Genomic DNA, 144179 nt, shown 5'->3' with positions numbered 1-144179 from the left:
AAGCAATATTTTTGCAGATTTAAACATGAGCATACATTAGATTCTTCACTACTGAAGCATAGTGATTTTTTTTTCATTTTCTTAATCTTAAAATCAATGTTGGGGCATTAATCAAGACTAAACTTGTCTCTTTTAATGATATAAGTATCACCTAATCTACAATCCTACATGAAGAAGGAGAAAAACGGATCAAATTTCAAGGGAACAACGAAGATTATTGTAAGCAATTTCTCTATACATTTCCTTTTTTTTTCTTCCAAACGAAAATGCGTAGGTTTGGAAATTGAGGGATGATAGATGAGTGATTGATGTTGTCTCTAGGAAGAATCCAAGAAAGAGTCGACAAAATGGAGCCTACAATAATTATATGTGTCGGACGGCTTGTGTTTTAGATTATCAATTTACTTTATAATTATAAAGTATTAACTAATTGTGCTTTACATGCTTAACTAGTTTCTTATGTAACATACTTCTAATTATTTTTATTTCATTAATTAATTATTTATTTTTATTAATTAGTTTATTTAATTATTATTATTTAAAGATATAAGATTATTTATTTAAAAATGTATATTATTTTATGTAATGTAAAATAATTAAAATATTCTATTAGACCTAACACATAATCTAGTACTTAAGTTTGACACTTTTTTTCTAATGTGGTACTTATGTTATTTTTTGATTTAATCATGTACCTGTATTTGACAAAAGTTATATATTTTGACACCCAAAACTAATGATGTTAACTTTTTCATGTTTAATTCGAGTTTTAGGGTTGGTTTGATGAAAATTAATCGCTAATTATGTATTTTCATCAAATCTGTAATGACCCAAAATTCGTGGGCACCATAAAAGTACATTATCGGGCCACCGTCTTAGTGAAACCGGTTCGTAAATAATTATTAGGAATAATTATGAGTCTAGTTATATGTCTAATTCAGTTTTATTTAGGTGAAACTAATTTAATTTAGAGTAATTAGTAAAAATGACTAGATTGAGTAAAGGTTAAAAGTTGACTTCTAAAACAATAGAAAGAAAAAGGAATTAAAATGGCAATTAAGCCATTTGTAATAATTTAGGCGGCAAAATGGATAGAAAAATCTAAGATTTTTCTTAGATTTTATTAATTATTATTGTTAATATTATTATTATTTAATTTAAAATTTTGTTATTAGATTATAAATAAATTAAAATTTGTGTCAAATGTATGATGATAAAAGTGTACATGTGTGATATGTGTATTTATACACATGTAAAAAATATATATATTTGTATATTTTCTTAAATAATAAGTAAAAGATATTTCTATATATTAATAATTATTAAATTGATATTATATTATGAAATAAGACAAGTGCATAATTATTATTGGTACATGTGTAAAATATATATAATTTCTTATATAATAAGTAAATGATAATAATTAAATTATAAGATTTTTAAAAACAAATTGAATAATGACAAGTGTAATAAAATTATTGGTACATTTGTTATAAAATAAATTGTTTACTTAATATTAAAGTAATATAAAAATAACTAAAAAAAATAAATAAATAGAATAAAAAGAAAGTAAAAGAAAGAAGAACAGAAAAGAAACAGAGAACAAAACGAAAACAGGGGAAGAAAAAGGAAAAGAAGAAAAAAAAGGGAAAATTGGGATTTTAAAGCTTCAAGTTAATTGGTAAGCTAAATTTAGCCTTTTTCTCTTAAATTTGATGTGTTAGAAGCTTTAAAACAAAATTTTTTTGAAATTAATTTAAGGTTTTGGAAGTTCTTAGGTTTTTAAGCATGGGTTATGTTGAGCAAAAAGAAGAATTAGGTATTTAATTGAATGAAATTTAAGTTAGAATTGAAAAAGGGATTAAATTGTAAAAGAAGCTATAAGTTTTGTGTTTTAGGAAATTAAATTGAAAGAAATTTTAAATTAGGGTTTATAATGAACATTAGATTGTTAGGGTGAATATGGAAGGAAATTGAGTAGAAATGAAGTATAAATTAAGTTAAACAAATAAAAGAGTTAATTAGGATTAAATTGGAATTAAGGAATAAATTGAATAAAAAATTAATTAATTATTAAATTAATGCTGTAATTAATGTAAATTGTTATTATTATTTTCGTAGCTAACAAGGAAAACGAGGCATCGGCATCCAAAGGAAAAGAAAAGATCGTTGAGGAGTAAACGAGTATTCCGGGTTTGTATTACTATAACTCAATCCATTTATTAAATGTTATATTAAATTTGTAGTCATGGGACATCTAAGATAAGGTAAGTAATAATATTTGAAATTAAGTAAGAATATGTGTGAATATTGAATTATATGTGAATTGAGATAATAGATGTTTTGAATTGATTGGATATTTGAAATTGTTGTGAAAATGAATTCGAAATTGGAAAAGTAAAATAATACCCTATAAACTTGTCAGACTAGATTGGATACAAATGGCATGCCACAGGATTGTGATGTGATGAGGAGATTTGTAGCTCGACCGAGAAGATGATCCTGTTATTATATGCTTCAGTTTAACTGAAGAGGCATTTAATGCCTTATTGGTGTATTTGGGAGGATATGATATACCGGTGTGTTTAGGAGGCTATATTATACTGGTGTGTTATGGAGGATTTATATTATTCTGGGTGTGTTTGTGTTGGATATTCTGGTGTGTTTGGATGGAATCCGCGTATCTATCAGAGTCCGAGCCTTGTTAATAGGGTAAATAATTGAAATGAAAATTTGAAAATGAGATTGATTGATTTGGCACTACTAAAAAGTACGAGAAAGAATGTATGAATTAAATTATGAATTGAATTAGTATGTAAAAAAAGAAAAGAAAAAGAAATATGAATTTAAGATTTATGAAGTGATATATAATTATGTGTAATTAGTTTAAAGCTTATGGTTGATGTTGTAATTTATTAATGTTAAATAGTTTGGTTTATAGTAATACCACTGAGTATAAAATACTCAGCGTATGATTGTTTCCGTGCATAGGTCATTAGAGTTCAAGATCCAGTTCAGCATCCAAAAAGATCCCAACTCCAACAAGAAAATTTTGGTGATGTATTTCTTCTTTTTGTTTAAGTGGCATGTACTAGGTGGTTGTACATGAGTCATTTACTATATATATAGGTTAAATGATCTTGTTGTAATTAGATAATTATGAAATTTTAAAGTTATAAATTAGTAAATTTGGTATTAAATTTTGAAATGAAATGAAAGATATGAATTAGTTCCTTATATGTTAACACTTTAAATTTTAAATAATAAATAAATGGATTAAGCATGATCTAGTAGCGTTTAAGATGTAAAATTATTTGGATGAAACATTGGTATTGGCTTGTTTTTGGTTTGAATTTGCAGGGGGTTTTAGGTAAAAATAAGCAGAAATACTATCGAAATTTTTGTCAAAAAGAATTTACGAAAAATTTTTCGGAATACTCGAGCAAGTCCCGTTTGTTGAATTATACAAGAATGATATCTCAAGAATAGTGTTTTAGTATTAACAGAATGACTATATTGAATGAAGAGTGAGTGAATACATCTTTATATAGCTGATTAACTACTTTAACAACTATTAACTGACTTGACCAACTTACTAACCACCTGTAGTTAATACTCTAACATTCTTCCCGTTTTCCTCTAAGTCTGTAACTTTGTCAGAAGTAGATAGAACTTTAAGAGCATTGCGAAACGCAGCAAAGTGCTTTGAAGTAATTGGTTTAGTAAGAACATCAGCTATTTGATTGGCTGATGGAACAAAATTAACTTGAAGAGATCCATCAAGAACTTTTTCTCGGACAAAATGATGATCAATCTCCACGTGTTTGACTCGAGCATGGTGCATAGGGTTTGCTGCCATGGAAACCGTGGACGTGTTATCATACCAGACCACTGGAGTCGAGCTAACCTGTATACCAAGTTCCTCTACCAGTTGGCGAACCCATAACAGCTCTGACACACAATTTGCGAGACTTCAATACTCAGCTTTAGACGAGGACCGAGAGACAACAGCCTGTTTCTTAGAGTACCATGCAACTGGATTTGGACCAAGATACATTACGTAACCTGTAGTGGACAGACGATCTTCCAGAGGTGAAGCCCAGTCAGCATCACAGTAACATTCCAACTGAAATGGCCCTTTTGAAAAACTCAGACCATGCTCTATGGTTCCAATCAGATAGTGCAGAACCCGCTTAACAACTTTCCAATGCAACTCACTCGGGGAATTCATGAATTGGCTCAGCTTATTGACACAGAAAGACAAATCAGGTCTGGTGATACAAAGATACTGGAGCATACCAACCACACTGCGATATAGATGAACGTCAACCATCGGAGAGCTTCCATCAGTGGTGACAAGTTTAGGCATGCTGACCATAGGTGTAGGCGTGACTGCTGCCCCAAGCATATCAACCTTTTTAAGAATTTCTAGAACATATTTCTTCTGACTAAGAAAGACCCCCTGTTCATTATGGTGAACCTCAATGCCCAAAAAATAATTAAGCTGACCCATGTCCTTAAGAGCGAACTTGTGATGGAGTTGTTTGACAACAGTATCAACGATAGTAGACGAGTTACTAGTTATCACAATATCATCCACATATACCATAAGAAACAAGCAGTCGTTAGAGGAGATATGAATAAACAAAGAAGGATCTGCCTTTGACTCACGAAAACCCAGCCAATCCACAAGGAACTGCTTGAGAGTGTGAAACCAAGCCCGAGGTGCTTGTCGGAGACCATATAGAGCTTTGTTTAGCTTACAAACAAGAGGCTGTTCAGCAGTACTGAGCACTTCAAAACCAGGTGGCTAGTCCATGTAAATGTCTCCAGTCAGCTTGCCATTAAAGAGGGCATTGTTGACATCAACCTGTCTTAAACACCACCCTTGCATTACTAAAATAGCTAGAACTGTCTGAATGGTCACTGCTCGCACAACAGGACTAAAAGTGTCTCTGAAATCCAGACCGGCGTGCTGCAAGAACCCCTTCGCAACTAACTGAGCCTTATATCTGTCTATAGTCCCATCGGCCTTCTTTTTTACTTTAAAAAGCCATTTGCATCCAATGGCCTTGCGATTGCTCGGAAGCGTGCAAAGACTCCAGGTACCATTGGAAAGGAGTGCTTGAAGCTCATTGTTAACTGCATCTTTCCAGTGCTCATGTTGCATGGCCTCATGTATATCAGATGGGGTTTCAGAGGAAAGTGCAGAAGCTGAACTCAGAAACACCTTTGGCTTGAAGATGCCTACTTTACTCTGAGTTATCATAGGATGGGGGTTGAGAGGAAGTGAATGTGTGGAGCTAGACAAATGAGATTGTTGAAGGCTCGGCAGAGGAGAAATGTGAGTGCTAAACACAGGAGAACTGGTTGTAGAATTGGTTGACCTTATGTTGGTAGGGTCGGGTATAAGTTTTGGAGAAACAGTGGGATTAGGTGAGAAATTGATGGGAACCGACTGTGATGGTATAGTTGATCTGACAGATGGAGATAAAACAAGTAGTTTGTTACTGACCGATAGAACAGTAGTGGACTTTGGATTGGAACATAGGGTTTGAAAAGGAAATGTGGTTTCATGAAATGTCACATGTCGAGACACATAGATCTTTCCATCTGGAGCTAAGCATCTATATCCTTTGTGTAAAGAAGAATAGCCTAGGAACGTACAAGGGAGGGATCGAAACTGTAGTTTGTGTTTCTTATAGGGTCTCAAGTTTGGAAAACACAGACATCCAAACACCTTGAGGGAAAAATAACAAGGTTTATTATGAAACAACTTTTCATAAGGTGAGAGGGAGCCTAAGGGAGCTGAGGGTAACCGGTTGATAAGATATATTGCACTAGCAAAGGCATCATTCCAATAGCTCAATGGCATGGACGCATGAGCCAGCATGGACAAGCCAACTTCAACAATTTGTCGATGCTTGCGTTCAACAATTCCATTCTGAGCTGATGTGTGTGGACACGTAAACCTGTGTAGAACTCCTTGTTGAGACAAGTATCCTTTTAATGCGTGAAATTCACCCCCTCCATCAGATTGAAATATCTTAAGCTTGAAGCCAAGTAACCTCTCTGCCATTCGAAGAAACTGTGGAAATATGGTTGAAACTTTAGACTTTTGTCGCATGAAGTAAACCCAAGTATATCGGGTGCATGCATCAGTAAAAGTCACATAATACCGAAACCCATTTGAAGATATCGGTGCTGGACCCCAAACATCAGCAACCACTAAACTCAAAGGAGTGACATATTCAGAAGCAGAATGAGAGAACGGTAGATTTCTTTCTTTTCCAAGATGACATGCAACACAATTAAAAGACTCTTTATTCAGAACAAAAGGTACATTACAATGTGATAAAGCCTTGGTAAGAGTACTTGTACAAGGGTAGCCAAGTCGAGCGTGCCAAAGATTAACAGGTACAGAAACACTTGCTGTAAAACCATGAGCTGAGCAGTGACGCGACTGAAAATTGTCCTTCAGCTGAAGTCTGTAGAGGCCATGATGCACTGAGCCACGTAAAAGAACTTCCTTGGTATGCAGATCACGTACTTGACATTGTGTGGGAAAGAACTCTAACATCACATGATTATCCATTGTAAATTGTGAGACTGAAAGCAGATTTTTCGTTATACCAGGAACATGCAACAAAGAACGCATATACAAAGGACGTGTTCTAGTGAGAAAAGAAGACTGACCAGTGGAGTGTACAGGAATAGCACTGCCGTTACCAACATAAATCTTACCTGGGCCATTATAGGGAGTACTCCCACCAATAGCAGTAGCTGAATGAGTGAGATGGTGTGTTGCGCCTGAGTCGGGGTACCAGGCATTATCACAAACAGTCTCTGGATTGGCAATATAAGCTTGTGGAGAAGAAGTTGACACTGTTGAAGTGGAACCAGATTGTGGAGTATTGGCATTCCATGACATTGGTGAAGTAGGTGGGATGAACCATCCAAGCTGAGGATAAGATGGAGGAGACGATCCCACCCAAGGTGAGAAATGAGCCCTTTGTCCAAACATAAAAACATTCGCCTGAGAGGAAGGAGGTCTATAACCAGTATTCTTATAAGAGGAGTCAAATCGATGGTAGCACCGATCAACTAAGTGCCCTATTTTTCCACATAACTGACATTGTATGCGGGAGCCAGATGACCTACCACGGCCAAGACCACGAGACACTGTTGGTGGACGATATACCGGAGGTGGATCACTGTTGGTAGCAGAACCAGGTGGCTAATGAGTAACCACATTAGCTAAGGAAGGAGACTCTAGAATCATTGTTTGATGTCGAGCTTCTGCATCAATCAACATTGTCATGATCCCTTGAACAATATAAGGTGTATGACTGGCAGTAATGATGGTGATAACTGAGACATATTCAAGTGGCAACCCATTGAGAATCGCCGTGACATGTTTCCGTTCACTAATGACCTCACTGCAACTAGCTAGATTGTCACAAAAACCCTTAATCTTCATTAAAAAATCTTTCATGGAAAGATCACCTTTTCGTTGAGAGTGTAAAGCTCTGCGAAAGAACATTAGACGAGAGGTGGTCTTGCTGCCATAAAGACTCGCAATTGCATTCTAGATTTGGGCGCTTGTGTCCATACCAATAAGATGTGGAAGGGCAGTGGTACTTACAGAAGATAAAAGCCAAGACGCAAGCGCACTATCCTGCTGCTCAAAACGACTGAACTCTGAATTTTCTTGAGGAATCCCATCAGCATCCGGAAGTGTTGCAAGAGGTGGAATAGTACTAGAATCCAAGAACCGTTGAAGTTTGTAAGTCTTGATCTCAAGCAAGACTTGTTGTCGCCACAAGAGAAAATTGTCATCATCAAGAATCACACTAATCTTTTTAGTAGAAAAGAACCTAGTATCAAAGTTATCAACAGCAGAAACCATGGCTGGCGCAGTCGACTGAACTGAGTGCTGTGAAAACTCCATTAATAGACAAAAGAAAGAAACGAAAAATATCCAGGAACTCTAGACCTCTGATGCCATGTTGAATTATACAAGAATGATATCTCAAGAATACTGTTTTAGTATTAACAGAATGACTATATTGAATGAAGAGTGAGTGGATACATCTTTATATAGCTAATTAACTACTTTAGCAACTATTAACTGACTTGACCAACTTACTAACCACCTGTAGTTAATACTCTAACACCGTTCTACTTTTAATACATGTTTTGGGCTTCGAGAGTCTAATATAGGGACTTAATTATTAAATTATACTATAAGTGTTATATTAATTGTGAATTACTCGTAAATTGTTTGATATGTCCTGTAATACCTCGTAACCCTGTTTCGGTGACGGTTTGGGGTTAGGGGATGTTACAAAATCAACTCTAAAACCCAAATGAAATCACATCCATTGGACTATATTTGACAAATTAAATACAAAATTAAACAAATCCATAATTAACACTAAATTTATTCTATTAACAAAATCATGGACAATTCAAATTTAATAATATTAGCAATTAACTTTCATTAAATCAATTCCCATACCCAAATTAAACACTAAAAAGTTAACATCGTTACTTTTGAATACCAAAATATATAACTTTTGTCAAATACATGTAACAAATTGAAAAAAAAAACAAGAGTACCACCTTAGAAAAAGTGTCAAACTTAAATATCAAATTATGCATTAAATCATTCTATTACAAGATATTGTTTAATTATAAATTTCAATATTTAAATTAAAAAAAAATGTAATTCAAAGACAAATATAAAGGGCAATTCAATATTTATCTAATTTTATCTACTCAAAAAAGTGACATCCTTCATTTTTTTTTGTGAATTACAATAACAGGGTAAAATTTAAACAACAATTGTGACTAACATGACTTGAATCCAAACTACATCTAGGGTAGTGAACATCCTGACCATCAGACCATCACACATTGATTCAATTTTTTTCTCACTATGTTATTTTATTCAACAAAATTTTCTATGAAATATGAACCTTCATTTTTTTTAATTCTCGGTATAATATTTATTTTTCATAATGTTTAAATATTTTATGAGTAATACTATAATTTACTACAAATTTTTCATATTTATAGTAATGTTATTTAATATATAACTTTATTTAAAATAATGTGCAATGTTTAAAAATTAAGAATAAAATTATAAAATAAATTTTTTTATAATTTGATATTTGTATTTATCAAACAAATTAATTATATTTCAAGTATAACACCCACCATTGAAACAACTTCTCAAGCTTTCCAAGAAATAAAAATATGATCACAAGTCTCTTCAACTTCATTACACCGACAACATTTGATAGAACCTTAACTGTTAGAATACCTCGATCCCTTAAAAAAACCATTTTGAAGGTATACCTTTCTGGAATAACAACAGAAATGTTGAAGTTGGCATGCATGTAGCACATGCAGTACATGAAGCAGCCAAGAAGCAGAACAAGCTGCAAAGCCATACTTATGCTGGCTAAAGTTCAAGCTGTTGTTCATTTTGTTACTTCAAGCACTAGTTTAGTTTTTTAGTTCAAAATGAACTGAGTTGGTATAGTTTTTAATGTAATTAGGTGCTGATAGATTGATAAATCAGCTTACCTATGTGTGCAAGTAATGTTTTCATAAATTCCAATGTAACTTCGTGGTGTTAGGTGGATGTTTAGGTGATGTAGTTGACTATAAATGTTTTGTTTTTCTTATTGAAAAGATGAGCTAAATGAGCTGAAGCCATAACTCCCTTGCTGCACATTTGTGAGCAAGTAAAAATACTGCATTGTTTTGTCCTATATTTCTTCCTCTGCTTCAAAAATCCCCAACAATTGGTATCAGAGCCTTAATCTTAAGGGCCATTGATTTTTGCTTCTGTTGCTTGTTAAAAGAAAGAAGCTGTCAAAGCATGTCATCAAGGACTGCTTGAAGAGAAGACAACATCAGCTCAACCTTAAGAGACTCCCAAACAAGCTTGAATAAGCTGAAGGAGTTTCAAGGAAAGAATGTGAGCTTTCCAATGTGCAAGCTGCAAGTTCAGCAAAAATGTGTAAGCTGCAAGCTTAGCAAAATGTGTAAGCTGCAAGCTTAGCGAGAAGTGAGAGCTATGAGCTCATCAAAAGGTGCGAGCCCTGTATAGTTGCGAGCCTGTTGAAGACACCTTAAGAGACAGTAAGCAAAAAAAATGCGAGCCTGTCAAAGGTGCAAGCTTAGCCTAGTGCAAGCAACAATGTGCAAACATGTCGGATTGCAAGCCAAAATGGCAGATTGAAGGCAAACAAATTAACTATACTTGCAAGTTGTTTATGCAAGAAGAAACAGGATTGTAATGAACAAAGGAACAAGGCAAGATGTGTTTAAAGACAATGTATTTTTGTTGGATGAAGTATGAGAGATTGTCAAGTTCAAAAGCAGACCAGTAGTGTTGAAAATGGCCAACCATGCTGCTATTATATTTTTGGTTAAGTGCACGCAGCTTCTAAACATGCTGCAGCATGTATGCTTGTTGTAACAGCAAGGTTCACTGATTTGCGAGCTAAGCTAGGAGTATGTAGCATGCAAGCCAAGGAGGAGTGTTGAAGTTGGCATGCATGCAGCACATGCAGCACATGAAGCAGCCAAGAAGCAGAACAAGCTGCAAAGCCATACTTATGCTGGCTAAAGTTCAAGCTGTTGTTCATTTTGTTACTTCAAGCACTAGTTTAGTTTTTTAGTTCAAAATGAACTGAGTTGGTATAGTTTTTAATGTAATTAGGTGCTGATAGATTGATAAATCAGCTTACCTATGTGTGCAAGTAATGTTTTCATAAATTCCAATGTAACTTCGTGGTGTTAGGTGGATGTTTAGGTGATGTAGTTGACTATAAATGTTTTGTTTTTCTTATTGAAAAGATGAGCTAAATGAGCTGAAGCCATAACTCCCTTGTTGCAATTTTGTGAGCAAGTAAAAATACTGCATTGTTTTGTCCTGTATTTCTTCCTTTGCTTCAAAAATCCCCAACAAGAAATATGGTTTCGTCAATATGGGATCTTTTGTTAGCAGGAATTGAAGACATTTAACTACAAAATGTAGCTATTTAAATACCATTTAAGCAACACAAAAACACAGTACAGGTTCCCATGGCGTTTGATGACAAAGATAAAAGATGATTATATTTCGCCCTATTACCTGCTTCTTCATGGAGCAATCCAACTTTCTCCGCACTTTTGTCTCAAAGTTGGATTATATTTTTTCAACCTATATTGAAAATATAGGTGTAAGTTTATATATATAATAAAATATTTAATAAATATTTTGGGAGGTAGAGGTATCCTAATTGTAGAGCCACCTCTCTGTTGGCTAAACCATTCTGGGATTTCACTTCCAGGTATAATAACATCAGTTTCTTGGTAAATATATAAAACCATAAATTCCCAAGTATGAGAGGGAAGATGGTTTATCAACAATGTTAATGCATTGATGTTCTCAGCGAATCTGTAGCAGTTAATGGCTTTAATGGAAGCTAAATCCAATAAAATGCATTGTTACAAGCAGCAGCTCGAACACATGAAGCAGCTAAATCTAAATATGGGCATTGAGACATGACCCTTCAAGAACTCTCTAATACATGAAAAAGAACCTTTTTTACACATTTCAAATACATACTCATATCTAATACGTGCATCTTACTTTAAATTACTTAAGCCTAAAAATACTAGAATTAATATTTTCATTTATTTTTGGTGCTCTGGAAATTTATAAAATTTATGCATTTTTAGTGAACCAATAAAAAAATTGAATGACATGTTATAATCTAGTTAGTATAGTATGAAAATTTGCCGATAAAAGTTTTCGCCACACTTTTAACTCCTGTCATAGGTAAAATACTTTTCAAGGCAATTTAAAAAGTCAGCGAAAGTAATGTTTACATTTACATGTTGTTAATTCGATATCATTATTAATTGCTTTAACCCAAATTCATAAAAAAACTACCATAAAATCTGGATTTTTTAATCTTCACATTTATAATGTAAATATCTCTTACTAAAGTTCCACCAAGTATGTACACCAAAGAATGTGATAGAACTTACAGAGTCGAAATTATGATTACAACAAAATAAAGGTTCTTACAAAACACAAAATTTAAGTTTTAAGCATTCTGAAATACATCCAAACGATCCGAATAAGCTTTCATCCTTACTACTATAGGATGAAAGCTGAATAAGCAATCAACACCCATACATTAGGCACCAAGGATGAACATGAAGCACACAGAAATTTAAATCCCCTTCTAGCTTGTTAATAAGAAGCAGAAACCAAAATTGTTCGATACGTATCTAGGTATGTATATAAAGGGATTACATCATTTTCGGTCAAATAAGGTGGTTTGAACCGACTTTGTAAAGGGATTACACCAGTTTCGGTGAGATAAGTTGATTTTAATAGACTTTTATGCATTCCTAGAGGGAGAATTTAGTGACAATAAATCCAATTCAGAATATAACTTGAGATTTAGTTATTTTGTGCAATTGTCTTTAACAACATTTAAACGAATCAATTGTTTGAATCTTAATATTTCAGATTTTTTTTTGTAAGATTATGACATTTTCATTGTAAAATAGAGGTGAATATTTGATAATTTCATTCTGCTAATGTTCAATCATTTAAATCAATCATAATTGTGCACCAATTATAAGAAAAGTAAGAAGAAAACTGCGCACCAATCAAATGGAATTTCCTTCCCTTTATCCTCTATTTTAGTTAAAGATGATCCAATTGAGACGATACTTAAACAGTTTGATGTTGAATTGAAATGCTATTTATGTCACGTCAATATTATTAAATTATCTGTTTAATTAACATAATGCATTAAAAAATCTATAATTTAACTCAAAATAGAATGTTAAGGACTAAATTACTAAAAAATAAGAATAATGGTCAAATTATCAAAATTTATAAACTCCAAGAATTTTTTTTTATTATCATTTTGCCTAATTTCCTAAATTCAACCGAGCCTATAATTGTTAAACTGTCTGTTTGCATGATTCTTTGAGCAAATTTTCGTGCTTCTATTGGTTTAAGTGACAAACATAAATCACCAAGATTATTTGAATGAGTATTAAAAATAAATGTAAACATAAATACTTTATAAAAATATAATAAGCTGAGAAGTTGGAATAATATTATTTGTAAGTCATGAAAGTTAAATGTTACTTTTATTATAACGAATTAAACCCAGTACTTTTAACTCAATCGAAATTGAGAAAGTATTGTATGAAACAGGGGTATTATCCCTCTCCAATAGTTTTATGCCACATCAATATTCTTATCCTGAATTTCAGGAATTTAATTTGGATTTGATTTTTTTCAAGATGAAAATACTGAAATTCAGGATGAGAATGCTGATATGGCATAAAACTATTGGAAAAGGGATACAGATGACATGGCGTCACTGTTTCATACAATCCTTTCTCATCGAAATTATGATCGAATTCTCATTAAAAGATTTTCACCTTATTATTTCTTGCTTCGTCATGAAAGCTATCCATTTTCTCCATATTTGTGTCTCAAATTTATTATATTTACTTCAACCTACAAATAAAATATAGATGTAAATGAATATATATACATATATATATAATGAAAATAAAAATTTAATAAATAAAAAAATTTAAACCAATCAAAATGTACACATTTGAATTATGTTAAGAGGAATGAATTAAGTTATTAAAATTTTAAATGATATAAAAAAACTATGTTATCGACATTTGGGATATGCTTAGGCATAGAATATGAGTTCATGTTCAATATTACTATATTAGTATGAATAAAAATTTTAAAACTTTTTTGATATATAATGAAAGGTTCATATCAATACGTAAATAAGTCTAGAATAATTACTTTATATGAAATAAAAGATGCAAGGTTATGTAAAAAAAACAAGGTTGGTTAAGTAGTTTACCATAGTTAATGGTTCTTCCCCGATTGGCACATTATAATTGCGGCCCTTCTTCCTCTGCTTCCTCATAGATATTACGTTTTCCTTTTATGTGAGAAGTGATACTTACTGATGGATCATCGTTGTGAGCAGAGTGTTGGTGGATGTGTTCATGATCTGGAGAAGATTGAGTGGTATGGCACTGCAACTCTTTTACTTCTTCCAAATCTTTCTCATACACTATTCTAACACCACACTTCTTCACCTTAACACTGCTTTTAATGAAAGACAACTCGAGCTCATCGCATTTCCAATCTAAACAATCTGTTGTCCATAAATTATTGGTTTCACAGTCACCATATTTATCCTCCATGGAAATTGGATATAGTTTATTACGCGGCCAATAACGAAGAAAAAGGTGATCTTTCATTATGGGCTCGTTAAATCGTTTACCCACCAACCAGCCACTCCAATCAATTTGTCGACGATTTCTACCTTGAAAAATAGATCCATTACAGCTGGCTTCTTCAGAATTTCTACAATAGATAAATGCTTCACAATCGACAACCTCGATATCGCATGAAGCATCATTATTGACAAAACTGTAGCAAGAAGCAACTCCAATCCATTGACTATCTTTCCGAAGGTTGATAGGTAGGGGTATCTTAATTGAAAAGCCACTTTTTTGTTGGCTAAACCATTCTGGTATTTCACTTCCGGGAATAATAATATCAAACGTTTTACTTGGATTTGGAAATGCCTGCAAAATAAAACACAAGTGGTTTGGTAACTAAAACCATAAATTCTCAAGTATGAGATTTTGTAAGGGAGAAAATAGAGATTAATCGACCTTAAGATGTTTTTTCAGCAGAGCTAATGCATCAGCCAATTTGAAGCGGTTAATGGCTCTAACGGTAGCCCAACCCACTAAATTGCATCCTTTTGATGGACTTGCAACTACTTCAAGTGAAGTACAACCATCGATCCACACCTTTCCTATACTTGTTAGGAGTGTTGTTCTAATAGGGTCGGAAGCGTGTAAATTATTGTACTAAAAAATCACACAAAGTTCAATTCCCAGGGAAGAGAGGTGGATCACAAGAATCTCTTAAATACCAAGTCTTTCCTTAGTCAGAATATCCCTTCTATAGTAATTTAATAGCACAATTAAATACTACTATTATACCCTCAAATATTGAAAGAAAATTAGGACAAAAAGAACACAAGAGTTTTAACGAGGTTCGGTAAATTATACCTACGTTCTCGGGCACTAACACCAGATGATAACTTTACTATCTCCAAAATATTACAAACAAATAGAATTCCTTAAGAATTCTCAAATGGGAGAAGAGAGAAAACTAAGAGAGAAAGATTGGTTGGGATGAATTGAAATGAGAAATGAGAAGGCCTATTTATAGTTGAGGTTCAAGGACTAAACAATAAATAGCCCATTATCTCAAGGACCAAAAAAAATTATTCCATGCCACTTTTCCAAAGTTGGTGGTTGTCATTATTGATTGTCTCCCATTAATGTTAATGACAACCATTATTAATTGTCTTCCATTAATGTTAACAAGAAGCTCAGGCAAATATTTAAGCTTCTTGCAATTTATCAAGTAAAGAAACTCAAGCTTTGAGAGTTGAGTAAGAGATGCAGGTACGCTGATGAAATTGTTACCACTAAGATCAAGATCTGTCAAGGAGGATAGACCAGAAGTATCTCGTGGAATATCTCCTTCACAAAGATTGCAGTCCCTTAGTTTTAGCTCTCTCAATGAATTCAAACCTGACAACAAAGGCAACATTGGAGCTATGGGATTCATCCATCTTCCTTGGATTACCTTGAAAAGAGAAGGCAAATTTGGTCGTGACTTATATGATGGTCCCTTGCGCCCATTGAAAGATAGAATCTTAATATTTTTCAATAGAAAAATGAAGGGTAGTGGCTCTGTTATGCTTGTTTCACTCAAGTCAAGCTCTTCCAAAAACTCTACTTGCTGCAAATTCACGGGCAAATATTCAATTTTATAACAACTAGAAAGATCAAGAGTTTTTAGATGTTCCATTTTCCCATCAATCTCCGGAAACCTTATAAGATTTGAACAACTTGAAAGAATTAATGTTTCAAGAGATTCCATTCTAATTTTGGTTGGAAGACTACTAAGACTTTTGCAGTCTCTTAAATTCAAAAGTTTAAGCCTCTTAAGCACTCCGATTGATGGATGGACATCTACTAATCTGGTAGAACCTTCCATAATCAAAGCTTCAAGTTTTGGCGTTGTTGTGAAGTCTGGTGTCTGGATCAGGTTTTCGGACCCTTCAAGGTTCACTATTTTCAACTTATGCAAGGGCTGTTGAAGACCACAATAAATTAGAAACAAATGAGAAAACATAATAATGCTAATTTTTGGTTTTTTTACCTTAATCAAAGTTTAATCATTTATATTAACATAAGCTAAAACACAAGGATCACATAAGTTAATTCTTACTCTATTTCCCTTCCTTAGTTGTTCAATGCAGCTGTATGGTAAGAGAAGTGCAATAAGATTGTTTGGTTGGAAGCTTAAAGGCAACAATCTTAAAGGGTATCCTTTCCAATCTAAAAACCGTAACTCATTAGAAAGATATTTGAGATCATCACAATTTGATAGGCAAAGCACTTTCAACAATCTCAATTTTTTCATAATGAAGAAGATTTTGCCACTCAAATTGAGCATCTTGCTTGATTCTCTAATAACCGTGAGCAAAACAAAAATGAGCTTCAAAATATACAAAAAAAATTCAATATCTAAAAGTTATACTGCATCAATATTGTTCTTTTTAAGTACCTGTATCCAATACTTATATCTAATGCATAGCGTATTGAGAAATGATTGAAAATATTAGACAACACTCTATCTAACACTTCATTCGACTTTTAATTACCTAAGCTTAAAAAACAAGAACTAATATTTTGATTTATGTTTGGTGCACTGATTTGTAATTCCTTATATTACCAATGAATCTAATAATGGCATCACTTGAATTTATTTTTGAAAACTGTTAATGATATGTCAGAACCTAGTTCGTCTATATATTTGTTTCTTTCCTTCCCACTTTTCATTATACTAAGCAATACTGAGAAGCGAAATATAATTTCTATTTTTCTTGCCAAACACACCTATGAAAAAAAATATGTTTTCCATCATTTACTTTTCTATCCCTTCAATTTTCCATCCTTTATCTTTCTTTTCAATCTCTCAAGCCAAGCCAAAAGGATTTTTAGTCATTGGATTTTATTGGATTTTATTACAAACAATATTAATAGTACATATTGATAAATTTATATGTATATTTTCCTACCTTTTATTGTCGATGGTCATTCCTTCAATCACTTCGGTAGCCTAAAAGTAATCAAGAATAGACAATTAGAAGACAACATAAATGGTCTAAATTGTACGATAAAACTTTTGAAAATTTACATACATACTCAACATTATTACAATCTTTGGGGCGAAATATAGTAAATAAAATATTTAACAAAGTAAAACAATATCTAATGAGAGAAATTGAATAAAATTAAGCACTTATATTACAAATACTTATTAATATTTATAATCAACAAATGGAAATTATCTTAAAGCTACTCAATGTTACTTAAGGATCGATATGTAAACCAATTAGATTAAGTTTTGGATTTATATCATATATTGATAAAAAGAAAATTTTGTATGTAATTTTTGTTGAATGATTTACTGTGTTTTTTGTTAGGACATGATGGACATCTCTTTCCTTCCACAATCTACAACGTTTTCCAGGTTCATCAACACATTTTTCTTCAACAACTTTTCTTCCCATATCTTGCAACAACGCATGCATCCATAAATATTGGTTATCATCACTGACTTTTATGAGAGATTTCTTAATGAGAACATCGATTCCAATATCGGGGAAAAACTCACAACCATCTAATACTTTCATTACTAAATCTTTTTTCTCCCCATTGAAAAACATGCTATGTCTAGAAATATATTCTTTTCCTTTTCTTCCAACCCATCAAAGCTGATTCTGAGTGTGTCAAGAATTTCTTTGTTAGAATCTTGTTTAAGTCTTTCGATTGCACTTCTCCGGTGAGCTAAATCTCTACCGTACAAAAAAGAACCCAAGACTTCAAGAGTTAAGGGGAGACCACCAGCGTAATGTACAACATGTTTAGAGAACTCAATAAAATCATCTTTCGGTACTGTATCACTATCAAAAGCTTTCAAATTGATAAGCCTACATGCATCATTTGGATTCAGTGTTGTAGGTTTATACACATCATTGATTCGATAAGATCGGAGCAAATGTTCATCTCTTGTTGTTACAATGATCCTACTCCCTATATTGAACCAATCACGCCTTCCAACCAAGCATTTCAAGTGTTGTACGTTATCAACATCATCAAGAACAACAATAACATTTTTACTAGACAATCTATGGCTAATTATGGCATTCCCTTCATGAACATTGAAAAAATTAAAGTGTTCATCGGGAAAGATTTGAGAAAGAAGTTGTTTCTGTAAAGAAACAAGTCCATGTTTGTTTGAAACTTCTCGAATATCAGCAAGAAAGCATTTACCTTCAAAATGAGGTAACATTTGAGTGTAAGCAACCCTTGCAAGAGTTGTTTTACCGATGCCACCCATTCCGCAAATTCCTATAATGCGGACATCGTCTTCCCCAATGTTTATTTTCGAATACAACTGCTCCAAACGTAAGCTAATTCCAACCAACTCATCATGAATAGTTGGATATGTCTAACATAATTTCGCTAATATCTTCTTAACAATGTCTCTGATAAACTCTGATTCATGCCTACAATGAAATAAAAAATCTTTCAAATGCTGTTTTTCATTTTGAGTTCAATGAATCATGGAATATAATATAGTTGGAAGCAAACAAAAAGCAAGAATAAGACAGTAAGATGTATTACAGCATCAAAGTACGCAGCTTGCTTGTTAGTTGAAATATGGGAATTCTTAATTAAACACAAAATTATAAAAAATAACATGCAATAAAAGAACAAGTTTTTAGTCGTCAAAACTAGGAAATAGAGAAGAAAAGAAAGAAATACCTATTATTTAAATGCCATCCCGAGATGTTTGCCACTTCAGTCAAAGCATTTCGCCACTTTTGAATCTTGTCTTTATCTTCCTTGTATCTTTCTTCGTGTTTGGCGAAGGCTTCTTCAACTTTCCTTTTTGTTTTCTTAAATCGGATGGATCCCCATCGTAGAAAATTGGAAATACTTTATGAGCCTTGTCATTTTTTTGTTTAACAATCTCCGCAAGCTCCTCCAAGCACCAACCTGAAAAGGCATAGTTCTCCGAAAAAACGATTACCGAGCACCATGATTTCTGAATTGCTTTGAAGAGTTCCGGTGCGATCTCTTCACTAGCCTCCAACTTTGGGTCATCTCTAAAAGTGACGATCCCACTTCTATTTAGAGCACCGTAGAGATGATCCGTAAAATTCTTGCGGGTATCATCACCTCTAAAACTCAAGAAAACATCGTATTTCTTTCTAGAATTAGATGAGGAAGTTGAAAGTAACGACGACATGAGGATGTATGAGAAGAAAAATATATGTGCATGTAAGGTTCAAAATCAGAAAACAGATCGCTCAATACCTCAGAAACAATAAGTATATGAGCATGAGGAAGGAGGAAAACAGATGAAAAACAATAAGTATGAACAAAGGACTTTTGTAAGAAATTTCTGTAGAATAGTACTTATGAAAGTGAGTGGTGTGGAAATTTGGGGTTATAGATATTTACGGTAAGACTCCAAGAAGGTGAGTGTTGATAAGATGGAGCCTACAATTATTATTAAGTGTTGGACGGTTTGTGTTTTCCTTTTTTTTTTTCTTTTTACGGGTTCATATTTACTCTTCTAATACCAAATATTATACCTTTAATTGCAATAATTAGTATAAAATATAATTATTGCAATAGAAAAAATTTAAATAATAATTAAAGTATTTTAAACATATTTTTCCTCTATGTAACTAATGTAAAATAATGTTATTCAAAATAATAGTTATTTAACATAATTATCAACCTCTTGGCCTAGTAACAAAAGCATTATTTTGTAGACATGAGAGTTTGGGTTCGATCCCAAGCAACCCCATTCACCTCTCTCAAATATATATAAAAAAATATTTAACATAACTAACTTTAATATTAAATTAGCATGCTTTTATTTATGTCGAAATTACAATTATCATAATCTTTTTTCACTATATTTTATTGATAGAGTTTTATTAAAGTAATAACTCGATTTTAAAATTAGCACAAGTGTTTTTAATTAATAATTGTAAATTGTAAATATTTTTAAATGGATAATTATCACACCTTCTATTAATGAATAATTATTATTTTTAAATGTATAATTATTTCAACTTCTATTTTATTACAACTTTCTTTAACAAATAATTCTAAATATTATAATTACTTTTAAATATGAAATTAGTAATATGAAGAAAAATAAAGAGTAATTTCGTTAGTTCAAAATCACAATTTTTATTAAATTATAGTTATTTTTAAGTTTATAATTATCACAACTATTTTAATTCAATTTTCTAAGCCAATAATTCTAAATTAAATATTATAATTAATTTTAAATATGAATTTAGTAATATAAAGAAAAAAAATAAAATTCTTCTCATGACATTCTTATATATATATATTACAAATTAAGAATTAACATTGTGTTACTTAAACCCAATACCCTACGATAATCAGAAAGGTCTGCCAATATGGCACATTTTCTTTCTTCGCACTACAGGAAAACAAACTTTTAGCGGCGCTTTTTTTAGCCTTTAGCGGCGCTTTTAGGCGCCACTAAAATTTTTAGCGGCGCTTTCTAAAACGCCGCAAAAAACGCTGCTATATGTAACGCCACAAAAATTTGTGGTGTTTATTGGAAAAAACGCCGCTAAAGGTCAAGGCTTTTAGCGGCGCTTTTTTTACAAACACCGCTAAATTTGGCAGATTTGTAGTATTTTTTTCACCAATATCCAGCCCTTCCTGCATTAAAATCCAACCAAATACAACAAATATAATATAAAATGCAGCCAAAAACAGCAAATTTAACATAAAAAATACAAACAAAAATATTAATTCTAAATGATACTTCAAATTTAACTAAAGATATATGATATAATTAATAATAAAGTATAATTTAAAATATTTTTACAATAATGTTAAACGTGACAAAACTTAAAAACATTCTTACAATAAGAAAACTAATGTCTAAGACGGCGGCTTTTGCGATTGTTGAAACATATGCATCATCTGCTGAAGTTGTAGCTGGAGGTCATCGTACTTTTTGCTCTGTTCTGCTACCATCGCTCGTGCCTCTGCCTCTCTCGCTGTAGCCGCTGCCTCCCTCTCTGCTGCCTCTGCTCTAAGTTGTTGCTGGAGTTCTTCATATTTTCGTTGAACCTCGGCAATTTGCTCAACCGTGTTCGCTTGCATCTGAGCTATCTGGTCTCTTAACCTCTGAACTTCAGCTTGAGCTTGACTTCCGGAAGGCATGTATTGCTGGGAGCCGGATCCAAAATATTGGGTCGGGGTAACACCAGATCCTTGAAATCGAACCCGACCGTACCTTTCAGGACCCAAAACTTCAGTGATAATTCTGTTATCAATGTTCTCAAGATTAACAGAACTATCACTCGAAGCAATCGCTTCATATTCCGCCTTCTTCTCCTTTAGTTTCTCCTAAAAAATCAATTAAAGAGTTAGAAACGAAATATATAATAAAAAGAAATGCAACATAACTTAACATTTTTTAAAACTACTAATGATGAATTGAATTAAACAATTATAATTAAAGATTATAAATATTTAGAATAAATCAAATATTATTAAGTGAATATACCATAATTTCTCCAGCTTCGGATGTCATAGGAGATCCATCTTTCTTCCTATGCGTAATCTCAAAAAGCTGAAGGTGTCCAACTTTTTGTCCGGATTTGACTTCCTACAATATAGTAGTAAGAATATTATTTAATAATAGAAAGTTATTAATATTTGAAAGAATTAATAAATTCATAATACCTCGGCCTCAGCTACAGAAGCAAAACTTCTCGACCCTGCCGTGTGCGTGAATTTTTGTTTTTGCCTGCTGCTTGTTCCAACTCGCTCACGGTCCTACATAATAAAATTATTATTACGTATATAGTAAACACTATATATAAGAGTTTGGAAATACGCAATACCTCTCCTTTCTTTGAATTCCAAAATCTAACCGCATCTTCCTATTGATACCTCAGCATTCCTGGCGGAACATTTCTTAGTTTTTCCTCGAGGCTTATGTCTTTCTTAAAATATTGTTTCTTTAAAGTGCTTTTATTGTCTCTTCATCTTTTACCTAATGCCTTCTTGATATAATCATCGGAGACTTCTAAAACAAATCTCTCCTAAAAAAACATAAGTTTAGAATGTAAATATAAATGAAACTTAAACCAAAGTATTATAAATTGCATTCACATTTTGTTACCTTAATATTAGCGAGAGCCTGGTTTTTGTTGCTATCAGGCATGTGAAGCCATGATTCGTAGTTGATGGGCAACATATTTGCATTTCGTGCTAAAATGCCCAAATAGCCTGCTAAAAGTCGAGCTTCAGATCCAACAGGTTGACCATGAGTATTTCTACTTACTTTAACACGCTCGACAGGATCTAAGTCGTATAAATCTCTAAGTAGCGTACGTCCTCGAACTCTGCGCGTCCCACCACTTTCAGCTGAAAAATGATATACTATTATTATAGTAAAATTGACAAATAATTCAATAATAAAAGTCAACACATGTAAAATGAACATAATATTACTTTGAAATTCTTCAGGCTCATCAAGTGTCTCCGGCACATTCGAAGTTCCAACAACTGTCTGCTGTTCACTATTTCTTTCTTCCGAATTTGGAGTATTCTGGACAATACTTAAATCTCGTACTCTTCTTCTACATATTTTTCCTGCAATACACATAAAATAATTAAATTTTTAGTAACAAATTACAACAATAGTAGTACATATAAAATAGTTAAATTATATAACATGACAAAGATTAAAATTATAATATTACATATAATTAAAAATTGTAAAATCTTACTACATCATTATTTGTAAATATCTTCATCCACATCATGTCGAACCCATTGATGTTGTGTATTAGTACTAGGGATATTTTCATCTAAGTTTTGTTCTGGAAAAGGTAATGTTTCTGATCTTTCGACGATGTCATCTCTACTTCCATTACCCATGTCAAACAAGTCTCTAGGGGTGTTCCGGAGTACAACATACCAACCCTCATCAGTTGGATCTTTCGAATAAAAAACTTGTTTCACTTGAGAGGAAAATACATATGGCTCGTCCATCAATTGTTGTCCAGTGTGAATCAAGCGAGAGAAATTCACCATTGTAAAACCAAATTGATCTTTTTTAATTCCTCGAGCAGTATTAACATCTGCCCAATCACACCGAAATAAGATAACTTTCCATCTGCCATAGTAATCCAACTCAATAATGTCGGTAAGAAGTCCGTAATACTCCACATTACCCTCAACCGGATTACTATCCCTAGCACTAGCATAACTTGTAATTGAAGAATTAACAACAACTCCACAATTTTGAGTTCTCCTCATTCTCTCACGATACTTTGTATGAAATCTGTATCCATTGATGAGGAAGGCACTATATCTTTTTATTACTCTGTTCGGACCTTGGGAAAGCCATTTAACTTCGTCATTGACGTCCTTCCCACTCCAAACCTATTGAATCGAAAGTAAATTAAATAATTAAAAATGTATTATATAAAAACATTCTTATTTGATTAACTAAATTTCACGATTATATGTAACTTATTAACTTTAGTTACATACCGTTTGACTTAACCATTCATGAAAAGATTCTGTGAATAACTTATTAATCTCTCGATGTTGTAATCTTCGAGAGCGTGCACGAGATCTCAAAATTTGTTTGTACTCACTATATTAAAAACAAATCAAAACGATGTGCCTTTATCCACGATATATCATCTAATTCTACAATTTCAACTTTGCCGATTGGTTCTCCATAACTTTGAAATAAATAAGTTTCGGCCAAGTCATTATCATTGAGCCCAGCATTTCTACTTGGTCTATTCAATCGTGTTTCAGCATCTTCTAAATATCTAGAACAGAAGGTCATGCACTCTTCAACCAAGTAGCCTTCAGCAATTGATCCTTCTGGATAACGCTTATTACGACAATATGACTTCAATTTGCTTAGGAACCTAAACACGATATACAATATTTATCAAAAGCTGTAACTAAATGCATAGTGGTGAATGAATGAATACTTGAGAAATAAATTAACACCTTTCTATAGGATACATCCATCGATAAAAAATCGGTCCACCAAGGATTGCTTCATGAGGGAGATGGATTACCAAGTGCACCATAATAGTGAAGAAGGAAGGTGGAAAGATCTTCTCTAAATTGCATAAAGTCAAAGCCGCTCGATCCTGTACTTTCTTAAGTTCTTCGACATTCAAAACTTTGCTACAGATAACTTTCATTATATTGGATAGTTCAATTATACAGGACGTTACATTTTTTGACATACAGCACCGTAAAGCAATTGGGAGTAAATCTTGCATCAAGATGTGGTAATCATGTGATTTTAATGAATATAATCTTCTATCTTTGAAACTCACACATCGAGATATATTTGACGCATACGCATCTGGGACCTTTATATCCTTCAACACCATGCAGAAAACTTCTTTCTCTTTCTTTGACATTGAAAAAATAGAAGGCGGCAACCGATATTTCCCATTCGGAAGTACTTGAGGATGAAGATCACGCCGGATTCTCATGTCAACTAAATCAAGTCGGCTCTGGAGATTGCCTTTTGATTTTCCATCGACATTTAAAATTGTCCCAATTATATTCTCGCAGACATTCTTCTCAATATGCATGACATCAAGATTGTGGCGTAAAATGTTGTGCTCCCAATAAGGCAACTCAAAAAAAATACTCCTTTTCTTCCATAACTCCGCCTCATTAGGATCATCCTCTTCGTCAGATTCATCATCAGATTCATCACTTGATCTTCTCCTTGTTTGCGTGATAGGTGGTTGATTCATCTTCTCGTAACTAAAGTTGATATGTTTTAACATAAACAAGATTTCAGATCCAACGGTCTGCTCAGGAGCTCCTCTGTACTCTTCAGTACCGTCAAATAGAGTCCTCTGAAATCTAAATTTATGATTTTCATCTAACCACCGATGATGGCCCATGTAAGAGAACTTCTTCCCATTATACAACCACTTCGAACAAGTTTGCGCAGCACAACAAGGACAGGCATAACGTCCTTTAGTACTCCAACCTGATAAATTAGCATAAGTCGGGAAATCATTAATTGTCCACAATAAAGCTGCACGTAAATTAAAGTTCTCCTTTCTCAATACATCATATGTCTCAACACCCGACCATAATTGTTTTAACTCTTCAATAAGTGGCTGCAAATAGATGTCAATATCATTTCCGGGACCTTTCTCTCCAGGGATAATCATTGATAAAATAAATGAAGATTGCTTCATGCAAATCCATGGAGGTAAATTGTAAGGAACAAGCACTACAGGCCAAGTACTGTACAAAGTACTCATGATTTTAAATGGATTAAAGCCATTAGCTGCTAGCCCAAGCCTCACATTCCGAGGATCGCTTGCAAAGCTTGGAAATTTACTGTCAAATGATTTCCAAGCTAAAGAATCCGCAGGATGTCTTAATAATCCATCATCGGTCCGTTGATCATTATGCCATGTCATAGATTCGGCTGTCTTTGAGGACATGAAAAGCCTTTGAAGTCTTGGTATCAGGGGAAAATATCGCAAGACCTTGACTGGCTTCTTTCTTAACTGTGCCCCACCTTCATCCGTATTCACATCTTCTGTATTACTATTCATCCAACGAGACTTACCGCAAACATGACAAGATTGTTGGTTTTTTTATCACCCCAGTACAACATGCAGTCATTTGGGCAACTATGAATTTTATCGTACCCAAGGCCCAAATCTTTTATTAGTCTCTTCATGTCTTGACAAGACTGGGGAATTTTTGCAAACGAAAACATCTCTCTTAGAAACTCTAGCAGCATTGTAAAAGAGTTTCCGGTCCACCCTCCCAAACATTTTAAATGAAATAGACGAATACAGAAGGACAATTTCGAATATTTTGATCCCTCGTAAAGTTCTTCATTCATTTCATTAAGTAAATTGTAGAACTTAGCCGCTTCTTCATTTGGCTCCTCATTAGGTGCACTTGTTCCCGTTTCGCAAAAAACATTTTCACCAATATTACAATCCTCAGATATAATAAAGTCAGGTGGAAACGATTGCTCACCATGACTACGCATATTAAATGCATCCCGCAACATATCTTCCATGTCATCTTGTCTAACATACTGATGGTAATCAGTATCAGGATAAGTCAGATTAATCGTTGAAGAAGTTCCACTAGATGTACACTCTCCATGGAAAATCCATTTTTTATACCCCCGAATAAAGCCATCAACAATTAGATGTTCGTAGACAACTTCACGAAAATGCCAGTAGATGTTGCCACACTTCTTACACGGGCAAAGAATCATATTCTCTTGGCTTGCATTTTGAAATGCAAAATTTAGAAAAGTTTGTACTCCATTTTGATAGGCATTGCTTTCCCTTGACAATTTCATCCAACTCCTATCCATTTTGTAGTTCTTGAAATCTAAAGTTGACAACATATTACAGTTACTTAAATGTTCTCAATTGATTTAAATCATATCATTATACTAAATATCAAGTCTCTAATGGGTATAAACTAATTTAGGCAAGTTGCAGGATTTTCGACTATAGATTTATGTATTATGTAAGTTAAGTAAATTTTGTAAACTAGTTATGTATGATATGATATATATTTAAGTATTATGTAAGTTATGTAATTTATGATATGATATATATTTATGTAAATTATATATTTATCTAAGTTATATAAGTTATGTAAGTTATGTAAATTATGATATAAAATATATTTAAGTATTTTGTAAGTTATGTAAGTTATATATTTATCTAAGTTATATAAGTTATATAAGTTATGTATGTTATATAAGTTATGTAAGTTATATATGTTATATAAGTTATGTAAATTAAGATATCAAATATATTTATGTATTATGTAAGTTTTTTATTTCACGATGTGGAAAATCACATGGATAATACATATCAAATATCAAGTATCTATAGGTAAGTAGCGGGATTAAATAATATTTAATTAAATAATATTTATAAAAATTATTTTAATTAAATAATATACATGTCATTCGTTTTTATTTGACAAATCACATGTGCAGTTAAAATAGTCCACACTTAATTTAATTTATGTTTTACAAGTCATCTTTTCTTAAGTACATATTAAAGCACTGTGTGGACATCCGTATTTAGCTTAAAAGCTATGATTTAGTTTGAATAAAAAGTTTAACTTAAATGGTAAAACGGACGATAATATTTGTAATAAAACGGAGAATAGTATTTGTGATAAAACGGACGAGAATATTTCAATAATAATTTAAATTTAAGTTAAAAACTATATAAAATATAATATTTGTATATTAGATGGGACATATTAAATTGAAACATTTGAATTTTTTAAGATTCATCATACGTGGCGTTGTTACACCTAGGGAGGATCCATTATATCTTGCAGCTCGATATAAGGCAACCCGTCAGGTTTCCAGCCTATATACTTTGAATCTTTAAAATATTTAAAATAAGGTTGGAGAGAATGTCAGCTATTGTTGTAATTTTGATAAAAAGTAGTTATAACTTTTAAAGAAATTTAAAAATATTAAATATTAAAATAAAACATTATTAATATAAAAAATAGTAATTTGAATATAATAATATCAAAAAGAATCGTAGTTTAATTTTTATAAGTAAATTGGAAATAAATTAAGGTTATATAAATATTCAATAGTAAATGAGCTCGATAAAACTGTTTTCAAGTCTTTTTGAATTTTTTAAGATTCATGATACGTGGCGTTGTTACACCTAAGGAGGATCCATTATATCTTGCAGCTCGATATAAGGCAACCCGTCAGGTTTCCAGCCTATATACTTTGAATCTTTAAAATATTTAAAATAAGGTTGGAGAGAAGGTCAGCTATTGTTGTAATTTTGATAAAAAGTAGTTATAACTTTTAAAGAAATTTAAAAATGTTAAATATTAAAATAAAACATTATTAATATAAAAAATAGTAATTTGAATATAATAATATCAAAAAAGAATCGTAGTTTAATTTTTATAAGTAAATTAGAAATAAATTAAGGTTATATAAATATTCAATAGTAAATGAGCTCGATAGAACTGTTTTCAAGTCTTTTTGAATTTTTTAAGATTCATGATACGTGGCGTTGTTACACCTAGGGAGGATCCATTATATCTTGCAGCTCGATATAAGGCAACCCGTCAGGTTTCCAGCCTATATACTTTGAATCTTTAAAATATTTAAAATAAGGTTGGAGAGAAAGTCAGCTATTGTTGTAATTTTAATGGACAAGCAAGCTACATGGTAATAAAATTAATTCATACCTATTCATACTTAAGTTGAATCAAATAATAATTAAGTTGAACCAAATATTTAAAATTAATTTGGAAACAAAATAGTTCTACTCCAAACAGAACTAGCAATTAAATCTTTACAAAATCGCAACCCCAAAATATTAATTTTTCCAAAATCATCATGATAAAACTATTATTGATTAGAATTTTGAAATAAAGCCTACCTTAATAAAACGTACCTGGTCTACTTCACTCTCACCAACAAACAGAGGCTGGAGTCAAAAAAGTAATATTTGTTAAGTAATTTAAAGTGAAAATGCATAGAAATAAGGAAAAATTTTAGCAACGAAACTTGTACGTACCTAGAACAAATGCCAATGGCTGTGGTGTATTTAGTTGCACCAAATATTAATTCAGGTGCTCGATAGTACCTAGAACAGATGTAAGATTATAAGAGTAGCACCAAATATATTTCAGTTTAAGCAAATATAGAAACTTTACCTATATCAGTTTTGCAAGTGCCCATTTGTACCAGGATCAAAGACATTGCCAATGAAGCTATACACCTTAGCAAAATATGGCAAAATTGCACAGTAAACACATAAGTTGGATAGAAACATGAAAACAGACCAAAAGAACATCTAAAAAACAAAAATGGAATCACCATTAGTATGTAAACATGAAAATGCACAGCTTTAAACAAACCAACTTTGCATGTGCAGAATCATACTCCACAAAACTCATAAACATTAACTTCTCCTAACCAGAATACCAACTTTATGTTTACAGAGGCCTTGATCAAAACTAACATAACTGTTGATTTATAACTTATCTAATAAGAATCACAGAATATGCAGAAAGTACCTGAGCATTTAATTTCAAGAGAACCATGTATTCGAAGGAAAAGAGCCAGAAAATGATCAATGTATGCAAAACCTGGTCTATATTTCAAAACTTTCATCTAGTACCAAATACATACATATATAGAGACACAAACACACAGGCATACATCTTCCATTACCTAAATCTGTTTCTTGCAAATAAAAGATAAGTACCTAGAACAGATGTAAGATTATAAGAGTAGCACCAAATATATTTCAGTTTAAGCAAATATAGAAACTTTACTTATATCAGTTTTGCAAGTGCCCACTTGTACCAAGATCAAAGACACTGCCAATGAAGCTATACACCTTAGCAAAATATGGCAAAACTGCACAGTAAACACAGAAGTTGGATAGAAACATGAAAACAGACCAAAAGAACATCTAAAAAACAAAAATGGAATCACCATTAGTATGTAAACATGAAAATGCACAGCTTTAAACAAACCAACTTTGCATGTGCAGAATCATACTCCACAAAACTCATAAACATTAACTTTATGTATTTATTTATCTATCATCAACCAAATATAACATCTCATCACTGCCATTTCCGAAACTAATGAATAAACAAATTACAGTCAAAATGTAATTCAATAATAAACCATACCCAAAACACATCCAACAACCATACTTAATTCACTTGAGTCAGAAAAATAACAACCACAAATGCATATCATACCAATTAACAATCTTACCAAGATGAGCTAATTATAAACCATACTTATCATTACTTCATACCAAATCATATATCTAAGTAAAATGATTTTTTTCAAAATCATCATGATGAAACTATTCTTTATGCGAATTTTGAACTAAAACGTACCTTAATAATTTCAACAAGCTGGTCTACTTCACTCTCACCAGGAAACAGAGGCTGGAGTCAGAAAAAAATAGTATTTGTTAAGTAATTTAAAGGAAAAATGCATAGAAATAAGTTAAGTAATTAAGCAACGAAACATGTACCTAGAACAGATGTCAATGGCTGTGGTGTATTTATTTGCAACAACTATTAATTTAGGTGCTGGACAGTACCTAGAACAGATGTAAGAAAAAAACAAAAATTGCTTTATGTATTCGGATATTTTCATAAGTTCTAAGAATTAAAGGCTCAAAAAGAATCCATAGATTCACAATAATATAGCTAAACATCATGTACCAGACAACTGAATGACAGACTGAAAGATGAAGCATATGATTGAGTTCCTAAACTTATTGATGCCCACTTGGAGTATCATTAGCTTATTGATTTTTTTAAGAAGATTTCTAAAAGATCTTGTGTTTTGAAGTAGTAAAACCACAAAGTGCAACTGACAGCTAGAAACCAGAGCATAAGTAGTAAGGATGGCATAATAACCAAGAACAGAAACAACATACCTGCATATAAATGCTAACAAACGGTTCAAACTTTCTAGTAATATAAATGTAGAAAAGCACACAGCAATGCTGAATGGACAATTAAGAAGCTATGCTATTTAGACTCAAGTGTAACTATCATATGCATACTATATTAGTTTATTTGAGGTCCATTTTATGACGATTTTTATGGACAATAGGCAGTATTGTTTTACCATTGCTGTGATTTCTCTCACCAATACATTAATAGTATTACTTGGAATCTTCAGTTTAAGAGCTGAAGTCTTATCAGCTAATCTCTGGTTTAATCCTACTATTACTATGAATCCTGTTATGATCAGCTCTCTAGAAGCTACCAATATAGTACACGGTTAAACTTTTAGAGTCAGATGGACTTCCTGTCCAATTTGGAAACAGGCTTATGATGTGGGATTGACTTCAACTGCTATGCTCAATTGTTTCTTAGAACGATGGCATGCCTTTTAATTGAAATAATGTTGTTTGTGACAGATAGTTAACCGGTATATTGATGAAGGTGTTGCATAGCTTGTACCAGGAGTTCTATTCATTGATGAGGTCTTGTTCTTTTCTTTAGTTGAGCTGTTTTAGCATACGATATATGTCCTTTAGATGCATGGATGCAATGTATGTTTCTATGCAAATAAGCATGCAAACAAATGTATATCTAAGATACTTCTTAGGTCTTGACCTGTGCACATGCTCAAAGCATTTTACACATCATGCATGTTTATGTTCTCTAAATCATGGTTAGCAGGTGCATATGCTGGACATGGAGTGCTTTTCATACTTGAATCGTGCTTTAGACAACTCACTATCTCCAATAGCAATTTTCGCTACAAATAGAGGCATTTGTAATGTAAGGTAAGTGAAATCGATTTTGTCAGAATTTTTGAAATATCGGCAGCTTTTAGAGGGTTAGCTTAGTTTTACATGTTGACTTTCCAGGCATGCGATGCAATTTGAGAATCTGAATATATTAGACCTCTTCTGCAAGATGAATTGTAATTATTTTTGTTTTGGGCCTGAGTTATATTTTCTATCATCATAAAAACAGCAACTCAATTCAGTAAAACTAATGTTCCTACTATATTAGTTTATTAGTATAAAATTTTTGGGTCAAACAAATAATTCATAAAATTCACAAACTTCAGAATTTATGTATTTAGAATTATGTATTTATATAAACACACAAACAATTCATATAAGTTCAATCACGAAGACGACATCTAAACCTGACTAAGTTATAGAACACACACACGGATAAATATATATATAACTCCTATTAAGCTTTCCAAGAACAAGATTCAAATTTCCAAATTCCAGTTTTCCAGCAGGAGCTATTAAAAGAAAATACAACTCCACTTAGTACAAAACTAAATCAAGCAACACAAACCCAGAAAATAAACTTGAATGAACTTAGAATATAACATTGCAAATAACGAAAATAACCAGTCAAATTGAAATCTGAAGCAGAAAAGAAATATGCTTTTTCGTTGAACCCAAAAATTATCGAGGAGATCAGCAGAGAAGAACTTATAGGTGTAAACGAAAATGGCAAAAGGGATAGTTAGAAACCTAAATCCAACGCCTACAGGACACCTGACACTTCGAATACCGATCATTAATATAGAAGAAACAAACTTTGAAAATCATTAATCGTTGAACTGTTTTCTTCAACCCCGAAGCCAACTTTTGAAACCTTTCCTTTCTTAATCCAATTTTCTATAGATGGAAAATCAATGGCCAGTGGGAAGGGTGGATTTTAGGGATTTCAAACTGGGGAAGAATGGGCTATTTTCGGATGTCGAATTGGGGAAAAATGTGATGATTCTTTAAGGATTTGGGAGTAAGGCAGAGAGGGGAGGGGAAATGAACTGGGGAGACTTAGACAAAATTTCTAAGTGTTATCGTCTGTAAAAATGAAGACAACAAAAACGACGATGTTTTGACAAACTTAATTTAACATTTGCGGCGTTTTTGCAATAGCGCCGCTAAAAGGGTAAGCTATTGCGGCGTTTCAAATAAACGCCACTAATAAACTAACAAAACGACGACACTTTGATCTGAACAAAATAATATTAGCGGCGTTTATACACTAGCGCCGCTAAATCCAAACCTATTGCGGCGCTTCACAAAAAACGCCACTAATAAATCCTACAAAACGGCGCCGTTTTGTTTAAAAGATGATGCTCTTTTGCAGCGTTTTTCAATAAGCGCCACTAATTCTATATTTTTTAGTGGCGTTTTTGTAAAAACGCCGCTAATGCCTCTGCACACAAATCATAAAACGACTTCGTTTTGCCTAATTTGAAATTTTTTTGCGGCGTTTTTTACAAAAACTCCACTAATGCATTTAAATTTTAATAGTTTAATTATTTCTTAAATTCCTTTTAAACTAATTTTGTTTACTTTCAAACAATATATCTAATTTGAAAAAAATTAAATTATATTGAATAATTTTTATTTAAATATTTAATATTTAAATTTTAGGTAAATAATTTCTAATAATTATTTAAAACATGAAATGAATTCAAATAAAATATATATATTCGTATAATACTAAATCCATGCGTAATTATCTGGGAATATAAACATATACATCGTAAATACATGTATAAACATGAGATCAAGTATTTAATTAAACCACACTACGAGCACTCCAAAACCTAGATTCAACCAGAACATCATTTAATCAATTAACCCTTAAACCCTAACACTAACCCTTATAACCTTAAACATTAAGACCCTAAACCCTAAATTAATACTTTAAAATAGTACCAAACCCCAAACAACAAACTAATTTAAAACACTATACCCCAAATCCAAGATAACAAACCCGGCCCATACCATTAACTTAATATATATACTATACCATTGAACCGGCCTAAACCATAAACTTAAAATATATATATTAATTCTACCATTGAACCCTAAACCATAGGCTTTAAACTTTAAATCCTAAACCCTAAATCTAAAAATAAATTTAATCAATATTAAGTACTTCTTCCACAATTTATTATAAACATAAGCTTTTACATTAATATCTATATATATACACATCAACATGATCCATATGATTTTTTGTGGGGGGTTTAGGGTTTTGGAGTTTATAGATTAGTGTTTATGTTTTATGATTTAAAATTTAGGGTTTAGGGTTTAATGTTTAAGATTTAAGGGTTTACAGAAAGCCATAAAACGTCGATTTTAACAGCTTGGTAACTTAAATAAAAATTTGTAAATAGTTTAGTTATCAATTTGTAACTTTTCATAATTAAGTAACAAAAATGAAACTTTCTCATAGCTAAGTGATGAATAGTGTAGTTCCCATTTTTTTATAAAGTTAGCTTTAAATACAAAAATAATTAAATCAAATTCAAAATAAAAATAAGAAAATAATATGAAAATTAAATTAGATCAAATCAAAACGAGTGTCGGTTACCCTACTAAAAAATGCCTGCTAAACTTTTTGCGGCGTTTGGACCAAAAACGCCGCTATTAATCAGTTTTTAGTGGCGTTTTGGATAAAAACGCCACAATTGATCAGCTTTTTGTGGCGTTTGGGACAAAAACGCCGCAATTTAGTGGCGTTTGAGATTAAAACGCCACTATTGATCAGCTTTTAGTGGCGTTTTGATAAAAACGCCGCTATTGACCAATTTTTAGTGGCGTTTTTGGCAAAAATGCCGCTATAGTTTAGCTTTTAGTGGCGTTTCGGACAAACGCCGCTAATGTATATTATTTGCGGCGTTTTTTGTTAAAACGCCACTAAAAGCACCGCTAAAAGTCTATTTTCCTGTAGTGTCGTCTGCTTGGTGTAGCACGTATTAGATTTTGTTTTTGAAACTGATTGAAACTCCTTTACGTGTAAGGGTTAGGTAGGTTTTGCAATTATTGTTGTTTGTCTTTAGGGATTCTTGGTGAGCATATTCTTCGTTTAGATTGTGTTTTGTAAGTCCCTCATCATGGAAAACGATTTAGCGGGGCTAAGTATTAATGAAGTTGAGGAGGAAGTGTGGCAGTTCCATGACGGTTCGGGGAATCAAATGCAAGTGTATGAGTTTTGTTTGGTGGGATGTTTTCTTACTGCTAGTGTGGTCCACTTCCCGACGATGAAGAATACATTGACAAATTTGTGGCATCCTTTGGGGTGTGTGCAGGTCTTGGATATGGGAGAGAATCGATATTCGTTTAGATTTTTCAATAAGGTGGACATTGATAGGGTGATAAATGGAGTACCATGGGCTTTCAACAATCATTTGTTAGTGTTCCATCGTTTGGCTATTAATGAAGATCCCATGCAAGATAGTTTGGTAATTTTATCCTTAGAATAGATGGATCTTAAATGAGAGAGCAAGCATTTGGGTTTTCGACCCTAAAAATTTGAGGATAAGCAAACTCTGATTAGTACTTGGATGGATAATATTCACTTTGTTTGACATCGCTCATCTTCTTGCCATCGTCTCCATCCATCTCCTTTGACTTGATCTTCTTCTTTCTTCTCTTCTTCCTTTGTTTTCTTCGTCATTCACTATACAATTATGGGATTATACAAAAAAAAATTGCGCCAACGACGGATTCAATGGAATTTGTAGTGGAGATTCCGTTGAAATCTTAAGACATAAAATTTTCCTGAATTTCAAATCTAAAATTTAAAATATTTGGTGGAATTTGGAAATTAACGAGTTACTAATTTTGAGCGTCCTAAACTTTCCCTATTTGTAATCATTCTCGAATTTAATTTTTCTCTAAATTTAAAGGTAGACCTTAAATTTGCCAATTGTTAAAGGGATTTATAAAGTGTGATTTTATAAATAACCAATTAGACCTATCCAACAAAGATTCATTTTATTATATGTGAATACTTAAATGGATCCAAACCTAATTTTCTCTAAATTTAAAGACGGATTAAAATTGTCAATTCTTAAAGGAATTTTAAAATTTCTCTATAAAATTTGATTTTAGGGTGACTGATCCCACCTATCAAAAAAATAGGTGATGAGTTTTTAACTTCAACCATTTATGTACTTTTAAAATAAAAAATTTTCTAACGGTAAAAATGATTGTTACAAATGTATTCATGCATTTTAATTTAATTACTAATAGATTCCCTAGATTCATTTATTCTAAAAGCATTCACGCATTACATCGCATTACTCAACCAAAGTCATCCATTCATGGGATGCCGGTAATTGATGTTGCTTTTGGTAGAAGGCCGATCGAAGCTCGAGCGCCGCTAAATGAAACCTTTCTCGCTGACTGGATAATTGATTGCTAGGATAAAGGAGATATTCTGGCCACTGTCGATGGGAGGTTGGGAAAGAGGTTTGTGTCTAACGGTCGCCATTCCTCCATTAACAAGTACAGAGTCGTCTGTGTCTTATGGAAGCCCCCATGTTCTTGTTGGAGTTGGAATCCTCATTTGTAACAGGCGCTGTATACAATATTTCAACCATTAATCAAAAGCTTCTTTTTCAGGGACATGATCTTTTGCAACTCAATCGAAGGTTTGAAAAGTTGAATTCATTGGGGTGCCCATTCAATGGACTAAGAAAGCTAAAATGATATTTTTATCTTATCGTTTTTTATTTATATCAAGGATTTTATTTTACTTCCAAATGATTGAAATATTGAACTTTTAATTTCAAAATGCATTTGCCTCCTTTGATTTAGTACACTCTATATCAATTTCATGTTCGTGAAATTCATCCATTCTAAATGCATTTTGCCTTCTTTGATCATCAACTATATCAATTTCATGTTGGTATAATGAACACCAATATATTTCTAGTTCCATCACATCAATCAATGTTCCGGATATAATGAATGCTAAATAACAATCTATTTCTACCATCAAACAATCACAGAAACTTAACTAAATAGGAGAAAAAATCTATTTGTACGAAAGGGCTAGTGAAGTAGTTTACACAATTATTGCTTCTTCCCTGATCGGCCCGTTGTAAAATTGAAAATCTTGAGGAATATCGAAGATTGATTACTTAAATACATCCCTAAAGAAGAAAACGTAGAAGTAGATTGAATGGCTAAAATAACCTTTAATAGAGAAGAAGAATTACCCTAGCTTGTAGAGGAAGCAATTTTAAAAAAGTTTTTTTCTTCTTTGCTCAAACAACTTAAAAGATTAAATTGTTCTTTTAACATCTAAACTGGTCTAAGTTGTGACAATCTTAAATAAAACTATTAACCGTACAAATATATATTTGAAGAATGACATTTCATACTCATATTATGAGTAAAGATATCTAAAATAATTATTTTATGTAAACTGTTGAATATTGGCAATATCCCACATTAGGAAAAGATAGAAATGGAGGGGGTTTGGTTTGTTATATATAGAACCCCTCCCCTTTGGTTGTATTATCCCAAAATCTTCTCCTTTGTAATATTTCTAGAAGAAATATTAATTTGGTAGTGTCGAGACGTAGCTAAATTGCCGAACTCTTAAATCTTGGTATATTTATTTAGTTTATTTTGTTTATTTTTTATTTGTTATTATTGCTATAAATATCTAAGTGAGTTCTGTCTAGTTGTTGGGTTTTAAGCGGGACCATTTGTGACCCCTCCAATTTAACTGGGAATTTTCTTAGTATAATTGTTGGCATAATAATTATCTAAATATTTCTGATAATATTGTTATTAATATTATCGTCGCTTCCGCAACAATTGGTATCCGAGCCAAGGTTTTGTAGTATGCTCTGTGTTTGCAGCTTAGTCTGATCTTACACATCAGAAACATTTTCTAAAGCTTGTGGGTATTCTGCATTTGGTGGCTATTAAGTAGAAGCTATGGCAAAAATGACAGAAGAAAAACCATCCATATTAACAACTTCCACTTCGTACATTTTGCCGAGGATTGGAACTGCAAATACGAGATTTGTAGTGGAAATTTTTGATGGAACAGGTCATTTTGGCATGTGGCAAAGTGAGCTTCTAGATGCCCTCTTTCAACAGGGTTTAGATATTGCCATTGAGGAAGAAAAACCAGAAGGGGTTGATGATAAAGAATGGAAGACCATCAACCGATTGGCATGTGGTACAATTCGATCATGTCTTTCCAGAGAGCAGAAGTATACATTCAGTAAAGAGACTTCTGCAAGTAAATTGTGGAAAGCATTGGAGGAGAAATTCTTGAAGAAGAACAGTCAAAATAAGTTGCATATGAAGAAAAGACTGTTTCGTTTCAATTATGTTCCTGGTACCACGATGAACGAGCACATTACCAATTTTAATCAGCTGGTGGCTGATTTGTTGAATTTGGATGTGACTTTTGAAGACGAAGACTTGGCGTTAATGTTGTTGGGATCGCTTCCTGAGGAGTTTGAGTACCTTGAAACTACTCTACTTCATGGAAAATCGGAAGTAACTTTTAATGAAGTAACTGCTGCATTGTATAGCTATGAACTACGCCGAAAGGATAAGTTGAAAGGTTCAGGTGAAGCAGCAGTGGAAGCATTGGTAACAAGAGGTCGTCAGCAAAGTCAGTCTAATGGGAAGAGAAGAAAGTCCAAAGGTCGAGCTGTTGCCAAAGATGAATGTTCCTTTTGCAAAGAAAAAGGACATTGGAAGAAAGATTGTCCAAAATTGAAGAAAAAAGGGAAGACTCCGCAAGATGCAAATGTTGCAGAATGCAATAGTGAAGCAGAGTCAGACTTTTCTCTTAGTATGACATCTTCAACATTATATGCAGATGAGTGGATCATGGATTCTGGTTGTTCCTATCATATGTGTCCCATTCGGGAATGGTTCTTTGAATTTCAAAAACTAGATGAAGGGGTTGTTTACATGGGTAATGATAACACATGTAAAATAGCCGGGATAGGTTCAATTAAACTGAGGAGTCATGATGGATCTACTAGAATTTTGCGGGATGTACGATATGTCCCAAAGTTGAAGAAGAATCTCATCTCTTTGGGGTCGTTAGAATCTAAAGGCCTAGTTGTGACAATACGAGATGGAGTTCTTAAAGCAACTTCAGGAGCATTGGTGATGTTGAAAGGCATAAGAAAGAACAATCTGTATTACTACCAAGGTAGTACAGTGGTCGGGACAACAGCAGCAGCAATTTCGAGTACCAAGAAGGACGCTGAGGCAACACAGCTGTGGCATATGCGTTTGGGCCATGCTGGTGAAAAATCCTTGCAAACTCTAGCCAAGCAAGGATTATTGAAAGGTACAAAGACTTGCAAACTTGAATTTTGCGAGCATTGTGTTCTGGGAAAACAACGAAGGGTGAAATTTGGCACTGGGATTCACAATACTAAAGGTATTCTGGATTATGTGCATTCTGATGTATGGGGACCGTCCAAGACTCCATCACTTGGAGGAAGACGTTATTTTGTCACCTTTATTGATGATTTTTCCAGACGAGTTTGGGTGTTTCCTATGAAGAACAAAGATGAGGTGCTTGAAGTTTTCCTTAAGTGGAAAACTAAAGTTGAAAATCAGACAGGAAGGAAGATTAAGGTTCTCTGATCAGACAACGGTGGAGAATATAAAAGCGATCCTTTCCTAAAGATATGCCAAGATTGTGGCATAGTAAGGCACTTCACCGTAGGTGGAACACCGCAACAGAATGGGGTGGCAGAGCGTATGAATCGAACGCTTGTGGAGAAAGTTCGATGTATGTTATCTAATGCTGGATTAGATAGAAAGTTTTGGGCTGAGGCTGTGACGTACGCTCAACATCTCATCAATCATTTGCCATCATCTGCTATAAATGGCAAGACTCCTTTGGAGAAATGGTATGGAAAACCTGCTACTGATTATGACACCTTGCGTATTTTTGGTTCTATTGCATATTATCATGTGAAAGAATCAAAGTTAGATCCAAGAGCAAAGAAGGCTCTATTCATGGGCTTCAATGCTGGTGTTAAGGGGTATCGTTTGTGGTGTCTAGAGGCAAATAAGACGATAATCAGTAGGGATGTTACCTTTGATGAATCTGCCATGTTGAATAAGGTAAATCCAGAAGGAGTGAGTAGTACTTCGCAGCAGGTGGAGTGTACTCCGCAGCAGGTGGAGTTTGAGCAGAGTGTGGTAATTCCAGCAGAAGGTACCACTAGTGATTCTTCATTGGCAGATGCAGAGTCAGATGAGGAAGAGGTTTCTACCCAAGAACCTCAACAGCAATCAGAGCCAATTGCAGTCAGAAGGCAGAGACGAGAAATTCAGAAACCTGCTCGTTTCACTGACACGGTAGCTTATGCACTTCCAGTTGTTGATAATATTCCATCCACTTACACCGAAGCCATTCAGAGTTTAGAGAATAATAGATGGTTAGGTGCAATGGAAGAGGAAATGCAATCTCTAGAGAAAAACAAGATGTGGAAGCTGGCACAACTACCAAAAGGGAAGAAGGCGATTGGTTGCAAAATTGAAGACACTATTGAAGTTTGTGTTATGAGAAGATGTTCGAAGATGTGGAATATCGCCAAGGTGGAGATTTGTTGAATATTGGCAATATCCCACATTAGGAAAAGATAGAAATGGAGGGGGTTTGGTTTGTTATATATAGAACCCCTCCCCCTTTGGTTGTATTATCCCAAAATCTTCTCCTTTGTAATATTTCTAGAAGAAATATTAATTTGGTAGTGTCCGAGGACGTAAGCTAAATTGGCCGAACCTCGTTAAATCTCTGGTATTTTATTTCTTATTTGTTTGCTTATATTTAATAGCTTTATGTTGGTTATATTTATTTAGTTATTATTGCTATAAATATCTAAGTGTGTTCTATCTAGTTGTTGGGTTTTAAGCGGGACCATTTGTGACCCCTCCAATTTAACTGGGAATTTTCTTAGTATAATTGTTGGCATAATAATTATCTAAATATTTCTGATAATATTGTTATTAATATTATCGTCGCTTCCGCAACATAAACAACGTCAATGTGCAAAAAAAAAGGAATTAATAGGACAAAGGTGGTTAAATAGTTTACTATAGTTAATGCTTCTTCCACGACTGGCCCATTATAAAATTGAAAACTTTTTGCATCCGTTTTGGTTGCCGCCCTTCTTCCTCCGCTTCCTCGTAGACATTACGTTTTCGTTTTATGTGAGAAGTGCTACCTACTGATCCATCGTCGTGAGCAGAGTGTGTTGAAAAGTCAAATTAAAAGGGGTGTTGAAAAGTCAAAAATGGGAGGTGCAAGTGGCACCGAAAGAAAAAAAGTGGTAGGCAAGTTGTTTAAAGTTGAATGGGATAATTGCAATTTTGGTCCCTAATTTTTTAGGCCATTTGCAAGTTAGTCCCTGAACCTCAACTATAAATAGGCCTAACCATTTCTCATTTCAACCATCCCAACTAATCTTTCTCTCTTAGTTTTCTCTCTTCTCCCATTTGAGAATTCTTAAGGAATTCTATTTGTTTGTAATATTTTGGAGATAGTAAAGTTATCATCTGGTGTTAGTGCCCGAGGACGTAGGTATAATTTACCGAACCTCGTTAAAACTCTTGTGTTCTTTTTTGTCCTATTTTTCTTTCAATATTTGAGGGTATAATAGTAGTATTTAATTGTGCTATTAAATTATTATAGAAGGGATATTCTGACTAAGGAAAGACTTGGTATTTAAGAGATCTTTGTGATCCACCTCTCTTCTCTGGAAATTGAACTTTGTGTGATTTTTTAGTACAATAATTTACAAGCTTCCGACCCTATTGGAACAACAGAGTGTTGGTGGATGCGTTCAAAATTTGGAGAAGATTGAGCGCTATGGCACTGCAACTCTTTTATTTCTTCCAAATCTTTCTCATACACTATTCTAACACCACACTTCTTCACCTTAGCACGGCGTCCAAATCGATCTATGAAAGACACCTCAAGCTCATCGCATATTCTATCTAAGCAATCTGTTGCCCGTAACTTATTGGTTTCGCAGTCACCAAATTTATCCGCCTAGGAAAATGGATATAATTTATCACGCGACCAATAACGAAGAAAAAGGTGATCTTTCATTATGGACTGGTTAAATCCTTTACCAAACAACCAGCCTCTCCAATCAATCCGTCGAGGATTTCTACCTCTAAAAATAGATCCATTACAGCTGGCTTGTTCAGAATTTCTACAATAGATATATGCTCCACAACCGATATATTTGTCATCCCTTAAAGCATCATTATTGACAAAAATGCAACAGCAAGCAACTCCAATCCATTGACTATCTTTTCGAAGGTTGATAGGCAAGGGTATCTTAATTGAAGCGTTACTTGTTTGTTGGCTAAACCATTCTGGGATTTCACTTCCGGGCATAATAATATCAAACATTTTTCTTGAATTTGCAAATGCCTGCAAAACAAAACACAAGTCGTTTGGTAACTAAAACCATAAATCCTCAAGTATGAGATTTTGTAAGGGAGAAAAAAGAGATTAATCGACCTTAAGAAATTTTTTCAGCAGTGTTAATGCATTGATATTCTCAGCCAATTTGAAGCAGTTAATGGCTCTAATGAAAGTAGAATCCACTAAATTGCATACTTTTGATGGACTTGCAACTGCTTCAAGTGAAGAACAACCATCTATCCACACATCTTCTATACTTGTTGGTAGCTCAGGCAATGATTTAAGCATCTTGCAATCTAACAATCTAATAGAATAAAGCTTGGAAAGTCGAATAATAGATGCAGGTATGCTGATGAAATTGTTACCCTTAAGATCAATGAGTTTTCAAAGAGGATAGACCAGAAATATCACTAGGAATATCTCCTTCACAAAGATTGCAGTCCCTTAGTTTTAGCTCTTTTAATGAACTCAAACCTGACAACAAAGGCAACATCCGAGCTATGGGATTCGTCCTTTTGCCTTGGATTACCTTGAAAAGAGAAGGTAATTTTGATTGTAACTCAAATGATGGCCCCTTGTGCCCATTGAAATACAGAGCTTTAAGATTTTTAAATTGACAAATGAAGGATGGTGGTTCTGTTATGGCTGTTTCACTCAAGTCGAGCTCTTCCAAAAACTTCGCTTGCTGCAAATTCTCTAATAAATTTTCAACTCTGTAACAACCGGAAAGATCTAGAGTTTTTAAGCACTCCATTATCCCATCAATCTCTGGAAACCTTACAAGACTTGAGCAACCCGAAAGAATTAATGTTTCAAGAGATTCCATTCTAATTTTGGTTGGAAGACTCCTAAGACTTTTGCAATCTCTTAAATTCAAAAGTTTAAGGCGCTTAAGCACTCCGATGGATGGATGAACATCCACTAATTTGGTACAACCTTCCAAAATCAAAACTTCAAGATTTGATGCTGTTGTGAAGTCTGGTGTCTTGATCAGGTTTTGAGACCCTTTGAGGTTCATCATTTTTCAACTTATACAAGGGCTGTTGAAAACAATAACAAATTAGAGAAGAGAAAACATAATAATGCTCTTTTTTTTTAAAATCTTAATCAAAGTTTAATCATTTATATTAAAATAAGCTAAAACATAAGGATCAGATGAGTTAATTCTTACTCTATTTCCCTTCCATAGTTGTTCAATGCAACTGTATGGTAAGAGAAGTGCAACAAGGTTGTCCGGTTGGAAGTTTAAAGGTAACGATCTTAGAGGGCATCCTTTCCAATCTAAAAGTCGTAGCTCATTAAAAAGATATTTGAGATCATCACAATTTGAGAGGCAAAGCACTTTGAGCAGTCTCAAATTTTTCATCTTTGAGAAGGCATCGACACTCAAGTTGAACATTTTACTCGATTCCTTAAAAACCACGAGCAAAAAAAAAAAAACAAAAAAAAGAGTTTCAGAAGATACAAAAATATTCAATATTTACAAGCTATGTTGCATCGATATTGTTTTTTAATGTACCCATACCCAACACTTATATCTAATGCATATTCGAATATCGTATTCAGATATGACTGAGCATACCCATGATAGACAATACTCTTATCTAACACTTACATTCGACTTTTAATTACATAAGCCTAAAAAAACTAGAATTAATATTAATAGTACATATTGATAAATTTATATGTATGTTTTTTTACCTTTTATTGTCGATGATCATGCTTTCAATCACTTCGGTAGCCTAAAAGTAATCAAGAATAGACAATAAGAAAGACAAAATAAATGGTCTAAATTGTATGTTAAAAATTTTGAAAATTTACATACACAATCTTTAGTTGGAACTATAGTAAATAAAATATTTTGAACAAAGTAAAACATTTTCTAATGAGAGTATTTCAATAAAATTGAATGTTTATATTACCAGTTCTTATTAATATTTATGATCAACAAATGAAAATTATCTTAAAGCTACTCAATTTCACTTAAAATTTGATATGTAAATCAATTAGACTAAGCTTTGGTTTTACATCATATATTGACAAAAAGAAAATATTGTATGAAATTTTTGTTCAATGATTTACCGTGTTTTTTGCTAGGACATGATGGACATCTCTTTCCTTCCACAATCTACAACGTTTTCCAAGTTCATCAACGCATTTTTCTTCAACAACTTTTCTTCCCATTTCTTGCAACAAGGCATGCATCCATAAATATTGGTTATCATCACTGACTTTTATAAGAGATTTCTTAATGAGAACATCGATTCCAATATCTGGGAAAAACTCACAACCATCCAATACTTTCATTACTAAATCTTTCTTCTCTCCATTGAAAAAGCATGCTATGTCTAGAAATATATTCTTTTCCTTTTCTTCCAACCCATCAAAGCTGATTCTGAGTGTGTCAAGAATTTCTTTGTTGGAATCTTGTTTAAGTCTTTCGATTGCGTTTCTCCATTGAGCTAAATTTCTACTGCACAAAAAAAGGACCCAAGACTTCAAGAGCTAAAGGGAGACCACCAGCGTAATTTACAATATGTTCAGAAAGCTCACTAAAATCATCTTTCAACATTGTATCACTATCAAAAGCTTTCAAATTGAAAAGCCTAAGTGCATCATTGGGATTCAATGTTGTAGGCTTATACACATCATTGATTCAATAAGATCGGAGCAAATGTTCATCTCTGGTTGTTACGATGATTCTACTCCCTAAACCGAACCAATCTTGCCTTCCAACTAAGTATTTCAAGTGTTGTACATGATCAACATCGTCAAGAACAACAACAACCTTTTTGCTAAACAACCTATGGCTAATTATGGCATTCCCTTCATGAACATTGAAAAAATTGAAGCATTCATTTGGCAAGATTTGAGAAAGAAGTTGTTTCTGTAAAGAGACAAGTCCACATTTGTTTGAAACTTCTCGAATATCAGCAAGAAAGCTTTTACCTTCAAAATAAGGTGACATTTGAGTGTAAACAACCCTTGCAAGAGTTGTTTTACCGATGCCACCCATTCCACAAATTCCAATAATGCGGACATCGTCTTCCCCAATGTTTATTTTTGAATACAACTCCTCCAAATGTAAACTAATTCCAACCAACTCGTCATGAATAATTGGATATGTCTGTGTAGCGACGTAAAAATTTACTGATCGCTAATTGTGGCGATTTATAAAAAGATTTAGAAGTTGAAATTTGATTTTTAAGATAAACCAGGAGTCGCCACCGATCTTTTTTAGGGTGTGATCGGACACCTATTTGATTTATTTTCTAAAACAACGAGAAGGCTAAGTTTGGGTCTACGTCAAGATCCAGAGGAAAAATTAGGCTCGGGAGTCGGTTACGCGCGAGGAAGGTATTAGCACCCTCGCAACGCCCAAAATTGGCATCTTTTAAACACGTGTCGTCTTGATTTTCAAAAATACAAGTTCAATTTAAATTTCAATCGTGATCCGATTTAAAAAGCGAGAACTTTTAAGTTCTTAGATTTTTTTTTTGAGAAGGATGTACATATACCGTTTTAACATAAATCGACAAATTCCATCCAACATAGCGATGAAATTCTATGATTTAATATTAAACCGGTACATTGCCTTTATTATTGAAATTTATTAGAAAACACGATCGGGGTTTTGAAATAATGTAAAGCAAATTGGAAGAAATAAATGGAATAATTAAAACATTTTGAAGCGAATGTCGTAATATGGCAATAATGTTAAAGATATACGTAATATATATTAGGAATACTATAAACATAAACATGTATTTATACTAATACTAATAATAAAAATGTATGTACACCAAATAATGACATATAAGTGACAATAATGAAAATAATGAATAAAAATGAATAATATGACATATATATATACAATAAAACATGGGCACTAATTGTGTAATAAAGTATAATAATACATATAGTATGGTATTAAAAACATAGATATAAAAACATATATAATACTAAAATATACATATATTATATAAAGGTATGTATAGAGTAAAGTATCAAAAAATTTGTGCAAGATATATATAATATGTTAAAAGTACACATATGAAATATAATGTTAAAAATATGTATGCATAGTGTAAAAATGTATATACAATATGGCATTAAAATACTTACATAACGTATACACATATAATTACAAGGTTAAGTACATATAAAAAAATATTAATATTGATATTACATAAAGATATACTTATATATATACTAAAGTTATGTACATATATACATAGATAATACAATATTCAACATATACATAATATAATAAAATAATACTATACAAATACGTAATATATATAATATGCACATAATACATACGTATATAACAAAATATACATTATATTACAATGGTAATGGCATTAAAATAAAAAAAGAACAATATAACATAACTAAAATAATATATCTATAAATCTATATACATAGCTAAAATGTACACCATTATAATAATACTAATAATAAACATTAAAAAATATTGAAATACAAAAACAAACACAATAAAGGTAATAAAATAAAAAAATAAACCTACATGTAGAAGCATATTTATATACATATATTAAAGAATACATATAATAATAACAATATTAATAGTAAGCATAATAATAGTATTGAAATATAAAAACAAATAGCATTAAAATATTGAAAGAAAATAACTAAAAAAAACTAAATACAAATACATACACACATTTAATAAGAGTATATACTAATATATATAGTAATAATAATAATAATAATAATATAAAAATAACAAGGATATTTAATAAATATATAAAAATAAACAAAAAAAGGACTAAAATTAAATCAAAAACGAAGTTATGGGGCCAATTTAAAAAGAAACTAAAAATAAATGGCCTATTTAAACACGCGAGAAAACAGTGGGGAACAAAAGCGCAATATTCCAAACTTTCCAAAACGCTGCCCAGTAACAGGGATCACATTGCAAATCATATTAAATCATAGGACCAAATTAAAATAAAAAAACTTAATTATAAAACGTTGAAAAATCGGAGGGGCCAAATACGAAATATCCCCTCCCTTAAAAAACACGCGGATCCTAGGTCGAGTCGGGTCGGATCGGGTCGGGCTATGATGAAACGACGTCGTTTTGGAGTTAAAAAGCAGCCCTCGTTTTGGAGGGCTATATAAAGCCCTAAATCCGAAAAAAAATTCATTTGTAAGGGAAGGGAGAAAAAAAAGAGCGAGGAAAGGAGAGAAGAGGGAAGAGGGAGAAAGGAGAGAGGGGAGAAGGGAGAGCACCGGCCAGGGGCCGGTCACCGGGCGGCCTCGCCGACGATGGCGCTGGCCGCCGTACACGGCGGCCGGAGAGGTATTTTTCTGATTTTTTTCTTTTTATTTTGTTTATATTTTTTATGTTTTAAGCATTGTTTTTATTTATTTAGTTATTTATAAATATTAGAAAAATTTTGAAAATAAAACTGAAAAATAAATAATAGACTATTCACCTTAGGGTTTAATGTCTGATTTTGCGATCTGGGATGTTACCCTTGCTTGGCTGCTATTTTGTTTATCTAAATGCTGAGAAAATTTGCAATCGTTTTGGATTTGGAAATGATTTCTTATTTTCTCTGTTTTCAAACTGCAGAACTTCGGACCCCTTTACAGTGTTTCATTCGGCTTTTTATAGCCACTTTGATTACATGATATATTATTATTTTTTGATGTTCTTGCTTCTGTCTTGTTTGTCTGTTGTTTCTGCAGGGTATGGAATGGAGCAGATGGTAGCAGGTGGGGGAGAGGTATGGTGGCTGACATGGTGAGGCAGAAGGGTGGTTGCGGCGTCACTTTAGGAGCTAGGGTTAGGGTTGGTGTTAGGTCAGTTGGGTTGTATTGGCCCAACCGGGTAGTGGGTTTAATGGGTAGGTTAATTGGGTAGGTTAATTGGGCTGAAGGTGGTTTTTTGTAATGGGTATTGGGTTATTTTGGGGTTTAATATGAAATGGGTTTGTTAATGGGCCATTTGGGTTTTGTAAAATGGCCCAAAATTGGCCTGTAACAGTCTGACATAAGTTTGCTGATATATTCTTAACAATGTCTCCGATAAATGCTGATTCGTGCCTACAATGAAATAAAAAATCGCTGCTATCTTTCAAATGCATTTTTTCATTTGTAATTGAGTGTATCATGAAATATAATATAATTGAAGCAAACCAAAAGCTAGAAAAAGACAGCAAGATTTGTTAGAGCATCAAAATACACAACATGCTCATTAGTTGAAATATGGAAATTCTCAATTAAACACAGTTACAAAAAATTACATGCAATCCAAGAAAAAAACAATTTTTTAGTCATTAAAATTAGGAAATAGAGAAGAAAAGGAAGAAATACCGATTATGTAAATGCCATCCTTTGATGTTAGCTACTTCAGTCAAAGCATTTCGCCACTTTTGGATCTTGTCTTTATCTTCCTTGTATCTTTCTTCGTGTTCGGCGAAGTCTTCTCCAACTTTTTCTTTTTGTTTTCTTAAATCGGATGGATCCACATCGTAGAAAATTGGAAATACTTTATGCCCGTTAACATTTTTTTGTTGAACAATCTCAGCAAGTTCCTCCAAGCACCATCCTGAAAAGGCATCGGTTTCCGAAAAAATGATAACCGAGCACCACGACTGCTGGATCGCTTTGAAGAGTTCCGGGGCGATCTCTTCGCCGACCTCCAGCTTTGGATCATCCCTAAAAGTGATGATGCCACTCCTCTTTAGAGCATCGTAGAGATGATCTGCGAAGTTCTTGCGGTTATCTTCACCTCTAAAACTCAAGAAAACATCGTATTTCTTTCTGGAAATGGATGAGGAAGTCGAAAGTAACGATGACATAACGATGCATGAGATGATAAATATATGTGGAAGGCGAAAAACAGATGAAATTTACAGGGAGCGACAAACGACTTTTCCAAGAAATTTCGGTATACGTTTCCCACCTTTTACTTTCCAATAAATTCGTGGGCCATAGATGAGTTGGATTATCTTTCCTGGAAGACTTCAAGAAGGTGAGAGTTGACAATTGGTGTCTACTTTAATTACAACTAATAATTATAGATTTTTAAGAGTTTTCTTTAAATTTTGCCACAAGTCCCCATCCTTTTTTATAAATTTAAAATTTAGTCCCTACACCATTGTTTATTAAATTATGGGTAAGTTTTTGTTTTGGCCACTTAATTAAAAAGTTTCAATTTGGACATTGAACTTTTCAAAATTATTTTGTCGGTTACTTGGCACTTTTTTAATTAGTATAATAACAATTTTAATTCTCAAATTTTATGTTTTTCATCAATTTAACCCTGATTTTATATAAAATAACAAAAAATTAAATTTCTTTTAAAAAATTTAGAGAACTCTAAAAATTTAAATTAAAATAAAAGTAAATAAAAATTTCAAAAATATATAAAATGAGAAAATGAGCGAAAACTATTAATAAACCTTCCAAAATTTCTCCCAAATTATTGGTTGTATGCTTTTTTTTTATCTCTTTTGTTTCTTGACATGGTTGTTTCGTTATAAGAAAAAAAAATTCAAAATATAATTTGTTTTACTGTTTGATTTTATAAAAAAATAAATAAAATTTTAAATCGAGTCTGAAAATGAAAATTTTATGGTATATTTTGAAATTTTTTTTCTAAAAAATGGCATAAGCCTATGTATTTTGGATGTTCTTCAAGGGCATGAAACTTGACTTGAAGATATTATTAATTTGATTTCAAAAAACATTGAGGAAGCATGTAATAATCTAATAATTTTTGGTTTTGTTCTATTTTTAATTTGTTCTAGGGTTCTATTGAATGATAATTTTCTATTTTTCCCATACATATTAGTTCTTCAAAAACAATATTTTCGAGATTTTATTTTTTTATAATTTTCTATAATTTTCATATAGAATTTTCTACTTTTTAAATAGTTTTGAGTTTTTTTTATAATGTTATATAGAACCATAGTCAAATTTACAAAATATAAAAATTGTGCACTAAAATTGTTATTTTGCCAACTAAAAAGTGACACTTAACAACGGAGTGACTAAGAAAAATAATTTCGAAAAATTTAGTGACCAAATCATAATATTTTTTAGCTAAGCTACCAAAATAAAAACCTACCATAATTTAGAGACTAATTGTGTAGTTTACCTTAAGAACTAGTGGTTTGGACTTGGCTGTAAATTCCATTAGAACTTACAGACCATGAGGGTAGCATTAATAAGTTAGAATTATATATTACATTAATACATAAAAGAAAAACAATAGTTCTTCGAATAAATATTAAATCCTATTCAAATTAAATTGCATTAAAGAAAAATGCCATAACTTACCACTACTGAAAACAAAGGCATTTCTATTTCCATAGCAAACAGAGTACCTCAATCAGTTCCTTCCACAGGAAAAGTTGTTTGAGTTCCGAAGAAACTCACAGTTCTCCCATTTCCTCGTGCCCAATAGACACCATTTACTACATCTTCCCAAATATTGGACAAAGCCCTCCAGAGAAACGAGCAATTAGAAGGATGTATCGAAGATGACCATTTACTTATTACCCATACTTGTTCCGAAGGACTTTAACCCATAGCACCTTCATGTTAGAAATGACATTAAAAGCTACTTTAAGCATGAAAGCTTTATCGTGGTATCATACTTTCCTCAACTCAAATCCACCATTCTTCTAAGGCATACAACATTTATCCCAGCTCACTAAAGTTGGTTTCCAGTTACCAGACGTTGACCCCAAATGAATCCTCGAACGAGCTTCTCAATTTCATTGCATTTGTCTAGGTGATCACCTTAAAAAAGACCATAAATAGATTGACCAGTCTAAATTGAGATTGAGGGACCAGCTAGGGAATACCAAAAATCCCAAGCTACCGCAAAAAAACCTGAAGAATTATAAAAAAATATTATGAGGGATTATCAAATATTGATTTGTCTTATAAAAATAATTTTCACTATTTTTAAATTTATATATAATATTTGTAGTACCAAATATTAGTATAAAAAGTTGCCAAATTAAAAATTATCAAGTTTTTCCATCAGTTAAATCCCATTACAAATTTATTAGGATGAAGCATAAAAATAGTCACTAAAATATTTCCCGTAAACTTATAAAATTTATTTTCTGATGAATGAAATCAAGTACAAAGTCGAGACTTTTGTAATGGACCAAAATAAATTGGTGGGGTTTAGTGGCCTCTTTCTCCCATTATAACATTTGAAAATGGTCACAAATTTAGAGAGATTCGTGGACAGCTGTTCAGTAACATGTGTTGGGGTTATGAAGTCAAATGTATATGTTGCGATTTGGGCATGTTGAATTTGGCCTCCATGCAGCACATGCAGCCAAGAGCAGACCATGCAGCCCACAGCCATGCAGATGCTGCTGAAATTGATGCAGCAGTTCAATTTCGGTTTCATTTTGTTACTTTAAGTAATGTTTTGTAACTTAGTCAGATTTGAGTTAAGTAGGTAACATATTTAATGTAATTAGGTAGTGTTTGAGCTGATAAATCAGTTTTGTCAAAGTGTACAAGTTTCATTTATCAAGTTTCAATGTAATTAGTGGTAGTAGGTGATGATTAGGTAATGTTTGTGACATTTTGACCAGCTCATGAATTGGTATATGCAATGGCTCAATGCCTTTATTCAGTTGTAGTTAATGAAATCATTGAATTTCATCAGAAAACTTTCTTATTTCTTTGTTTTCATTTTTGCTCTTCAAGCTAGAGGTGTGCATGGGCCGGGCCAGGTTTGGGCTATTTTTAAGGCCCGAGCCTGGCCCGGGAAAAAAATGGTAGGCCCGAGCTGGCCCGGCTCGGCCATATTAATTTTTTTGTTTTTTTATTAAATAAAAAACTTTAAAATATAATAAATCAAATACATTTAAAACATAAAAATAAATATTAAAACAAAAAACAAATAAAAAATGAGACTAAAATAATTCTTAGAATAATACATAAATTAAAAATATAATAAAAAGTAATTATATTAAAATTGAAAAATTGAAACAAATTAAAATTAAATTAAGAACTAAATTATATTAATAACAAAAGTTTTACAATATTAAAATAACATTAAAAACAACAAAAAGAGTAAAGTAAAATACTAAAGTTACTTAAAATTAAAAATAAATTTTTTTAAAAATAATTTAATATTAAAATCAGGCTGGGCCCGGGCTAAAAAATTTTTACCCGAGACCCGGCCTATTTTCTAACAGGCCTCGTTTTTTGTCTAAGCCTATTTTTCGGGCCTATATTTTTACCCAAACCCTCCCATTTTTCGGGCGGGCCTTCAGGCCGGGACGGGCCACCCGGCCCATGCACACCTCTACTTCAAGCTCGATTCTGTTTATTTCACCTGCAAAAGTCGAGCCTTGTTGCTCAAGCTTTCTGTTAACCTTGGTTGATTTTTGTTCTTAATCCCAACAGGGCCCATACCATCTCCATCTCCATTTTCATTTTTAAGTTACTATTATCTCTCATTATTTTATTTTATCTTAATTTCTTTTCATCAGTCTTTTCTTTTTGCTTTTGATTGTTGGAAACTTGGAGTACTAGGGCATTCCCAAGCCTCGGTTTGGGACTTCTTGATAGCATTCCCGCCCTATAGCAAATTAAATGGGATATAAACATCGTGAGATTAATTTCTCATATTTTGCAATATCTAATAGAAAGTTTTCTGAATCAGATAACTGATTGAATTAATCAACTCATTAGTTTTTGATTCAGTCAATTCACTTAGTCTGATTGGTTCATTCGATTTAATTAAGTAAATTATTAAAAATTATAAATATTAAAATATTAGATAATAGTAAAAATCAATTCAACTGTTAGATTCAACATGTTTTGAGATGTTCGTGAGTCAAACGGTAAATACACTTTCAGAAAATCTCCACCATATCACATCTTTCCCCAGCTTGAAAGAAGTTCAACTTAGTTTTCTTCATATAAAAATAGTGGGATTTGAGGTGATGATAATCTAATTTCAGCATGATTTCTCAATGATTGTTACAAATATATGGAACTTCTGAATTCATTAAAAAGGAACAAGGTAAGCAATTATAGACAGTTGTTCCTTGGTTAATACTGTTGTTAAGGTGGAAATGATAACAGCATTGTTAAACTCCTGCAACTTCTAAACAGAGGCAAGGGCCCTGTATTTACTTACATCATTCTCGGTAAACACAAAATTGCTGGATGAAACCCATAATTCCACCACCCCTTCATCATGCAAACTCATTGATTTGACACTAGCGAGAATGAGATTCTTTGCTGCACAAGCAAAAGAAATAAACGTCTAAGTGATACCAATCTCTAATAATAATCTTATATACATGCCAAAATACTACCAAAAATAAACAGAAGGTTCACTTTATTTCCCAAATATTTTAAAGCAGAGCAATGCTTGTTTTGTTGGGTTTGACATAAATTATCCATATAATTCGATAAGCTTAACCTGTATGGATTCGACTGTGGGATTCGTGGACACCTCTACATTGACATGATGAAAGACAACAATATGCAGTAAAAGATGTAAGAGAAAAAACCAACGTTATGTCATGAAACTAGAGGTGTGCTTGGGCCGGGCTACCCGGCCCGGCCCGAAGGCCTGCCCGAAAAATGGGATGGTTTGAGTAAAAATATAGGCCTGAAATATGGGTTTGGGCAAAAAAACGAGGCCCGTTTAGAAAATGGGCCGAGCTCGGGTAAATTCTTTTGGCTTGGGCCAGGCCTTGGCCCGGCCCGGCCCGAATTATATAATAAATATATTTTTTTATTTTTAATCATATTTATATTTCAATTTTAATTTTAATATAATCAATTTTTATTCTATTTTTTAATTTGTGTATTGTTTTAAAAATTGTTTTAATATATTTTTTATTTGTTTCTTGTTTTAATATTTGTTTTAAATGTATTTGATTATTTAATATATTTTAAAAATTTTTATTTAATGAAATAAGTTTAAAAAAATTAATATGGGTCGGGCCGGGCCGGGCTCGGGCTTAACAATTTTATTTCGGGCCGGGCTTGGGCAAATTTTTAGGCCCATATTTCGGGCCAGGCCGAGCCCGGGCCTAGAAAATGGGCCTGAAATTTTCAGTGGGCCCAGCCCGGCCCGGCCCAGCCCATGCACACCTCTACATGAAACCTTCGAACAAGAGATAAGTAAAAAAACATATTCTTGGTGCATGGATATCTAGTGATTAATCTTCCATTTAAGTGTCTAAGAAAGTAAGAATTCAATCCAATTAATTCCTCAATCAGCCCAATTACATAAGCATGCAGCCTACCTCTACTCTAGTAGTACTATACAACACAGCATCCAACGTATCACAGAAGAAAATCATTAGCAGCAACATATTGAATGTGCGATAGTGGGCACCATCATCAGGTTATCCTAATATTGTACAAAATCATATAAAATCGAAGTTCATGCATAATATTGCACATTGGATAAAAGTTCATGTCTTCTATTATTATCATGGGCGATACATGGATTTAAAGGAAGCTCAAATGTTCACAGTGAGGAGCTATTATTGAGTGTTGATTTTCACTTACTGTAGTTAAAGTAAGTCGGGAGAGAGTTTACTTAATTGCACAACGGTGAGGTTGCACCAAGTTAGGCTTAAATAATTTCGTTGTATTGTGAAGTTTATAGTGGATTCATCTCTTTGAGTAAGGCCTGGCAGAAACTACGTAATCATTTTGGTTGTGCTCTTTATTTTGCTTGTTGCATAGTATGTGTCAACTCAAAACTTAATTTTTGTTTTCCAAAAAATTTAAACTTATAATTATATCAATAGTCACCATTAAAATTTATTGTTACAAGTATCAAATTAAATAAAAAAACTCAAAAATTAACTTGTCTACACATAATAATATATATTAAACTTTTGTAACTTTTTGAATTTTTGAGGATTTTTGTCTCCATTATTGTAAAACTTTAAATTAATTCCCAAAATATGTAATGCTTGTGATTATTTTTTGTTGGGGATAAGCACGATTGAGCAATGAATAAGTAAAAATAGTGGAAGAAATGGAGAAATTGAACACACAAATTTAACATGGAAAAACGAAGAGCACATAAAATCACATGCAAAGATAATTTTACTATAATGACAAAAAAACGAAGAGCACAAAAGATGGAGACAAAAATTAAACTCCGAAAACAAAGAACCCTCAAAACATAAATATAAAATTCTCCAAAAGTGTTATAAGTTCTAATCTCTAATGGGTGTATTTTCTAATATTGTAAAAAAAAACCTATTAATAGTCTAAATTTGTAGGTCAAATAATAAAATAATCTAGACTAATCAGAGTTTGATTGAAACAAATAAACAGAGTGTTGTAGGCCAATTTTGGCCCGTTTACATCCAAACCCGAGTGGCCCAATTACTAAACCTAACCCACCTAAGTTAAACCCACTAACCCATCATAACCCAAACCCAAACCCAAGCCCAATTTCAAACCCTAGCCCAATACCTAAAATAAAAAAAGAAAAACCCTAAAAAAATCAGCTAGCCGCCGCCCCTATGGCCAACTGCCCTCTACCACCACCACTGTGGCCACCATCCCTTTGCACCTGCAAAAAATAAAGATAGAAGTGACAACAATAATAAAATTTCTTGTAAAATGGCTATATAAAAGCCTAGAAATCGGTTTGTAAAAAAAAAGATTTTTTTGTGGCAAGAATACAAACATTCTATTTCAAAAGCAAAAACGAAAAACAGCAACTCTAGCAATATTATAGCACGAGAATACCACCAAGTCAAGCAACCAAAACATCGATATCATAATCAAAGGCCTAAGGTGATTTTAGTTTTTATTTTAGTTTTATTTTCGAATCTATTAACTTGCATAAACTTATATATATTATAAATACAAAAAAATTATATATTAAAAATACAAAAAAATAATAAATACCTTTTTGAAATTTCTGGCCACCGTGCGCGGTGGCCGGTGACGGTGGCCAGTGGTGGTTGGCGAAGGCGGCCGACGGCAGTCCGGCGACCGGACGGTGACCGGCCTTGTGGCCAGAAATCACCCACCCTCTCCCTCTCTCTCTCTCTCTCTCTTTTTCTTTCAAGTGTAGAAATGAATTTTTTTTGAAGAAAAGAGGCCTTTTATAGCCTCCAAAACGACGTGGTTTTGGGGTTGGCCATTAAACCCCAAAACGACGTCGTTTTGACTTGGACCGGATCGACCCGCCTAGGATCCGCATGTTTTTTAACAGAAGGGCTAATTGCGCTTTTAGCCCTTCCGCTTTTTTATTACTTGGCAATTAAGTCATTTTTTATTTTTAATTTGGCCCCGCTGATGTGCTGCGTTTTGATGGGAAGGAATAATTGCTATTTCGGTCCCCCTTTGTTTTGCGTGCGTTCAAATAAGCCCCCTTTCTTTTGTTCTATTTCGAAATTTGCCCCAAAACTTATTTTTTAATTCAATTTTGTCCTTTTTTCACTTTTTCTCATTATTTTATTTTAATTTTAATATTATGTATACTATTATATTTTATTACTATTATTATTATATTTATTATTTATTAGCATTAGTATTATTTTCACTTAATACTTATATGTATATATATTATATAGTATTATTAATAGTTTTTTTTGTTATTATTATTTTTCTTAACATTATATTATGTATACATTCTTAAATATTATTACTTATATATTTTTATGTTATCATATACATATATGTGTCTAATGTTATATTACATATATACTTTAAAAGCTATATCAAGTACGTATATATTATGTACAATTTTTCTTAAATATTATATTATATATATTTAAATACTAATACTATGTATATATGTTTACGTATATATAGCGTTACTAATTTTCTTTTATTATTTTTATTTTCCCCGGTACACATTGTCGTTTATATATTCTTATTATTACTATATCTATTATTTATTAGTATTTTACTATTACTATTATTAGTATTATTTTTTAATCAATACTTATATGTATATATTATGTAAATATTTTAACACTATATTATGTATATATATATTTTAATGTTATGTACATATTTTTTTAATATTATATTTTTTATATATTATTATGTATATATTTTAATATCATTAGTTATATTTTTTATACTATCTTACGTATATATTTCTAATACTATATATTGTATATTTCTAATATCATTATATATATGTACGTATTTATGTATCGTATTATAGTTGCTTTTTTTTGTATCATTATTGTTAGTAATATATATATCATGTGTATATGATTTTCTTTTATATATATTATGTATATATCTTTAATACTATATTATTTATGTATTTTTTCTTACATATTATCTTATGTATACGTTTTTTTAAATAACTATATTATGTATGTACTTTTAATGCTATAATTATATTTTTAATATTATGTATATACTTTTTATTCCTATTATTACGTATGTATTTTAATACATATATGTATATGTTTATATATCGTTATTATTAGTTATTTTTTATATTATTACCGTTTTCAATATATTGTATATATTTTTAATCTAGTATTATATGTTTTATATATATATATATGTTCCCCACTATTTCATATTTGCATTATTACTATTATTATCATATTTAATACCATATGCATTACTATTGTTTTATTATTATCACATATACATTGTTAATGTTTTTTTTATATTATTTGCTTCGTATATTCTTAACTTTTTATTGTTATTTGTCTGTTCCGAATTTAGCATATTAGTTCATATCTTATTCCAACATCAATATTAGTTTTCTTTTACTTTTATTTTTATATAGAAATATTTCCATTCATATTTTTAAATTAATTTCAATAAATAAGGTAACATACCGATTTAACATTAAGTCGTCGATTTCATCGCTATGTTGGGTGAATATCATTGGCTCGTGTTAAAAACAGAATGCCCTTCTCAAAAGAAACTGAAATTTTAAAAATTCTCGTGTTTTGATCAGATCACGATTAAAATTCAAATTGAACTTGTATTTTAGAAAATTAAGACAACACATGTTTAACGAGATACCAATTTTAGGCGTCATGGGGGTGCTAATACCTTCCCCGCGCGTAACCAACTCCCGAACCCTATTTTCTCTGGCTTTTGTCGTAGACCTAAACTCGGCCTTCTTTTTGTTTAAAAATAAATTTTCTTTTAAAAAAAAGGAGGATTTATTAGGTGTCCGATTACACCTAGAAAAAAGGATCGGTGGCGACTCCCTTTTTAAAGAAAATAGAAAGTAGGTTTTCAAATTTTCAATAAATCGCCTCAATTACCGACTGAAAGCAAATTTTTTACGTCGCTACACAGAGTTTAATTGGAAGATTATTTCTCATATTTGACTGAAATATGAGTCATACTCAACAAATCTCCACCTTGACTCATATTTCCACAATGCCATCTTTGCTAAAGCCCGCCACGGGCCTATCTTGAACTATGCAGGGAATTAATTGATTTGAATTTGTGTTTAGAAGCTAGAATACTTTCAGCCTTCGACTTGTGCACTGCCAAATCAAAACTAACCTGGGTCTGATTTTCACGAACATAGTGCCCTAACTTTTCAAAACCTGCATCCAAAAGAGAACCTCTCTTCAATGAAACGATCATACATTTTCCCCTCCTTTGACCAAGTTGCCTCCACTCAAAACGAGTTAACTTTGACCCCATAACGGACGAGGGACGTCCGATTTCACCAGTCACTGTAAAACCTTTAAGAATATAAAGACTGTCAGTCCTTTTACCTTTTAACAAAACGAGAGCCCCACGAGACACCGTAATGTCGCTGACTCAATGTTGATTCTGCAACCTTTCAAGTCTAAATTATTCAAGGAGATGAGATGCTTTCTTAAATCAGGTACATACCTGACATCTAAGAGCGTCCTAATCGTCCCATTGTGCATCTTAATTTTAATAGTACCAATACCAATTACCTTACTAGATGAATCGTTTCTCATGCCTATAACTCCATCTTCAATCGAACTGTATGTGGAGAACCATTCTCTGTTGGGACACATGTGGAAAAAACATCCTGAATTTAGGATCCACTCAGACGTAAGCTCGAAACTATCGCTCGTTAACACTAATAAGAAATCATCACCGTTTTCTTCGGCCAAATCAGCACGAGCTACATCTTATTCATTACTCTCAGTAGCCCTTTTATTTTGCAGTTTATAACAATATATTTTGACATGACCTAACTTCTTACAATAGTGACATCTTTTGTCTCGCTTTTTTAATGCTACCAATACAGAAGCTTGCCTATCTTCCTTGCTATTCGAACCAAAATCATAGTTGAGTTTTTTTTACTCAACAAATGACCTTTCACATCCTTGAATGAAAGATTATCTCTCCCATAAATCATGGTTTCCCTGAAAGACTTGTAAAAGGGGGTAAATAGCACAACAATAGGATAGTTCGATCCTCACCGTCAATCTCAACATTATTTAAATCATTTAAAAGAGTAATGAATTGACTGATGTAATCTCTAAGAAGCTCACATTCGTTCATGCAAAACGTAAATAGACGTTGTTTCAATACTAAATGGTTAGTCAAAGACTTAGTCGCATAACGAGTTTCTAACATTTTTCATAAGGTAGATGAGGTCTTCTCCATCAATACCTCCTGCAATACCCTATTCGAGAGGCATAACTGGATCACAGACAAGGCCTTTTCATCAAACTCTTCCCATTTTGACTGATTTAGATTCTCAGACTTTTTCCTGGTAATGACCTTTTTCAAGTCGGTCTAAACCAGAATTGCTGTCATTCAAACTTGCCACAGATTGAAATTTTAGACACCATCGAATTTCTCAATGTCAAACCTTGTTTTGTCATCTCTGAATGAGCTGATCTGCGAAAATCAAAGTAGCTCTGATACCGCTTGTTTTGGGTTGACCCGATTAAGCAACAAACAAATAAAAATATTACAAGGAATTGAGAAATTGAACACACAAATTTAATGTGAAAAAACCCCTCCGAAGAGAATAAAAACCATGGGTAAAGATAATTTTACTATAATGGTAAAAGAACGAAGGGTACAAATTATGGAGATAAAAACTAAACCCCAAAAACTCGAAAATAAAGAACCCTCAAAATGTAAACATTCTAATATCTAATGGGTTTTAAAAGAGCCTATTTTTAAGTTAAATTCGTAGGTTAAATAATAATAAAATAATCTAAACTAACCAGAGTTTGATTGAAACAAATAAACAGAATTTAACTAGAAAACTATTTTTCAAATTTGACCGAAATATGAGTCATATCCAACATCTTTGAAATATGTGGTTTTTTTAGGTTGGAAGATAAGATTAGTGTAAAAATTTAAATACAATAATTTTTGGGTCCTTAGATTAGGGAGGGAAAAGAAAAGAGATTGAGAAATATGACTTCCGACCAGAAGACTAATGCTGTCGAAGTCTGTTTTATTACTTTTATTTTTTTAGATAAATATCAAAATTATTAATGAACATTAGTACAATGTGTGATTTGATAAATGAACTTTGATCGGTGTAATTATACGAATGAAACTTTATTATAATTTAAATGTATACATGAAGTTTTGATTTTGACTCAATTATACACATATTTAAAAATAAAGACATTAATCTAATTTTCTATTGAATAAATATAATTATTTATGTATACATAAAAAATAAAAAATAAAATGGTAATACATACATTACCCGTAAAGTCAATATAGTCTTTTAAAGATGTCACCCACCCACCCACTAATTAATAATTAAATAAAAAAATACTAATTTTATATTAAAACTTAGATAAGGGATGGTCATTCTTTATGACTTTTCTGCAGTTTTCAATGTAACTTTCTGGATGATAATGAATAGCAGCACATGATACTACGAATAAAGAACAAGTTGGGCAGAATTTTCAATTGAATTTATTATATTATATATATATATTTTAGGGTAAAAGTGGGATTGGCCAAGAATGGAATTTAATTTTAGTGCTAATTGAAAATTCAATCACAAGTTTTTATCACTCCATGTATAGTTTAAATTACTCTTTTATACTATACTCTTATTATTAATTATTAATAATGTTGATGTAGGCTAGCGTGTTCATATTTCTTATTAAAGGTAGTAGTTATTTCAATATACAATTTTTTTTTTTGGAAATTTTGTCCCATTCTTTTGTTTCATGTCATGTTCGAAAAAGAGTTTGAATAATAGGTTTAGAGTAGTAAAAAATGGCTCGTTTAATATTACAATAAATTTGTTACATGTCAAATCGGTTTCATGTCGTGTTAATATATGGAATTTAATTTCCAATTTATTATTATTATTTTTTTTTGAAACTTTATTATACGTTGTTATTATATTCACTCTTTTTGATATAATACTTAGAACTATTTATAGTTCCTCCATTAATCTTAAATAGAAGGATAGTACGCTTCAATATACTCAAAATCACGTCGTCCTGCACTAGCAACAATGCTGATGTCAATCGAGTTAGAACTCAAACCCACGTGTTCTTAAACTACTAGGTTTGATGACCCCTAGGAAGATATCATAGGCTAGACGAGGTTGGGAGATAAATGAATATCAATCAATCGATTAATTAGTTTGAGGCCGGGAGATAATAATTGACTAATCAGTAGCTAATCCACCCTAAATTCCTAATCCGAAATTTGTTTCAAATCTTGAAACGAGTTAATCTTCCTGATTAATTTATTAATTTTAGTCAATTGTTATTTTTTTTATTTAAATTCTCTCATTAATCTATTTTATGGTTTATCGTAATATAAAGATTAATTATTACTACATAGACTTATTATTATAAAAAAGTTTTCTTAGATTTATTCCATCATCTCTTGGGTACAATCCTTAAAATACTTCCAAATATTTTGTTGTATTAATTATATTACACTTTGACTTGTGCACTTGCGAACACCACTATTCTAAATTCTTATATATTTTTAGTGTATTATTTTAATATAAACAATAACCCCTTTACCACTCCCTTGGCCCACTTTAGCTACAGACCCCTGCTTCAAACGAATTGGGTCAGTGGTCCGACCTTCCCCACTACCTCCAGCCTCAACCAAGACGCCCTTTCCTTTTTTATTAGCTTCCAGAATTATCTCCCTTATTTCCTCCCATCCTTCCCTAATATCATTGACAGAATCAAGAACTTCAAATCTAGAATCCACAATCAAAAGCCCCGAATTAGCGTTACCTGGCTTCCAAGGATCCCTAAAATTACGCCTTAAATTTCTCTCCACAAGCATCCATGGTCCGTAGACTGGTGACTTCTCTGGTCTATCATCTTCCACCACCACCGCCATATCCGCCATGGAGTGTTTCGCATAAGCCCTCGAAGCCCCCTTGTTCTTGTTGGAGTTGGAATCCTCAATTGTAAGTCTCTGAATGAAATATTTCAACCATTAATCAAAAAATAACAGAGAAACTCAACTAAAAAGGAGAAAAAATCAATTTGTACGAAAGGGCTAGGGAAGTAGTTTACAGAATAATTGCTTCTTCCCTGATCGGCCCGTTATAAAATTGAAAATGTTTTGCATCCGTTTAGGGTGCGGCCCTTCTTCCTCTGTTTCCTCGTAGATATCACGTTTTCGTTTTACAAGGGAAGTGCTGCCTGCGGATCCATCGTTTTCAGTAGAGTGATGATGGATATGTTCCAAGTTTGGAGAAGATTGAATGGTTTGGCACTGCAGCTCTTTTATTTCTTCCAAATCTTTCTCATACATTATTTTAACACCACACTTCTTCACCTTAACAGAAGGATACCATTTTGAAGATTGGAAAGACATCTCAAGCGATAAATTCTTGGTTTCACATTTATCCTTTAAGAAAAATGGATATAATAATTCACGCGAGAAATAACGAAGAAAAAGGTGGTCCTTCGTTATGCGTCGTCGATCAAGATTAAGGAAATAGAAATCGACCGATCGACTATATTTAACTTGAACAACAGATCCATCACGACTAGATTGTCCAGAATATCTAGAATGGATACAAGTTGGACCACCGATAACCTTTAACTCGGAACCATCATCTCCGCCAAAAATGCAGCAGAAAGCAACTCCAATCCATTGATTGTCATTCTGAATATTGAGAGGCAAAGGTATTTCAATTACAGAGCCGCCTCTCTGTTGGCTGAACCATTCTGGGATTTCATTTCCAGGTATAACAACATCAAATCTTTTTCTTGAATTCTCAAATGCCTGAAAATTAAAACATCAGTCGTTCTTGAATTTGCAAAATAAAATATCGATGGTTCTGTAACTAAAACCATGAAAAAGAAGAGAGAGATCAACCTTAATATGTCTTTTCAGCAATGTTATTGCACTCATGTTCTCAGCCAATCTGTAGCTGTTAATGGCTATAAAGTAAGACCAATTATGTTTCCACTCACTTGTCTTCCTTGCTAGAAGCACAGGCAACGATTCAAGCTCTCTGCAATTACACACTCCAAGATATTGAAGATTGGAAAGACGAGCAAGAGACGCAGCTATGCTGGTGAAATTGTTACCATTAAGATCAAGAACTTTCAATGAGGATAGACTAGAAATATCACTGGGAATATCTCCTTCACCCATATTGCACAGGCCGCAACTTGACAAACTAAGATCTTCAAGCTTGGAGAGTCCAGTAAGAGATGCCGGTATTCTGTTGAAATTGTTAACGCTAAGATCAAGACGTGTCAAAGAGTATAGACAAGAAATAGCACTAGGAATATCTCCTTCACCAAGATTGCAGCCCCTTAGTTTCAACTTTGTTAATGACGTCTAACCGGGTAATGAAGGTAGCATTGGAGCTATGGAATTCATCCTTCCTCTTTGGCTTACCTTGAAAAGAGAAAGGAGATTTCTTTTTAACTTATACGGACCCTTGCATCCATCGAAAGACAAAACTTTAAGATTTTTCAATTGAGAAATGAAGGATGGTGGTTCTTTTATGGCTGTTTTACTCAAGTCAAGCTCTTCCAAAAATTGTGCTTGATGCAAATTCTCTGGCAAATATTCAACTTTATAACAACCAGAACGATCAAGAGATTTTAGATGTTCCATTTTCCCATCAATCTCTGGAAACCTCGCAAGATTTGAGCAACCCGAAAGAATTAAAGTTTCAAGGGATTCCATTCCAATTTTGGTTGGAAGGCTCCTAAGACTTTTGCAGTCTCTTAAATTCAAAAGTTGAAGTCTCTTAAGCACTCCAAGTGATGGATGAACATCTACTAATCTGGTACAACCTTCCATAATCAACACTTCGAGATATGGGGCTGTTGTGAAGTCTGGTGTCTTGATGAGGTTTTGGGACCCTTTAAGTTTGATTATTTTTAACTTATACAAGGGCTGTCGAAAACAATAACAGATTAGAGAGAAAAGAGAAAACATAATAAACCTCATTATTATTATTATTATTATTCAAATTTTAACCGTTTATAATCTTAAAAAATTTAATCTTTTATATTAAAATAAGCTAAAACACAAGGATTAGATGAATTTAATTCTTACTCTATTTCCCTTCCATAGTTGTTCAATGCGACTATATGGTAAGAGAAGTACGACAAGGTTGTCTGGTTGAAATTTTGAAGGCAATGATTTTAAAGGATATCCTGTCAAATCTAAAAGCTGTAGCTCATTAGAAAAATATTTGAGATCATCACAATTTAGGAGGCAAAGTACCCTGAACAATCTCAATTTTTTCATCTTCGAGAAGGCATCGACACTCAAATTGAGCATCTTGCTTGATTCCCTACAAAACCTCGGGCAAACAAAAAATGAACATTAAAATATACAGAAACATTCAATACCTAAAAGCTATGTTTCTCCAATACTATCTTTTAAGGACTTTTATCCGATACTTATATCTAACATGTGTCTAAATATGAGTATTGATATATGATCCTTCAAGAACTCTTTAAATACATAAAAAAGTCTTTAAAAAAAAAATCACACATACCCATTTTAGACATATATATCTATCAAACACTCACATTAAGCTTCGAATTACTGAAGCTTTAGAAACTAAAATTAAAATCTTATTGGTGCAATAATAATGCATAATTCTATTTATTGTTACTGAACGAAACAATGACACATCATTAAAAATGAAAGCAATTGGTTTTATTTTTAAAAATTTTTGATGACATAAGATTTTTTTCCATTGATTTTTATTGGATACTTTTACCAAAAAAGAAAGAAAGCAAATAACAATATTAATAATACTCATCATAAATGTGTATGTATGTTTCTTACCTTTAATTGTCGATGATCATACTTTTAATCATTTCTGTAACCTAAAAAGGTAAGAATAAAGAATAAATAACCTTGTGGTCAAAATATAGTAAATAAAACGCTTTAAATAAAGTAAAATATTTCTTATGAGAGAGATTTAATTAAATTAAATACTTATTTGTACAAAAGGAATTTATCTCAATGCTACTCAACATCACTTTTTTTATGGACTGCTATATCAATCAATTGCACTTAGCCTTACTCAATTTTATTTCAGAAATAAAGTAAAACATTTTCTAATGAGAGTATATTAATATTTATATATTTCAACAAATGGAAATTATTTTAAGGTTACTCAATGTCATTTAAGGATCGATAGGTAAACCAGTTAAACTAAACTTTGGATTTACATCATATATTAATAAAAAAAATTGTATGTAATTTTTGTTGAATGATTTACCGTGTTTTTTGTTAGGACATGATGGACATCCCTTTCCTTCCACAATCTACAACGTTTTCCAGGTTCATCAATGCATTTTTCTTCAACAATTTTTCTTCCCATTTCTTGCAACAAGGCATGCATATGCAAATATTGGTTGTCATCACTGACTTTTATGAGAGATTTCTTAATGAGAACTTCGATTCCAATATCTGGAAAAAACTCACAACCATCCAATACTTTCATTACGAAATCTTTCTTCTCCCCATTGAAAAAGCATGCTATATCTAGAAATATATTCTTCTCCCTTTCTTCCAATCCATCAAAGCTAATTCCTAATGTGTCAAGAATTTCTTTGTTAGAATCTTGTTCAAGTCTTTCGATTGCACTTCTCCATTGAATTGTATCTCTACCGCACAAAAATGAACCCAAAACTTCAAGAGCTAAGGGGAGACCATCAGCATAATGTACAACATGTTTAGAAAGCTTAATAAAACCATATTTTGGCATTGTATCACTATCAAAAGCTTTCAAATTGAAAAGCCTAAGTGCTTCGTCAAGATTCAATGTTGTAGGCTTATACACATCATCGATTCGATAAGATAGGAGCAAATGTTCATCTCTTGTTGTTACAATGATCCTACTCCCTAAACTGAACCAATCACGCCTTCCAACTAAGCATTTCAAATGTTGTAAGTTATCAACATCATCAAGAACAACAAGAACCTTCCTGCTAGACAACCTGTGGCTAATTATGGCATTCCCGTCATGAACATTGAAAAAATTGAAGCATTCATCTGGCAAGATTTGAGAAAGAAGTTGTTTCTGTAAAGAAACAAGTCCGCATTTGTTTGAAACTTCTCGAATATCAGCAAGAAAACTTTTACCTTCAAAATGAGGTGACATTTGAGTGTAAACAACCCTTGCAAGAGTTGTTTTACCGACGCCACCCATTCCGCAAATTCCTATAATGCGGACATCATCTTCTCCAATATTTATTTTTGAATACAACTCCTCCAAACGCGAACTAATTCCAACCAACTCATCATGAACAACCGGATATGTCTGACATAATTTCGCTGATATCTTCTTAACAATGTCTCCAATAAACTCTGATTCATGCCTACAAAGAAATTAAATTCAGTTGCTACTTTTTAAATGCACTTTTTCATTTTTAGTTCAGTGAATCATGAAATATAATATGGTTGGAAGCAAACAAAGAGCAAGAATAAGACAGTAAGATACATTATAGCATCAAATCACATAACTTGCTCGTTATAAGAAATATGGGTATTCTTAATTAAACACAAAATTATAATAATAATAATAAAACAAGTTTTCAGTCATTAAAACTAAGAAATATAGAAGAAAAGAAGGAATACCTATCATGTAAATGCCATCCCTTGATGTTAGCCACTTCAATCAAAGCATTTCGCCACTTTTGGATCTTGTCTTTATTTTCTTTGTATCTTTCTTCGTGTTTGGCAAAGGCTTTTTCAACTTTTTCTTTTTGTTTTCTTAAGTCGGATGGATCAACATGGTAGAAAATTGGAAATACTTTATGACCATTGCCATTTTTTTGTTTAACAATCTCCGCAAGCTCCTCCAAGCACCGGCCTGAAAAGGCATAGGTCTCCGAAAAAACGATTACCGAGCACCATGATTGCTGAATTACTTTCAAGAGTTCCGGTGCGATCTCTTCACCTGCCTCCAAATTTGGATCATCTCTAAAAGTGACGATCCCATTTCTATTTAGAGCATCGTAGAGATGATCCGTAAAGTTCTTGCGAGTATCTTCACCTCTAAAACTCAGGAAAACATCGTATTTCTTTCTAGAAATGGATGAGGAAGTCGAAAGTAATGACGACATGAGGATGTATGAGAAGAAAAATATATGTGGATGTAATGTTCAAAATCAGAAAACAGATGGCTCAATACCTCAGAAACAAAGTAGAAAGAATAAGGATATGAGCATGAAGAAGGAGAAAAACAGATGAAAATTCAAGGGGAAAACAAAGAACTTGTGTAAGAAATATCTGTTTTACTTTTGGAAATGAATCTATCAATATAATAATACCTATGAAAGTGAGTAGGTGTGGAAATTCAGGGTTATAGATGTTCTTTCCAGGAAAACTCCAATTGACAGAATGGTATCGTTTAATATTGAAGTAAAGTGTTGGAGAGAATCATATCATTTAATATTCAATTAATCTTTTAGATATTATATCTTTAATAGCAGTATTTATTATAAAATAATATATTTTATTTAAATTATTGAATATAATTAAAATATATTAATTTATCAATTCAAATATCATATAATAGAAATTTTCTAAATAATAATTAATTCATTTTTAACATATTAAGTTGTACTTTATGTAACTAATTCAAAGTATTATTATTTAAAATAACAACTAATATGTTTATAATTCTACTCAAATAATAACTCTATTTTACATGAATAAAATAAACACAACTTTTGTTACTTTATTCTTAGAGTTCTATTGAAGTAAGTTATAACTCCATTTTAAAATTAGCACAAGTTTTTTAATTAATAATTGTAATTTTAATTTTAATTATTTTTAAATAGATAATTATCACAACTTCTATTAATTTATAATTATTTTATTTTGATACAATGCTTCAAATTACCATAACCCTTCCCAACACTTAATTTAGAGGATAAATACACCTCAACATGGTCAAACCTATATCCTCTTACGTTGGAAACTATGTCGATGCCAGCCGAGCTATACTCAGTCAGTAATTATAATTATCTTTAAATGTATAATTAATAATTGTATTTTTATATATGCAGATTACATATTAAGTATTAAGTATATATATATATATACACAGATCTTCCTTTCTAATAAATTAACAAGTGCCAAATTACCCGACTCTACTCCATCACTTTTTAAAAAGCCCCTCAATCAATGCCATCGCCCCTCGTTAACATTCCCCCCCAACAAAAGCCACCGCGCATGTTGGAATCTGCTTTAACTTTACCCCTTAACACCATCGTTCCCACGATGCCACTACTGAAAACAAAGGCATTTCTATTTGTCAAAAGTTTCCAGCAGGCCATAGCAAAAAGATTACCCCATCCACAGAAAAAGTTGTCTGAGTTTCGGAGAAACTCACTGTTCTCCCATTTCCTACTGCCCAATAGACACCATTCACTACATCATCCCAAATACTGGACAAAGCCCTCCAGAGAAACGAGCAATTAGAAGGATGTATAGAAGACGACCATCTACTGATTCACCCCATACTTGTTTCCAAGGACTTTAACCCATAGCACATTCATGTTAGAAATGACATTAAAACCAACACAATAAGAGTTGGATTCAAATCCAAAGGAATTGAGTCACCTTCAAAGCACGTTTGAATCAAACAACAAATTTGATCCTTAAACAAAACTCCATTGAGATTGAAAAAAGCAAGCATGGAAACCATCAACATCAGGAGCCTTCAATGGTGCCATACTAAACAAAGCTTTACTTGCCTCTTTCTTCAAAACCCTATCATCTAAAGCCACAAGTTCCTCAACTCCCAAAGTAGGAAAGCAATTTGTTAAAAATAAGCTAACATATATTAACTGTTTCATATATAATCCTTTCGCATTTATTATATTCGTGAAAAATACATAAGTTATCTACGTAGCCAACGAAATGATTGGTTAATTTACTTGATAACTTTTTGCATGCTCTAAATTTTAATCTATTAAAGGGAACTACCACTACTATATTACCTTTAACCTACAATTTTAATCTAAAATTTTCTAGATGCATAAGAATGAGAAATATTTTGGACTAATTTTTGTTGTTTGGTATTGTAACAACCCAAAATCTGTGGGCACCAGAAAAGTATGTTATCGAGCCTCCGTCTTAGTGAAATAAGTTCAAAAATAATTATTAAAAATATTTATGAGTCTAGTAGTGTGTTTAATTAGGTTTTAATTAAGTAAATTTAGCTTAATTTAGAGTAATTAGTAAAAAGGATTAAATTGAATAAGGGTAAAAGTTTAATTATAGATTAAAGAAAAATTAGAAGGACTTAAGAGGAAATTAAACCATTTCCTATAGCTGAGGCGGTTTAACGTGGAAAATATCAAAGATTTTATTGATTAAAAAAATATATTTATTTAATAATTAAGTATATTATATTATATTATTATTATATATATATAAAAGAAACAAATAAGTTAAAAGAAGAGGAAATGAAAACGAAAACAGAGAAGAAACAGGGGAGAAAGAAGAAAGAAAAGGGGAAATAGGGTTTATGAAGCTTGGAGTTAATTGATAAGCTCAATCAAGTCATTTTCTCATAATTTTGATATTTTAGAAGTCTTAAAATAAGTTTTGATGAAATTAAGTTGTTAGTTTGGAAGTTCTTAGGTTTTTAAACAAAGTTCATGTTGAATAAAATGATGAAATAGAGGTTTAATTGAATGAAATTCAAGTTAGAATAGATATAAGGATTGAATTGCAAAGTAAGCTATAAGTTTTGTGTTTTAGGGACTAAATTGAGGAAAATTCGGAATTAAGAAAATATGTTGAAAATTTAATAGTTAAATTTGAGTTTAAATGAAATTTGAATAGGAATAAGGTGTGAATTGGTGTTATAAATTTGGTTATTAACATTTTACATCAAAACAGTTTTGGGAAATAGCAGTGGTCTGACTTTGAAAATTCACTAAAAATTTTATAAATTGAACTAGAGGATGAACAAAATATGGAATTAAAGCTTATTGAGTCTAGTTTCTTATAGTAGAAACAGTGTAAGCAATTAATTGATGAATCAAGAGATATTTGAAATTTTGTAATACTGGTTCCGGGTGATTTTGAGATGCCCTGTTTTAACTTTGGAAAATCATTAAAAATTGTACAAAAATAATTATGTAGTGTAATTTATATATGTGAACTCCTTAATTAATCTAGTTTCAAAATAAAAAACAAGAACCTTATTTGAGTTCTGTACAATGAGATAATTTATTTTTAGTAGAGAGAGGTCAGAACTGTCAAATGAAATAACAGGGGAGTATTTAATGAATAAACTGTACTAAATGGCTAGACCAAAAATTCTGGAAATTTTATGGTTAGAAGATATATGAGTCTAGTTTTAAGGAAAATTTACGGATATTAATTTGGAGTTTCGTAGCTCAAGATATAAATAATTTAGTAACAATGACTCAAGTAGACAGCTTAATGGTGAAATTATATATATACATTAAAAATGGTTAAATTTGCATGTTTAGGCTCATGAATTAAATTGAATCATGTTGTATTGATGATTATAAATTATTATTTTCGTAGCCAACAAAGAACCTGAAGCATCAGCATCGAAAGGAAAGGAGAAAGTCATCGAGGACTAAAACGGGAGAATTACGGTGTGTATTACTATAATTCGAATTTTAATTATTATTGATTGCTGAAATTTTAATTGTTATGTATGGTAAATAAGACTTGAGGTAAGTATGTGAAATTGAAATTAGAAAAAGTAAAATAATACCCTATTAACTTGTCGGACTAGATTCGATACAAATGGCATGCCATTGGATTTGTGATGTGATGAAGAGATTGTAGTTCGGCCGAGAAGATGTTTCTGTTATTATATACTTCGGTTTATCCGAGTAGGCATTTAATGCCTTATTGGTGTGTTGGGAGGATATATTATACCGGTGTGTTATGGAGGATTTGCAATATTCCGGGTGTGTTTGGGTTGGATATTCTGGTGTGTTTGGGTGGAAATCCGTGTATCTGTCATAGTCCGAGCTTTGTTAATAGGGTAAATAATTGAAATGAAATTTTGAAAATGAGATTATTTGTTTTAGCACTATTGAAAAGTACGAGAAAGAATGTATAAGTTAAATTATGAATTGAGTTAGTATGAGAAAAAAAATGAATTATGAATTTAAGATTTTATGAAGTAAAATAAATATATATAAAAGTAGTTTAAATAATTATAAAATTTATGGTTGATGTTTGTAATTTATTATTATTAAATAGTCTTGATTTATAGTAATACCACTGAGTATATCCATACTCAGCGTACGGTTGTCTCCATGCGCAGGTTAGTAGAAGTCAAGTATTCCGGCTCAGCATCCAGAACAATCCCGACTCCAACACAAACTTGGTGATGTATATTTTTCTTTTGGGTAAAGTGGCATGTACATAGGTGTTGTTTAGTCACCTGAATATGTATATTGTTTTGAGTAGTGAAGGATGAATTATAAGATTTAGATGGCTAAATGAAATAGTAAGAAAAGTACATGATATTTTGATACATGAACATTAAGTTGTTAAATGAATGAAGTTTTTAATCAATTTTGAATGATGCTATGATAGTAATTAAGTTAAAATTTTGTTAATAATATAAATATTAGTTATATGAATGTGAAATATTGGTGTTGGTTGTTTTGGTTTAAATTTGCAGGAGGGTTAAGTAAAAATAAGCAGAAATGCTGCCGAAATTTTTATAAAAAAAAATATTTGGAATACGCGAACAAGTTCCGTTCTTCTTTTAATACGTGTTGAACTTCGAGAGTCCAAGATAGTGACTTAATTATTATATTATACTATGAAAGTTATATTAATTGTAAATTATTCGTAAGTTGTTTGATATGTCCTGTAATGCCTCATAACCGCATTCCGGCGACGGTTTGGGGTTAGGGGGTGTTACAGGTATTGCGAATTTCTTCAATTGGTGGGGGATTGATGATTCGTAGTGGTGAATTAAGTTTTTGTTTTGGGTCTGAGTGTATTGGACTATCTGGAATTGCATAGAGTTTCAGATAATGTGGTGTGCTTTTATTTTTGTGTAGGGAGATGCTGGTGTTGCCTTGTTGTAAGGGTTTGCCTTGTTGTAAGGGTGAGGGACCCTGGACTTGTGGGTTTTAATGTTTGACACGTTGTGATTAGGCATGCTAAACATGTGCTTCATTGTTCTATGGACTATTTTCAATAAAACTCATTTGGCTAAGAAAAAAACTGCATAAATTTAATAAAAAAATAGAATAAAAGAAAGATTATATTAAGCCTGTTGTTGAAAAGATAAAAGTGACCACATAGAAATCAAGTTTCTAATAACGAGAGAATTTTTACTTCAAACATATAATTAAATCAGTCAAAATTTACAAATGATTTCCTAATGATTTATTTTTTGAGCACTTTTGTTGGTGCTTGACACACTTTATCCGGATGAAGTATGAAGCTCAGTGTAAACTTGAGCAACAACGTAATTTACCCGGATAAAGAATGAAGGAAGATTAAGCTTAAAAAAAACTCTGTATTTGCAGGATAAACAAAACAGAATTTTACTTGGTAAAAGAAAGCAAAAATTGAGAGAGTATTTTTTGGAATGATTTCTATTGAAATTCATTAGATTGAAAAATGGCATACTGCCAGTACATATACCAGTCATAAGCTGGTCAGCTTTGACAAGTTTCACTTACTACTTTTAGGCTTCATTGCAACTTGCACAACTTGCAAATACACTACCTACTTAGTTCTAATTTAACTAAGTTACAAAATATTACAAAATGAAACTGAAATTGAACAATAGCATCAACTTCAGTAGCTGTAAGTACTTCATCCGAAAATATTACAGCAGCTTGATCTGCTTCTTCATACTTCATTCGGATAACTTATGTTGTACGGTCTGCTCCTTAGTTGCTTTATCTGCTGCATGCATGCCAACTTCAACACTCCTCCTTGGCTTGCATGCTGCAAACTCCCATTTTGGCTCTTAAATCTTCAAATCTTGACACACAAGGGGCTTTGTTAGGATATCAGCAAGTTGTTCTTCAGAACTGCAATGAATTAGCTTCACTTCTTGAGCTTGCTCCATCTCTCTAACAAAGTGAAATTTGATCTTAAAGTGTTTTGTTCTCCCATGGAACATTGGATTTTTTGCAATTGCAACAGTAGATTGATTGTCACAATTAATCTCTGTTGCTTCCCTTTGGTGTTGATTTAAATCGGCCATTATTTTTCTTAGCCAAATGGCTTGGTTGACAGCTCCTGTAGCTGCCACATACTCTGCTTCAGCAGTTGATTGAGCAACACCAGTTTGCTTCTTTGAACTCCAGCAAAAGATGGCTGAACCAAGGGTGAATAGATACCCTGAGGTACTCTTCATATCATCTATCGATCCAGCCCAATCACTATCAGCATAACCAATTAATCTCATGCTTTCAGCCTTGGTGAACATCATTCCATAGCTCAGTGTACCTTTAATGTACCTGAAAACTCTTTTGGCAGTTTGGAAGTGCTTTTCATTGCAGCAATGCATGAATCTTGAAAGCAAACTGCAGCAATGCATGAATCTTGAAAGCAAACTTATAGCAAACATAATGTCTGGTCTAGTGGCAGTTAAATAGAGTAAACATCCAACTAGACTTCTATAGGTTGATTCACTAACCTTCTCAAAATCACCTTGGCTTGATAATTTCTCTCCAATGGCAACTGGTGTACTTGTTGCTTTGCAATTCTACATGGAGAATTTGTTTTGAATTTTTAAGGCAAAAGCCTTCTAACTTAGTAAGATCCCTTGCTGAGTTTGGGATAGTTCCATGCCAAGGAAATAAGACATTTGTCCCAAATCAGACATCTCAAACACTTGTTGCATCTTGCACTTGAAGTCTGTCAACATTGCTTTGTCTCCTCCTGTTACTAACAAATCATCAACATATAGAGACACTATCAGTTGAGTTTTTCTACCTTGCTTTTTCACATACAAAGTAGGTTCACTGATGCTTCTTTCAAATCCAAGGCTAGCTAGATAGCCATCAATCCTGCTATACCAGGCTCTTGGAGCCTGTTTCAAGCCATACAAGGCTTTCTTCAATTTGTACACCTTGTCTTCTTGACCAACAATTTTGAAGCCTTCAAGCTGCTCAACATGTATCTCTTCTTCAAGGAGACCATTGAGAAAGGCTGACTTCACATCGAGTTGATGAATTTTCCATTGCAATTGTACTGCTAAGGCAACTAGTAGCCTTATGGTGTCAAGCCTAGCCACTGGTGTAAAGGTTTCAAAGTAGTCAATGCCATACTTTTGGCTGAACCCTTTTACAACCAGCCTTGCTTTCAATTTGTTCAAGCTTCCATCAGCATTGTGCTTGGCTCTAAACACCCACTTCACTCCAATGACCTTTCTGTTGAGTGGTCTTTCAACTAGCTGCCAGGTCTAATTCTTCTTAATCATACTGATTTCATCAGCCATTGCCTGTTTCCAGCCTTGATGAGCTTCAGCTTCTTTAAAACAGCTTGGTTCAATAGCAGCCACATGAGCTCTTTCATAAATCTAAGCCAATGGTCTAGTGCCTCTGACTGGTTCATCATCAATGTCCATTTCAAGACCATTTTGATCAGCTTCAGTTTGGTCTGTTGCAAGATCTTTAGAGACTGCCTCTGGTTCATTTTTATCCCAGTTCCAGCTTGCTTTCTTATCGAATACAACATCTCTACTCATAGAGACTTTGTTTGTTGAAGGATCAAGTATTCTATAACCCTTCTTGATACTGCTGTAGCCTATCAGAATACCAGGATGAGCTTTCTTAGCAAGCTTGTCTCTTTTTGCTGCTGGAATATGAGCATAACAAACACATCCAAAGACTCTTAGGTGAGCCAATGATGGTTTGAACCTGAACCAGGCCTCGAATGGAGTTTTCTGAGCCAAAGCCTTGGTTGGGAGCCTATTTTGGAGGTAAACAGCAGTGTTAACTGCTTCTGCCCAAAATGTCTTACGCAAATTTTTTTCAAACATCAAGCTTCTGTTCTTTCTTTCACTTACACCATTTTGTTGAGGTGTATAAGTGTTGGTAAGCTGGTGTTTGATTCCTACTTCATCACAAAACTATTTAACCTAGATGAAGTATACTCAGTCCCATTATCAGACCTCAATGTCTTCAACTTGCAACCTGTTTCAGTCTCTGCTGCAGCTTTAAACTTAAAAAATACTAAAGCCACTTCTGATTTCTGTTTTAAAAAATAAATCCAGCAATATCTCAAGTAATCATCAATGAATAAGATGAAATACCTGCTGCCATTCAGAGATTGAGTCTTCATTGGACCACACACATCAGTGTGTACAAGTTGCAGTCTTTGAGAGGCTCTCCAAGCTTTGTTTGTAGGAAATGGTAGTCTAGCTTGTTTTCCTAGCTGACATACTTCACAAACTTCTTCTTTTTCAACTGAGTTAGTGAAGTTTTCAACCAAATCTTCTTTGGTTAGCTGAGTCATTGAGTTGTAGTTGACATGGCCAAGTCTTTTGTGCCATAGCTTGGATTCATCCTGAGCAGCTGCGTAGGCACTGTCTGCGCCCTTGTTCCAGTCCACCATAAAACTTTTGTCAGCCATGGTCATTGACATGAGCTTGGATCCATTTGGATCACTGATTAGGCACTCATTGCCTTTGAATACCACAGAGTAGCCCTTTTCAAGCAACTGAGCTATACTGAGCAGGTTTCTATCTATTTCAGGCACCAAAAGTACATTTGACACAAGTTTGGTGCCTGTAGGAGTGTCAATCAGCACATCTCCCTTGCCTTCCGCTTTGATGAAGTGTCCATTCCCAACCTTTACCCTTGTTTTGAAGCTTTTGTCAATTTTCTTAAAGATGGCAGCATCAGGAGTCATGTGGTTAGTACATCCACTGTCAATCAACCATCCTTTTGTGGCTTTTCTTTTGTTAGTTGGGCAAGAAACTGCAAAGACTTGCTCTTCTTCGTCACTGCCTTCTTCTGCTACTTGAGCTTCAGCTCTTGGCTATTGAGGTTGATTTGGCCCCTGTTTGCCTTTGTTTTTGCAAACTTTTTCTGCATGGCCCATCTTTTTGCAGATTTTGCACTGCACATCAGGTCTAAACCAACATACTTCACCCGGATGACTTAGCCTTTTACAGTGTGGGCAAGGTCGATATTTTCTTGCACCATCTGCCTTTGGCTTGTCTGACCAGGTTTTCTTCCCCTTGTATCTAGAGGAGTTTGAGGCTGGTCTAGTTTTGGCTTGGAAGGCACCTTCTTGATGCTCCTCCAGTCTACTTGCTCTCCTTTGCTCTTGAGCATAAAGAGCATTAATCAGTTCTGTCAAGGATATGCTGGTCAAGTCCCTCGAGTCTTCAAGAGATGAGATCTTTGCCTCATACCTTTCAGGTAAAGTTGAGATCACCTTCTCTACAATTCTTGCTTCACTAAATTGATCTCCAAGTAGCCTTATGCTGTTTACTACAGCCATGATTCTGTCTGAGTACTGCTTGACAATTTATTCCTCTTTCATCTTCAAGTTTTCAAAGTCCCTTCTTAAATTCAGTAGCTGCTGCTGCCTTGTTCTGTCAGTCCCTTGGAACTCCTCCTTCAACTTATCCCAAGCCTGCTTTGGTGACTCACAAGCCATGATTCTTGTGAAAATCACATCAGATACACTGTTCTGGATACATGACATAGCTTTATGCCTCTTTGTTCTTTCATCAGCATGCTTCCTGATCTGAGCCACTGTTGGATTGGCTCTGAGTGGTTCTGGTTCAACATCTGAGTTGACCACTTCCCACAAATCGAATGCCTGCAGGTAGGTCTTCATTTTCACTACCCAATTGTGGTAGCCCTCTCCATTAAAAACTGGTGGTGCAGTTGGTGAGAAGCCTGATGAAGCCATGGTTGTAAGAATTGAAATATGACAGGTCCACTAAGAATAAGGCTCTAGATACCAATTGTTGGTGTTTGACACACTTTATCCGGATGAAGTATGAAGCTCAGTGTAAACTTGAGCAACAACGTAATTTACCTGGATAAATAATGAAGGAAGATTAAGCTTAAAAAAAACTCTGTATTTGCAGGATAAACAAAACAGAATTTTACTAGGTAAAAGAAAGCAAAAATTGAGAGAGTATTTTTTGGAATGATTTCTATTGAAATTCATTGGATTGAAAAATGGCATACTGCCAGTACATATACTAGTCATTAGCTGGTCAGCTTTGACAAGTTTCACTTATTATTTTTAGGCTTCATTGTAACTTGCACAACTTGCAAATTGCAACTTGTAAAATTAGATAAACTGATATATCAATCTTATCAGCACCGAATGCATTAAATACACTACCTACTTAGTTCTAATTTAACTAAATTACAAAATATTACAAAATGAAACTGAAATTGAATAGTAGCATCAACTTCAGTAGCTGTAAGTACTTCATCTGGAAATACTACAGCAGCTTGATCTGCTTCTTCATACTTCATCCGGATAACTTATGTTGTACGGTCTGCTCCTTAGTTGCTTTATCTGCTGCATGCATGCCAACTTCAACAACTTTAGGCGTCTATTTTATTTATCTATTTTTTTTAAAGCATGCAACTTTTGTTTAGTTTCATACTACTTATAACAACAACAAATGATTTTAATTTGTAAGTCAAATTATTAATTTTTTCTTGTACCTACATTTTTCTAATGTCAAAGTATTTTTCAGTATCAAATGTGTAATTAACTTCTCCTATTTAAAGAAAAATAATACCTCAATTATTTCACTTATGATTTGCCTTGTACCCATACCCAACTTTATGGCAAAACCTGGCTTCCTCCCTCCTTTAATGTTTGCACTGCTATTTGCAACTTTTTGGGCTATTTTGTCTGTGAATTCACCCAACATCATCATTCATCAATCGGCTCTTCTAACAATGAAATCTCATGATCCTCACAATCTTTTAATAATCAATTGGTCTATCTCTTCCTCTAGATTGGTATCACCTACGAATCCAGCTATCACAGATCACTGTTTTGAATTTGTCAAGCATGGATCTCACAGCCACCATTTTATCGCAATTGAAAAATCTTTCTTTGCTTGGCTCGACATTCATTAAAATAGTTTCCAAGACTCTTTACCCATTACGTTAACGAATTTGCATTGGCTGAAAATTTTCAACTTTGGTGACAACAACTTCAATAGATCAATTCTATCATGGTTTGGTCACTTCGCTAGCATTAAAAAATATATAAACCAACACTTTAGTTTTAGCTCATTCATATATCTCACAAAGAAATTAAGGTTGAGGAGATACCTAACTCTATTATTCGACAAGTATGGGGTTGTGGAGTTTTTATGGTTTGCTACTTGGTACTATGTGTAAATCAGGAGCTGCATTGAAAATCTTACTGTTACTTCTCTTTAAGAATATTATTAAAGCATAGCTTATCTAAGAAGTCGGCCTAATTGACACCAATTAATTGGTTGATAGCTCAATTGACATAATATATATATATATTTACTCGATGATTCAGTTTCACTTTGCAAGAACTAAACTGGTTTTAAAGTTATGCTTCAATATTTAAAACAATTGCTCATAGAAATTGAATAAGAAAAAAAGAATAAAACAATAACCATGAATTGCTTACCTTTGAGGTTGTTATCATCGAGATACCAAGTTAAATTTTCGATTTCTATAGGTATAGTTAAATTTTCGATATATAAGGATACAAGCTTCAACTACTTTTTTACCCTTGAATAAGCTATTTGGAATTCTATTAGAAATTTGATTTTCACTCAATTTTAACTTTTCTAGTTTTGACAAATTGCCCAAAATAGATAGATAACACCAGTGAAGTTGTCAGTGTGCAACTATAAGACTCGAAGTTCAGCGAAGTGACAAAACCACAATGGAATTTCTCCATTGAAGTTGTCGTCAAAGTTCAAAGATTTCAGCTGATACAAATTTGTTAACGCTATAGTAAACAGCCATGGGAACTGTTTTCATGAATGTAGAGCCAAGCAAGGAAAGATAGATTTTCCAATTGAGATGAAATGGTGCCTACAAGATCCATGCTTGACAAATTTAGTGGTGATGTTGGGTGAATTCAAACACAAAATAGCCTCAAAGGTTGCTATTTGGCAGAGATTGAGGTACACTGTAAAAGCCAATTCCACCAATTACCCTCTTGGATTTGAACACCTGATAAGGCTTTCACCCAAAAAACTGCTCTAAGCTTGGTAAGAAAGAGAATCTATTCAACCGGAAAAAAGTTCGCATTAAAAGTAAAATCGCGCCAGCCATATCGACCATAACCCCGCTGCACAACAGAGGAGCGACCACTGCTTAATATCACCTTTAAACATCCACCCATTGCATTCAACAAAAAATTCAAGGATTGATTGTGGAAGACAGCCTTCAATCCCCCCCACTACGACAAAGTACAGTACCCAAAATTACGCATCAAGTAACAACTAAACAATAAAAGGTCTGAAGTTTCCAGATCAGTGCTACACCAAGCTGGAAAGTTGAGAATGAGATTAAAGAAATGCAAGAGAAAATTGATACTTTGCAAGATGAATTTTGTGAAGGGAAGGTGATTGACGAGGATGAAGCTCGAATTTAATGGCGGCCACAGCTTTGAAATTTTGCAAAGACACATTGGATCATCTGCAGGAGACACAGGAGAAGGCGGTTGTGGAAGCTGAAGTTGAGGAAAATAGGATTAAAGATGCAAGGGGAAAGTTGGATGCTTTGAAGCAAGTGTTTCTCTCCAATGAATCTTCTGGAGAGGTATCGAGAATTGCAGAAGAAAGGGCGAAAAAATGGAGCCAAAAGTAGCTAATATGGTCGAACAGAGAAAGGAGGAAATGGAGTCCAAGGATGGCGATGATGACTCTGTGACAGACATGGCAAAGAGAAAAAAAGGGTTGGTTTTTATGATGATAGGAGAGAGATTTGGGTAATTATGGATTCGGATTCTTCGGTAGCGGAAGAGAGGGACGTTGGGGTGAGAGGGTTGTGGTCCGATAATTCACCCTCCAATAATTGCCTGCTATATATACCATATAACCATTGCCAAATATATACACCCCTGTAAACATGGAGTCTCCAATAATTGCTTGCTATATATACCATAACCATCGCCAAATAAATACCCCACTGTAAACATGGAGTGGACCTCTGAGTTTAGATCGGTAACTTCACCTTTGGATAGGTTTAGTTTAATAGCATGCTATTAATATTTAAAACAAGGATAAACTTCACTTTAAAATTTTAAAAAAAATTATTAAATTATTATTATTTTTTTGATTTAGTGACTAAATTTTTCGAAATCAAATATTTTAGTCACTTTCCCTTTAGTTATTATTAAATGAGTGATGGATAGCTAATGTGGGCTTTTTTTATTGATCTAATAACAAATTTAGCCCTCAATATTTATAAAATTTATCATTTTAGTTCCAATTCTAAAAAAAAATTAACTCTCAACATTTATAAAATTTTAAAATTTTAAATGACGAATAACGTAAGCAAATTGTATTTCTGAGCTTCCATATGGCAATGAAAAACAATAATTAAAACAAGTGATGCAAAGGTATAGAGTTATTTGATGTTGGATGATATAATGAATAGTGAGGTGTTAGGGATTTGTATACAACTATTAAATGAAGTTTGATAGGTAAATTAGAGAGGACAGAGCTTTGATCATATCTAGTGACTGAGCTAGATTTACAAAGTTGCAATCAAGCAATGGTGGAGTTGGACATATTACTATTCCTCTATTCCTTTCCATGTATATGTATAATGTTTTTGTAAAAAAAACAGGGGAAAAAGAGAGCTATCTATTTCAATTTCATGAAACTTATTAACTAAATAGGAGAAAAGATCTTGAAAAGGCTAGTTAAGCAGTTTACCACAATTACTGCTTCTTAACTGATCGGCCCCTTATAAAATTGAAAGTTTTTTGCATCCGTTTAGGCTGCGGCCCTTCTTCCTCTGTTTCATCGTGGATATTACGTTTTCGTTTTACAAGGGAAGTGCTACCTGTGGATCCATCCTTGTCAGTAGAGTGTTGATGGTTTGCTACTTGGTACTAAGTGTAAATCAGGGGCTGCATTGAAAATCCTACTGTACAAGCCCGTTTAGCCCAACAAATCAAAGCCCCAACCCAAACAAATCAAGGCCCAAATCCCAAGTTAAGCCCAATACCCAAAATTAGAAAAAAATAATAAATAAACCCTAGGTGCGGTGCACCTAGGGACTTTTGACCAGCCGACGCTTGCAGCACCGCCCATGTCACATCCACCGCCCGTGTACCTGCAAGAAGAACAGAGTAATCAATTGAGAAGCAAGTTGTAAAGAAATGGCTATAAAAGGCCAAGTTCAAAACCATTGTTCTCTCTCGGCAATCTTTGATATATACAAAAAAATTTCAATCTTTTTAGACAAAAAACAACAACTCCAAAGATCAAAAGTAAGAATATAGCATCAGATCAAACCCAAAAACTTGAGAAATTAAAACTAAAGGGCCAAGGTGACTCTTCTTTCCCTTTTTTTTGTTTCTATTTCACGGCCAAATCTATTCATTTCACATTCGTATATGCATAAATATGTAATATGAAGAAATAAAAAAGATATACACCTTAAAACGTAAAAAAAGGGGAGTTTTTACCTCTGACCGCCGTGCACGGAGGTCGCCAACGGCGGAGACGCGACGGAGAGCGGTGGCAGCTCGCCGGAGCCCCGACCGAACCAAGAGCGCCTGCACAGAGAAAATGAAAGAAAGAAAGTGATTTTTTTTAAAGCCGAAAGGGAGAATGAATTTTTTTAAAAAAAATTTAGTTTATATAGAGGTAGAAAACGACGTAGTTTCATGGGGATTTCGGAGACCTCAAAACGGCGCCGTTTGGCCCTCGACTCGCGCAGGCGACCCGACCCGCTAGAGGATCCGCGTGTTTTTGTATGATAGTATAATTGCGCTGGGGGTCCTTCCAAATTTTATATGTTTCGCAATCAGGTTTTCATTTCTTTTAAATTAGCTCTGAATTTTATCAAGTTTTTCGATTTGGTCCTCCCCCCAGCGACGTCGTTTTAAGGGCTCGGGAAAATTTCGCTTTTGGCCCTCTGCAGTCACACGCGTGTTCAAATAGGTCCCCCATTTTATATTTCTTTTTAAATTGGCCCCAAGACCTCACTTTTGATTCGAATTTAGTCCCTTTTTTAGATTTAGGTTGGTTTTTATATTGTTTTACCATTTTTATTTTTAATATTATTTATTATTCTATCTATTCTTGTTGTTATTATTATTATTAGCATATTTTACTACTATTAGAATTATTTTTTTTAGTTTCAATCAATACTTGTACATACATATATTTTATATATATATTTATAGTTTTTATTTTGTATTATCATCTTTTATATATATTATTATTATTCCTAATACATATTTTATGTATGCATATTTAAATACTATTATATACATATTTTTAATACCACGTTATATACGTATTATTATTTTATCTATTCTACCCCTATTCTACTCGTTATTAACATTAGCATATGTTTTATTATATATATGTATATATCTTTAGCGTATACATATGTATATATTTATGTACTATTGTTAATAATTTTTTATATCGTTGTTTTGTTAATACATTCGTGTGTCAAATATATTCCTTTAGTATACATATATATTATACTCCATATTAAGCACATGTATATTAATATCATATCATGCATATCATTTTTCTTATTATTATATTTTATATATATTATGTATATGTATATTGTAAATATCATATTATTCATACATTCTATTATGTATATTTTTTATAACTATTATTTACTTATTTCACATATGTATCCCGTACATATATTTTTAAATGTTTTATATACTTTTATTTCTATTATTACGTATATATTTTAATACCATACGTATTATTATCATTTTATGCTATTATTATTTAAATTATCATTATAATTATTATTTTCGTTATCATTGTCATTTTTATTTTGCCATGTTTTATTCACTTTGATTTATTTATTAATTTACTTATGTGCTCGATCATTTCATTTTCCTCACGCATTTGTTTATATTTACATGTTACTAACCTTGCTCTTATGTTATCCTTTGTTATAATTGCTCATCATTGTCACCCATTATTATACGTTATTATTAATATCATAATTTGCTTCTATATTTTACTATAAATCACGTTTTTTACTCAATTTATTAAAACAATTCTTTCATAAAAGTAAATATTCTGTATTTGGTAATTCGAGACAATCGTGCCCTAACTTACGAGGTCTCAACTCTTCTCAGTTAACCTAAATACAAAATACTCTTTAAAATCACAATACGAGTTTTAAAAATGCTTATTCTCGGAGATACGAGGTGTTGTGCCCTAACTTACCGGGTATGACATTTTGTTACCTCGGGATAAGATTTTTGCTAACAAAGGCAATATTCGACATTTGAAAATTCGAGATATCGTGCCCTAACTTACTAGGTTTTGATTTTTCTCGTTTACACTAAATAATTGAATACCCTTTTAAAAAAGGTTAAAATACATGAATTTTAAATAAAGGCAAGCTCAGTCTCAAAGTTCGAGATGTCGTGTCTTAACTTAATGGGCATGATATTTTATTACTTCGAGATGAGAGAGTCCTTAACATCCGCTTAATTTATTCAATCATTTTTAAATTAGAATTAATACAAAGAGGGATTGTATTTTAAATTCTTTAAAGTTTTTAAATTTTCGACACTAAGACATTAATTAATCAACTAGGTACCAATTTTGGGCGTATCGAGGGTGCTAATCCTTCCTCGTGCGTAACCGACTCCCGAACTCATTTTTTGATTTTCGTAGACCAAAAATTATCGTTTTGATGAATCTTAACTTTTATTAAAATGATTAATTTAAGGTGATCCGATCACACCTCATCAAAAAATGATTGGTGGCGACTCCTCTATTCGTTTTCATTTTCAAAATCTAAGTCGATTCCCGTTTTTCAAAAAAATGGTTACGACACCTATTGTTACTTTTTTTTAAGAATATTATTAAAGCAGGATATTCCATTTAGCTTATCTAGGAAGTTGGCTTAATTGACACCAATTAATTGGTAGATGGCTCAATTGACATAAATAAAATATATATATATTTACTCTAACTTTGCTAGAACTAAACTTAATGGTTATTGTTTTTAAGTCATGCTTCAATATTTAAAACAATTGTTCATAGAAATTGAATAAGAAAGAACGAATAAAACCATAACCATGAATTGCTTACCTTTGAGGTTGTTATCATCGAAATACCAAGTGTTGAGCATACTTAAATTTTCTATTTCTGTAGGTATACTTCCCTCCAAATTGTTTGATATACAAGGATAAAAGCTTCAACTTTTTGCACTTGGATAAGATATTTGGAATTCTATTGGAAATTTGATTCTCACTCAATTTTAAGATATTTGGAATACCAGTGAAGTTGTTAATATGCAACTGTAAGAGTCGAAGTATAGCGAAGTGACCAAACAACAGTGGAATTTCTCCATTTAAGTTGTTGTCGACAAAGTTCAAAAATTTCAGCGGATACAAATTTGTTAACGGAATAGGTAAAGAGTCATGGGAACTTTTTTCATGAATGTAGAGCCAAACAAGGAAAGATAGATTTTTCAGTTGAGATGAAATGGTGCCTGCGAGATCCATGCTTGACAAATTCAGAGTGGTGACTCTGTGCTGTTTGGATCCGCAGGTGACACCAATCCGATTGCAAATAGAGGTAGAAGTAGACCAACTGGTTATTAAGAGGTTGTGAGTATCATGAGATACATGAGAATTCAATGCTAGAAAGGCAGATTGATCAGTGATGATGTTGGGTGAATTCACAGACAAATAGCCTCAAAGGTTGCTATTTGGCAGAGGTTGAGATACACTGTAAAAGCCAATTCCACCAATTACCCTCTTGGATTTCAATACCTGTCTTCCTTTTCATGTTTTGTAAAAAACAGATTCCTATCATTCTTTTCTCTTTGGTAAATGTAGCTTCGTGTTGATTGCTGAGATGACAATCTTTTTGCACATGCCCGAATTCTTGGGACATGACAATCAAAGGTTTGAAAAGCCCATTCAATGGACTAAGAAAGCTGAGAAGTTGAAATTATATTTATCATATCAGTTTTGATTTATTAAATGTGTAGTATTTTAATTCCAAATGATTGAACTTTTAATTTCAAAATGCATATTGCCTTCTTTGATCATCAACCATAAGAGAGCTATCAATATATTTCTAGTTCCATCACATCAATCAATGTTGCGGATATAATGAATACTAAACAACAATCTATTTCTACCATCAAACAATCACAGGAACTTAACTAAATAGGAGAAAAAACCTATTTGTACGAAAGGGCTAGTGAAGTAGTTTACACAATTATTGCTTCTTCCCTGATCGGCCAGTTATAAAATTGAACATTTTTTTGCATCCGTTTAGGCTGCCGCCCTTCTTCCTCTGTTTCCTAGTAGATATTACGTTTACGTTTTACAAGGGAAGTGCTGCCTGCGGATCCATCCTTCTCAGTAGAGTGATGATGGATATGTTCAAAGTTTGGAGAAGATTGAGTTATATGGCACTGCACCTCTCTTATTTCTTCTAAATCTTTCTCATACATTATTCTAACTCCACACTTCTTCACCTTAACACAAGGAAACTTTTTTGTGCCTTGGAAAGACATCTGAAGCTCATGGCATTCATGATCAGAGCAATCCATTGTCCATAAATTCTTGGTTTCACATTCACCACATTTATCCTCTTAAGGATAATGGATATAATTTATCACGCGAGAAATAACAAAAAAAACAGGTGGTCCTTTGTTTGGGCTTTTCATATTCTCCACCTAAAACAAAGAAAGTCGGTTCGAGGACCCTTTTTCTACCTTGAAAAACAGATCCATTATAACTAGAATTTCTACAATCGATGTAAGCCCTATCGCCGATACCCTTTTTCTCGGAACCACCATCATTGACAAAAATGCAGCAGAAAGCAACTTCAATCCATTGACTGTCATTCTGAATATTGAGAGGCAAATGTATTTCAATTACAGAGCCGGATCTTTGTTGGCTGAACCATTCTGGGATTTCATTTCCAGGTATAATAACACAAACTCGTTTCTTGAATTCGCAAATGCCTGCAAATTAAAACATCAGTCGTTCTTGAAGTTGCAAATGCCTGCAAAATAAAATCTGTAACTAAAACCATGAAAAAAAAGAGAGATTAATCAACCTTAAGCTGTGTTTTCAGCAATGTTATTGCACTAATGTTCTCAGCCAATCTGTAGCAATTAAACGCTCTAACGTCAGCATCATATTCTATCCACTCACTTTTCATCCTTGCTAGAAGCACGGGCAACGATTCTGTTGAAACAAAGTCAGCAGCAATCAATAAATAACAACAAATTTGCTTAAAGAACTAAAATGAAACCGAGAGCAAGAATGAAATGAACTTGAGCACAAAACATGGATGAAAAATCAGCAAAAATCTTCATTGATTGATAAAAGAAAATATATACAAAGTAAACAAGTCAAATGACCATTACCTAATGGTTTACCTACTCCCACTAATAATCAACTAATACAAGTTAAAGTTGAAACCAAAGCAAGCTGATATATCAGCCATTACATCCATTACATCAAAAATCTTACTAACTTAGATTACAAATTACAAACTAACTAAAGTTGGTTACATTTGAACAAAAAGAACAAAATGGTCCTAAGCTAGTTGCTACATTCGGTTCTGCTCCACTGCTGGTCTGCTTGCTGTCTTGCTGGCCATATGTTGCATTGCAGGCCAATGCTTAACACTCCTCCTTGGACTGTATGCAACACATACCAATCTTGTTTCTTAAATTCTCAAACCTTGTAGTATAAAGTGGCTTAGTCAAAATATCAGCCAATTGGTCTTGTGAGCTGCAATGAACAAGGCTAACTTCTCCTGTCTGCTCAGCCTCTCTAACAAAATGAAATTTAATTTTAAAATGCTTAGTCTTTCCATGGAAGACTGGATTTTTAGTAATAGCCACTACTGATTGATTGTCAACCTTAATTTCAGTAGGCTCAAGTTGCTCTTCATTAAGATCATATAGCAATTTCCTAAGCCAGATGGCTTGATTTACTGCTGCTGTCGCTGCTATGTATTCTGCTTTTGCAGTGGATTGAGCAATAGTCTGTTGCTTCTTTGAACACCAGCAAAACACACTCAAGCCAAGGGAGAAAAAAATACCCTGATGTGCTTTTCATATCATCAATACAACCAGCCCAATCGCTATCTGAATAACCAACCAGCTTCAGCTCCTTTTCTTTCTTAAACAATAGACCAAGCCTCAAAGTTCCTTTAATGTATCTCAGTACCCTCTTGGCAGCCCTGAAATGCACTACATTACAACAATGCATAAACCTAGCCAACAGGCTCACAGCATGCATCAAGTCAGGTCTGGTTGCTGTCAAATAGAGTAAGCAACCTACTAAACTCCTATACTCTTTCTTATCGACCCTTACATGATCACCAATGCTTGATAGCTTCTCTCTTTGAGCCATTGGTGTGCTTACAGGCTTGCAATTTTGCATGCTAAACTTGTTAAGTATCTTCAAGATGAATGCATGTTGGCTAATGAAAATCCCTCGATCAGTCTGGTTCACTTTCATACCAAGGAAGTAAGTCATGACCCCCAAATCAGTCATATCAAATACCTCTTGCATCTGTGCTTTAAACTCATTGACCAGAACATCCTTGCTTCTAGTCACTAGCAAGTCATCAACATAAATCGAGACAATCAGCAATGGCTCATCCTTAGATTTCTTCACATAGAGGGTTGGCTCACTTAGGCTTTTCTCAAACCCGAGCTTAAACAGATAAGCATCTACCCTATCATACCATGCTCTAGGTGCTTGTTTCAGCCCATACAGAGCCTTCTTCAGCTTATAGACCTTGTCTTCTTGTCCTTGGACTTGGAAGCCATCAGGTTGCTCTATGTAAATCTCCTCCTTGAGAAAACCATTTAAGAAGGCTGACTTAACATCAAGTTGATGTATCTGCCATTTCTTCTGTGCAGCCAAAGCAAACAGCAGCTTGATGGTATCCAATCTTGCAACTAGGGCAAAAGTTTCCTCAAAATCAATTCCATACTGCTGGCTATACTCCTTAACCACCAATATTGCCTTTTGTTTATTCAATGAGCCATTAGCATTGAATTTTGCTCTAAAGACCCATCTAACTCCAATATCCTTCTTTTCTGGTCTCTCAACCAAGTCCCAAGTCTGATTCTTTTGAATCATGTCCATTTCTACTTCCATAGCCTTCTTCCAATTCATGTCCTTAGCTGCTTCTTCATAGCTTGAAGGGTCTACAATGGCTACATTGCATCTCTGATAAACATCAGCAATGGACCTAGTACCTCTCACAGGAAGGTCATCAACATTGCCATTACTAGGCTCACTTTCAACTAGCTCCAAGTTGTCTTCAGCCGAATCCTCTTCAAACTGACTTGCATTCGAACCTTCCCAGTTTCAAATCTTCTTTTCATCAAATCTGATGTTTCTACTTGCCAAAATCTTTCTTGTTGAAGGATCATAGACTCTATAGCCTTTCTTGTCACTGCTATAGCCCACAAAAATACAAGGAACTGACCTCTTCTCGAGCTTGGTCTTTCTTTCTATAGGTACAAGGACATAGCACACACAACCAAAGACATTCAAATGAGAGACAGATGGTTTGAGTCTATGCCATGCTTCAAAGGGTGTCTTATCCTTGACAGCATTTGTTGGAAGCCTATTGAGTAGGTACACCAAGCTATTGACAGCCTCTGCCCAAAATGAGTTTGGAAGCTTGCTTTGAAACAGCAAGCACCTGGCCATATCCATTATAGTCCTATTCTTCCTTTCACATACTCCATTTTGCTGAAGAGTGTACACTGTGGTTAGCTAATGATGGATCCCAGCCTGTTCACATAGCCTCTTGAATTTATCAGATAGATACTCAGCCCCATTGTCTGTTCTTAATGTCTTAATCCTACAACCAGCTTGGTTTTCAACCATAGCTTTGAACTTTCCAAAAGCTTCAAACACATCAGACTTTTGTTTCAAGAAGAAAATCCAACAAAATCTGGTCAGATCATCAATGAAAAGTACAAAGTACTTACTCACATTCAGTGAAGGGGTCTTCATTGGGCCACAAATGTCAGAATGCACCAGCTCAAGCTTCTCTCGAGCTCTCCATACTTGATCAACTGGAAAAGGAAGCCTAGCTTGCTTGCCAAGTTGACAGACATCACAAACACCTTCAAGTGGCTCGACCTTGGTCATATCCTCTACTAAACCAAGCTTCTGCAGCAAATCAAGTGACCTAAAATTGACATGGCCTAGCCTCTTGTGCCATAGGCTAGCACTGTCACCTTGACTCAAATATGTCCTCCTTTCAAGCTGACTGGCATCCAGCATGAAACACTTGTCTACCATAGGTACATGACAACTTCCTGACCAAGTGAATCTTTAATAACACAGGAATCACTTCTAAAGAACAAAGAATAACCTTTTTCAACCAGCTGACCAACACTTAGCAGGTTTTGGTCTATATCGGGCACATACAACACATCAGTAATCAGTTTGTTACCTGAGCTTGAGCTGATCAACACATCACCCCTGCCTTTAGCTTCAATTAAGCTCCCATTGCCAATTCTGATCCTTGAGCTAAAACTCCTGTCAAGCTTCTTAAACAAGTTCACATCAGTAGCCATGTGATGTGAACAGCCACTGTCTACAAGCCAACTACATTTGCCTCTGCTTGTGGTTGCAAGGGAAGCTGCACTGAAAACATGCTCCTCCTTAGCTTGTTGATCCTCAGCAGGATGTGCCTGATCTTGTTGCTGTACTGGTGCCTTGCCTTTGCTCCTACAAATTTTCTCAACATGACCATATTGCTTGCATTTCCAGCATTGAACATCTGGTCTTCTCTAACAGTTTCTTTCTGAGTGTATGGTTCTTTGGCAATGAGTGCATGGTGGGTAGCTTCTCTTACTTGAATCCTTTCTGAATTTGTCCTTTTTGTCAAGCCAAGGCTTTTTGCCTTTTTGATTTGCACTGGAGCTATCTTTGGCCATTGCTTGGAAGGCTCCCTCAGAGTGTTCTTCCTACCTATTAGCCCTTCTCTGCTCTAAAGCATAGAGTGAGCTCACCAATTCTGATAGAGAAATGGTGGTGAGGTCCCTCGAGTCCTCCAATGAGGATATCTTGGACTCGAATCTCTCAGGTAGTGTGGTGATTACCTTCTCAACCGCCCTACTTTCATCAAAGTCTACACCAAGCAACCTTATATTGTTCACTGTGGCCATTATTCTATCTGCATACTGCTTAATGGTCTCAGCATCTTTCATCTTAAGATTCTTGAAATCTCTCTTCAGATTAATCAGCTGTTGCTGTCTAGTCTTCTCAGACCACATGAATTCCTCCTTCAACCTGTCCCAAGCTTGCTGAGGTGAGACATGCCATAATGCGAGTGAAGATAACATCAGGCACTCCATTCTGCAAACAGGCCATGGCTTTAGGCTTCTTGACAATCTCCTCAACATGCGGTCTCATCTGAGCAATAGTGGGATTAGCTCTCAATGGAGGTGGCTTGTCATCATTCTCCACTACACTCCACAAGTCATGTGCCTGAAGGTAAGTCTTCATTTTTACCACCCAAATGTGGTAGTTCTCACCAGTGAACACATGAGGTGGAGGTGGTGTGAAGCTCATCATGCTGCAACAAGTTCAACAGCATCAGTTTCCTACTTTCTTAAGATTTATTTCACAAACAACAACCAACAAGAGAAGGCCCTCAAAGAATTATGGCTCTTGATACCATTTGTTAAAACAAAGTCAGTAGCAATCAATAAATAACAACAAATTTGCTTAAGAACTAAAATGAAACTGAGAGCAAGAATGAAATGAACTTGAGCACAAAACATGGATGAAAAATCAGCAGCAATCTTCATTGATTGATAAAAGAAAATATATACAAAGTAAACAAGTCAAATGACCATTACCTAATGGTTTACCTACTCCCACTAATAATCAACTAATACAAGTTAAATTTGAAACCAAAGCAAGCTGATATATCAGCCATTACATCCATTACATCAAAAATCTTACTAACTTAGATTACAAATTACAAACTAACTAAAGTTGGTTACATTTGAACAAAAAGAACAAAATGGTCCTAAGCTAGTTGCTGCATTCGGTTCTGCTCCACTGCTGGTCTGCTTGCTGTCTTGTTGGCCATATGTTGCATTGCAGGCCAATGCTTAACAGATTCAAGCTCACAGCAATTTGACAATCCAAGACATATTAGTTCTAGGGTTCTATTGAATAATAATTTTCTATATTTCCCATACATATATAGTTCTTTAAAAATAATATTTTTGAGATTTTTATTTTTCTATAATTTTCATATAGAATTTTCTACTTTTTAAATAATTTTGAGTTTTTATTTTATAATTTTATATAGAACTATAGTCAAATTGACAAATTATAAAAATTGTGCACTAAAATTGTTATTTTACCAACTAAAAAGTGCCACTTAACAACTTAGTGACTAAGAAAAATAATTTCAAAAAATTTAGTGACCAAATCATAATATTTTTTTGCTAAGCGACCAAAATAAAAATCTACCATAATTTAGAGACTACTTGTGTAGTTTACTTTAAGAAATAGTGGTTTGGATTTGGTTGTAAGTCCCATTAGAACTTACGGACCGTGAGGGTAGCATTAATAAGTTAGAATAATATATATAAAGAGAATATTAAACATTAATACATAAATAAAATCAAGATTAAATCCTATTCAAATTAAATTACATTAAAGAAAAATGCCATAGCTTACCACTACTGAAAACCAAGGCATTTCTATTTCCATAGCAAAAAGAGTACCCTAATCAGTTCCTTCCACAGGAAAAATTGCTTGAGTTCCGAAGAAACTCACAGTTCTCCTATTTCCTAGTGCCCAATAGACACCATTTACTACATCTTCCCAAATATTGGACAAAGCCCTCCAGAGAAACGAGCAATTAGAAGGATGTATAGAAGACGACCATTTACTTATTACCCCATACTGTGGTATCATACTTTCCTCAACCCAAGTCCACCATTCTTCTAAGGCATACAACATTTATCCCAGCTCACTAAAGTTGGTTTCCAGTACCAGACGTTGACCCCAAATGAATCCTCGAACCAGCTTCTCAATTTCATTGCATTTGTCTAGGTGATCACCTTAAATAAGACCATATAGAGATTGACCAGTCTAAATTGAGATTGAGAGACCAACTAGGGAATACCAAAAATCCTAAGCTACCGAAAAAAAACCTGAAGAATTATAAAAAAAAATATTATGAGGGATTATCAAATATTGATTTGTCTTATAAAACTAATTTTCACTATTTTTAAACTTATATATAATATTTGTAGCACCAAATATTAGTATGCAAAGTTGACAAATTAAAAATTATCAAGTTTTTCCATCAGTTAAATCCCATTACAAATTTATTAGGATGAAGCATAAAAATAGTCGCTAAAATATTTCCCGTGAACTTATAAAATTTATTTTCTGATGAATGAAATCAAGTACAAAGTTGAGTTTGGCGGGGTTTAGTGGCCTCTTTCTCCCTTTATAACATTTGAAAATGGTCACAAATTTAGAGAGATTCGTGGGCAGATGTTCAGTAGCATGTATTGGGGTTATGAAGTCAAATGTATATGTTGTGATTTGGGCCCATATCATCTCCATCTCCATTTTCATTTTTAAGTTACTATTATCTTTCACATTATTTTATTTTATCTTAATTTCTTTTCGTCAGTCTTTTCTTTTTGCTTTTGATTGTTGGAAACTTGGAGTACTAGGGCATTCCCAAGCCTCGGTTTGGGACTTCTTGATAGCACACCCGCCTTTTAGCAAATCAAATGGGATATAAACATTCTGAGATTAATTTATAATATTTTGCAATATCTAATAGAAAGTTTTCAAATCAGATTAGTGATTGAATTAATTAACTCATTAATTTTTAATTCAGTCGATTTAATTAGTCTAATTGGTTCATTCAATTTAATTAAGTAAATTATTAAAAATTATAAATATTAAAATATTAGATAATAGTAAAAATCAATTCAATTGTTGATTTAATGTTTCGAGCGGTTCGTGAGTCAAACAGTAAATACACTTTTAGAAAATCTCCACCATATCACATCTTTCCCCAGCTTGAAAAAAGTTCAACTTAGTTTTCTTCATATAAAAATAGTGGAATTTGAGGTGATGATAATCGAATTTTAGCATGATTTCTCAATGATTGTTACAAAAAATATGGAACTTCTGAATTCGTTAAAAAGGAACAAGGTAAGCAATTATAGACAGTTGTTCCTTGGTTAATGCTCTTTCTCCAAAACCCTCTCCCCCTTTAGGTTATCGGCGCCGTCATGGTCACCGGTCATCGGCGACAGTGACCATTGCCTTCGGTGGCCAGAGAGAAAAAGAAAGCCCTTTTTAGCCCCTTTTTGACCCGAATCCGAAGCTGGGCCTTCGATTTAAAAAGAAATGTCTTCGACCCTCCCCTAGCCATTTTTTATGCCGGAGAAGGCCTCCGACGACGAAGTAGATGAAGCGGCACAAGCACGAAACGTCCCTTATTTATTTCTTATTTCGAAATGAAAAGAAAAAAAATAAAATAAAAATATCACCTTTTTTGCTTTGAGTTTTTTTTTTATTAATCTAGTGTGTGTTACAATCTGGTTTTTTTGTCTTTATAGCTGAATACAAAGGTTTTTGCTACTGTGTTCTTTCATTTTTGCTACTGTTGCTATACCCTGTTTCTGTGCTGTTTTCCTTTCCTTTTTTGCAGGTGCTGGGGTCAACGGAGAAGACCTTACTATTCTGGTGCAAGGCGGCCAAGCCTCAGGAGGTGGGTCCGCTGCGGAGGCACATGGGTGGCAACAGAAGGTGCGGCGAAAAAGGGGTCTAGGGTTTTTTTTGTTTAGCTGATTTGGGCCAATCAAGCCTTGTAATTTTGGGCTTGTATTTTTTTGTTATGGACTGTTTTTTCATTTTGGACTTTATTATTTTGGGCTTGTTTTGTTGGGTTTGACATAAATTATCCATATAATTCGATAAGCTTAACCTGTATGGATTTGACTGTGGGATTCGTGGACACCTCTACATTGACATGACGAAAGACAACAACATGCAGTAAAAGATGTAAGAGAAAAAACCAACGTTATGTCATGAAAAAGGACAAATGCCCCCCTCCCAAAGGATACCCTGATAAAATTGATCACTAATGGCAATTTTCTTCTTTTGCTATGTGTAGTGTAGAGAAGAATAAAAATGAAGTTAATAAATAAACTGAGAGTTTTCAACTTTGGCATGGACATTTCCTACTAATGTGGGGGCAATAAGGAAGATTACTGGATCTCTTTAACCTTCAATTTATAAATTCAGGCATAAGTATATTGCAGGTCTAAAAGATGAAGGTAAACCTTCGAACAAGATATAAGTAAAAAACATATTCTTGGTGCATGGATATCCAGTGATTAATCTTCCATTTAAGTGCCTAAGAAAGTAAGAATTCAATCCAATTAATTCCTCAATCAGCCCAATTACATAAGCATGCAGCCTACCTCTACTCTAGTAGAACTATACAACACAGCATCCAACGTATCACAGAAGAAAACCATTAGCAGCAACATGTTAAGTGTGCGATAGAGTGGACTATCATCAGGTTATCCTAATATTGCACAAAATCATACAAAATCGGAGTTCATGTATAATATTGCACATTGGATAAAAGTTCATGTCTTCTATGATTATCATGGGTGATACATGGATTTAAAGGAGCTCATATGTTCACAGTGAGGAACTATTATTGAGTGTTGATTTTCACTTACCGTAGTTAGAGTGAGTCGGGAGAGAGTTTACTTAATTGTACAATAGTGAGGTTGCACCAAGTTAGGCTTGAATAATTTTGTTGTATTGTGAAGTTTATAGTGTATTCATCTCTTTGGGTAAGACTTGGCAGATGTAGGACGAGTTTCAAACTACGTAATCATCTTGGTTGTGCTCTTTATTTTGCTTGTTGCATAGTACGTGCTAATTCAAAAAATAATTTTTGTTTTCCAAAAAATTTAAACTTATAATTATATCAATAGTCACCATTAAAATTTATCATTACAAGTATCGAATTAAATAAAAAGCTCAAAAAATAACTTGTCTACACATAATTATATATATTAAACTTTTTTATATTTTCTCCATTATTGTAAAAATTTAAAATAATTCCCAAAATATGTAATGCTTGTGATTTTTTTTGTTGGGGATCGGCATGATTAAGCAATGAATAAGTAAAAATAGCGGAAGAAATTAAGAAATTGAACACACAAATTTAACATGGAAAAACCCCTTCGAAAAGGATAAAAAACCACAGACAAAGATAATTTTACTATAATGACAAAAGAACGAAGAGCACAAAAGATGGAGATAAAAATTAAACCCCGAAAATAAAGAACCATCAAAACATAAACATAAAATTCTCCAAAAGTGTTATAAGTTCTAATCTCTAATGGGTGCATTTTCTAATGTTGTAAAAAAGCCTATTTATAGGCTAAATTCGTATGTCAAATAATAATAAAATAATCTAGACTAATCAGAGATTGATTGAAACAAATAAACAGAGTTTAATTGAAAGATTATTTCTCATATTTGATTGAAATATAAGTCATACTTAACAAATCTCCACCTTGACTCTTATTTCCATAATGCCATCTTTGCCAAAGCCTGCCATGGGCTTATCTTGAACTATACAGGGAATTAATTGAGTTGAATTTGTGTTTAGAAGCTGAAATACTTCTAGCCTTCGACTTGTGCACTGCCAAATCAAAACTAACCCGAGTCTAATTTTCACAAACACAATGCCCTAACTTTTCGAAACCTGCATCCAAAAGAGAACCTCTCTTCAATGAAACGATCATACATTTTTCCCTCCTATGACCAAGTTGCCTCCGCTCCAAACGAGTTGACTTTGACTCCATAACGGACGAGGGACGTCCGATTTCACTAGTCACTGTAGAGCCTTCAAGAATATAAAGACTGGCAGTCCTTTTACCTTTTAATAAAACGAGAGCCCCACGAGACACCTTAATGTCGCTCGACTCAATGTTGATTCTGCAACCTTTCGAGTCTAAATTATTTAAGGAGATGAGCTACTTTCGTAAATCAGGTACCTGATATCTAAGAGTGTCCTAATCGTCCCATCGTGCATCTTAATTTTAATAGTACCAATGCCAATTACCTTACTAGATGAATCGTTTCCTATGCCTACAACTCCACCTTCAACCAAATTATATGTGGACAACCATTCTCTGTTGGGACACATGTGGAACGAATATCCTAAATCTAGGATCCACTTAGACGTAAGCTCGAAACTATCGCTCGTTGACACTAATAAGAAATCATCACCATTTTTGTCGGCCAAATCATGATGAGCTACATCTTATTTATTACTCTCAGTAGCCCTTTTATTTCGCAATTTATAACAATCTGCTTTGACGTGACTTAACTTCTTACAATAGCGACATATTTTGTCTCGCTTCTTTGATGCTACCAAAACAGAAGCTTGCCTATCTTCCTTGCTATTCGAACCAAAATCATTTTTAAGGTTTTCTTTACTCAAAAAATGACCCTTCACATCCTCGAATGAGAGATTATCTCTCTTATAAATCATGGTTTCCCTAAAAGACTTGTATAAAGGGGGTATAGCACAACAATAGATTAGTCTGATCCTTATCGTCAATCTAAACCTCAACATTATTTAAATCATTTAAAAGAGTAATGAATTGATTGATGTGATCTCTAAGAAGCTCACATTCATTCATGCGAAATGTAAATAGATGTTATTTCAATACTAAACGGTTAGTCAAAGACTTAGTCATATAAAAAGTTTCTAATATTTTCCATTTGGCAGATTAGGTCTTCTCCATCAGTACCTCCTGTAATACCCTATTCGCGAGGCATAACTAGATCGCAGATAAGACCTTTTCATCAAACTCTTCCCATTTTAACTGGTCTAGATTCTCAAACTTTTTCTTGGTAATGACCTTTTTCAGGCGTTTTAAACTAGAATTGCTGTCATCCAAACTTGCCGCAGTTGAAATTTTTGACACCATTGAATTTCTCAATGTCAAACCTTGTTGCTGTCATCTTTGAATGAGCTGATCTGCAGAAATCAAACTAATTTTGATACCACTTGTTGTGGATTGACCCAATTAAGCAACGGACAAGTCAAAATAGCGGAAGAAATTGAGAAATTGAATACACAAATTTAATGTGAAAAAACTCCTCCGAAGAGAATAAAAAACCACAGGCAAAGATAATTTTACTATAATGGTAAAAGAACGAAGAGTACAAAAGATAGAGATAAAAACTAAACCCCAAAAACTCGAAAACAAAGAACCCTCAAAATGTAAACACAAAATTCTCCAAAAGTGTTATGAGTTCTAATCTCTAATGAGTGTATTTTCTAAGTTTTTAAAAGAGCCTATTTATAGGTTAAATTCGTAGGTCAAATAGTAATAAAATAATCTAAACTAGCTAGTGTTTGATTGAAACAAATAAATAGAGTTTAACTAAAAAATTGTTTTTCAAATTTGATTGAAATATGAGTCATACCCAACATTTTTGAAATATGTGGTTTTTTTAGGTTGGAAGATGAGATTAGTGTAAAAATTTAAATACAATAATTTTTGAGTCCTTGGATTAGGAAGGGAAAAGAAAAGAGATTGACAAATATGACTCCCAACCACAAGACTAATGGCGTCGAAGTCTGTTTTATTATTTTTATTTTTTGGATAAATATCAAAATTATTCATGAACATTGGTGCAATGTGTGAATTAATATATGAACTTTGATTCGGTGCAACTATACAAATGAAGCTTTGATTATGGTTCAAATGTATACATGAAGCTTTAATTTTGACTCAATTATAAACATATATAGAAATAAAAACATTAATCTATTTTTCTATTGAATAAATATAAATTATTTATGTAAACATAAAAAAAAAAGGAAAATGTTAATACATACATAGATTACCCGTAAAGTCAATATAGTCTTTTAAAGATGTCACCCACCCACCCACTAATTAATAATTAAATAAAAAAGTTACTAATTTTATATTAAAAACTTAGATAAGGAACGGCCTTTCTTTATAAATTTTCTGCAGTTTTCAATGTAATTTTCTGGATGATAATGAATAGCAGCACATGATGCTATGAATAAAGAACAAGAAGTTGGGCAGAATTTTCAATTGAATTTATTATATTATATATTTTTTTAGGGTAAAAGTGGGATTGGCCAAGAATCAAATTTAATTTTAGTGCTAATTGAAAATTCAATCACAAGTTTTTATCTCTCCATATATAGTTTAAATTACTCTTTTATACTATACTCTTATTGTTCATTATTAATATTGTTGATGTAGGTTAGCGTCTTCATATTTGTTATTAATGGTTGTTTTTGGAAATTTTGTCCCATTCTTTTGTTTCATGTTATGTTCCAAAAAGAGTTTGAATAATAGGTTTGGAGTAGTCAAAAATGGCTCGTTTAATATTATAATAATATTTGTTACATGTCAAATCGGTTTCATGTCGTGTTAATATCTGGAATTTGATTTTTAATTTTTTATTATATATTATTTTTTGAAATCTTATTATATGTTTTTATCATATTCATTTTGTTTTTTATACAACGTCTAAAATTATTCATAGTCCCTCCCTTACCCTTAAATAGGGTGATAATGTGCTTTAGTGTATTCAAACTCACCTCCTCCTGCATTAGCAACAATGCCAATGCCAATCGAGTTAGGACTCAAACTCATGTGTTCTTAAACGGCTAGGTTTGACGACTCTAGGAAGTTATCATAGGTTAGACGAGGTTGGGAGATAAGCAAGTATCAATCAATCGATTAATTAGTTAGAAGCCAGGAGGTAATAATTGACTAATCAGTAGCTAATCCACCCTAAAACCCTAATCCAAAGTTTGTTACAAATCTTGAAGTGAGTTAATTTTCCTAATTGATTTATTAATTTTAGTCGATTGTTATTTTTCTTATTTAAATTCTCTCATTAATCTATTTTATGGTTTATCGTAATATATATATTAATTACTACTACTTAGACTTATTATTGTAAAAATATTTTCGCAGATTTAGTCCATCATCTCTTGGGTACGTTCCTTAAAATATTTTCAAATATTTTGTTGTACTAACTATATTACACTTTGACCCGTGCACTTGCGAACACCGCTATTCTCGATTCTTATATATTTTTGGTGTATTATTTTAATATAAACAATAAACCCTTTACCACTCCCTTGGCCCACTTTAGCTACAAACCCCTGCTTCAAACGAATTGGGTCAGTGGTCCGACTTTCCCCACTACCTCCAGCCTCAACCAAGACACCCTTTCCTTTTTTATTAGCTTCCAGAATTATCTCCCTTATTTCCTCCCATCCTTCCCCAATATCATTGACAGAATCAAGAACTTTAAATCTAGAATCCCCAATCAAAACCCCCGAATTAGCGTTACCTGGCTTCCAAGGATCCCTAAAATTACGCCTTAACTTTCTCTCCACAAGCATCCATGGTCCATAGACTGGTGACTCCTCTGGTCTATCATCTTCCACCATGACCGCCATATCCGCCATAGAGTGTTTCGCATAAGCCCTCGAAGCCCCCTTGTTCTTGTTGGAGTTGGAATCCTCAATTGTTAAAGTCGCTGTATCAAATATTTCAACCATTAATCAAACAGAGAAACTTAACTAAATAGGAGAAAAAATCAATTTGTACGAAAGGGCTAGTGAAGTAGTTTACAGAATTATTGCTTCTTCCCTGATCGGCCCGTTATAAAATTGAAAATGTTTTGCATCCTTTTAGGGTGCGGCCCTTCTTCCTCTGTTTCCTCGTCGATATCACGTTTTCGTTTTACAAGGGAAGTGCTGCCTGCGGATCCATCGTTTTCAGTAGAGTGATGATGGATATGTTCCAAGTTTGGAGAAGATTGAATGGTACGGCACTGCAGCTCTTTTATTTCTTCCAAATCTTTCTCATACATTATTCTAACACCACACTTCTTCACCTTAACAGAAGGATGCCATTTTGACTCTTGGAAAGACATCTCAAGCGATAAATTATTGGTTTCACATTTATCCTTTAAGGATAATGCATTTAATACTTCACGCGAGAAATAACGAAGAAAAAGGTGGTCCTTCGTTATGGGTCTTCGACCAAAATTAATGAAAGTGAAATCGACCACTTGACTATTTTTAACTTGAAAAACAGATCCATTACTACTGGATTCTCCAGAATAAGTAGAATGGATATAAGTTGGACCACCGATAACCTTTATCTCGGAACCATCTTCATCGCCGAAAATGCAGCAGAAAGCAACTCCAAACCATTGACTGTCATTCTGAACATTGAGAGGCAAAGGTATTTCGATTACAGAGCCGCCTCTCTGTTGGCTGAACCATTCTGGGATTTCATTTCCAGGTATAACAACATCAAATCTTTTTCTTGAATTCGCAAATGCCTGCAAATTAAAACATCAGTCGTTCTTGAATTTGCAAAATAAAATATCGATGGTTCTGTAACTAAAACCATGAAAAAGAAGAGAGAGATCAATCAACCTTAATATGTCTTTTCAGCAATGTTATTGCACTCATGTTCTCAGCCAATCTGTAGCAGTTAATGGCTACAAAGTAAGACCAATTATGCTTCCAATCACTTGTCTTCCTTGCTAGAAGCACAGGCAACGTTTCAAGCTCTCTGCAATTACACACTCCAAGATATTGAAGATTGGAAAGACGAGCAAGAGACGCAGGTATGCTGGTGAAATTGTTACCATTAAGATCAAGTTCTCTCAATGAGGATAGACCAGAATCACTAGGAATATCTCCTTCACCAATATTGAACAGGCCGCAATTTGACAAACTAAGATCTTCAAGCTTGGAGAGTTGAGCAAGGGATGCCGGTATGCTGTTGAAATTGTTACCGTTAAGATCAAGACTTGTCAAAGAGGATAGACAAGAAATAGCACTAGAAATATCTCCTTCACCAAGATTGCAGTTTCTAAGTTTCAACTTTGTTAATGAACTCAAACCGAATAATGAAGGTAGCATTGGAGCTATGGAATTCATCCTTCCTCTTTGGCTTACCTTGAAAAGAGAAAGGAGATTTCCTTTTAACTTAGACGGACCCTTGCATCCATCGAAAGACAAAATTTTAAGATTTTTCAATTGAGAAATGAAGGATGGTGGTTCTTTTATGGCTGTTTTCCTCAAGTCAAGCTCTTCCAAAGATTCTGCTTGATGCAAATTCTCTGGCAAATATTCAACTTTATAACAATCAGAAAGATCAAGAGTTTTTAGATGTTCCATTTTCCCATCAATCTCTGGAAACCTTGCAAGATTTGAGCAACCCGAAAGAATTAAAGTTTCAAGGGATTCCATTCCAATTTTGGTTGGAAGACTCCTAAGACTTTTGCAACCTCTTAAATTCAAAAGTTTAAGTCTCTTAAGCACTCCAAGTGATGGATGAACATGTACTAATCTGGTACAACCTTCCATAATTAAAACTTCGAGATATGGGGCTGTTGTGAAGTTTGGTGTCTTGATGAGATTTTGGGACCCTTTAAGGCTGATTATTTTCAACTTATACAAAGCCTGCTGAAAATAATAATAGATTAGAGAGAGAAGAGAAAACAACATAATAAACCTTATTATTATTATCTTGTTCAAATTTTAACCGTTTATAATATTAAAAAATTAATTTTTCATATTAAAATAAACTAAAACATAAGGATTAGATGAATTTAATTCTTACTATATTTCCCTTCCACAGTTGCTCAATGCGACTATATGGTAAGAGAAGTATGACAAGGTTGTCCGGTTGAAAGCTTGAAGGCAATGATCTTAAAGGATATGCTGTTCAATCTAAAAGTCGTAACTCATCAGAAAGATATTTGAGATCATCACAAGTTAAGAGGCAAAACACTCTGATCAATCTCAATCTTTTCATCTTCGAGAAGACATCATCACTCAAATTGAGCATCTTGCTTGATTCCCTAAAAACCACGGGCAAACAAAAAATGAGCATTAAAATATACAAAAACATTCAATACCTAAAAGTTATGTTTCTCCAACTCTATTTTTAAGGACTTTTATCCGATACTTATATCTAACATGTGTCTAAATATAAGCATTGATATATGATCCTTCAAGAACTCTTTAAATACATGAAAAGGCCTTTTAAAAAATCACACATACCCATTTTAAACATATATATCTATCAAACACTCACTTTTGACTTCGAATTACTTAAAACTTTATAAACTAGAATTAAATCTTGATTTATATTAGTGCAATGATAATGCATAATTCTATTTATTGTTACTGAACGAAATTAAAAATGAAATCAATTGGTTTTAGTTTTAAAATCTTTTGATGACATATTAAAATCTTACTCTCTGTGATATACTATCCGTGCATTAAATATAAGCACTTAATATTAGCAATGATATATCTCTATTGTGTTTCTTTTAAAAGAGTAATGTGTTGCTAGATAAATTTCATAAATATAATATTAAATATTAAGCATTAAAGATATTTTCGTTGATTTTTATTGGATACTTTTATTAAAAAAACCAATAACAATATTAACAATACACATCATAAATGTGTATGTATATTTTATTACCTTTGATTGTCGATGATCATATCTTCAATTATTTCTGTAACCTAAAAAAGCAAGAATAGAGAATAAAGCGTTTTAATTAAAGTAAAACATTTCCAATGAGAGAATCAAATTAATTACTTATTTATACAAATCCTTATTAACAGTTACCATCAACAAAAGGAATTTATCTCAATGCTATATTAATCAACAGTACTAAGCCTTACTCAATTTTATTTCAGAAATAAAGTAAAACACTTTCTAATGAGAGTAAATCAAACAAATTAAACACTTATTTTATAAATCCTTATTAATATTTATATTCAACAAATGGAAATTATTTTAAAGCTACTCAATGTCACTTAAAGATTGATATGTAAACCAATTAAACTAAGCTTTGGATTTACATCATACATTGATAAAAAGAAAACTTTGTATGTAATTTTTGTTGAATGATTTACCGTGTTTTTTTTTAGGACATGATGGACATCTTTTTCCTTCCACAATCTACAACGTTTTCCAGGTTCATCAACACATTTTTCTTCAACAATTTTTCTTCCCATTTCTTGCAACAAGGCATGCATCCGCAAATATTGGTTGTCATCATTGACTTTTATGAGAGATTTCTTAATGAGAACATCGATTCCAATATTTGGAAAAAACTCACAACCATCCAATACTTTCATTACCAAATCTTTCTCCTCCCCATTGAAAAAGCATGCTATATCTAGAAATATATTCTTCCCCCTTTCTTCCAATCCATCAAAGCTAATTCTTAGTGTGTCAAGAATTTCTTTGTTAGAATCTTGTTTAAGTCTTTCAATTGCACTTCTCCATTGAATTATATCTGTACCGCCCAAAAATGAACCCAAAACTTCAAGAGCTAAGGGGAGACCATCAACATAATGTACAACTTGTTTAGAAAGCTCAATGAAATCATATTTCGGCGTTGTATCACTATCAAAAGCTTTCAAATTGAAAAGCCTAAGTGCATCATTGGGATTCAGTGTTGTAGGCTTATACACATCATCGATACGATAAGATCTGAGCAAATGTTCATCTCTTGTTGTTATAATGATCCTACTCCCTAAACTGAACCAATCACGCCTTCCAACCAGGCATTTCAAATGTTGTACGTTATCAACGTCATCAAGAACAACAAGAACCTTTTTTCTAGACAACATATGGCTAATTATGGCATTCCCTTTATGAACATTGAAAAAATTGAAGCATTCATCTGGCAAGATTTGAGAAAGGAGCTATTTCTGTAAAGAAACAAGTCCATGTTTGTTTGAAACTTCTCGAATATCAGCAAGAAAGCATTTACCTTCGAAATGAGGTAGCATTTGAGTGTAAGCAACTTTCGCAAGAGTTGTTTTACCGATGCCACCCATTCCGCAAATTCCTATAATGCGGACATCATCTTCCCCAATGTTTATTTTTGAATGCAACTCCTCCAAAGGTAAACTAATTCCAACCAACTCATCATGAACAATCAGATATGTCTGACATAGTTTTGCTGATATCTTCTTAACAATGTCTCCGATAAACTTTGATTCATGCCTACAAAGAAATTAAATTCTGATGTTATCTTTCAAATGCACTTTTTCATTTTTAGGTAATTGAATCATGAAATATAATATAGTTGGAAGCAAACTGTTGCGCGGAAGCGTGTGAAAGAGTAAAATTATTGTACTAAAAAATCACACTAAGTTCAATTCCCAGGAAAGAGAGGTGGATCACGAGGATCACTTAAGTACCAAGTCTTTCCTAGCCAGAATATCCCTCTATCGTAATTTAATAGCACAATAAATCACTACAATCACTTGCAAAATATGCAGAACAAAAAAATAAAGAACACCAGAATTTTAACGAGGTTCGGCAAATCTTGCCTATGTCCTCGGGCACTACCAAATATATTTCACTCCAAAAATACAAGTGAAACTTTACAAATAGGGAGAGAGAACAATGCCTTAAGTAGAGAATGGCAAATGTGGGATGATGAGAATGAGCAATGGTTGGCCTATTTATAGTTGAGATTCAAGGGCCACCTTGCAAAGTCACTATTCACTTAGGGACCAAAAATTGCTATTTTCCCATGCCCAACACTAAATAAATATTTGGTGCCCATAACTTTGACCTTTCCAAAGTATGGGTAGGTATGGGAAAGGTATGGGCAAGGTATGGGGTATGGGTATATTCTAATAATCTCCACCTTGAAGATTTGATTAGGATAATCTTATCTTCACACAATTCTTTCTGCTTTTGACAACAATACTTGATAGTGCCTTCTTCAACTGTTAAACTTGCAGGATATTAATCAAGTTCAAACAATGTTCGAACTTGGTTGCTGTTACCACCTTGGTCATCATATCTGCGGGATTATCTGCAGTCTTGATCTTCTGAAGACAAATTTTCCCCTCTTCAATAATTTCCCGCACAAAATGGAATCGTACGTCGATATGTTTTGTACGTGCATGATAGACTTGATTCTTTGCTAAATGAATAGCACTTTGACTATCACAATACACGTTAATATGCTCCTGAACCAACCCCAAGGTTTTAGCCATACCTTGTAACCAAACAGCCTCCTTTACAGCCTCTGTTACAGCCATGTACTCGGCTTCTGTGGTTGACAATGCAACTGTAGACTGTAGTGTAGACTTCCAACTTATTGGTCCTCCAGCAAGTGTAAACACATAACCGGTGGTTGATCTTCGCTTGTCCAAATCACCGGCATAGTCAGAATCAACGTACCCAATAACACCTTTACCAAGTGTATTATCCTGCTTGAACAGTAATCCAACATCCACGGTCTTCTGAATATACCGTAGAATCCATTTCACAGCTTGCCAATGTCCTTTTCCAGGATTATGCATATACCTGCTCACTATACTAACTGCCTGTGAAATGTCGGGTCTTGTACACACCATTGCATACATCAAGCTACCCACTGCATTAGAATACGGAACTTGCAACATGTATTCTTGTTCCGTATTCGTCGAAGGAGATAGTTGTGCAGAAAGCTTGAAATGAGAAGCCAACGGGGTACTTACAGGTTTGGTCTGCTCGTTCATGCCAAACTGCTGTAGTACTTTCTTCAAATACTGCTTCTGAGACAAGCTAACTCTGCCATGAGCTCTATCTCTACATATTTCCATGCCGAGAATCTTTTTAGCTTCTCCTAGATCTTTCATCTCAAACTCGAGATTGAGTTGAGTCTTCAATCTTTCAATCTCAACTTTGCTCTTAGATGCTATTAGCATATCATCAACATATAAGAGCAAGTATATGAAAGTTCCTTCTTGTAGCTTCTGAAAATACACGCAATGATCAAATTTACTTCTTGTGTACCTTTGCCCTTTCATGAACTGATCAAATCGCTTGTACCACTGCCTCGGAGATTGCTTCAATCCATAAAGCGATTTTGTCAGTTTGCAAATCCAATTTTCTTTTCCAGCAACCTTGAATCCATCTGGCTGAGTCATATAGATTTCCTCTTCCAAATCACCGTGTAAAAACGCGGTCTTCACATCAAGCTGAACTAGTTCAAGATCATATTGCGCAACCAAGGCTAGCAAAATCCGAATAGACGAATGCTTCACAACTGGAGAAAACACTTCATTGTAGTCTATTCCTTCTTTCTGAGCGTAACCCTTTGCTACCAATCTAGCCCTGTATCGAATTTCATTTTTACCAGGAAATCCTTCCTTCTTTGCATATACCCATTTGCATCCAATTGCCTTCTTTCCCTTGGGCAGTCTCACCAACTCCCAAGTCCTATTTTTATGAAGAGACTGCATTTCTTCATTCATAGCTTGCTTCCACTTTACACCATCAGAGTTACTTATTGCTTCTGTGTAAGTGGAAGGAACATCATCATCTGCAATTGGAAGTGCATAGGCCACCATATCGTCAAAGTGAGCAGGCTTACGAATCTCTCTTCTTGGCCTCCTATATGCAATTGAATCTTGTTGCTGTAGAAGTTCTTGGGTCGAAACTTCTTCATCATTTGTTCTTTCAATATTAGCTGGATCATCATTAACCTTTTCAAACTCCACCTGCTGCAAAGTACTACTGGTTTTGTCATCCTTTTGTGAATCCTCGTTCTTCATCATGGTTGATTCATCAAAAGTTACATCTCTACTGAAAACAATCTTCCTTGTATCAGGACACTAGAGACGGTATCCTTTTACACCACCAGTTATACCCATGAATAATGCTTTCTTTGCTCTTGGGTCTAACTTAGATTCTTTTACATGATAATATGCAGTGGAACCAAAAACATGTAAAGAATCATAATCAGTAGCAGGTTTACCAGTCCACATCTCCATAGGAGTTTTTCCATTTATTGCAGCTGATGGCAATCGGTTAATTAGATGGCACGCATATGTAACTGCCTCAGCCCAAAATTCCTTGCCCAATCCAGCATTGGACAACATACATCGAACTTTCTCCAGTATAGTCCGATTCATGCGTTCTGCCACCCCATTTTGCTGTGGTGTATCCCGAACAGTGAAGTGTCGCACAATGCCCTCATCTTGGCATACTTGTAGAAATGGATCGTTTTTGTACTCAGTACCATTATGTGATCGAAGTCGTTTGACCTTTCGACCAGTTTGAGTCTCCACCATCTTCTTCCATTTCAGAAATGCATCCAAAACTTCACTTTTTCTTTTCATTAGATACACCCATACTTTTCTTGAATAATCATCAACAAAAGTAACAAAATAGTGCGTACCTCCCAAAGAAGCCACTTTGGTAGGTCCCCACACATCACTGTGAACATAGTCCAGAATTCTTTTCGTATTGTGAATTGCTGAACCAAATTTTACCCTCGTCTGCTTGCCCAGAACACAATGTTCACAAAATTCCAATTTGCAAGAATTTGCACCTTTCAACAAGCCTTGCTTCGCCAAAGTCTGCAAAGCTTTTTCACCAGCATGTCCCAATCGCCTATGCCATAACCTGGTAGCCTCTGAATCTGCATCTTTCGCAGAAGCTGTTGATGTTGATCCAATAACTGTACTTCCATTTAAATAGTACAAGTTATTTCTTCTAGTGCCTTTCATCACCGTCAATACCCCAGCTACTACCTTTAGTAATCCATCTCTCAAAGTGATTGTGAGCCCTTTAGATTCTAGGGCCCCTAATGAGATGAGATTTTTCTTCAAGCTGGGTACATAGCGAACATCTGTCAGAACTTGGATTGAGCCGTCATGGTTCTTCAATTTGATTGTACCTACACCCATTGTCTTACAGGCACTATCATTGCCCATAAAAACAACTCCACCTTCTAGTTCTTCAAGACTAGAAAACCAGTCCTTATTAGGACACATATGGTAAGTACATCCCGAATCCAATATCCACTCATCCGTTTGACATGCCATTGCCATGCCAACCAAGCTAAAGTCTGACTCCTCATCATGCTCCGCTACACATGCATTAGAAATAGACTTGCCCTTTTGTAACTTAGGACAATTCTTTTTCCAATGCCCTTTCTCACGACAAAAGGCACATTCATCTTTGGCGGGTCTCCCTTTGGACTTACCCCTTCTACCAGGTTTGCTGCTGTGTGAACGACCTCTTACTGTTAAGACTTCTGCGGTTGTATCTCTGTGATCTCTTTTATCTTTCTTTCGAGTCTCAGATCTATACAACGCACTACAGACTGCATCAAATGTGATCGTGTCCTTCCCATGAAGCAATGTGGTGGTAAGATGATCATATTCATCAGGAAGGGAATTCAACAATAATAATGCCTTGTCTTCATCTTCAAATTTCTCATCCAAATTTAGCAAGTCTGCTAAAATTTTATTGAATGAGTTCACATGGTCATTCATCGACATACCGGGTGCATACGTGAATCGATAAAGTTTCTTTTTCATATAAAGCCTATTTTCAAGACTTTTCGTTAGAAACTTTTCTTCCAGTGTATCCCATAACTTCTTCGCTGATGTCTCCCTCATGACAGAGTACTTCTGCTCTTTGGCCAAACATAGGCGGATTGTACCACACGCCTGTCTATTGATCTTGGCCCACTCCTTGTTATCCATCTTGTCAGGTTTTTCTTCAAGGGCTATATCTAGCTCTTGCTGACATAAGACATCCAGGATCTCACATTGCCACATACCAAAATTATTGGTACCGTCAAATTTCTCTACTTCAAATTTTGCATTTGTCACAGTAGTCCTTGCTGATGACGATGCTGCTGCCATTTTTCTTCTCAATCCTAACTACTGTATACGTGAACAGTACCGTATACGTGAATAGTGCCGTATACGTGAATAGTACCGTAAACGGTCGTATTCTCCAAGTATGAATCTGGCTCTGATACCAATTGTTGCGCGGAAGCGTGTGAAAGAGTAAAATTATTGTACTAAAAAATCACACTAAGTTCAATTCCCAGGAAAGAGAGGTGGATCACGAGGATCACTTAAGTACCAAGTCTTTCCTAGCCAGAATATCCCTCTATCGTAATTTAATAGCACAATAAATCACTACAATCACTTGCAAAATATGCAGAACAAAAAAATAAAGAACACCAGAATTTTAACGAGGTTCGGCAAATCTTGCCTACGTCCTCGGGCACTACCAAATATATTTCACTCCAAAAATACAAGTGAAACTTTACAAATAGGGAGAGAGAACAATGCCTTAAGTAGAGAATGGCAAATGTGGGATGATGAGAATGAGCAATGGTTGGCCTATTTATAGTTGAGATTCAAGGGCCACCTTGCAAAGTCACTATTCACTTAGGGACCAAAAATTGCTATTTTCCCATGCCCAACACTAAATAAATATTTGGTGCCCATAACTTTGACCTTTCCAAAGTATGGGTAGGTATGGGAAAGGTATGGGCAAGGTATGGGGTATGGGTATATTCTAATACAAACAAAAACAAGAATAAGAAAGCAAGATCTAATATAACATCAAAATACACAACTTGCTCGTTAGTTGATGTAACGCCCACTTCAGATTTGTTAAATTTTATCATTAATCAGTACTTGTATTAGTGGTTTAGTGTCTTAGTTTTGTTTGGGAGGTCTTGGGTTTAGGTCATGTTTTTATTTTGGGGAATTAAATTATTTTTGTTAGACCTTGGTCAATTGTTTAGGTTGGTGGTGTTGGATTGGGTTTTGTTTTAAACTCTTAAAAAACGATGGTAAGTTAGCAGGTTGTTGGATTAGATTTGAGAGGGATTTTGTTCTTATTTTTATTCTTTTATTATTTTTATTTTAGTTTTTTTTTCTTTCCCAAAATTTCTCACGTTTGCCTCAACTTTGCTTCGCGTTACTGTTTTCTTCTCTCTTCTTTCTTCGGTTCTTTTTCTTCCTTTTTCAACTTTTTTGTTTGGCTTCTTTACCTTCTTGTTTCGGTTCTTTTGTTACTTTTTTATGGTATAGCTTCTATTTGGTTGGCCCCAATCCTTAGCGGTAAGGTTCTATCATCTTTTACTATGCTCTTTTGTGAAATTGTTGGTTGGGCATTTGGGGATTTCAGAAATTTGTTTGTATCGTGCAAAATTCGTATTTTTTGTGTTATCTAATTAATCCGCTATGTTTTAGGAGAAGTTCAAGACACGTTTGGTGTTCCTCTAGCGACTTAGGATTCGTATAGAAGTTGTTCGTTTAATGGTAAGTGTGTGGATGTATTTTTGGAGGGTTGTATAAGCTCGGTTGTGGTCAATTCTTAGTTAGATTTCGCAAATTATTACTAAAATTTGTTTTGTTAATTGTCGATTTAGGTGGGGATTACTCGTTTTTGGAATCGTATTCGGATGTGTAATGAAAAACCCGAAAAATAACAAACGACAAAAGTTGAAAAACTGCACTGTCGATGCCACACGATCATGTGCGAAATTGTTTAGCCACACGATCTGGGCCATTTGGGCCCGTATTGCCCACACAGTCGTGTGTGAGACCATGTGGGCCCAAAATTTTAAATTTTTCCTTAGGGCCGTAAACATCGTTTGGATCGAACGTAGACTTTCCGTAGGACCAGTATGTTATAAATTAAGCTATAAAACACGTATTCTGATCATCTGTTGGCATAAAATTAGATATATGTATGCATGTTTAAAATGATATGAGATAACTAAAATCTATAATATGCTATGTATGATCTAATATACAGTACGCATGACTTGAGTTTGATATTAAGCATGTATGACATATACATTTCCGAAATCTATTATTACTATATGTTTGTGCATTTGGGGATAGGATTGTGCATATGGAGGAAGTGTGAGTAGATGTATTTCTATCGTATTTGGTGGCACAACCATACATATTTCTGTAAACGGCGATAAATCGCCTAATAAATTGGCAACTCAGCTACAAATAATTTGAAAAGTGTCATACCGACACTAAACGGTGCGTAGGGATGGATGAATATATAAAACCATATATGGTGCCTTGAGATGGTCGGAGATGATGTGTAGCGGATGGGGGTAGGACTATAAATTTGCATCTGTTATGTTCTAATAAGCTCTGTTTCTAATATATATGTCTGAATGATTTCTGTATGTGATGTTACACATTGGGTTTCGAAAATTCTCTCTCTATTTGAGAGTCACTTTCAGGTAACCCTCAGACTTAGGCAAACCGGTGCAGCTAAAGCTCGGTTTAATATTTTGGTTTCTTTTGACTTACTTAAAATTTGGAATTTACGTGTTCTATAAAATTTGATTTGTTTTTGGTCATTTTGGGACTGTTTAAATTTTTGGACTTTACTTTATGATTTTAATTGTTTTATTGTTTTTGGTGGGTTTATAATATGTTCTGTGAAATGTTGATTTTAAAATATTAAACTGTATTTTCAAAACTAGACTTAAATAAGATTTTTTCGTTGCAAACTCAGATATATTAAAAATATACTTATATATAAACGATGGTTTTACTAATCGGATAAGAAAGATAAGCTTACAAACAAATCGGATTTTATGTAAAGAAAGTTAACGACGTTTTGTAAAACAAATGTACTTAAGGTTTTTATTTAATTTATGGTGATATCTCCTGATCTAATCGTAACGTCTAGATTAAATTTAGGGTGTTACAACTAAAATATGAGAATTTTCAAAAGTTATTAAAAATAACATGCAATCCAAAATAAAAAATTTAGTCATTAAAACTCGGAAATAGAGAAGAAAAGAAAGAAATACCTATTATGTAAATCCCATCCCTTGATGTTAGCCACTTCAGTCAAAGCATTTCGCCACTTTTGGATCTTGTCTTTATTTTCTTTGTATCTTTCTTCATGTTTGGCGAAGGCTTCTTCAACTTTTCCTTTTTGTTTTCTTAAATCAGAGGGATCCACATGGTAGAAAATTGGAAATACTTTATGACCCTTGTCATTTTTTTGTTTAACAATCTCCGCAAGCTCCTCCAAGCACCAACCTGAAAAGGCATAGGTCTCCGAAAAAACGATTACTGAGCACCATGATTGCTGAATTGCTTTGAAGAGTTCTGGTGCGATCTCTTCACCAGCCTCCAACTTTGGATCATCTCTAAAAGTGACGATCCCATTTCTATCTAGAGCATTGTAGAGATGATCCGTAAAGTTGTTGCGGGTATCTTCACCTCTAAAACTCAAGAAAACATCGTATTTCTTTCTAGAAATGGATGAGGAAGTCGAAAGTAATGACGACATGAGGATATATGAGAAGAAAAATATATGTGGATGTAATGTTCAAAATCAGAAAACAGATGGCTCAATACCTCAGAAACAAAGTAGAAACAATAACTATATGAGGGAAAAACAAAGGACTTCGTAAGGAATTCTGTTGTACTTTGCCAAATGAATCTATCAGTATAATAATAGCTATGAAAGGGAGTAGGTGTGGAAATTCGGGGTTATAGGTGTGGAGCCTACAATTATTATTAAGTGAAGTGTTGGGAATTCTATTGGAAATTTGACATATTCAAGTTTTACTCCATTATTCAAAATAATAATTAAGTGATAATTAATATGTTTAAAATTCTTTTAAAAAAATAACTCTATTTTACATCAATAAAATTAGCACAACTTTTGTTTATGTCAAAACAATATAGTAAATTATAATTATAATTATGACAAATTTTTTTTCCTATATTTTATTCTTAGGGTTCTATTGAAATTATAACTCAATTTCAAAATTAGCACAAGTTTTTTAATTAATAATTGTAATTTTAATTGTAATTATTTTTAGATGGGTAATTATCACAATTTCTATTAAATTATAATTATTTTATTTTGATAAAAGGCCTAAAATTACCCATAATACTTCCCTAACCCTTAAATAAGAAGATAGAAGCACTTGAACATACATCCTCTTGCATTGGCAACAATATCGATGCCAAGCAATTATAATTGTTTTTAAATATATAATTATCACAAGTTTTATTTTATTTAAACTTTCTTTTAACCTATAATTCTAAATTAAATATTATAATTATTTTTAAATATGAATTTAATAATATGGAGAAAAACAAATGGTATTCTTGTCAATTCAAAATCAAAATTTCTATTAAATTATAATTTATTTTAAATATGAATTTAATAATATAAAGAAAAAAATAGAGGTTATTTTCAAAATTATTTTCAAACTCGTTTTTTTATATATATATACAAATTTCACATAACAATTGCCAAATTATTCGACTCCGCTTGATTAGTGTTGTTCAAATCTGCTTTAACTTTACCTCCATAATACGCGGGGACCACGAAAAGCACTCATTCCTTAATACCATAGTTCCCACGACGCCACTACTGAAGACAAAGGCATTTCTATTTGTCAAAAGTTCCCAGCAGGCCATAGCAAAAAGATTACCCCATTCACAGAAAAAGCTGTTTGAGTTTCGGAGAACTTCACTGTTCTCCCATTTCCTAGTGCCCAATAGACACCATCCACTACATCTTCCCAAAAATTGGACAAAGCCCTCCAGAAAAAAGTTTCTATCTTTTCTTGATTGGTTCAACATTCATTAAAATAGTTTCCAAGGCTCTTTATCCATTGCCTTAACAAATTTGCATTGGCTGAAATTTTTCAACTTTGGTGGCAACAACTTCAATAGAGAAATTCCATCATGGTTTGGTCACTTTGCTGAGTTTCGCGTCTTACAGTTGCACATTAACAATTTCAGTGGCATTAAAAAAATATATAAACCAACAATTTAGTTTTAGCTCATTCATATATCTCAAAAAGAAATTAAGGATGAGGAGATATCTAACTCTATTATTCGCCAACTTTGGGATTGTGGAGGTGACTGAGTTTTTTACACCAATTAAGAGTTGCATTGAAAATCTTACTTTTTTTAGGAATATTATTAAAGCAGGTTATTCCAATTAGCTTATCTAAGAAGTTGGCTTAATTGACACCAATTAATTGGTAGATGGCTCAATTTACATATATAAAAAATATATATTAACTCTAACTTTGCTAGAACTAAACTGAATGGTTATTGTTTTAAAGTCATGCTTCAATATTTAAAACAATTGTTCATAGAAATTGAATAAGAAAGAACGAATAAAGCAATAACCATGAATTGCTTACATTTGAGGTTGTTATCATCGAGATACCAAGTGTTGAGCATACTTAAATTTTCGATTTCTATAGCTATACTTCACTCTAAATTGTTGATATACAAGGATAAAAGCTTCAACTTTTTGTACTTGAATAAGCTATTTGGAATTCTATTAGAAATTTGATTCTCACTCAATTTAAACTTTTCTAGTTTTCATGAATGTATGGCCAAGCAAGGAAGGATAGATTTTCCAATTGAAATGAAATGGTGCCTGCGAGATCCATATCGTTACGCGCCAGCCATATCGACCATAACCCCGCTGCACAACAGAGGAGCCACCACTGCTTAATATCACCTTTAAACATCCAGCCATTGCATTCAACAAAAAAAATCAAGGATTGATCGTGGTAGACAGCCTTCAAACCCCCCACTGCCACAAAGTACAGTACCAAAAATTACGCATCAAGGAACAACTAAACAATAAATGGTCTGTCGTTTCCAGATCAGAGCTACACCAAGCTGGGAAGTTGAGAATGAGATCAAAGAAATGCAAGAGAAAGTTGATACTTTGCAAGATCCGAGTTCGTTCATACCGGAGAGAAAAGCTTATAATTATTCTCTTTTTTTTTAACAAAATATTATAAACTGCACTTTTAGTTTTCGTTTTGGTCCCCAATTATGTAACAAAATGATAACATGGTATTCATTATGTAAATGGTTATTTTTAAATCCTTTATCATATGGTCCCCCAAGGTTTTGACATTGTTTTGTTTCTTTTGTCGCCCAACCCGTAATTGAGTAACAAAATAATAATATGACATTTTTTAATTCTCATAATAATAAATTTAGCTCTTAATGTTGATATATTCTATCAATTTAGACATGATTATATATAAAAATTCAAAAAAAATTAAAATAGTAAAAAATTCAAAAAAATAAAAATAAGTAAGAATTCAAAATAAAAATTATAAAAATAAAAAAATGATGAGAGATACATAAAAATATAAAAAAAACTTCAAAATTTTTAAAAATAAAAAATTGTTAAAATTATAAAAACCAGTAGCCCACCACCACACCAGTCAACATCTGATATATATTTTTTGTGTTTCAAGTGACAATTGCCATGTAAATCACTAGTGGTTTATAGGTATGACAAAGGTTCACGACGATTGTAAAATCACATAAGCAAATAGAAGTTGTAAATTATTATTATATATATATATATATGCCATTATTGGTTTAATGAGTAAAATATCTATTGAGATATATAAATTTGTTCTCCTTAATGATCATTTTATATTTTTATTACATTTCATCTCACCATCCTAGATAGGTTTGTCTTTAAATACATATCTTATCATTAATTTTATATTACCGCTATAGCATTTAATATTAATACTACGGTAACTATATATTTAATCCTTTTAAAATTAATTTCATCACCTATCCAAATAGACCTTATTTAGTTAGTCTCTAAGATCTTATTTGCTTTTTGCTCCATGGCAAGACAACTATTAGTTTATTTGTAGTCTTATAAAATTTTCATTTTAGGAAAAAAGTCAATATAGAAAAGTCTTAAATTTTGTTTTATATATATATATATATTGTAAATTAGAAACAGTAAGTATATGAGCATGAGGAAGGAGAAAAACAGATGAAAATTCGAGGGAACAACAAAGGACTTTGCGAATAGAATCTATCTGTATAATAATAGCTATGAAAGGGAGTAGGTGAGGAAATTCGGGGTTATAGATGTTCTTTCCGGGAAGACTCCAATTGACAAAATGGAGCCTACAATTTGTTATTAAGTAATAAGTAAAGTGTTGGACATAATATTTAATTAATTTTTTAGATATTATATCTTTAATTGCAGTAATTAATCGATAATAATATTTTTTATTTAAATTATTAAATATACTTAAAATATATTAACTCATCAATTCAAATATCATACTAGAAAATTTTTAAATAATACTTAAAGCATTTTTAACATATTCAACATACAATATAGTTTTAATTTATGTAACTAATTCAAAGTATCATTATTCTAAATAATAAGTAATTAACATAATTAACTCTAATATTAATTAAGTGATAATTAATATGCTTAAATTCTATTCAAATAATAGCTCTATTTTACATCAATAAAATTAGCACAACTTTTTTTATGTCAATTTTTATTATTTAATAATAGTAAATTATAATTATAACCATCACAAACTTTTTTTCCCTATTGTGAAGTCTGGTGTCTTGATGAGGTTTTGAGACCCTTTAAGGCTGATTATTTTTAACTTATACAAGGGCTGTCGAAAACAATAACAGATTAAAGAGAAAAGAGAAAAGAGAAAACATAATAAATCTCGTCATTATTAACTTATTAAAATTTTAACCGTTTATATTAAAATAAGCTAAAACACAATGATTAGATGAATTTAATTCTTACTCTATTCCCCTTCCATAGTTGTTCAACGCAACTATATGGTAAGAGAAGTATGACAAGATTGTCCGGTTGAAAGCTTGAAGGTAATGATTTTAAAGGATATATTGTCCAATCTAAAAGTCGTAACTCATTAGAAAGATATTTGAGATCATCACAATTTGAGAGGCAAAGTACTCTAAGCAATCTCAAATTTTTCATCTTCGAGAAAACATCGACACTCAAATTGAGCATCTTGCTCGATTCCCTAAAAACCACAGACAAAACAAAAATGAGTTTTAAAATATACAAAAACATTCAATACATTAAAAGTTAAGTTTCTCAAATATTAAAATATCAATGTATGAAATATAAGCACTTAATATAATATATCTCTATTGTTTTTTTTTAAACAGTAACGTGTTGCTAGATAAAATTCATAAATATAACATTTAATATTAAGCATTAAAGGTTTTTACCATTGATTTTTATTGGATACTTTTAAAAAAAAATATTAATAATACACATCATAAATGTGTGTGTATGTTTTCTTACCTTTTATTGTCGATGATCATACCTTCAATCATTTTTGTAACCTAAAATACTAAGAATAAAGAATAAAATAAATGGTGTAAATGGTATGATAAACAATTATAAAAAAAATTGCATATATATTTAACACTATTATAACCTTTAAACAAAGTAAAACATTTCTAATGAGAGTGATTCAACGAAATTAAATACATATTTATACAAATCAACAAAAGGAATTTATCTCAAAGCCACTAAATGTCACTTTTTTTTATGGACTGCTATATAAATTAATTAGACTAAGACTTAGGTTTTTATTGATTAAAATTTCTATAAAAGAATTTGTATGTGATTTTTGTTGAATGATTTACCGTATTTTTTTTAGGACATGATGGACGTATTTTTCCTCCCACAATCTGCAACGTTTTCCAAGTTCATTAGATTTTTCCCTAACAATTTTTCTTCTCATTTCTTGTATCAAGTTATGCATCCACAAATGTTTGTCTTCATTGACTTTTATGAGAGATTTCTTAATGAGAACATCTATTCCAATATCTGAGAAAAACTCACAACCATCCAATACTTTCATTATAAAATCTTTCTCCTCTCCATTGAAGAAGCATGCTATATCTAGAAATATATTCTTCTCGTATTCTTCCAATCCATCAAAGCTAATTCGAAGTCTATCGAGAATTTCTTTGTTAGAATCTCGTTTAAGTCTTTCGATTGCACTTCTCCATTGAGCCACATCTCTGCCGCACAAATATGAACCCAAAACTTCAAGAGCTAAGGGGAGACCACTAGCATAATGTACAACATGTTTAGAAAGATGAATGAAATCATCTTTTGGCATTGTATCACTATCAAAAGCTTTCAAATTAAAAAGCTTAAGGGCATCATTAGGATTCAATGTTGTAGGCTTATACACATCATCAACTCGGTAAGATCGAAGCAAATGTTCGTCTCTTGTTGTTACAATGATTCTACTCCCTAAACCAAACCAATCACGCTTTCCAACCAAGCATTTCAAGTGTTGTATGTTATCAACATTATCAAGAACAATAAGAACTTTTTTTGAGACAACCTGTGGCTAATTATGGTATTCCCTTCGTGAACATTGAAAAAATTGAAGCATTCATCAAGCAAAATCTGAAAAAGAAGTTATTTCTGTAAAAAACAAGTCCACATTTATCCGAAACTTCTCGAATATCAACAAGAAAAGCTTTTCCTTCAAAATGAGGTGACATTTGAGTATAAGCAATTCTTGCAAGAGTCGTCTTACCGATGCCACCCATTTCACAAATTCCTATAATGCGAACATCGTCTTCCCCAATGTCTATTTTCGAATGCAACTCCTCCAAACGTAAACTAATTCCAACTAGCTGATCATGAACAACAGTATAAGTCTGACATAATTTCGTTGATATCTTCTTTGCAATGTCTTCAATAAATTCTGATTCATGCCTATAAGGAAATATCATTTAATTCTTTAAAAAAATTGTTGAATCATAATATCAAAATACACAACTTTCTCTTTGGTTGAAATATTGTACTATACATTTAAATATGCAGTAACTATATTTTGTTTGGGATAAGCTCAACTTGAGTTCGAATTTTGTTTTATTGTTTAAAAATATTATTATTTCATAGTTTTCTAATTTTATTATTAATTAAAATTATAGCTATTATTTATTAATAAAAAGGAAAGGAAGGATTTTTTAAAAAAAAAAGAGAAATAAGAAAAGGTAAAATGATAATAATTTATGAAATATTGTTGGGATACATTTTAATCATAAATTTCTATGGGGTGCCGTTGGAATTTTGGTTTTAAAATAAATTTAATTCATTCATAATAAAATTATTTTATAACAAGAATTATTTTTAGATATTAAATGTAAATTCATTATTTTAAAATTGAGGTTGGTGAGTTTTTATTAAAAAAAAAGTCCAGCACACCTAAATACTGTTTCGAAATTACACATAGGATTATAATATATATATATATACACTATCAATCCAAAAAATAACAAATTTATTAGACACTAAAACTAGAAAATAGAGAAGAAAGAATGATCTGTTATTTAAATGCCATCCCCTGATGTTAGCCACTTCCCTCAAAGCATTTCCCCACCTTTGGATCCTTTCTCTATCTTCCTTATATCTCTCTTCATGTTTCGCAAACGCTTCTTCTACGTTTTTCTTTTGTTTTCTTAAATAGGATGGATCCACGTCGTAGAATATTGGAAATACTTTATGTTCCTTATCCTTTTTTTGTTTAACAATCTCAGCAAGCTCCTCCAAGCACCAACTTGAAAAGGCATAGGTTTTTGAAAAAACGATTACCAAGCACCATGATTGCTGAATTGCTTCAAGGAGTTCAGCTGCGATCTCTTCGCCGGCTTCCAACTTTGGATCATCTCTAAAAGTGACAATCCCACGCCTCTTTAGAGCATTGTAGAGATGATCTGTGAAGTTGTTGCGAGTATCTTCACCTCTAAAACTCAAGAAAACATCGTATTTCTTTTTGGAAATGGAGGAGGAGGTTGAGGATAATGACAACATGAGGGTGTATGAGAAGAAAAAGATATTTCAATCTAGTGCTCAAAATCAGAAAGAAACTGGGAACAATGTGTCGAAACCATTTTTAAATTGGGTTTTGGGAAAATAGGAATCGACTTTAAAACGGGAGTCGCCACCAATCTTTTTAGGTGTGATTGGATCACCTTATAAAATGTTTTGTTTTAAAACATTAATTTTGGTCTACGAAAGTCGAGAAAACGGATTCGGGAGTCGGTTACGTACGAGGAAGGGTTAGTAACGCCCAAAGATTGGTACCTAATTGATTATCAAGTGTCTTTAATGTCGGAAATTCAAAAATTTTAAGATGTAGTCCTCTTTAAAATATTTTAATTTTGAAAATTGGGGTTCACTCATATCAAAGCATTGACACTAAGTTAACCTTTTTGGAAATTCCTATCTCGAAACAACAAAACGCTATATCCAATAAGTTGGGACATATTGCTTTGAAATTCCCAAATAGTGGCTTGCATTTAGAAAACCTTTAAAAAACTTAGAAGGGTATTTGATTATTCGAGCTTAACGAGAAAAGTGGCAACCCAATAAGTTAGGGCACTACTTTCTCGAAATTTTCAAACACCAAGCATTGCCTTTATATTTTTTTGAAAACTTTGGAGTCTCGTTTTTTTTTAAATGATGCATAAGGAATCACATTATCACTATAGAATAGAATATTGCAATAATAAGCGAATAAAACATGCATTTTAACGATACAATAGCAATAATACAAAAAAAATCATATCCTAGATGCATACGTGTTTAGAATTACATCATATATACAAAGATACATAAAACTTATATTGAAGATGGATAAGCAAAACATACAAACATACATAGCAATAATTAAGAAATATGCATGATACACAATTTAAAAGAGATATAATATCGATGTACATGTTCACAAAATATAACATCAAATAATAAATATAAAATAGTATTTAACTCACATGATTCATACAACATAAAAATACATAAAAGAATTAATATATATAAAATATAATATAAAGTGAATAATTGTTAACAAAGTATACATATAATTAAAAATATGATATTTAATAATAATTTTTAGAATAGTATTTAATATACAATATGTAATATATAACAACAAAAATGTTTATAAAAGAATAATAATTAATAATATATTGGTTTAAAAGTATGTAAAAGAATTCATAATATAAAAATATCAGTTTAAAATGTAATAATGTATAACAGATAAATAATTAACAATTAGATATGTGTATAATATGAGTTAAAAATATAATTTAATTTACAAATTTTAAAATTATAATAATATAATGAATAATATAGGCATAAATAATATAATAGATAATATATGATATACATAACACATATATAAAAAAAATAAGTAATATAGAGTAAAAATAAAAGTATAATAAATGTTATATAATAAGATATAATATAAATGTATAGGAAATAAGAAATAAGAAATATAATAGTATATAAAAAATAACATAATATTATAACATATAATATGAAAGTATATATGTATATAAAAATAATTAATAACATATAATACAAATAAAATATAAATAAGAGTGTGAGATAATTTATGAAAAAAAAAAAATAATAATATAATAATATGACTATATAATAAGATTAAAAATAAAACAAACAGCAATATATAAAGTTTTATGTATATATAATAGAAATAAATATATATAGGGCTAAATTTAAAGTTCAGCAAAATTACTGGGGCAAATTTAAGAAAATAAAGTTGAATTAAGGTCCAAATTAAAACACGTGCAAAACAAAAGGGACTCATTGGGAAAATTTCCCTATTCCCAAAACGACTGTGTTTTACCTTGGATTTAAAACAGCTATTGTAGGGACTAAATTAAAACTAAAATAAAATAATAGGGCCAAATCATAAATAAAATAAAGCGTAATTATAAATTAAAAAGGGTGGAAGGACCGATTGGGTAATTGACCCAACTCTAAAAATGCGCGGATCCTCCCCGGGTAATCGGGTCAACGCGCGGATCCTGGGGGGTTTAAAACGTCGTCGTTTCGTCAAGGCTATATAAGCCAACTTCTTAGTTTTAAAATCATTTAGAAACCTGGTTCTAAAAAAAAAAATCAAAGAAATCCTCTGAAATGGTTCCCCGGTCCTCTGAGCTCCGGCCCTAGGCCGATCTGTTCTGTTCATCGGACCTCCGCGTTCAGATCCATGCACCGTCACCGACTCCGCCATCTCAAGGTATTTTCTTCTTCTTTCTGTTTAATATATTATATATCGATTGTTTGCAATAAAAAAATGAAGTAAAAACAGAAAAAAGAGTAATGAGTCACCTTCGTTTCTCTCGAAATCCTTCTGGTATATTATTCAAAAAATACTCAATGTACAATATCATTTTGTGGTGTATTTTTCCTTATGACTCTGTGTTTTTTTTATCTCTGTATCTCTCCTTCTCCTTTCCTTTTATCTCCTTTTACAGAAAGGTTTTATAGCCTTAAGCTATTATGTTTTAGGAAAGAAATCTTTGATTTCTTTCCATATTTGCCTTGGTTTTCTGTCTTTGTTTCCTCTTTTGTTCGCAGGTAATCCACGAGAATCTCGCTCGATCACTGATGTCTGCGCGCTGATGGAGCCAACGCCGGATTCTGGCGTGTCTTGCGCGTCGATGGTGGCGTGATATATGATGGCAGAGTCGAGAAATCACGGCATACTTGGTGGTGACGATTGAGATGAAAGGCCACGTCGTTTGAAGTGCCCGAAGCTTCTAGAAATTCCTTGCAGCACGAGGAGAGGGCTAGGGTTTCTAACCCTAGCCGAATGCTTCTAAATTTTGGGCCACTGAGAGTTTGGGTCAATTGGGCCACTTTAGTTCTGGGCTAGGTAGGGTGTAATGGGTATCGGGAGTAGGATTTTAGAAATGGGCCAGTAATGTAACGGGTTTAGGTCTGCTGAGTTGTAACCGGGCATAAGGTTTAGGCCAATTGGTTTTGGGTTTACGGGTTGGTGGGTCAATGTAAATGGACTGTTATATGGACTGTTTTAAAAACAATTATTTATTTATTTATTTATTTGGTTTACAGCCCGGTCAAATTTGGGCTACCACACAATGGATATATGAGGATAAGAAAGAGAAAAACAGATAAAAATTAGATGAGGGATGAAGTTCTTTCCAAGAAGGTGAGAGTTTAATAATAATTAAGTTGGCGTGTTATTATATATATATATTATATTTTAAACAAAAAATGTTTACTTATTATCATTTTAAAGTAAAAATAAAAATATTTGTATTTATTATGTATCATTTATGTTATGTTTTTGTTATTCTTTTCCAAACTGATAAGAGCCGGATGGTAGAGTAGGAGGGAAAATATATTGGGTGTATCGCCTATCAGATAGGCACAACCAGTGCCGCCTATCAGATAGGCACAACCAGTGCCGCCTATCAGATAGGCACGATTAGTACAGCCTATCTGACACCCTCCACTACTAAAATAATATATATACATATATATTTTTACTGTATAGTGTCAGAAAATGAGTGTGGTGCCGCCTATGCACCACCCTCCACCCATCTAAATGTACCATCTTGATACTTAATTTTAACAACAAACCATTTTCGTATTTTTTTATAATATTCTGGTAAAAAACCCAAAATTGTCATTTGCCATCAACTGCTTATTTTCCCACCTTTTTTTCTCTATACATTTTCCAAATGATGGCGCGTAGGTGGTGGAGACGAGAAATTGGTGTCACCTTCACCAATTATTTCTTCTTATCACTAAAGCAAAGCAATTTCCTTCCACTTAATATAAATAATATTGGACTACCAATATAACAACTTTTGGAACAAGATACTCTACTATAAAGATACAAGATTATTAGTGGATCCCCATGATAAAAAAAAAACTCAAATTTCCATGATAAAGACATTATATAATTTCAAAAATCACCCCCACAAAAAATCAAACACTTGAATAGGATAAATACATACTCGCATAAGCAACCAAATTAAACAACGAAATTACATAATATTTTAACATTTAATAACAAATTTTATTAAGAATTTGCAACATTACAATGAATAAGCATAAAATTAAATTATGTAATGACATATTAAAGTTGTTGCTAATATTTTAACATTTAGCAATAACTTATTTGGTCATTACCCATTTTATTAAGAATTTGTAATGATAAATTGTATTGTTACAATTAATATGTAAAAAATTAAATTACGTAACCACATTTTAAAGTCGTCAATATTATAATAGTTAGCAACAAATTATTTTATTTTTATGTATAAAATTAATAATTCACAACGATAAACCTAATTATTGTCATTAGTATCTTAAAAATTAAATTTAGCAACCACATTTACAAATCGTTGCAAATATTTCATTTTTACACAACGGCATAAAATGTCGTTGCGAAATTTGATTGCCAATACCCCCTTTTTTTTTAGTGAATACTTGTGTATGATTTTTTAATATATTAATATTTTATTTAAAAATAATAATTTTAAAATATCAAATAAATAATATAAGCAACAAATAAAGTAATTTTATCCGTTTAAAGTTTCTCCAAAACTTGTAGTTTATATATATATATAACATTAAATATGTTAAGATATTATCAAATTATGTGAAAATGATATAAACATATTAATATATCAAAATTTATATAATATAAATTATTAATATAATAATAAAATAGTTTAAAGGAAATTATTATATTAGAAAATAAAGGAAAGAACAAAATACAAGTTAGAATTGTAAAAATTTGATACAAGACTTAAAAAGATTAAGATTAATCATGTCAAATAATTAAGAACAAAAATTAGATGTACAAGTACACCTGAATGCATTAATATATTGAAATCATTGAGTTTTGTGATTTTGATCTTTTAAATTAGCACACAAGTATTTTAGAAAAGGTGACTCTTTTTTGAAGATTGGATGTAAAAAAAGTTATGTATGTTGGTAGACCAAGTGACCCACATGGCTTCGCACACGGGAGTGGGAGAAGTGAACAAGTTGTGTGTAAAAAGTTTGAACTTGGAGCCATAAAGGTAGTCCATGATGAGGACGTCTTCTCAATAAATCATTAAATCTCTCTAATGTATCATAAAGTGTTTCAATATTAAACTGAACAAAAGAAGAGATGTCGTTCCTCAACTTAGCTGTTTTAGTCGGTGGAAAATATTTTAACAAAAACTTCTCAGTCATTTGAGCTCAAGTTGTGATAGAATCTCGTGGCAATTAATTTAACTGTTGTTTTGCCTTACTCCTCAAAGAAAATGGGAACAATCGTAAGAGGATGGCATCCTTAGTAACGCCATTGATCTTGAAAGTGTCGCAAATCTCTAGAAAATTATCCAAATGGGCATTCAAATCTTTATCTTGCAACCCATCAAACTTAACATATTATTGTATCATTTGAATTGTGTTCAGATTTAGCTAAAAATTGTTTACAGCAACAGTCGATCTGACGATACTCGATTCAGCCCCAATTCAAGTGTGCTTAGCATAATCATACATAGTACGAAGAGCAGGAGTTGCAAGAAGCAGTAGATTATTTTGATTACCACTCATCTCCATGGTAATATCATTTTTTTTCTTGATCATCTACTATATTTGTTGATTTTGCCTTACTTCTCTAATCTTTTTATGATTTTTGCGAGCAATCTTTTCAACTTCACTATAAAAAATTAATGATTCCAACGAGTTTCCTCTAGTCATAAACCAAAAGAACCTGTCAGAATCAAACGAATGAACAAATTTAGAATGTAAAAATTAAATTAAAAACAAAAATATTAAAATTAAAAAATAGCTAAATTAATAGAAATAAATTTTTCCTAATATTTTAGTCCCTGTCAATAGTGCCAAACACTTAATGCAATCGTAAACTAACTAAAAATCTGACTAAGGCAAGTGCATCTATCAATTAATAGTATAACTATGGTGAGCAAATATATTGTTCCCACAAGGACTAAAAGTATTAGTAATTACCGTCTTTCTATTATTTAATCGATAAATTGGAGTGATTGATTAAAATTAAAATTAACTAAATTAATTATCTAAAGAACACTTCAAAGAACAAATCAGGAAAATAAACGATTAACAACCAAGAAGTGAGACAATACCGAGGAAAGCATCCACCTAGATTTCATCTATCATTATCAATCTAAATTACGCAATTTCTTGACTTAATATCTTGATTCATAGAAATCCTTAAATTATGCTAATATCTCTCTTTGACTAAAAAAATTTGACTTTAGGTTGATTAATTGAAATTTCTTTCTAATTAAAACCTCTATTGTCGCATTAACTCGATCTATAGATCCCCTATTAGATTTGACTCTAATTCGGTAGATTTATGTCATCCTATTTATAGGATTGCATGCAACTCCACTCAATTATGCTAGATCTACTCTTAAACAAGGTCTATTCCTCCTCTGATTTAAGCACATCAAACATGGATTAATAGCCTAGAAATATTAAACCAAGAATTAAGCATATATAATTGGGAACAAGATCCAGGTATTTATTTCATAAAAATAGAAATCAAATATAATAATCTATTCTATGGTTCATCTCCTTAGGTATTTAGAAAATTAGTTCATGATAGCAAATAAAAACATCCCAAAGATAGTATAACCACAAGAAACTAAGAAACTCATAATAAACTTCAAAGAAATCAAAAGGAGATCTTTAATCTTGATGGGAATAAGCTTCAGAATCGGCTTCAATGGTGTTTTTCGAGTTGTTTTCTTAAGTATTCTATGACGACTCACTTCTCTCTTCTTATCTTTGTCATATATAGGTCTTAAAATATCCAAAAACCTAAAACACAAATTTTCCCGTAGGTTTGGAGTGCAATTAGCGATTTCTACATGGACTAGCACATGGCCGTGTGTCCAGCCCATGTGGCTCCTGAAACTTGTTTCGATTTTCTAATTTTCGCTCCTTTTACTCTCAAATGCTCTCCTAAGTAAAGAGAATGAATTTAAACTATTAGGAGCATAAAATTCACCTTTTTAAATCAAATAATCATCCAAAAATGCATTTAGAATGAGGCTAAAACATGTTACTTTTGACATTTGTCATATTTGTATTTTGAAGATCATAACTCTAATATATAAACTTTGATTTCTAATTAGTCCATCATCAATTAAAAATTAGTTACATGAGTATTGACACGTATTTGGTTCATACTTTATTCAATCATTGAATCCCAATAAAACATAAATCATATTAGATCATTTTTAATTTGGCGTAACTTTTTTATGATGAAATTATTCTTATTATATATATACACGTTCATATTATCCTACAAACTCACTTGGACCATATATATATGCACAAATTACCATATAATTACATATAATAATATAACCTTAGGAGCTCAAAATTTTAGTATTATAACTAAAATATCTTCTAAACCATTAATTGTATTAACATAGAACTAAGTAATTTATATCATAACTAAATTCATCATTAATCGCATATATCAACACAACAAAATGACAGATCAAATATGAATGAGTAGCATGAAAACTATATGTAATGCGATCTAGACATGTCTATATCTAACTAGCTCTCCTCAAACCTTGGTGATGTCAAGCCTTACCAAAATCAATATATTAAATGATTATTTTTGCAAAAAATAATCTTAAAACATCCATAAACTGAAATAATTAAAAAAGGTGCTTACAGTAGAAAGACAATTAAAGGCAATGAAAAATAAGAAATAAAAACAAGTGATTTAAACGTATCGGGTTTTTTTATGTTGGATATATAATAGTGTGGTTGTTAGGGGTTTGTATGCAATTACTAAATGAAGTTATCAATAGTTTATTAAATTACACAGGACAGATTAAAACTATTTTTTTGGTACAATGATTTGTTTGGTCCTTCAATTTTATATAAAAAATTATTTTAACTCTTTATTTAATTTTTTTGTCTCTTTTAATCTTTGAACTTGCATTGTTTGTCAAATCACTCTCAAAACAGACGGAAAAGTTAACATCCGTTAACTTCACTGATCGATGTGTATAAATAAAAAAGTTAACATCTGTTACCAATAGACTTATTTTTGTATTAAAATTGTAAATATGTCAGTTTGGGACAATTAAAATTTGAAAAACAAAACTAATTGGGATTGGTAACTAATTTAGTAAATTATAAAGGGACAAATAATGGGAATTATGTAGTTCAAAATTAGGAAAAAAATATAATTGATTATTTTATTGATATGTTATTTAGGAAATCAATATTGCATTTAGAATTTATAAAATACATTTGGTTGGAATAGAGTGGATAAATTAACCCACTAAACACCACGCATTTGAAGCATACATCACTAATGGGGTCACCAGTCTACTACTCACTATTTCAATAAAAGAAAAAGGTGGTCCTTTGTCATCAACTGCTTATTTTCCCACCTTTTTTCTGTACATTTTCCAAATGTAGGCGCGTAGGTATGGAAACGAGAAATTGGTGTCACCTTTACCAGTTATTTCTTCTTATCACAACGAAAAGGCAATTTCCTTCCACTGAATATAAATAATATTGGACTACCAAGGTTATGAAATGGACCTTGCATGAATATTCTCTCTAATAATGTATTGTTGGATCATGCTTGTGTTGCTGCTTCTCCTCCCGCATCTTCAGATATCAACAAGGGTGGGTTCAATTTCAGTGGTTACTTGAATGTCGAAGGAGGTGCAGGTCTCGATTCAAGTGGGCTCTTTAAACTTACTAATACTAACATCCGACTAAGAGGTCACATCTTCTACAAGAATCCAATCCAGTTTAAGAACTCCACAAATGCTACTGTTTCCTCCTTTTCCACCACCTTCATTTTGCAATTGTACCTCAATACAAGAGCCTTGGTAGCCATGGATTGGCTTTTGTAATCTCCCCTAACAATGAAATTTCTGGAGCTCTTTCCGGCCAGTATCTCGGTCTTTTCAATGCAACAAACACGGGCATCGACTCCAACCATGTTGTGGCGATTGAACTGGAACAGTCCAGGACTTGGAGTTCTGTGACAGACGAAAACCACGTCGGCATCGACATCAATAGACCAAAGTCAGTGACATCTGCGTCTGCAGGGTATTTCACCGATGAAGGTGAGTTAAAAAATCTCAGCCTTAAGTTTAAGTTTTAGCCATGGGATTCTTTTAACTGCTTAATTCGTTTGGTATCTAGCAAGCTCCCTTAATTCGAAAAAGTTTAGTGCTAAAATTATAATTTTTTTAATTAAATGACCAACATGAAAATTTAGTCATAGTTTAGTGAGTAATAATATAGTTTATCCTTAAAAAAATAGTAGCTTGGATTTGGCTGTAAGTACCATTGGAACTTATGCGTCGTAAGGGTATCATTACCCAATCTATATAATATAATATACATAAAAACACGTGTTTGAAAAAACTTTTAAATTAACATGAATATCCTTTATTTTCTATCAAATTACTAAATTCACGTTTAAAAGTTGTGTTAATTTTATTGATGTAAAATAAATTTATTTTTTTAATAGAATTGTAAATATATTAATTATCACTTAATTAATATCAGAGTTGCATAGCAATTGAAATTTAAGTTTATCTTTATAAATAACATCTAGTAGTTAGACATATTTAATTAAGTATCCTGTAAGAAAAATTATCGATACAAAATTTGGAGATTATTAACATTAATAAATTAAAATTATATATATAAAGAAAAAATGGTTATTTGAAGAGAATTGAATCCTATTCAAATTAATTTGTATTAAAGAAAAATGGAAAATTATTTTAATTGATGATGAGATAATATAATATTATAAAAAAAATTATAATTATATTGCATGTTATTTATACTAAGTGAAACAAGCACTACATGTGACATTTGTGAAAACATTTTGTGAGTTTTTTCTTTTTTAAATAAAGTTAAAATTTAATAATTATTTTTTAATTATCATTATTAATATAAATGAAATTACATGCAATACATGTCACATTAGACACATGTGACATTAAACACCAGTAATAATAAAAATTGGAGGGTGATATACTATTGATGTGCTTAAAAAAGGCTATATTTATAAAAAAAAAAAGAAATTATATAAGCATCATCAAATAAGACATTGGTTGAATTTGTTAATTCTAAGAGTTTTGGAAATCCAATGTTTTAGGTTTTAATCTCAATATTTTGTAAAAAGATAAATTTAAATACTAAACTTTTTAATCATTTTTCAAATAAGTTACTTATGATACCAGTTCAGTCACAAATTTAAATAATAAAATATAAAATATGTTTTGTTAAGATAAAATTATGTGAATGATATATATTTATATAATGTAAATTATTAATATAGTAAAATTGGAAATACTTTAAAGATATTTATTATCCTAGAAAATATAGGCATTTTAGTGTAAATCATAAAAACTGTTCCTTGATACCACCGCGCATGATTACCTCTGCTTTAACTTTACCTCCATAATATGCCGAGGCCATGAATGGCACTCATTCCTTAATACCATAGTTCCCGCAATGCCACTACTCAAAACAAAGGCATTTCTATTTTTCCAAAGTTCCTAGCAGGCCATAGCAAAAAGAGTACCCCAATCAGTTCCTTCCACAGAAAAAGTTGTTTGAGTTCCGGAGAAACTCACTGTTCTCCAATTTCCTAGTGCATCTTCCCATATATTGGACAAAGCCCTCCAGAGAAACAAGCAATTAGAAGGATGTACTGAAGACGACCATCTACTTATTACCTCATACTTGTTTCCAAGGACTTTAACCCATAGCACATTCATGTTAGAAATGACATTAAAAGCTACTTTAATCATGCAAGCTTTATTGTGGCCTCGTACTTTCCTCAACCCAAATCCACCATTCTTCAAAGGCATCCAACAGGTCACTAAAGTTGGTTTCCGGTTACCAGATGTAGACCCCCAAATGAATCCTCGAACCTGCTTCTCAATTTCATTGCAATTGTCTTGGTGATCACCTTAAACAACCGTACAAAGATTGATCGGTTTAAATTGAGACAGTAATTCCGATCCTGCCACCCTGGGCACCAACACAATAAGAGTCTGATTCAAGATAGAGGCGAGAACATTTGATAATTTCATTCTACTGGTTTTTAATTTGAATAGTTCATTCATTTAAAACAATCATAATTTTGCACCAATTATAAAAGAAGTCAGAAAAAAATTGTGCACCGATCAAATGAAATTTTCTTTACTTTTATAGCCTCTTTGAGTTAGAGGAAAAGATGGTCCAATTGAGATACACTTGAAAAGTTTAATGATGAATCGAAATGAATTAACTGTTATATCACGCCTTAATTGTTAAAAAAATTATATTTTGACTTAAAATAAAATGTTGAGAGCCAAATTGCTAAAAAAAAAAAAATAAACACTAAGAATTTTTTTTATCATTATGCCTAATTTAAAAAGTTTTATTTACATTACAATTAAATTACTATTTGAATTTACATTTTAAAAACAACGTTTATTTCAATATGTATAATTTAATGTTAAAAACAACTAATTATATAATAGCATACTCTATTTCTCAAAATCCTAATTCCCTAAATTTTTCAGAGAGCCTATAATTGCTAGTGACCGCTTCCATTCCAACTTGATGACTTTTGTTGGTCCCTCACTTCCATGATACTTTGAGCAGACTTACATGCTTCTATAGGTCTGAGAGACAAACATAAAACACCAAGATTATTTTTGTTGTACTGAGATCATCTATATCACTAGTATATTAACTTACCTTAAATCGAGAAATTTTTGTTGATATTATATAAACACAAACATTAAAAATCTTGCTCATGTTGACCAAGATCATATCTCTATTTCTCTAAACCCTAACATTAGACAATAACAAAAAAAGAATTTATAGAATTTTGAAAAAAAATTGGATATGAAAATGTCTCTCACATGGAAAAGAGTTTCTAATTAATTAAAAAAGGGTACCGTATTTTTATATTTGGATGAGTGTTAAAAATAAATGTCTAAACATAAATATTGGTAAAAAAATATAAACTAAAAATTTAGAATAATATTATTTGTACTTCGAGCCATAAAATATGAATACTACTTTTATTAGAAGGAATTAAACCTATTTAAGTACTATTAAGGACTTATATTTAATCCTCCAAATATATAAAAACAATTTTGACCGATTAAATTGGACACATAATTTGGTCTCAAATAAAAATGAAATGGTTTCTAACTCAACCAAAATTATGATCTAATCCTCATTAAAGGATTTTTGCCTTATTATTACCTCTATATCCTCGTCAAAACTATCTAATTTTCTCTACATTTCTATCTCAATTGATTATATTTACTTCAACCAAAAAATAAAATATAGATGTAAGTGAATATATATAACGAAAATAAAACTTTAATAAATAAATAAAATGAAACCAATCAAAATGTACACATTTCAATTATATAAAAACGAATGAATTAGGCGACCAAAATTTTAAAATTTTTTGGTATAATAATAGAAGGATCATATCTCATTCGCAAAGAAATCTAGAATGATAATAAAATATGTAAACAACATAGATGTGTAAAAAAAGCTAGTAGGACAATGTTGGTTAAGTAGTTTACCACAGTTAATTCTTCTTCCCGGGTTAGCCACTTAGAAAAAACTTTGCATCCGTTTTGATTGCGGCCCTTCTTCCTCTGCATTCTCGTAGATATTACGTTTTTGTTTTATTTGAGAAGTGCTACCTACTGATCCATCGTTGTGAGCAAAGTGTTGGTGGATGTTTTCAAAATTTGGAGAAGATTGAGTGGTATGGCACTGCACCTCTTTTATTTCATCCAAATCTGTCTCATACACTATTCTAACACCGCACTTCTTCACCTTAGTATTGCGTCCAAATGAAGATGCGAAACACACCTCAAGCTCATTGCATATCTGATCTAAACAATCTGTTGTCCATAAATTATTGGTTTCACAGTCATCATATTCATCCTTCAAAGAAGGATATAATTTATCACGCGACCAATAACGAAGAAAAAGGTGATCTTTCATTATTGTTTTATCCACTCCCCAGCCACTCCAATATATCTGTCGAAAAATAGATCCATTACAGCTGGCTTGTTCAGAATTTCTACAATAAATAAATGCTCTGCAACCAATAGACTCGTCATCACTTGAAGCATCATTACTGACAAAAATGCAGCAACAAGCAACTCCAACCCATTGACTATCTCATAGGTAGGGGTATCTTAATTGAAGAGTCACTTTTTTGTTGGCTAAACCATTCTGGGATTTCACCTCCGGGCATAATAATATCAAACTCTTCTCTTGAATGTGCAAATGCCTGCAAAATAAAACACAAGTTTTGGTAACTAAAACCATAAATTGTCAAGTATGAAATTTTGTAAGGGACAAAAAAGAGATTAATAGACCTTAAAATGTTTTTTCAGAAGTGTTAATGCATTGATATTATCAGCCAATTTGAAGCAGTTAATGGCTCTAAAGCTAGCCGAATCCACTAAATTGCATGCTTCAAGTGAAGAACAGCCATCTATCCTCGCATGTCCTACCCTTGTTGGTAGCTCAGGCAACGATTCAAGCATCTTGCAATATGCCAATCCAAGAAACTTAAGCTTGGAGAGTCGAGTAAGAGATGCAGGTATGCTGATGAAATTGTTACCACTAAGATCAAGATGTACCAAAGAGGATAGACCAGAAATGTAACTATGAATATCTGCTTCACCAAGAGTCTACATGTTGCAATTTGACAATTTAAGAAACTCAAGCTTCGAGAGTCCAGTAAGAGATGCAGGTATGCTGATGAAATTGTTACCACTAAGATCAAGACGTATCAAAGAGGATAGACCAGAAATATCATGTGGAATATCTCCTTCGCAAAGATTGCAGTAACTTAGTGTTAGCTGTCTTAATGAACTCAAACCTGACAACAAAGGCAACATCGGAGCCATGGGATTCGTCCTTCTATCTTGGATTACCTTGCCCCCATTGAAAGATAGAGTTTTAAGATTTTTCAATCGAAAAATGAAGGATGGTGGCTCTGTTATGGTTGTTTCACTGAAGTCAAGCTCTTCCAAAAACTCTACTTGCTGCAAATTCACTGGCAAATATTCAATTTTATAACAACCAGAAAGATCTAGAGTTTTTAGACGTGCCATTTTCCCATCAATATCCGGAAACCTTACAAGATTTGAGCAACCCGAAAGAATTAATGTTTCAAGAGATTCCATTCCAATTTTGGTCGGAAGACTCTTAAGACTTATGCAGCCTCTTAAATTCAAAAGTTTAAGGCTCTTAAGCACTCCGATTGATAAATGGACATCAACTAATCTGGCACAACCTTCCAAAATCAAAACTTCAAGATATGGGGATGTTGTGAAATCTGGTGTCTTGATCAGGTTTTGGGACCCTTGATATGGGGATGTTGATAATTTTCAACTTGTACAAGGGCTGTTGAAAAAATAACAAATTAGAGAGAAAAGAGAAAACATAATAATGCTAATTTTTTTTTGTTTTTTATCCTAATCAAATTTTAATCATTTATATTAATACATGCTAAAACACAAGGAGAAGATGAGCTAATTCTTACCCTATTTTCCTTCCATAATTGTTGAATGTGACTATATGGTAAATGAAGTGCGACAAGGTTATTCAGTTGAAAGTTTGAAGGCAAGTATCTTAAAGGATATTCTGTCCATTCTAAAAGTCGTAGTTCATCAGAAAGATATTTGAGATCATCACAGTTTGATAAGCAAAGCACTCTGAGCAATCTCAATTTTTTCATCTTCGAGAAGGTATTGACACTCAAATTAAGCATCTTACTCGATTCCCTAATAACCATGAACAAAACAAAAAATGAGCTTCAAAATATACAAAAACATTCAATATCTAAAAGCTATGTTGCATCGATAATGTTTTTTTTAAGTATCCGTATCTAATACTTATATCTACTGCATATCTGAATATGAGTATTAAGATATGTAGACAATACTCTATCTAAGGCTTACTTTTGACTTTTATTTATGTTTGGTGCAGTGATATATAACTCATAGATTACTGGTGAACCAAATGATGGCATCATTTGGATTTGTTTTTGAGAACTTTTAATGACATTTTATAACCTACTTCATAGATATATATTGTCATTACATCAAATATAAACCATTAATATTAGCAAAGACAATGACATACATCTTTTTATAATTTCTTTTAAAAGAGTAACATGTTTCTCTATAAATTTCATAAATGTAACATCAAAAAATTAAGCATTAAGGGTGTGCTTAGTTGAGTAAAAAAGTGGAGGATATAAAAATAGAGTAGAAAAGTGGAAAAAAAGAGAGGAGAGATGATTACTTTCTGTCCTCAAGAATAAAAATAAATTGTTCAAAATTGGAATAATGAGAAGAGAGAAAATAAGAGAGTAATTTTATTTTCAAATGTTTTATTTTCTTTCCTTCTCACTTTTCACCATACCAAGCAAAAATATTTTTTCCATTCATTTTTTCATCTTTCCAACTAAGCACACTTATGGAAGAAAAAATATGTTTTCTATCATTTTAGTTTTCTATCCCTTCAATTTTTTATCCTTCTAATTTTCTTTTCACTCTACTAAGTAAAGTCAAAATCTTTTTTTTTTCTCATTTATTTTTGGATTTTTTTTACAATAATAATAATAATAACAATATTAATAGTACATATTGATAAATTTATATGTATTTTTCTTACCTTTTATTGTCGATGATCATGCTTTCAATCACTTTGGTAGCCTAAAAGTAATCAAGAACAGACAATAAGAAGACAAAATAAATGATCTAAATTGTACTATAAAACTTTTGAAAATTTATATGCATGTTAACATTATCACAGTCTTTTGGTTGAAATATACTAAATAAAATCTTTTGAACAAAGTAAAACATTTTCTAATGAGATTAATTCAATAAAATTAAACATTTATATTACAAATCTTTATTAATATTTATAATCAAAATATGGAAATTATCTTAAAGCTACTCAATGCCACTTCAGTATTGCTTCAGTATCGATATGTAAACCAATTAGACTAAGCTTTGGATCTATATCATATATTGATAAAAGAAAATTTCGTATGTATTTTTGTTGAATGATTTACCGTGTTTTTTGTTAGGACATGATGGACATCCCTTTCCTTCCACAATCTACAATGTTTTCCAGGTTCATCAACACATTTTTCTTGAGCAATTTTTCTTCCCATTTCTTGTAACAAGGTATGCATCCGCAAATATTGGTTGTCATCACTAACTTTTATGAGAGATTTCTTAATGAGAACATCAATTCCAATATCTGGGAAAAACTCACAACCATCCAGTACTTTCATTACGAAATCTTTATTCTCCCCATTAAAAAAGCATGCTATATCTAGAAATATATTCTTCTCCCTTTCTTCCAATCCATCAAAGTTGATTCTTAGTGTGTCAAGAATATCTTTGTTAGAATCTCGTTTAAGTCTTTCAATTGCACTTCTCCATTGAACTATATCTCTACCGCACAAAAATGAACCCAAAACTTCAAGAGCTAAGGGGAGACCACCAGCATAACGTACAACATGTTCTGAAAGCTCAAAGAAATCATCTTTTGACATTGTATCACTATCAAAAGCTTTCAAATTGAAAAGCCCTAGTGCATCGTTGGGATTCAGTGTTGCAGGCTTATACACATCATCGATTTGATAAGATCGAAGCAAATGTTCATCTCTTGTTGTTACAATGACCCTACTCCCTAAACTAAACCAATCACGCCTTCCAACCAAGCATTTCAAGTGTTGTACATTATCAACATCATCAAGAACAGCAAGAACCTTTTTGCTAGACAGCCTACGGCTAATTATGATATTCCCTTCATGAACATTGAAAAAATTAAAGCATTCATCTGGCAAGATTTGAGAAAGAAGTTGTTTCTGTAAAGAAACAAGTCCACATTTGTTTGAAACTTCTCGAATATCAGCAAGAAAGCTTTTACCTTCAAAATGATGTGACATTTGAGAGTAAACAACCCTTGCAAGAGTTGTTTTACCGATGCCACCCATTCCGCAAATTCCTATAATGCGAACATCGTTTTCCCCAATATTTATTTTCGAATACAACTCCTCCAAACGTAAGTTAATTCCAACCAACTCATCATGAACAATTGGATATGTATCACATAATTTTGCTGATATACTTTTAACAATGTCTCCGATAAACTCTGATTCATGCCTACAATGAAATAAAAAATCGCTGCAATCTTTCAAATGCTCTTTTACATTTTTAGTTCAATGAATCATGAAATATAGTTGGAAGAAAGAATAAGACAGCAAGATCTATTATAGCATCAACATACACAACTTGCTCGTTAGTTGAAATAAGGGAATTCTTAATTAAACGCAAAATTATAATAATAAAAACATGCAATAAAAAACACAATGTTTTAGTCATTAAAATTAGGAAATAGAGAAGAAAAGAAAGAATTACCTATCATGTAAATGCCATCCTTTGATGTTAGCTACTTGAGTCAAAGCATTTCGCCACTTCTGGATTTTGTCTTTATCTTCCTTGTACCTCTCTTCATGTTTGGCGAAGGCTTCTTCAACTTTTTCTTTTTGTTTTCTTAAATCGGATGGATCCACATGGCAGAAAATTGGAAATACTTTATGTCCGTTAACATTTTTTTGTTGAATAATCTCAGAAAGCTCCTCCAAGCACCATCCTGAAAAAGCATAGGTTTCTGAAAAAACGATCACCGAGCACCATGATTGCTGAATTGCATTGAAGAGTTCAGGTGCGATCTCTTCGCCAGCCTCCAGCTTTGGGTCATCCCTGAAGGTGACGATCCCACTCCTCTTAAGAGCATCATAAAGATGATCCGTGAAGTTGTTGCGAGTATCTTCACCTCTAAAACTCAAGAAAACATCATATTTCTTTTTAGAAATGGAGGAAGAAGTCGAAGGTAACGAAAACATGAGGATGTATGAAAGGAGATGGATATCTCAATCTGGTGTTCAAAATCAGAAAATAGATCGCCCAATACTCACAAAAAAACTAGAAAAAGTAATGATATGAGCGATTGATTCAAAGATGAGCGATGGATGTTCTTTCCAAGGTGAGAGTTGACGAAGTGGAGGCCAGTTTAATTATAAGTAATAATTAAAAATGTTGGACGGTTTGTATTTTATGTATTTAATAATTATAAATAATAATATTATCACAATAATAACTAGAATATAATTTATCACGCGACCAATATAGAAGAAATAGGTGAATATAATATTTGATGAATTTTTAAGATATTTTATTTTTAATTATATTAATTAACAGAAAATAATAGTTTTTATTTGAATTATTGAATATAATTAAAATATATTAACTTATTAATTCAAATATTATAATAATTTTTTTGAGACAATACCTAGAACTATCCATAATCTCTCCTCAACCCATAAAAAATAGCGGCTTGGATTTGACTGTAAATCTTTGAAACTTACGGGCCATGAGGGTATCATTACTCAATCTATATAATATAAGATAGTATAGATGCTTAGTTTGAAAAAACTTTTAAACTGACATGAATATCCTTTATTTTTCATCAAATTATTGAATTCACAATTAAAAGTTGTGCCAATTTTATTGATGTAAAATAAAATTATTATTTTAATAGAGTTCTAAATATCTTAATTATCACTTAATTAATATTAGCGTGTTGCATATTAATTGAAATTTAAGTTTAGCTTTATAAATAATGTCTAGTAGTTAGACATACTTGATTAAGTAGTATGAAAGAAACATTATCGATAAAAAATTTAAAGATTAATAACATTAATAAGTTAAAATTATATATATAAAGAGAATATTATATATATATAAAAAAATAATGGTTCTTTGAAGAGGATTGAATCCTATTCAAATTAAACCACATTAAAAAAATGAAAGATTATTTTAATTGATAATGAAATGATTTTAAAATCTTAATTCCCTAAATTCATCCGAGCCTATAATTGCTGAAGTGTCGGCTTCCATTCTAACTTGATGACTTTTGTTGGTCCCTCACCTGCATGATCCTTTGAGCAGACTTTCATGCTTCTATTGGTCTAGGGGACAAACATAAAACACCAACATTATTTTTGTTGCATTGAGATCATCTATATCACTAGTATATTAACCTACCTCAAATTGAGGAATTTTTGTTGATATCACATAAACACAAACATTGAAAACCTTGTTCATATCGACCAAAAATCATATCTTTATTTCTCTAAACAATAACATTAGACAAAAACTGAATTTATAGAATTTTAAAAAATATATTGGATATGAATATGTCTCTCACAGGGAAAATATTCTAAATAATTAAAACAGCCTACTTTATTTTTATATTTGAATAAGTGCTAAAAATAAATGTCTAAACATAAATACTTTGTAAAAAAATATAAATGGAAGAGTTGGAATAATATTATTTATATTTCAAGCCATGAAATTTAAATGGTACTTTTATTAGAAGGAATTAAACATATTTAAGTACTATTAAGGACTTATATTTAATCTTTCAAATATATAAAAAAATAATTTTGATTGATTAAATTGAACACATAAGTTGGTCTCAAATAAAAATGAAATAGTTTTTAACTCAGTCGAAATTATGATCTAATCCTCACTAAAGGATTTTCACCTTATTATTACCTGTATCGTCACCGAAACTATCCATTTTTCTCCACATTTCTATCTCGATTATATTTATTTCAACCTACAAATAAAATATGGATGTAATTGAATATATATAATGAAAAGAAAATTTTAATAAAAATATAAAACAAATCAAAATGTACACAATTCAATTATGTAAAAAGGAATGAATTAAGTGACTAAAATTTTAAGTAGTATTTTTTTAAAATTTTTTAGTATATAATAAAATGATCATATCTCATACGCAAATAAGTCTAGGATGATTACTTTAAATGAAATAAAAGATGTAAACAAGGTAGATGAGTAAAAATATTCAGTAGGACAAGGTTGGGGAAGTAATTTACCATAGCTAATGCTTCTTCCCCGATTGGACAATTATAAAAAATTGAAAAAAAATTTGCATCCGTTTTGGTTGCGGCCCTTCTTCCTCCGCTTCATCGTAGATATTAGGTTTCTATTTTATGTGAGAAGTGCTACCTACTGATCCATCGTTGTGAGCAGAGTGTTGGTGAATGTGTTCAAAATTTGGTGAAGATTGAGTATAGCACTGCAACTCTTTTATTTCTTCCAAATCTTTCTCATATACTATTCTAAAACCACACTTCTTTCACCTTAACACCACGTTCAGAGAAAGACACGTTAAGCTCATCGCATTTTTTATCTAAACAATGTGTTGCCCATAAATTAGTGGTTTCACAGTCGTCATATTTATTCTCCGAGGAAGGATATAATTTATCACGCGACCAATAGCGAAGAAAAAGGTGATCTTTCATTATGGGTTCACGCAGCCCCCAGCCACTCCAGTCAATCCGTCGATCATTTCTACCTCGAAAAATAGATCTATTACAGCTGGCTTGTTCAGAATTTCTACAATAGATATATGCTCGACAACTGATACGCTGTTTTTCATCCCTTGAAGCATCATTACTGCTAAAAATGCAGCAACAAGCAACTCCAATCCATTGGCTATCTCTCCGAAGGTTGATAGGTAGGCGTATCATAATTAAAGAGCCGCTTTCTTGGTTGCTAAACCATTCTGGGATTTCACTTCCGGGCATCATAATATCAAACATTTTTCTTGAATTTGCAAATGCCTGCAAAAAAAAAAAAAACACAAGTCGTTTGGTAACTAAAACCATAAATTCTCAAGTATGAGATTTTGTAAGGGAGAAAATAGAGATTAATCGACCTTAAGCTCTTTTTTCAGCAGTGTTAATGCATTCATATTCTCAGCCAATTTGAAGCAGTTAATGGCTCTAAATGCGCCCGAACCTACTAAATTGCATACTTCACGTATTGTTAATGCATTCATATTCTCAGCCAATTTGAAGCAGTTAATGGCTCTAAAGGCAGCCGAATCCACTAAATTGCATACTTCAAGTGAAGAACAACCATCTATCCACACTTGTCCTACCCTTCTCGGTATCTCAGGCAACGATTTAAGCATCTTGCAATATGACAATCCAAGAAATTGAAGCTTGGAGAGTCGAGTAAGAGATGCAGGCATGCTGATGAAACTGTTACCACTAAGACCAAGATGTACCAAAGAGGATAGACCAGAAATATCGCGTGGAATATCTCCTTCACCAAGAGTGCATATGTTGCAATTTGACAACTCAAGAAACCCAACCTTCTGTTAAATAAACTTAAATGAAAGTTAAGAGTCATGTAAGTGAAAGGTCAAGAGTTGAAAGGTCAAGAGTTATATTGTTTTTTTTAATGGGTTTAAATTAGTAGTTTTTTGTTTAGGAAAATGAAAGGTCAAGAGTCATTGGTTTATGGTTATTATTAGATTTTAATATTTTCAATTTTTGTTGTTTTAAATGGTAAACTATAGCCTATAAATAGTTTGTAAGCTTTTGATTTTATATGAGAGAACAATTTTATATTGAGAACATTTTCCACAATTTGGTATCTGAGCTATGGAGAGTGTGACTAGTAATGTGCCATTGCCTCGACTAACAAAGGTGAACTATGAGAATTGGAGCATCCAAATGAAAGCTCTTCTCGGGTCTCAAGATGGTTGGGAAGTGGTCCAAGAAGGTTTCGTAGAACCGACAACTACTGCGGGATATACGGCGGCTCAAAACAAGGCGTTGAAAGAAATGCGGTCGAAAGATAAGGCGGCATTGTACATGTTATTTCGAGCCGTTGATGAGTCGGGCTTTGAGAAGATTGCAAGTGCGACAACTTCAAAAGAAGCGTGGGACATTTTAGCAAAGGTGTACAAAGGAGCCGACCGAGTTAAACAAGTCCGACTTCAAACTCTTCGTGGCGAGCTGGAAGGCATGAAGATGAAGGAATTAGAAGGTGTCTCCGACTACATCACGCGTGTTCAAACCGTGGTAAACCAACTCAACCGAAACGGAGAAGCGTTAACTGATGCACGAGTTGTGGAGAAGATTTTGAGATCGTTAACTGACAGTTTCGAAAATGTCGTATGTGCCATAGAAGAGTCAAAAGATCTAGCAACGCTTAGAGTCGATGAACTCGCCGGTTCTCTCGAGGCACATGAACAACGTAAGAAGAAGAAGAAAGAGGAGACACTCGAGCAAGCACTTCAAACCAAGGCATCAATCAAAGACGAAAAGGTTCTCTATTCTCAAAGCTTTCGAGGTAGAGGCCGTGGTCGTGGAGATCGAGGAAATGGTCGTGGTGGAAAAGGTCATGGTCAAGAAGGGAATTATGAAGAGAAGGAGCATTCAAACCAACAAAATTGGTGGGGAAGAAGACGTGGTCGTGGAAGAGGCGGATGGTCGAATTATTCCAATGTCGAGTGCTACAAGTGTGGCAAATATGGTCACTATGCGAAGGATTGTAACTCTGATAAGTGTTACAATTGTGGTAAGGCGGGACACTTCGCGAAAGAATGTCGCTTCTCGAAAAAGGTGGAAGAGACAACCAACCTAACCACGGAAAATGAGGAGGCAAAAGAAGGTTTTCTCTTGATGGCACACAACGAAGTCAACACCAACAACAACATGGTATGGTACCTTGACACGGGTGCAAGCAACCATATGTGTGGGCTCAAGCACCTATTCAAAGAGATGCAAAAGGTTGAAACGGGACATGTGTCATTTGGAGATGCGTCGAAGGTTGAGGTAAAAGGCCAAGGTACCATTTGTTATTTACAAAATGATGGGTTAATTGGGTCAATCCATGATGTGTATTACGTACCAGACCTCAAGAGCAACATTTTGAGTATGGGGCAACTCATGGAAAAAGGTTATTCGGTACTTATGAAAGATCGGGTGTTACACTTGAAAGATAAGGAAGGGTGTTTGGTCGCTCGAGTTGAAATGGAGAGAAATCGCATGTTCAGGTTAAATCTGAGAAGTGTTCGAGGAAAATGTTTGCGAGTTGATGTTGAAGACAAGGCGTTGCTATGGCATCTCTGTTTTGGCCATCTACATTATGGTGGTCTAAACGAGTTGGCAAAGAAGAATTTGGTGCATGGGCTACCAGACATGGACTATGAGGGAAAATTTTGTGAAGAATGTGTGCTCAGTAAGCATGCGAGAACTTCGTTTCAAAATAAGGCAGAATATCAGGCTAAGCAACTTCTCGAATTGATTCATACCGACATATGTGGACCAATCACCCCTGAATCTTTTAGCGGTAAAAGGTATTTCATTTCTTTTATCGATGATTTCTCACGAAAAACTTGGGTTTATTTTCTTAAAGAAAAATCCGAGGCATTGGAGGTGTTCAAAAAGTTCAAAGTGATGGTGGAAAAAACAACTGGTAGACACATCAAATCTGTACGATCTGATAAAGGTGGTGAGTATACTTCGACGGCTTTCATGGAGTATTGTGAGGAGCAAGGCATAAGACGATTCCTAACCGCACCGTACTCTCCCCAACAAAATGGTGTGGCCGAGAGGAAGAATCGGACTATTCTCGACATGGTTCGATCAATGCTCAAGAGCAAGAAGATGCCGAAGGAATTTTGGGCGGAAGCCGTGCAATGTGCCATCTATGTGCAAAATCGATGTCCACATGCGAAGTTGGATGATCAAACACCACAAGAAGCTTGGAGCGGGCAAAAACCATCAATTTCTCATCTTAAAGTATTCGGTAGTGAGGCCTATGCACATGTGCCAGATCAGCGAAGAACGAAGCTCGAAGACAAAAGCAAAATGTTTATTTTTATTGGGTATGATGAGAAAACAAAAGGATACAAGCAACTCGACCCGATAAGTAAGAAGGTTGTGGTAAGTCGTGATGTACG

The 144179-nt window shown here is 32.8% G+C and overlaps 6 protein-coding genes, 6 long non-coding RNA genes, 1 other non-coding gene and 1 pseudogene across 17 annotated transcripts; 4 read left to right on the top strand and 10 right to left on the bottom strand.

The window, feature by feature from the left end:
• Positions 1-13956: 13956 nt before the first annotated feature.
• On the bottom strand, positions 13957-16585 carry LOC107954604 (disease resistance protein RPV1-like). Its single transcript, XM_041082207.1, has 3 exons — positions 16391-16585; positions 15476-16252; positions 13957-14661 (listed from the first exon to the last, which is right to left on the bottom strand). The coding sequence occupies exons 1-3, from the start codon at positions 16583-16585 to the stop codon at positions 13957-13959; spliced, it is 1677 nt and encodes a 558-aa protein (XP_040938141.1).
• LOC107962419 (disease resistance protein RPV1-like) lies at positions 15906-19688 on the bottom strand (annotated as a pseudogene).
• A 1897-nt stretch (positions 19689-21585) lies between these two features.
• LOC121209453 (uncharacterized) lies at positions 21586-22302 on the bottom strand. The gene is made up of 4 exons (XR_005904601.1): positions 22146-22302; positions 21985-22077; positions 21806-21907; positions 21586-21645 (listed from the first exon to the last, which is right to left on the bottom strand). It is a non-coding gene; the product is annotated as an uncharacterized lncRNA (long non-coding RNA).
• A 19086-nt stretch (positions 22303-41388) lies between these two features.
• LOC107962494 (disease resistance-like protein DSC1) lies at positions 41389-141701 on the bottom strand. Of its 2 annotated transcripts, none has more exons than XM_041080123.1 (2): positions 141138-141701; positions 41389-42063 (listed from the first exon to the last, which is right to left on the bottom strand). In XM_041080123.1, exons 1-2 carry the CDS (start codon positions 141453-141455, stop codon positions 41674-41676), a joined length of 708 nt encoding a protein of 235 aa, XP_040936057.1. In that variant the 5' UTR covers positions 141456-141701; the 3' UTR covers positions 41389-41673. The 2 variants fall into 2 exon arrangements, with proteins under 2 accessions (XP_040936057.1, XP_016754397.2); XM_016898908.2 differs by lacking the exon at positions 41389-42063 and adding an exon at positions 140202-141042.
• On the top strand, positions 46845-48175 carry LOC107962434 (uncharacterized). The gene is made up of 2 exons (XR_001701614.2): positions 46845-47386; positions 47779-48175. It is a non-coding gene; the product is annotated as an uncharacterized lncRNA (long non-coding RNA).
• On the bottom strand, positions 47619-48981 carry LOC107962426 (disease resistance protein RPV1). The gene is made up of 2 exons (XM_016898820.2): positions 48406-48981; positions 47619-48135 (listed from the first exon to the last, which is right to left on the bottom strand). Exons 1-2 carry the CDS (start codon positions 48891-48893, stop codon positions 47955-47957), a joined length of 669 nt encoding a protein of 222 aa, XP_016754309.1. The 5' UTR covers positions 48894-48981; the 3' UTR covers positions 47619-47954.
• On the bottom strand, positions 62330-138384 carry LOC107962439 (TMV resistance protein N). Of its 4 annotated transcripts, XM_041080121.1 has the most exons (8): positions 67084-67817; positions 65723-66824; positions 65284-65324; positions 64540-64780; positions 63555-64377; positions 63340-63478; positions 62529-63246; positions 62330-62427 (listed from the first exon to the last, which is right to left on the bottom strand). In XM_041080121.1, exons 1-3 carry the CDS (start codon positions 67569-67571, stop codon positions 65286-65288), a joined length of 1629 nt encoding a protein of 542 aa, XP_040936055.1. In that variant the 5' UTR covers positions 67572-67817; the 3' UTR covers positions 62330-62427; positions 62529-63246; positions 63340-63478; positions 63555-64377; positions 64540-64780; positions 65284-65285. The 4 variants fall into 4 exon arrangements, with proteins under 4 accessions (XP_040936055.1, XP_016754340.1, XP_016754329.1 ...); XM_016898851.2 differs by lacking the exon at positions 67084-67817 and adding an exon at positions 137744-138384 and having other exon boundaries at positions 63340-64780; XM_016898840.2 differs by having other exon boundaries at positions 63340-64780.
• Positions 81196-82647, bottom strand: LOC107962477 (uncharacterized). The gene is made up of 2 exons (XR_001701641.2): positions 82114-82647; positions 81196-81758 (listed from the first exon to the last, which is right to left on the bottom strand). It is a non-coding gene; the product is annotated as an uncharacterized lncRNA (long non-coding RNA).
• LOC107962488 (uncharacterized) lies at positions 93650-94629 on the top strand. Its single transcript, XR_001701646.2, has 2 exons — positions 93650-93858; positions 94361-94629. It is a non-coding gene; the product is annotated as an uncharacterized lncRNA (long non-coding RNA).
• On the bottom strand, positions 98424-102213 carry LOC107962461 (disease resistance protein RUN1-like). The gene is made up of 3 exons (XM_041080120.1): positions 101195-102213; positions 100380-101097; positions 98424-100284 (listed from the first exon to the last, which is right to left on the bottom strand). Exons 1-2 carry the CDS (start codon positions 102131-102133, stop codon positions 100384-100386), a joined length of 1653 nt encoding a protein of 550 aa, XP_040936054.1. The 5' UTR covers positions 102134-102213; the 3' UTR covers positions 98424-100284; positions 100380-100383.
• LOC107962470 (disease resistance protein RUN1-like) lies at positions 112175-113022 on the bottom strand. The gene has a single exon (XM_016898883.2). The coding sequence runs from the start codon at positions 112887-112889 to the stop codon at positions 112365-112367; it is 525 nt and encodes a 174-aa protein (XP_016754372.1). The 5' UTR covers positions 112890-113022; the 3' UTR covers positions 112175-112364.
• LOC107962483 (uncharacterized) lies at positions 122332-123307 on the top strand. Its single transcript, XR_001701645.2, has 2 exons — positions 122332-122484; positions 122826-123307. It is a non-coding gene; the product is annotated as an uncharacterized lncRNA (long non-coding RNA).
• On the top strand, positions 125311-125417 carry LOC121210632 (small nucleolar RNA R71). The gene has a single exon (XR_005905746.1). It is a non-coding gene; the product is annotated as a small nucleolar RNA R71 (small nucleolar RNA).
• LOC121209452 (uncharacterized) lies at positions 131646-133654 on the bottom strand. Its single transcript, XR_005904600.1, has 2 exons — positions 132863-133654; positions 131646-131938 (listed from the first exon to the last, which is right to left on the bottom strand). It is a non-coding gene; the product is annotated as an uncharacterized lncRNA (long non-coding RNA).
• Positions 141702-144179: the final 2478 nt, after the last annotated feature.

The sequence above is a fragment of the Gossypium hirsutum genome, chromosome A11 (genome assembly GCF_007990345.1).
Source record: "Gossypium hirsutum isolate 1008001.06 chromosome A11, Gossypium_hirsutum_v2.1, whole genome shotgun sequence".
Lineage (NCBI taxonomy): Eukaryota > Viridiplantae > Streptophyta > Magnoliopsida > Malvales > Malvaceae > Gossypium > Gossypium hirsutum.
Note: the sequence above shows the minus strand (reverse complement) of the source record. Positions and strands in the feature narration are given on the sequence as shown.

What these genes read in the sequence shown, in the direction of transcription:
- LOC107954604 (XM_041082207.1), bottom strand. Translation starts at nt 16,585, where the DNA reads ATGAAAAAATTGAGATTGTTGAAAGTGCTTTGCCTATCAAATTGTGAT. An exon ending in AACTAAGGAAGGGAAATAGA is followed by an intron (nt 16,253 to 16,390) that starts GTAAGAATTAAC and finishes GGTCTTCAACAG; the next exon opens with CCCTTGCATAAGTTGAAAAT. An exon ending in AATATTTGCCTGAGCTTCTT is followed by an intron (nt 14,662 to 15,475) that starts GTTAACATTAAT and finishes TTTATTTTGCAG; the next exon opens with GCATTTCCAAATCCAAGTAA.
- LOC107962426 (XM_016898820.2), bottom strand. Translation starts at nt 48,893, where the DNA reads ATGTCATCGTTACTTTCGACTTCCTCATCCATTTCCAGAAAGAAATAC. An exon ending in GGATGGCATTTACATAATCG is followed by an intron (nt 48,136 to 48,405) that starts GTATTTCTTCCT and finishes ATTTCATTGTAG; the next exon opens with GCACGAATCAGCATTTATCG.
- LOC107962461 (XM_041080120.1), bottom strand. Translation starts at nt 102,133, where the DNA reads ATGGAAGGTTGTACCAGATTAGTACATGTTCATCCATCACTTGGAGTG. An exon ending in TGCTGAAAAGACATATTAAG is followed by an intron (nt 101,098 to 101,194) that starts GTTGATTGATCT and finishes TTTAATTTGCAG; the next exon opens with GCATTTGCGAATTCAAGAAA.
- LOC107962470 (XM_016898883.2), bottom strand. Translation starts at nt 112,889, where the DNA reads ATGTCGTCATTACTTTCGACTTCCTCATCCATTTCTAGAAAGAAATAC.
- LOC107962439 (XM_016898851.2), bottom strand. Translation starts at nt 138,231, where the DNA reads ATGTTTTCGTTACCTTCGACTTCTTCCTCCATTTCTAAAAAGAAATAT. An exon ending in GGATGGCATTTACATGATAG is followed by an intron (nt 66,825 to 137,743) that starts GTAATTCTTTCT and finishes ATTTCTTTGTAG; the next exon opens with GCATGAATCAGAGTTTATTG. An exon ending in ATGTCCTAACAAAAAACACG is followed by an intron (nt 65,325 to 65,722) that starts GTAAATCATTCA and finishes TTACCTTTTTAG; the next exon opens with GTTACAGAAATGATTAAAAG.
- LOC107962494 (XM_016898908.2), bottom strand. Translation starts at nt 141,455, where the DNA reads ATGCCTGCATCTCTTACTCGACTCTCCAAGCTTCAATTTCTTGGATTG. An exon ending in TGCTGAAAAAAGAGCTTAAG is followed by an intron (nt 141,043 to 141,137) that starts GTCGATTAATCT and finishes TTTTTTTTGCAG; the next exon opens with GCATTTGCAAATTCAAGAAA.